This window comes from Pongo abelii, chromosome 5, assembly GCF_028885655.2.
Source record: "Pongo abelii isolate AG06213 chromosome 5, NHGRI_mPonAbe1-v2.0_pri, whole genome shotgun sequence".
NCBI classification, from domain to species: Eukaryota; Metazoa; Chordata; class Mammalia; order Primates; family Hominidae; genus Pongo; species Pongo abelii.
Genome location: NC_071990.2, coordinates 172283499 through 172427677, shown reverse-complemented (window position 1 = coordinate 172427677; position 144179 = coordinate 172283499). Strand labels below are relative to the sequence as shown.

The following is a 144179-nucleotide window of genomic DNA, read 5'->3' as shown; positions in this document are numbered from 1 at the left end:
CTTCACAACACACGAGACACTGACTGCCCACATCCTGGCCCTGAGCAGGGCTTTGTGAGCAGGTTGAGCATTTTCTTCATGTGGTTAAGAGTGCCTTATATTTTGTTTTCTGTGAACTCGGTTGAAATCCTTTGCTTCTTTTTACTTATTGACTTACTGGTCTCTTTCTTATTGATTTAAATATTTGGAAATGACTGTTTCTGATATTAATTGCAGATTTCTTTTTCAGCTTGTTATTATCTTTCGATTGACTCATGGTAGTGTTTCATTCTAGGCAGAAGGTTTTATTTTTGTGTCATCGTATTTCTTAGCATTATTATGGCTTCTGGATTTTGTCTTGTGTTTAGATCTTCTCTGCTCCAATGTCATAAAAAATTATCCCACGGTCTCCTCCTTGCTTCTTTTCTTCTTTTTGTTTTTCTTTCTGGGAGTTACACCTTTGTTCTATTTGGAATTAATTTTGGTGAAGTATAGAACCAACTTCATTGTTTTTCCAGGAGACTACCTAGTCAACATCATCATATGAATATCCTGTTTCCCCTCATGATTTAAATGTCTTTATCTTATAATTTGCAGTATTTTGAGGTCTATTTCTATACTTTCTAATTATTTATTTGCCAGTAACATATTTTTAAATGGACATAGCTTTAAAGGGAATTTTATAATATGTTTTGAGATCTGATAGTAATAGTTTCTCTATTATTTGTTTTTTCTTTTAGGTTTGTCTTATCTATTCTTAAATATTTCCTTACACAAATTTAGATTTAGCCTGTCTGATTTTTAAAAAGTTAGCCTTTTAACTGGGATTGTTTCATATGTGCAGAGACTGACTTTGCAACAGTTGAAAGTCTGTTTACCTGCTTGGCTTCTGCCCTGTCTGTGCACATCCCTCCCAGGCAGGGCCGTTTTCCTGGTGTAGATCTTTCACATTTCTTGCTAACCTTGTTGAATTATATTTTTGCACATTTGTTTGCAATTGCTCCTTCAGGGTTATCCAGATGTACAATAAAATAATCTATAATTAATCACTTTCTCTGCTCCTTTCTCATTTTTGCACTCCCAGTTTCTGTGCCTTAATTGCAGGAGATGTGTCTCCAAAGCAGTGAGAGAATGCAGCCTGGAAACTCTGAGTGTCTTGTCCTCCTCATGGCTGTAGGGAATGGTCAGGATGAGGCAGAAGTCATTTATCTTGAAAAGAACTATTCATCCCTTCCCATTTTATCAGGAACATTTCAGTCTCTACTTCAAAACACAGAGGAGGATGTTGACTTCCATCAAATGCTGTTTGCCAGCATTTCTAGGGCTGGTCATACTGTTTTTCTCTTTTGCTCTATTAAATGGTGATTTATATTAATAGACCCAACACTGAGTCATTGCTACTTGCACTGGGCAGAACAACCCACCCTTAGTCGTGGTGTATAATTCTCAACATGCCGCTGCGTTTCATTTGCTCATATTTTATTTGGCCTCTTTACATTGCTATTGACACATTAGGTTGGTTGGTAGTTTTTTTTTTTTTAAGCTGGTCTCTTTGGTGGCAATGTCATGCTGGCCTCACAAAAAAATGTGGAAGCTTTCCTTCTATTTTTGTTTGGAGAAGCTTAAATACTGTTGGAATAGATGGGAAATGGCACAGCTGAAAACTGACATTTTCCATTCTTCAGCCAAGTAACCTTGAAACAGGTCTTTTAATGTATCTCTGCCAGAAATTAAAATATATATCAGACATTATGAAGAAATTTCAACTTTATTTCAGTTGAGATAATAAAGTCTAAGAGCTGGAGTTTGGTAAAAGCCCGAGGCAGACTTGTTCTTAAATCTGTTTGGTGCCCAACATACATTTGTCAGTTAATTCAAAAGTTGCTTGAAGGCCAGATTTTAATCTTATTTAGGAAACACTCTTGATGCTTACAAGCTGCAATGACGAATGATACAGAAAACTACAATTCAGTGAGGGACAAAGTCCCTCTTTTTAAGGAGCGTAACGTCCTATAGAACAAAGGGTCTCATGGGCCTGACCATGCCCTGGACAGACCTGTGGTGACCCTGCGGTGGGCCCAGGAAGGGGAAGGACAGTAAGGACGGGGCCACCAGTGCTCACTGCGATGGAGGGATTCTGCTGAGCTCGGGAAGGCTGCGCTCCTAAAATGGCCAGTGAGACCAGGCTCCTGACGGAGGACGGGTCACTTTTACGAGGGAACTTTTAAAACAGATTTGGCAAAACTCTGGGGGCCATGAGCAGAGACAGTGATGATACCTGGGCCCGGCCTTCTCCATTCCAGGCAGAGCTGTGATGGGCTGACTCCAACCAAGTGATGGCTTCTCTTTGTCCCAGATGGAATCTTTCAGAGACACTGGCTTCCCAGGAAGTTTGTGGGGTGTGGGCATTCTGTGTCACCCCACTTCTGCTCAGCATCAGGTGACAAGAAGGCCCCACAGAGCCTGGAGCAGAGCTTGGCCTCCGTGTCTGACCCCAGCTGTGCGGCAGGGCCGGTGACTCAATCATCTCAGCCGACAGCAGACAGCCCGGGGCCTCTCTTCCTGGGACAGAGGACGCTGGTGGGCTGTGCCCCTTGTGATAAAATGTCGTGGTCCCTGTGGACACAGAGCTCCCTCACCTGTGCTGTCTGAGACCCCATGTGGCCTCCACATGCCATGAATGTGCAATCCGCATGCCCCGAGACCCAGCATTCTGGCACTCACGCCAGTCCTGTGCAGAGCAGGGCCACGCTGCTATTCTTAGTCCCAGGATTCCAAGCTCAGACAGGAGTGAGGAGGGCTCCCCACAGACATTTGCTACTAGACTGTGAGACGGTGGAATAAATAGAATCTAGACTTTGTGACGCTCAATCCCAGGTCTCGCTAAAGAAAAGAACGTAGGCTCAGTTTGGCACTAGTGTTGTGCCTCAGCCTCTCCATCTCACACTAGGGTTCATCTGCAGGCCTTTGGCCTCAGCACTTGGCTGATGTCCTTAGCAGAGAGGAGGTGGTTTGCTTCTTTTAGGGACTGCCATGAACTGGCTGCTGCAGCTTCCATTATCAGCTCCTCAACTCAAGCTAAAAACTCAAGAACTCCCTCTGGGGGCTGGGATCAGCAGCAACCACCCCTCCACAATTGCAGTGCACCCTAGGTCCCTTCCGGAACAACTGAGCAGAACGTCTTCCCGGGACTGTGGTCCATGGACGGCCCTGCCAATAGCTAATTGCAGCCCATGTGTCCTCATCACACCAGGTCTCCAAAACGGGGGCACAGATGTCCACTGCCGTGGGGTGGCTTCTGGGCAGCTGCTGCCCTGGACTGGGAGGCCGAGAATCCTCAGCCCTTAGACTCCAGACTGCAGTTTGGGAAAGGTACTGGCACCAGGTGAACAAGAACAAGCCCCCACTCAGCTCTCAGACTGGTTAGCCATATTCCCAGCTCTACCTGCTCTGAACTGTGGGGAGAAGGGCCGGACTGGAGGTGGGTGAGTGCTGAGGGAAAGGAGGTGGGAGAGAGGTGAGAAAGGAAAATGGAGAAGAGAAGCCTGGCTTCCCAGCTGCAGAACCCCCAGCCCCAGCCTGCTCGCTACATCCTGCTCCCCCAGCCCCAGACCATCCCTCAGCCTTCTGACCCCCCAGGTCCTTAGACCACCTCCCAGCCTGCTGACCCCCCAGCCCCCAGATCATTCCCAGCCTGCTCCCCCAGCCCCAGACCACCCCTAGCCTGCTGACTCCTAGACCCTCAGACCACCCCCAGCCTGCTCCTCCAGCCCCAGACCACCCCCCAGCCTGCTGACCCCCAGTCCCCAGCCCATCCCCCAACCTGCTGACCCCCCAGCTCCAAGCCTATTCCCCCAGCCTGCTGACCTCCCAGCCTCAGCCCACCACCCCCAGCCTGCTTCCCCAGCCCCCAGGCCTCAGCATCCCCCACCCAGCCCCATTCCAGAGCACAGATAAAAGTGAAACCTGAGTGGCAAATGTTTGTGGAGCCGCCGCCAATCAAGGGCTTCGTTGCCAGGGTAACCGGGACACTTCATCAGCTCTGTGAACAGATGGTCAGTGAGTAACAGGCAGCATATGTTCCCGTAAGCCCTGACACGGGCACAGATGGAGGGTGGGCGGGAGGCTCTCCTCCCTTCCCATGGGTGCGGCATTGCCGAGAGGCACAGAGGCCGGGGAGCCCGCGTGGTGCTGATGAGTGCGGATTACTAACAGGCCAGTGCCACTCCCAGCCTCGCTTAACCAGAGCGCTGCACAGTTAACAACAGCCAGGCACACAGAGCTGCGTGCTGAGGCTGAATCACAGCCAGGAATCCTCATTAGCAGCTTGCCCACCTTCCACTGTCACTATCTCAGGCCTCCGGTTTCTGTGGATGTTTACAGGAGAAATCAAACTACCCTTTGCAGGACCAAAGAAGAATTAGATGCCTTTCGGCCATGGAGGTGGGGTCCCAGAGGGTTCGGCCTCAAAGCCGATCAAAGTCAATATACACACGTTTGTGTGCACTGGCCACTGGCTAGTGTGACAAGTGATTCATCTCTCAGACCTTGTATTCCCTGCATTTGGTTTGGCCCCTCAAAATGAGGTCTCCAATCTCTCCACCATCACCAGAATGAGGATAGCTCAGGGAGAAAGGATCTTGGTAATTACATCGTTGATTGCCAGCATGATTACAGCAACTGCCTTTCACTGAACATCTACTATGCCCAGACCCTGGATACACCTCTAGGATCACATCTCTGCCGGCCAGCAAGGGTGGAGGAGGTGTCTAGCCTGGCTCTGAGTTCCAGGCCCAGCTGGGCTCCAGGAAGGCGGTCTTGTGGTCACAGGCCACAGGGCAGGCCTGGCTGTGTCTGCACTGGGGCTATGTTGTGGCCAGGAGAAGCCAGGCACCCTTTCTCTTGTGGACAGTCTTGTCAGCTTCAGAGAAGCCCTGGGCTCCTTTCTTCAGTGTCTGCTGGTCCTGGGTGCAGCTCTGTCCAGAGTGGGCACAGCTTCTCAGCTCCCATTATATCTCTGGTTTCTATTCTCAGGCCTGTCTGCTCTACACGAGTCTGCCTGGTTCACCAGGCCTCACAAATTCACTGCTCACTGGTACCCAACACCAGCACAGAGCTGACCCTCTGGGATCCTGTAACAATCTTCAGTTGGATCCTATCCCATCCCAGGAATGTCTACAGCAGATTTCTGCTTGGGTTGGATGCATTCCAGTCCTGAGCAGGACTCTGCCCTGTGGAGAGGCCTTCAATATTCCACCTCTAGGTCAAATGCAGTGGAAATCCATCTGCAAGCTCAGAAGTTATTAGGAAGAGGCCAGCAGGGGCAGCCACTCGACAGTTCTCCTTTCCATAACAAATCAGGTTAAAATCTGAAGGAGCAGGTTTGACTGACCAGAGGGATAAATCCAGTTTGTATAGAAACAAACACCCTGGCATGCTTCGCGGGGAGCCTGGGGGCAGAGAAAACGTTTGCATGAATGGGATCTGCTAAGTCCACTGGTGCCAGTGAACAAACTACTCATGAAGTGCCCAGACAGACGAGCTGCCAGGAAAGCCAGGAATTTCCTCCCACCTCCTTTCTGCTTGACTTGGTTTACCAACACTGTACATCCAAGAGAAAAAAAATTAATGTGCATTTTCTCTTCAGGGGCACTTGTGTGAAAAACATCTGACTTCCTGTCATCATCCCTGAGTGAGTCCATGGCCACCAATCCCTGGGTCACAGCTCCCCAAAACCAAGAGAAACAGCCAGTGGGACAAGGCCAGGGCAGCCCTAAACGTGCCACATCACCCCAGTGCTATGCAAAGGAAGCTTCAGGGGCGTCTTCAAGGGAATGTGTGAATCTGAGTAAATTTTACAGATTAAAACTTTTACAAAATGTATAAAATTTTAATCATTTCAATTAAGCATTTAGAACAATACTTGGTTAGTGGGAAATTTATAGCTCTAAATGCCTATCCTCAAAAGAAGAAATGCTTAAAATCAATAACCTGAAGTTCCACCTTAAAATGCTAGAAATAGAAGAGCAAAAGTAACACAAAGTAAGTGTTAACAAAAAATAAAGAACAGAAATCAATGAAATAAAGAGCAGATGACAGAGAAATTTAGCAAAACCAAAAGTTGGTTCTTTGAGGAGACTGGCAAACTTGATAAACTCCAACCTAGACTGATCAAGAAGAGAGAGAGCACGTGTTAGCAAGACCAGGAATGGAGGAGAGTCATCATAACAGATCCTACAGGCATCAAGAGAATCAACAGCAGATGGTCGTTGTCCAGGCCAGGACTCAGACTAAAGACACCTTTTTGGACAGAAACCTGTGTATCAATTGTGACAGTTACACGAGTATTTCCATGGTATTTCCATTTGTTAAAAATGCATAATTTTGTTGGATGTACATTATACTTCAATGAACTTGATAACAACAGTAAAAAGGTTTTCCTGCCTTCTTAAACAGAGACAATTTTTCATGTTCCTCCGCCATAAATTCAGACATTCATTACACTTCGCTCTAATTCCACACACTGTGGAGGCCCTTGGGAGGTGAGTGCTGGTTGCTTCTGTCACAGTGAATGCCCATAGCAGGGAGCAGCTGGGCCCATCCTCTCCCCGGGGTCAACCCACACTTTTCCTTGGTGCCAGCCCTCACCCTCCAAGCCTCTGGTATGTGGCTCCCACCAGCTCCAGCCTGGGAAGCCATGACATCAACAGGGTTGGCTCTGGGGCTGCACAGGCCTCTGAAGGAGATGGGTGTGCCTGTGGTGTTGGGATCGGGTGCTCTGAGCGGGCCTGGGAGTCACTTGCGCTTTCCTCAGGAAGTAGCCACACTTAGGAGGAACTGGAGGTTGTCAGATGAATGAGTGAGGTGCCCTTTGGGGTCCACTAGGCTCTGGGATCTCTCATGACCAGACACATATTTTTGCCTTTGTTTAGGCAAATAGAGCCATACACATAATTATTTCAGTTGGGCCAAATCTGTAAAAGGAAAAAAGAAAGATTTAAAAACTCTCTCAGAATGATGCATTTTGGGAAGAGGAATTTTACAAAACCCAATCAAATATTTGTTGGATACCCACTGTGTGGAAGTCACTGTCCCAAGCCTTGTGGGGGACACAAAAATGAGCAAAGCAATCCCCTGCCCTCAGGGTCTCACAACAGCCCAGCCAAGGCTGTGAATCTCCTGTGCTGACAGCTGGGCCTGAGCCTCGCGTGGGGGACACCTGGTGATGTTCCTGGGGAAAGGCAGCATCACCTGTCAATCTCCCGTGCTGAGAGCCGGGCCCGAGCCTCGCGTGGGGGACACCTGGGGATGTTCCTGGGGAAAGGGGGCATCACGCTGAGGCCTTTAGTGGACAGGGAAAAAATCTAAAGATATTTACCCAGCTTTCAACTCAACGTCCAAAAGTACTAAGGCTTGTTTTAAGTTAGTTTTTTCTTCCTAATCAGGCTTGTGTTGTTCGCAGTTTCTCCACCCCTGGGAAGTTCACCTCAGTAGATGCTCAGCTGTGCTGATGCCAGGCAGCCCTCGTCCACCCAGAGGCGGCTGGGGGCATTGACTTTTGCCCACGGTGAAACCTGCGCTCTGCACACAGGGCTGGCTGTCCTGCGCGCCCGCTGTGGTTGGTTCCAAGCTGCAGAAGTGACGACTGGAGTCTGGTTCTCGGGACCCGCCCCTGTCTTCACCGCACAGATCCGCCTCAGGTGGAGGGAATGGAGGGGCTGCTGTGAGCCCATGGGTTTCTCCAGAGGACTCTGAAGTCCTCCCGGTTCCCCAGGGTAAGCACTTCTTTCAGACGCCTGCACAGCCCAATAGGGCAGTCAAGGTCATGGTGCTGGGAGTCACTGCAGCCTGCCCCACCCCCTGCAAAGTGCTGTCTGAAGCAAACCCCAGCCTTCCCTCATTGACGTGGCCCCAGGTACTGTCCCCCAAGCTGTGCTACCTTCCTGGAGGCTCAACCTGGAGCTTCTAGAGGCTTTGGGAACCTGATTAGGTTGCTATGTGAGAATGCAGATACTAAATTTAGCCCTTCCCATCTCAATCCCGAATTTCAAAGCAATGATCGACAAGTATTGCCAGTAGATCATGACTCCAGAGCATGTGGTTCAGGCACCCATTAATCCTCAGCCATGGGATGGAGGGCAGCAGTGACCAACGGCTGCATGGACAAAGTAGGGACATGGAGGGTGTTGGGGGAGGGGAAGCTGCAGGAAGACCTGCTGCACCCATAGTCTACTATGGCACATGTATTCCCATTGCAATGCCTACTCCCAAATAAATATCACTTTCTGTTAGAGAGCCTGTCTCTGTTTGTTGTTTAGGTTTACGTAAGTGGTGTCTAGAACAGAACCTGAAGAAAGATTGTGATTGGAAGGAACTGGTGATTCTTAGAGCTGGTGTGTAGTTCTCACTTGAGCCCTCTGAGCTCTCTGCGTCTGCCACTTGCTTTTCTACCCTGGTGAGTCTTCTCTCAGGCTGAGCCTCGCTGTTTTTTGGTAGAGGCTTTTTGATTTCATAGGAGTTTGTTTTGGTGATAAGGCCACCTTTAATAACGGACCTTACATCCCTGCTGGGGTGATAAAAAACCTTTTGTCTTTTCCAGCAAGTCCTTTCTGGTATAAAGTGTCTGATTCCTGCAGAATCTCCATTCCGTCTCTGAGACATGTCTTTTCTAGTGAATTTGCTTTTGATTCTTTCTGTGCACCTAATTTAATATTTTGTTTGATGTGGCTCTTTTCTCTTGCTTGTTTCTGGAAATCTTCTAAGAGCAAAAACAAGCATTCTAAATGCTGGACACAGGATGGTGGTTCATTAAAAGCCACTAGAGTGGTTGCCACTATCTAAAACGCTGGTCCAGACTCCCGACATTCTCTCTAAAATGCTGGTCTGGACTCCCAACATTCTCTCTAAAACACTGGTCCGAACTCCTGACATTCTCTCTAAAACGCTGGTCTGGACTCCCGACATTCTCTCTAAAACGCTGGTCCAGACTCCCGACATTCTCTCTAAAATGCTGCTCCAGACTCCTGACATTCTCTTGAGAGGATTTATAGGATTTTCTTTGCTCTCAAGAGATTAATAAGAAACGGAATGGGATTCTCAAACATGAGGACGTGCCAGGTATTCTGGGACTCCAGCTGGCTGTATTATGGCCCGTTCTCATTACATTTTTTAACTGATGGGCAAATTACACCAAGGAAAATTCAGAGCTGAGTGGTCATTATCTGAACTTTCTAAAAAAAACTACAACTATAGAGTTAGCACTGTAAGTCCTCTATTTTTTTTCTGCTTATGTCCAATCTGCTGACCCTTCTGCTGGTATTGAGATAAAACTCACTGTTTATGATATTCCAGCCAAGGTTCTTTTAAAAAAGTCTTAAAGGGCTTTCAAATTACTGGCTTTACAAATTATAACAGCTCCATGGTAGCCAACAACGTAGACACTTCTTGAAAATGTAAATTTAGATTTGCCTAACAGTTGCTTAGAGTGATGGAACAGTTAATTGAAGGACTGATAGTCTAAAAGGAAAGATCTAGATAAATGCTTATAAAAGTTAGGATCTGAGATCAAACAGGTCAAAATCTTGAGCTCAGAGCAGTAATATAATTTTTTATATCTCTGGCATAAACATTGCTTTTTCTGTCATGCAGGAGCCAAGGGAAAAAAGCCCCCCAGAACCTGCTAAAATGTTTCCCCACCTGCATTGACCAGTCAGCTGCAAGGGAACCAGACTGCAAACACAAGACAGATTTTTTACTAATTCAAGGCTACTTGGATATTTTTTTCTTACATAATTTAGCCAGTTCAAGCTAAAACATAAACATTAAAAATTTAACATTAAACTCATTTGAAACAAACAAACAAAAATGTCTTTTAAAACCAAACCGCTTAACCCAACGTTTTGGTCCGCAGCTTTCATCAGACTATCTATCAGGGCAAATAAAGTTTTTGCCACGTGAACAGTTCCCATTTTGTCAGAAATGTAATTTGGATCCAACTATATTTTATAAACTAGTGAGTTTGTATATTTTACTGTCTCATGACTAAAATTCTAAAATGAAAGCTATAAGAGCTTTGTGTATGTATGTACCTTTAGGTGTGTTTATGCACATGTACATGTATTATGTAGTACGTTGTATCTATGTGGTAAAGTCTGGCATAGTGGGCCAGAAATCCTATTCAGATTTGCTTAAACAAGTGCTCATATAAAGTATACAGCTATTAACCTAAATGTCTTCTATTTCATGTGACCTAAGTAGATCTTTGATAAATAAGCTGGTTTAAAAATCATTGGTAAAATAAAACTAGTAATATCTTCAAAATTGTGAGTACACATTTTTGCCTGGGTTTACTGGTCTAATAGTTTTATATTTGTCTCTGCTAGATGTTTTAAGGTGTCAGGGTTTGACACAAAAGTTATAAAACTATAAACCCAGCCTAAAACAGAGTGATCTTTGTGCAATTCTTTGATAAATAAGACTAATTTAATATTGTGGTTTAATAAGACAGCTGTATCTTCAGGGTTATTGACAAAATACCCATATATTTAACTTCAAGGTTCTTACTTAGATGAATGCCTGATATTCACAGGCTATAAAAATGGTTAACAGGAAATAACTTGAAATGATGACAAGCTTTGTCTAGTATCTCAGTTTTCATAACTAATCTAGGTAAATTGTTAAAAATAAATTAGGTAAATGTAAATGGAATAAATGCTTATAAATAAGCTTTTCATGTAATTTGAAATCTTAATATTATGTTAAGTTAAACAACAGATATTCATTAAATGTCTAGGTCATTTCTAAATAAGATTTAAAAACCTGAAACATCAATTGCTAAACATAAATATACGTTTGTTCTTGTCTTCTTACATTTTATAGAAAGACTAAATATATTTGGGTCTATTAATATACATAAAATATTATGTTGTATGAAGAAACATATTTCTAAGAATTATAAAATGGTTCTCATCTATAAAATACCAATATGTGACAAATAGTTCAAAATTGCTTGCCAGAAATTAAGGTTACTAAGAGTTAAAATTCTAATTAATATATATATAATTCTGCATATAAAATATACAAAAAAGGAAAATGTTTTTGATTAGAAAAACGATAAGAAAGGCATAAAATGGGTTCTTTATTGAGTAAAAGAAGAATTCTGTCTAATTGCCAGGTTATTTAAAGGTTGTTTCCAAATATGGATTTAGGAAGGAAACAGAGGCAAGACAGAAAGTAGGAAACAGAGGCAAGACAGTAAGTAGGAGAGAGAGATATGAGGAATGTTATGGGTATGAAGATGCATTCTTGGTAAGGAAGGCTATTAAAAAGAAAAGAGAATAATTTTATGTAAGAAAAAATCTTGAGTAGAAATTTTTGTCTTATAACAGCTGGTTATTTAAGAAACAGTAAACAGGGGACAAAGCAGAAATTCTAAGTATGTTGTCAAACGTTGTAATAAGTTGTGATGAGGTTTGTGAAGAATGAATTTATAAAAGGAATTAAGTTGGCTATAATTAGAAGGAAATTATTTATAAGTCTTTCCAAATATTGAGCTTCAATATTAAAAATACACTAATACAAAACTAAAAACTTGGTACTCTATGTTAGAACAAGGTTTTCTTGAAATTTTGATCTGGTCTTAATAGCAGCTTCTCTCTTTTCTGTTTTACAGTCTCCATTGAGTTTCCCTAGTTTCAGATTAGACCTGCTTTTTTCATTCAGAACAGTAGTTTCATTTCTCAAGGCAGCGTTTTCCTCTTGAAGCCTCTCAGGTTCATATCTCACAGGCTCTTTTGCTGGATCTTGCTGCATGTGACTTGCCGGCCAGGCATCATCAACCTCTGCTCTTCCTTTCCTCCCCGCGAGGAGGCCTGGGATGACAACTCTCTCCAACTTCATCAGCTCCTGTAAAGTTTTTCTTCAGCTCTAATTCTGTTGTGAGGGCCTGAAGCGGAAATGTTTACCTCGGAGGCCTGGAAAAGCAATGTTGTCCCCCGTATAACTTGATTCTGTACTCTTGGCTTTCCTTGATGAGTCTGAATTGTTCCATGTAACCAGGAAATCTCATATGCTGACTCTAAGAGCCATGCACTCTGACTTGCTGAAGGTACTGGTTTTCTTATTTACACTCCTTTACAATATGGGACACATTCATAAGTTTGGGCACACATTTTTCTTCTGTGTTTAATTAAATTCAAGTACCTTTCATCAGATTCAATTTCCAAGATACCTAAATGGGCTTCCCAGAAGGAAGAGCAATCACAGTGCAGGAGTTTCTCTACCTTCTTGGTAACTGGCCCTTTAAAAAGCCCAATGGATTTACCTTTTACCAAGACAATTTCCTGTGTTGTCTTTATTAGGTTTTTGGTTACTTAGGAAAACAGCTTGAAAAGGGTTAAGGTTTTAAAATCCATGTACTTTTCTGTATTGCTTTGAAGTCTTTTGATTTATTACTCTGGTTAAATGACTTTATTCTGGTTAAATGAAGTTATTTCACTGTGACCTGTGATTCTGTTTTGGTCAAGTGTTTTGAGCCTTTTTATATCCTTGGCAGGCTTCCCCAGGATCGAAATTCTAAATTAAGTCTTTTTGGTCTAGAATTAACTTTGAAATTTTCTAGTTGGGCCCCTGGAGAGCCTCACACAATGTTATCTCTCATCTTGTAGAGATATTAAATAACTAGGCTTATTTGATAAATTATATGGAAAGCATCGTGAAATGATAAGTGATACTAGATCATTCAGTTACATTTATGGGAATGTTATGGACGAGAATGTTTCAAAAATTATATAAATTCATAGAACTCTAATATGTCATCAGTCCTAATTCTGGATATTATGTCATGTGCTATAAAAATAACTATTTCCTTGTTACTTGCTGATTATAATAAACTTCCATCAGAGTTTTAACCATGGCTATTCTAAGTGTCATCTACAGTTATTGTTTTACATTCTCCCCTAAAAGCATCTGCAATCAGACTCATGGAAAAGATTTCAACAAGTGCTCTTACATATAGATTTCTTATAACTTTAACATCAATGGAATACATACAATTTTTAAAAAACTCTAATGAAGAAACTGGTGGGCTCATGAAACTGCTCATCAAGGTCAAGCAGAACAAAGATTAATCATATGAGACTAAATAATTGATAATGTTTTTGTTATTTTTATTTAAAACATTATTAGTTCTTTACTTAAATGTCTTGCTTTCCAGTTGTAAGGACATTTTCTCTCTTAAACTATCTGTAATTTACAGTAATTTGGTAAAGCATACTTTTGTGATAGAAGCATTTGTTTTTTTTCTCCCTTCTTGATTTCTTCAAAATTTGAAAATCATTCATGAGTATTTTTATGGCAATAAAGTGATTTGCTAAGTTCAATAAAAATTAGCTCTCTCTTTACAACAGAATATAATTTAAAACATTGCTTATTACCAAGACTTTGATTGAAATGTCGTACTCATGAATGTGCACAGAATGCTTGGTTTCAAGGGTTCCCAGATTTACAGTGAGTAGCTAAAAATGGTCACTTCCCAGCAGGCCCAGGAACTTTAAGACTATAAGTAAAATCTAAAGTCTGCTTTGGTTTGGCTTCCTAACCCCCAGAAGTTTTTAAATCTGAGATTCCAGTGCGACAAATGTAGGGAGAAAATGTTTCTGAAGAAAAGCTGTAATATACCTCTTATTAGATTGTAGCTCTATGCATTGTTTTCAAGTTGTTGTTATCTACCTATAGACTAGACTTGAATTATCCTAATTCCTCCAATCCAACTTTCTTCCAGAGTTACTAAAATTGACTACTGCTCTCTTCCTGAAGCCCTGTAAGCTGAAATTATATAAATTTTAAGGAACAAGTCATATGTCTGATGTTTGAGGAACATCCAGTACCATAACCAAAGACATTCAAACTGCAAACCAGGCCGAGAAGTGGATGGTTCCATGCTGTAGACAGATTTTTCCGACATTAGAACAGAACTCTGTATCATAATAAGACTTTTAACCCTCTTAAAGCCCACCTATTTCACTTGACAGGATCATGGTCAATTGATTTATCCAGTTGGCAACCTTTAGGGTTCTTGGCTCAAAACCATTATGCAGACTAGGATAGTCACATTACTAATAATTTTACTTCGAATTTCTGCTTTTAAAACTTTGTATTTATTACTTGTTAAATTTTTGTAGAAGTACAACTCCTAACAGAATAATGCTGGCCCAGCACTTTGAGATGATAACAGAAGACTATGGAAAAAGACAAAATTGAACGTAATACTAGACTCCAGGTAGACTTGGCCTGACAGCCACTCCCTTCAAACCTCCCTTGTTGCTCAAATGTGGCTAAAGGGTTTTGACAATGACTCCTACTCACCAATCACTACCCCTAGTGTGGGACCAGACCAGCAACCCAGGGCAGGTCCATCTTGGCATCAGGGGACATCAGACCTCACTACGGCGGGATTGATTGGTGATACTTTTGGAGAAAGACCTTGATCAAAAGTGGAAAATGTGGAAGTTGTCAGAATCAAAATCAAAATGGAGTCACTTGTGTTAAAAAATGCTCTGACAAATAGAGCTGGGAAAGACCATAAAGGGAGAGTGGTCATGTGCCTCTGCACAAGAACAATCACAAAAGATTGAAAGAAATCACGACCCTGCACAAACGCCATTGCAACCTTACACAAAAAATTCTTCTACATCTGTCCAGCAAGTGCCTGTCCAGCACTGAACTGGAATCTCCCTTGTTATTCATCTTCGTAGCCAAGGATATTTATCTCAAAACAATCCTGTGTTCCTCCTCACTCTTCCCTTAAAAACCTTTGTCTTCTTTGACTTCCCTGAATGTGCACAGAATCTACAATGGCATGTGTATTCTCATTGCAATGTCCTATTTCCCAAATCAATGTCATTTTCTCTTAGAGTCTCTCTCTGTTTATTTCTGTTGACAGCCTATTACCCCCACCCCAGTTGCACTCACTCTGGACATTTGGACAACAATGTGGATGGACATCATGGCTCTCTCCCCACTCCTGAAATTGATGCTGCAGGCAGGGGGCTAGTGTGACAGGAGGCCCTGAGGGCCTGTTAAAGTTGCAGCTTCTCTTCCATGGAGGGCATAGGAAACATGTTTTGAGGCATTTACTATGGCTTGTTTTAGATTAACTTGGAAAAGGGAGAAAACACCAAATATTTTCCATCAATGTTCTAAATGTTAATTATTCAATAGTCTCTTTGCTGCTCAGAACTGAGAACACTTTTATCTGATAGTTTTTCGTTTCTTTCCAGTATTTTCAGTAACAATGAAGTCAACACTGTTATGAATTTAGATGTGAAGTGAATGGAGTGTCTGGCCTTCGTTAGATACTCAAGAAATACTGACGGAGCAGATGTCCTTGCACATAATTCACACCTTAAGACCAAATATAATGCAATGAGTTTTTATTTTGTTTCAAAGCATCAATGTGTGCCCTTTTTCTGTGTGTTCCTTAACAAATGTTACAGCTCTAAATTTCTAGGTGACTGTTTGCTAATGAATTTTTTCTATACCACATAATCCTGAGGCCAAAAGGCGAGTTCAGGAAGATCTCTGTTCGTAGCTGTTGGGTAGCAGAGCCAGCCTGGGAGCAACTTGAAGATGAGAACTGTCTCTTGCCTTTGTTGCCCCGGCACTGGGCACAGTAATTGCTCCAAAAACCATGAATGAGTGAATAGACATCTGAACAAGCTCCTGGCCATCCAGGAGTGTAACTGCTTAGCATGTGCGATGGGTTCCTGGATTTTGTTTTTAAAAGCAAGCTTCAGGTTAAGAGAACAGAATAAAACTTGTGTAGACAAATTAATGAAGGATGACGTTGAAATGAAAATGGCGATCATCAGGTAATATGTTTTGTGACTTTATTCACTTATGGAAAGTAGACATTCTTTATGGTGGGTTTCTGTTTGTTAGGGCCCTCCTCATTTGATGGGATCACGTCTGATATGCAGGTAGATGAGTTGGTGCATTTATTCTCTTTCCTGTAAAAAGTTCTTTGACTTTTGCCGATAGTTTTCATCAAGGTATTTTCCATGAAACCACATGAAAAGAAAAACAGAACCACGTCTCCCTGAGGAGATGACACACCCCTTGTGGATTCCTTGCCCCAGCTTTCCCCATGCCCCCGGCTCTCATGAGCCTCTGTCCTTCCTGCTGAAACACAGACCCGGCTTTCATGAGCCTCTATCCTTCCTGCTGAAACATAGACCCGGCTCTCATGAGCCTCTGTCCTTCCTGCTGAAACACAGACCCGGCTCTCATGAGCCTCTATCCTTCCTGCTGAAACGCAGACCCGGCTCTCATGAGCCCCTGTCCTTTCTGCTGAAACACAGAGCAGCTGGGATCACCGTGTTTCCAGATGTTTGGGAGCATCTGGGCTGGGGGTGGGGGGGGTCCCTGCGTGCCTGGGAACACTGCCCACTGAGCTGTTCTGTGCTTCCAGGCAAGGGCAGTCTTAGAATGGCCATCTGTGGTGACCCACAGCTCCTGCTCCTTCCAAGGTGAATCCACATACCTCATGGGCTCCTTCATTCAATAGCTTTTCAAATGACTAAGAATGTGCCAGAAGCTCCACAAGGCAGTGGAGACTCAGCCGTGCACAGGACAGAACCCTGCCCTTGGGGAATCTGTGCCAAGCAGGGCAGGACTGACCTCGGCAGGTAGGTCTAAGTGCTCAGGGGCCAGGTGCATTGTCGCTGCCTGCCCTCTAGCCTGAGCTGGTGTCTGAAGAGGGCAACCTGCCCGGTGGAGGTGGGGTCTGTGCTCGACACCTCCATGGTTCAGAATGTGTGATTTCTGGGAGGCAGCCACACTGGAGGGGACAGCCTTCTAATCCATCACCCTTTATTTGGCTTTGGAATGTATACCCTTATACCCTTACTTAGTGGAAGACTTAGTTCCTCAACTGTGTTTTTCTAGGCTAACTCTAAGCCAGCTGGGCACAAGAGGATGCTGAACTGGAGCAGCCAGGAACCACGGGGGGCGAAACTCATCCAGGAATATGCAGGAGCTGGGGCGCTTTCCTGGGCTCCCCCTGCCCAGGCCTGTGTGCATTTCAATGCATATTTCCTCAGGCCTTAAGAATGCCACCACAGCAGCCGTGCAACCACAGAACTGGCGGCTTGGGACAGAGGCCTTTGGGAGAAGCCACAGCTGCTGGGCGGTTTCTCAGGACACAGGTCCTGCTCTTGGTGGGGCAGAGCTCTCTGGTAAGCGGGAGTGGTGAGTGGCTGCGTGAAAGGTTGCTCAGGGGACATGGATTACGGCCTCCACTGTCCTGTGTCCTCACACCGCCATTGCACCCGTCCAGCCCACTGACGACCGGCTGGAGGTTGTGAGGCAGCCTGGCCGCCCTCCTCACATGCCTAGGCAGCTGGCACAGCTGCAGACATTCAGCCAGGGCAGGTCCACCCAGACCATTCCCTCACATCCACCTGTGTCCTGCGCAGGGGCAGGCTTCTTGGATTTAAATTCCTGTTCCAGCTAGTAGGCAAAAGAGGAGGAGAAGAGCAGCCATTGGGGGCCTGAGTGCAGTAGGAAAAAAACAGAGAGACTTTGGGTCAAGGCCAGGCCTGTTTGTGCTCCCGGGCTGGGGAGGGGTGTGGAGAAAAAACTCACTGAAAACAGGATGAGGGACTCGTGGCTCTCGAGCTCCCATCAGACATGTTTTTGTAACACATCTCAAAGGGATGAGGATAACATTAAACTACGTTATGCTTAGTGAATTCTTGATTTTATTTGTTTGTTATTTTTTAGAGGCAGAGTCTCACTTTGTCACCCAGGCTGGTGTACAGTGGATTCATCTCGGCTCACTGCAGCCTCCGTCCGCCTCCTGAGTTCAAGCGACTCTCCTGCCTCAGCCTCCGGAGTAGCTGGGATTACAGGCGCCCGCCACCATGCTCGGCTAATTTTTGTATTTTTAGTAGAGACTGGGTTTTGACATGTTGGCCAGGCTGGTCTCGAACTCCTGGCCTCAAGTGATCCCCCTGCCTCAGTGTCCCAAATTGCTGGGATTATAGGTGTGAGATACTGAGCCAGGTCAAATTCTTGATTTTAAAAACATCTCATTCTTCTTTATTGGCTTGTTTTAAGCGGTTATTAAACTTTGTATTAAAAAAAGAACCTGTCAGTTCACCAGTATTAATTCCTAAAAATGATTTAAATAAGAGCTGCGTTCAGGGGCACACAGGGCCAGATGCAGCAGCGAGGGAGGGCCAGGGTTTCGCCGGGGGCGGGGCTTATCTTCCTTTCCCTGTTATAAAAAACAATCTAACCTTCTGAAAGGGGATCTGAAAACCAGGGCGTTTCCGGCGCTCCCTTCTGTGCCGCTCGCTTGGGCAGGTTTCCTTGGTAGTTGCGGCCTGAGCTTGCATTTGGCCTCAGGTCCCAAGCTGATTTTTACCGACAGCAGCGCAGTGGCTGACCAGCTATTCCGAGGCTGCAGCCGCCTCCGAAACCTCCGCTTCTGACACAGGCAGCGCCCTCCAGGCTGGGGAAGGGTCTGCGCCCGCACCAGAAACACAGGAAGGGAAGGCGTCTCCACGCATCAGGGGCTGACTGTCTGGTTTGTGGATTTTCCAGGCTCTTCATAATTTCTTTTTCTAACCATCTTTCAGCCGGGTGATTGCGTGTGAGTGTTCCAAAAAAAAGGGGATAGACCAACGGTGCTAAACAGCTTAGTGAGAAGGAAGGCAGAAAACAGCAATGGGATTAAAGGGTCAGATGGTGAATGCACCGACCCTCTTTTTTTTTTTTTTTCTTTTTTTTTGAGACGGGAGTCTCGCTCTGTCGCCCAGGCTGGAGTGCAGTGGCGCTATCTCCGCTCACTGCAAGCTCCGCCTCCCGGGTTCACGCCATTCTCCTGCCTCAGCCTCCCGAGTAGCTGGGACTACAGGCACCCGCCACCACGCCCAGCATTTTTTTTTTTTTTTTTTTTTGTATTTTTTAGTAGAGACGGGGTTTCACCGTGTTAGCCAGTATGGTTTCGATCTCCTGACCTCGTGATCCGCCCGCCTCAACCTCCCAAAGTGCTGGGATTACAGGCGTGAGCCACCGCGCCCGACCCTGACCCTCTTTTGTAACAACGAATTTCTCTGCATAAATGTTTTAAAGTAGGTTGTAGTTTTGAATTAATTACTTCTGAATCCTTTATATTCTCTGTATTTCATTTGGCCATTTTTAAAGTCTATCAAAGGCCTACTATGATTTGTAGCCAGGGCATGTTCCAACCCAGCATAACCATGAAAGCAAAGAAAACGAAGAAAAGGAAATGTTGCAGGAGGGTTACCTTGTGAGAAAAAGGTTAAAATTCATTTGTTTCTGTGACTTTTAAAACGAGATTCCTGCCCTCTTTGTCTCATTACAGTTTACGTGGAGCTGCCTTCTCCCCTGCTCCTGCCTACCTGATGTGCTTTTCTCTCCCTGCCTGTCAACCCCAGGGAACCGAGGGCCACGGCTGGTTGGGCCTGGCACGCACTCTGAGTGGCAGAGGCACGTCTGGACTGAGGAAGGTGACCGGGAAGGGCCACACCCTTTGAGCACCCTGCAGTCTCACACACAGAGTGTGGCCAATGCCACGGCTCTAAGAACATGTTTTTAACAAAATTTGACTTATCAGGACAACCCCACAGCCCTCCTAAATCAGATCAGACCTGGTGGTGAAACACTCGTGGGCCAGGTTCTGTTTGGTGGGTGGAGAAGGCTTGCTGCTGCCCAGGGCAGGGGCCCTCCTGTGTGGGTTCGCCTCCCCGTCCCGCACACCAGACACAGGTCCTCAGGGGAAGGCGCCCTCCTGTGTGGGTTCATCTCTGCCTCCCGCACACTGGACGCAGGTCTTCAGGGCGGGCGCCCTCCTGTGTGGGTTCACCTCCGCTTCCCGCACACTGGACACAGGTCCTCAAGGGCAGGCGCTCTCCTCTCTGGGTTCATCTCCGCCTCCCGCGCATTGGACGCAGGTCCTCAAGGGCAGGCGCCCTCCTGTGTGGGTTCACCTCCACCTCCCATGCACTGGACGCAGGTCCTCAAGGGCACACGCACGTGCGGATCCTGCCCACCCGGCTCACAGCGCACGCGCGGATCCTGCCCACCCGGCTCACAGCGCACGCGCGGATCCTGCCCACCCGGCTCACAGCGCACGCGCGGATCCTGCCCACTCGGCTCACAGCGCACGCCACCGTCTTCTTTTTTCTGGTTACCCGAGTCCGTGCTGTCACCTCACCCACATGGGCCGCCCCGTCTTACTGTCGGCCCTGCTCAAGAATGAGCTTCTGGTGGGCAGGCCCAGGTAGACTCATCTTTGGGCCCCGGCATCCAGCACGGGCAGCACGCTTGTGGACACAACCAGTCTGCAACGTACAAGGCCCTGTACGTTGTACACGTGATTTTAAAAATACCATCTGTTGAACTGTGTCAGCATTTGGAAAATCTCCGTAACTCAGTGAACCAGTATTTTCCACATGACCCAAACATGATGTTCACAGGAAAAAGATTCATTCAAAGTGCGGGACAGACCAATGTGTTGTGATGTAGCAGCAGGCACGCGGTCACCGACCGGCTTCAGATTCTATACTGTGGTCTTTAGAGGATGACCGCTTGTTGAGTTTTGATGTGGTATCAGGGAAGAGTCCGCAGTTGCCTGAAAAGGCGACTAACAAGCACCTCCCTGACTTTTCTTTTTGACTTCAACAGCAGAACAACACATTGCCACGGCCTGACTGCAGGAGTTTGCATGTGGCCCGGCTGTCTTTCATGAGATTCAGATATCATGCAGATTTGCAAAAGTGTAAAACAATGCTGCTCTTCTAATTTTTTTTTTTTTTTGGAAAACATAGAGGCTTTTTGCAAAAACAACATTAACATGTAGTTGGTGTACTGATATTTTGAAATGAATTAATAAATACATATTTTAAAATTTCTCTGGTAAACCTGCAATCCGCAGTAACTTTTAAGTGTAAAGGGGTCTGACGACCAAGGAGAATGAGACCTGCTGCCGGAGGGTAACTGAGTTAGACAGAAGCTGTGTTGTCTGTGACCGTCTGATTTCTGTCTTTGGACACTTACCCACAGCACCCTGGCAAACCTCATGGCTCAATGAGTGCCTGCTGCTTTTTCGTAAAAGAAAAAAAGTCTTCCAGTATCCAAACATAACAGGAAAGCAATATATAAACTCAGAAATATTTAGTTCAGGAGTCAGCTGATTCTGTGCTGGGAGAACTTTTATGAAAAGCTGACAGCTCGGTCTCACTTCATGCCAGCCGATGGTGAATCCTCCTTTAAACCAGCTTTGCGATGGAAGGGTCAAATTGTTGCCAGGAAATGTACAAAACCCCAGAATATTGTAAAGGAGCAAAGGTAGAGGAGGATTTCTGAGGAAAAAAAGAGCATCTGACTCTCTGTTAAACCCTTTCAGATAGAAATAAAATTCTAGAACTATAAATTTCTGCTGCCACCTTAGAACCCAGACAGCCTCCCGAGGGGTGGCACCTCCAGCACCGACACCACCATCTCAGAACCAGCTTCCGGACAGCCAACTCCAACCCAGCGCCGACACCAACATCTCAGAACCAGCTTCCTGACAGCCAACTCCAACCCCAAGTTAGAAAACGTACTCCCTTTCACATGGAATTCACGTTTCTCCTTCACAAACACACGCTGCTTCCTGCCCATCTCTCATCCCCAGAGGAGCTTCTGGAAGAGACACGTTCAGCTGCCTCCTCACACTCCACAGACTTTTTTTTTTGGTCTTGATTTGAATAACAAGGGCTGTGGCTGGAAGCAATTGATTTAATAGATGAATTGGTATATTAATTTAACAGAATTATCTGCATTGTGCATATTTTTATAGCTACAGGGACTGGGTCAAGGGAGAGCCTGTCTCACACCATTTCATAAAAACGTATAAACCCGATGCTCACAAAGGGGCAGAGGGCTGAGTGGACACCGAGAAACACACCTAGGGCCCTTTTCACTCTTGGTATTAAATGTGTCTCATATAAGATGGGATCAGAAGACAGTAAAATCCTAGAGACAGCCAGTGGGGAAACATATGACCCGCATGACCTTCCTGGACTACTTTATCTGGTTTTATTGAAAACGTGATTAAAGTTCAGTGGCCCCCATGGGGAAACGCAAAGCTGTAATCAGTGAAGAGCCAGTGCTCTCCTGACGTCCACGGTCACATGTGGACGCACTGCCCTGGGTTGTCAGGTTGTCTCCTGGTTAGGGTGAGGCCTGAGGGACCCCGGCCCAGGGTGTGGGTGCTGCCAACAGAAATCACCTCAGTCTCTCATAATGTGTCTTATGGGGTTTATTCTTACTCCAGCTTCCACAGATAAAAGAGACTTTTTGGGAAGTCATAAAGAAATAAAGAGAAATCTATTTTTGAAGGGCTGCTTCTTCTCTTTCTTTTTAGTTCAGATAACGTGCCAGGTAGAAAAGGTTGAAGTTAACTGTTTTTTATCTAACATCTAATAATGCTGGCAATAATGAGATGAATCAGATTGTTAGAAAGGCTGATTTCACCCTTCAATTTCCTCCTTCAGAAAAATGAACAGCTTGCAAGCCAAGAGCTGTTTCTTTTCTTGTTTTTTTTTTTTTTTTTTTCAGATGGAGTCTCGCTCTGTCGCCCAGGCTGGAGTGCAATGGTGCATCTTGGCTCATTGCAATCTCTGCCTCCTGGGTTCACGCCATTCTCCCGCCTCAGCCTCCCTAGTAGCTGGGACTACAGGTGCCCGCCACCACGCCCGGCTAATTTTTTTCTGTTTTTAGTAGAGACGGGGTTTCACTGCGTTAGCCAGGATGGTCTCGATCTCCTGACCTTGTGATCCGCCAGCCTCGGCCTCCCAAAGTGCTGGGATTACAGGTGTGAGCCACCGCGCCTGGTCGCCAAGGGCTGTTTCTACACGCCTGAGGGGCTAACCCACTGGGCTTCCATACTGTGACATTGCCCACAGCACCTGCAGCAATGGCAGGAGCAAAATCAGCCATGCAGGCAGCAAGGGCCGTCAGGGAAATGGGGGCTGGAGCAGGAGCACAGGCCACGGGGCCCGAGGACAGCACAGGAGGCTGCAGAGGCACGTGGCCAGCAGCCTTCCAGGCACCCAGGACCAGCTCATGCACTTGGCTCAATGTGAGGGAAAAGGAAGAAATCAGGGCATTTCCAATGACTGGCTGGTTTCAAGACCGTTTGACTAAATTTCACCACCGTTTGACTAAATATCATCACTGACTAAATCTCATTACCATTTGACTAAATTTCATCACCATTTGACTAAATGTCATCACTGACTAAATCTCATCAACATTTGACTAAATTTTATCACCGTTTGACTAAATTTCATGGTCAATTTTGTGAGTTTGCTTCCAGTCTCTGGGCTCTTCTAATGCTTTACTAAGTCCCTCTGGGACCATTTGGAAAATGGGAACCAAGATGGAAAAGGCACCCACCAGCTCTTGTGTGACAGGAGGCAGATGGTGAGAATGAGGCTGTACCCTGGGTGTTCAATGTAGCATCAAACAGGAGGAAGTTCAATGCTCCAGAACCCCAAGAGCTGCTGACTTCTGGGAAGATGACCCGCACGTGCTGCTGCCTCTCCCTATAGCAGGGGCATCCGGAGGACACAGAAGTGGCCGGTGCCTCCTCTGCTGAGTGAGCACGTGACCCAGCCATGCGCCTTCTCTTCCTGCAGCCAAAAATGAAGATGCGTGTAAGGAGCCTTGGCACGATGGAAAGCTGGGACCACAGTGCAGCTCTTTCTGAGAAGATGGAAGTAAGTGAAAGCTACACCACATGCCACATGTGTGTGCAGTCAGCTCACGGTCACAGGTCTTACTTCCATACCATGGGAGCAAAGATGGACCCACCACACACAGAAGGTGGGCATTTGTGTGGCAGTCAGGAAATGCCAGGGCCTACTTAGTTTTCTTCCTGAGAGCTTGAAAGTTTAAACAAAAAGTTCAACGGATGAAAAAAGTTAACATACACATCCCTAGGGTGCTGAAACTTGAAGAAAAGAAGTCCGATTTATTAAATCCAAGCAATGAGTACTTTAAAAATTGACACTTTATCTGAGGCTTACAAATGGTTGCTGGCCATCCTCTTTTTCTGTATCTTCAATCACATGATGCATGAAGTCATTCTTGTCGCAGACATTCAAACAATGCAGATGAAACAGGGTCCCCCTCGCAATCCTGTCCCCAGTACCACTGACCTTAGCCAACACTCGGTGTGCAGCTGGGTGGCACGTCAGGGGGTGCTCTGGCTTAGGTGAGGCTCACGTCACAGGTACGTGGGGAAGGAGGGGTAGGAAGGACCAGGGCCCAGACGGTGGTGTGGTGGGTGCCTTGGGCACAGTCTTAAGCTTCTGCAGCTCCTGACACCTGGCCCCTCCCTGGGCCTCTCTGCTCTGCTGTCCCCTGCCTTGCAGCCCCCAGAAGGAGGTTCCAGTCAACCATCATGGGGTGTGAAGCCCTCTTCCTGGGTGAAGCTCATGGGTTGGCCTCAGAAGCCACTGGCTGGCCCGGAGAGCAACTGGGGGTTGTGGCAACAACAGTGTGTGTTTATAATTTTGTTTTCATTTCACTTCTGTGATGCCTTAGATTGAAAGTTGTATTAAGAAAGAACCCTAAGCATAAGGAATCTAATTTATGTTTGCACATATTTAAATAACATTGGGTTAGCAATCACAAATCAACACAGGACTCCACACTTTTTCTTCTTTCCAAGGGAATGTACACGAGTTGAACCAGAGAAATCCTGAACTGCAGCAAACCCATTTCCTTGGGGATGATGACACTGGCTTAGGGAGTCCAAAACCAAGGGTGGCCGAGTGCAGAGCTGAGCCAGGTGATGACACTGTCACAATACCCCATGCAAACCTCACTGGACTCTGCTTGTCACCTGGGAGGGCTGTCTTAGATGCCCTACAGCCTTACCAACTCTCGAACTTTAGTAACAGGTCTTGATAGAAACAAAAGCAAACAGTTATGTTTTCTTGCGAGTAATAGCAGACCATTTGTAGAAGAAGTCACAAGACTGCATTATTGGACATTGTCACCACACGCAGGAGAGCCGCCAAGCCCTCAGTCTGTGAAGCTGTGGTGCTTCCTCTGTGTGGTGGCCTCGTCTGAGGCGCTGGCAGATGAAATGCTGGAATGGAGGAGGGGCCTCGGGCACACTCCTGCCCACCCTGTGTGTGCCACCAGGTCATCTTCTATGAACCCTGAGTCAGGCTAGTCATTTCCTCTCTCCAATAGAGAGCTCGTGAGCTAATGACAAGGGCATTTCTAACAAGACAAACTTAAACAAGAAGTCACAGCATACGCACTGATGTGCACATCTCCATAAACTTGCACCAGACACATATGTATCAAGCCAGCCAGTGTGACAGTGACTTGCATGAAATCGCATCCTAACCCAAGGGTGACGGGTTTGAGGGCAGCTGTCAGAGGACACCGCATGCCAAGCTGGTGCTGCAGATGTGGCCAGGCCATGTGTGGAATGGAGGAGAGGTGTTCCTGCTGTTTTCCACCTTTCCAAAGGAGAGAGCTCACAGAGGCTGCTCTCAGCTACTTAGCAGAGCACAAGCCTCTGCTGGCCACAGGAAGATAGTTCTTCCTCTCTTTATTCTTTTCTGAAAACACATTCACCATGTATATGTAAAAATTTACAAATATTTAAGTTAAACACAATCATTGTATTTAAGGGTGACGATCAGTGAGACTGTTATGTGGCCGGCAGGTTGTTTCTGATGAAGTGTCTGCCAGAAGGTCCTTTGAAGCCCCATGAGCTGTGTCTCCACTCTGCTTCAACTCCTTGTTGTTCTAAGAGTCAGCCCCACTCTAACTGCTGCATGTAGGATGCACAGCACAGCAGAGCAGCTTAAGCCACGTCCACGTGACGCCACACAACACATCTGTACTGGGTATCTGTGTAAAATGCACGGTGAATTTCATCATATGCCTTGATTGTAGAATAAGCAAGATGTATTGACTTTATGTTCAATGTCCAAGTTTTTAAACAATGCTTTCTTCAACCCTGAAAGTGTTCTGTCCTATTCCGGCAAGTAGGTATCAGCTGGGCCACCTAAAACACCAGCAATCATGTGATAGTCCAAGCTGACTCCTGGGATGGGTGACAGAATCAACCTCTCCCTCATCCTGTAGAGAATGAGGCTGCAACAGGAGGGTCTGGGGCGCGGGACGCAGCCCCAGGAAAGGCAAGTGGCTGAGGCTGAGGAGCATCTGTCGACTGTGGATTTGTGGATCTGTCACTTGTAGTTCCCTTTCTGAGTGCAGTGGCTGAACTCCAGGTATGTGTGAATGTGGCAGTGACCAATCTGTGGATTTGTAAGAAATGTTAAGATTGGTTGGGAAAACTGTTCTATTTTTTATGTACATATCTGACCTAATTCTAGAATGCCCTTCAGACCTGCTCCCTCCCTTCCTGAAAGGAAGATCAAAGCCATCACTATGGATCTCCTAATTGCTGAAACCAAAGATCACATTTTCAGCCATTTGAACCTATGACTAATTATGGACCACTGGCATCTCAGGGACACCGCATGTCTTTCCTTGGGATATGCCCTTTCTAATGGCCTGTGGCGCTGTGTGATCAGTTTTCTCCCTGCCCCTCTTTGTGGACTCGCCCTTTCCAATAGACCCGTGAGTGCTGGTGTTCCCAGGTTCTATTCTTGGGTCTCTACAAGATTCCTGAGTGGTGCCGGTCCCTGCCATGTCCAGCCTGACGGGCCTGCGTGCCTCTAGTGTTGGAAGGAAGCTGTGCCACTGCGAATACGGTGGTATGTGCTCACTGTGCTGTGTAAGGCTAGATGCTTTTTGGATACACATTCTCTTGTTTAATCCTGGGGGAGGTGTTATCCTCTCAGACATGCGTGCAGATTCAAGGTGGCTGTCCTGCCCACGCCCTGTGCTAATGGGCGGCAGACACTGAGCCAAGACCTCTGGCCCTACACCAGCTGCCCAGCCACATGGGTCCTCAAAGCTGTGTCTTTCTCCTCTGCTTGTGTCCTCCCCTGCGTTTCCTAAGGTCATGCGGCAGGGGGGAATCTGAACCCAAGTCAGAAGCCTAGAGGTTGTCCCAAGGCCCTCCTCTGTCACCTCCTACCCTCCCCTAGTTTCAAAGGCTCAGAGCTTCTCTGGAATTTCTAAACTGTATCATTCTCTTTGTGTCTCCAAGAAGAGACCGGAGGACTCTTATCTAAGGAAACTGACAGCCCACCATGAAAGAGCTAAGAATTCTAGGATCAGGACTTCCCCAAGGACCCCATGACTGACAAGACAGCTGAAGGCCCAACCAGGCAGGCAGGCTTTCGGCCACCTTTTTAAAGCCCAGCTCCTACACAAGACAAGGCATTCAAGAATCACCAGGCATTGGAGAAAAAAAACTGAAAATGAAAACAGACCGAAACAACCTAATAAACAGAAAAAGAAACTTGGAAAAAATAGTGTCTACAAAGGACACTATGAAATAACAAAATAAAACTACTGACACAATTTCCTCAGAGATAGAAGACAAAGTGTTGTGGCCATGAAACAAAGACTTTCCAACAAAAAAGGAAGAGTCTGTGCTTTCAGAATTTAAAAACAGCAAAATTAAAGAATTAATAGAAGGGATGAAAGATAAAGTTGAGAAACCTTCCCAGAAAGTAGGGCAAAATGACAGATATTAGGAGAGAAAATGTAAGATCATTACAGGACTATGATATAGTGTCTGACCTCTAAGACGGGGAACAGAACAGATAAAATGGAGGGCAGAAAATCATCAAAGAAATCATTCAAGAAAACTTTTCCAGATCTGAAAGAAATGAATTAGCTTTATGTCACTGCTACCTTTGCAGACAGGAGCACTGGCAATGGGAGGTGGGACTTGAGGGCTCTAGGGGCTGGGCCGACCCCATGGGATCCTCTACTGGAAGCACCAAGAGGCTGGACTGCCAGGTGCCCCAGGACCACAGGGCAGCCACGCTTGGGTCCTTTAGAAAGGAAGCTCACCCACCCCAACCTCCTTAAGAGTGGGGGAGAACACTTTCCTCACCACAGGTCAGTCACAAACTCAAGCCTGTAGAGGGGAAATGACAGAGATGAGTTGGCAAATAAAAGACATGGAAAGTTGAAGTAAATGCAGTGAAATCTCAGTAATGCAAAATCTTGAACATTGGTTCTGAAGCTGAAGCTTCCAATACTGGGAAAAGATGGAAAGAGCTGTGTCTTTTAAGTGGAGAATTGGATGACAGGGGTAGGAAGCTCACTGACATAGAGGCAGCACACCAAAACCAGCTTCTACTGTGATGGGAGGCTTAGCAGAAAGAGGCAAGACAGAAAGATTCTGGAAGAAGTTTCCAGAAAATTATAACAAGGCCACTTAGGAAGAAGTCAGACGCCCTCCCACCCATTTTCCTCCTCCCAAGGATGCTAAGGATGGGACAGAAACTGTGGCAAAGACACCACTTGCACTTTCTGCTCAGGTAGGACAGTTTGATTGGACACTCTCTACAATAATGAAGCTAACAGTCAAAGATGAACTGAGGCAATCACACTGCCATCTGGTCAGGCCAATTTAAGTTGCTAGGACATGTGTTCTGTGATGGAAGGACTGAGGGGCCAAACTGAAAATTCTACAGAGTGCCCAGCATGGTAGGTAAAAACAAACCCACACTAAGGCCTCTCATCACAAAATTTCACACAAATAGGGACAAACAGAGGACCTTATAAACATCCAGGGAGAAAATATGGGTACAGACAAGCATCGACAACCTGAAAAGCATCAGATGCCTGCCTGTAACACTGGAAGCAGGGAGAGAATGAGGCAATATCCTCAAAATTCTAAGAAATTATTTCCAACCTAGAATTCTACAACCAGGTAAACTTTCAATTAAATATGAAGGTATAATAAAGACATTTTCAGACCTGGAAGGCCTCAAAAACATATTCCCTATTCTCCTCTTTTCTCAGGATAAGGAAATAAATCAAGAAAGAGGATTGTATGGGATTCAGGGCCCCAACTCCAGAGAGAGGGATGACAGCCACAGCTCACAAGGCAGGGCTGGGCCGGTGAGCAGAAGATGTGTCGAGAAGATGAAATTGACAGGATACCTAATGTATAGGCATACTGAAATGAGATTTCTATAACTGAGAACTGAAATTATGATAAATGTATAGAAAACTAAATAAACCCACAGGAAAAAAACAAGAATCTAGGGAAAAACAAATGATAAGTGAAAAAGTAAAAGTAATTATAATTATTTGGTTTAGCTGTGAACAGTGATTTCATGGAAATAGTAATATAAACTAAGTAAAATTAAAACCATTTGGGAGAACTGGGAAACGCAGTGAGATGAGAGGCAAGAGAGGAAATCCTCTGATGTCTATAGTGAGCACTAGAGGTAATTCCTAAAACAGAAAATAAAGAACTAGCAATAGGAATATTATTTAGAAATACACAGATTATTAGGAGACAATCATCTGAAAAGCTGAAAGTATAAGTAGGTGTTTCTGGGAAACACAGAAGGGGACTGATGTGCTTTTAAAAACAGCCTATAGAACTATTTGACTCTCTAAACTATGTGAATGTTTTACTTTGAAAAAATTAAACCTCAAATTAAAAAAGAGTAAGTAGGCTGGGATATCAAGCTAATGAATTCTTGTAGGAGACAATGTTGAAACAGATGACATCTTTATACACTGTGAACCCAATAATGTAGATTAGTCAGTTGTTTCTTGTGCATTTGTCTTTCAAATCATGTAGAAAATAAAAAGTGCAGTTACAAACCAAAATTATAATAATGCCAGCTTTTATAATTGCCCATATATTTATTTCTACTGGAGATTTTTTACTGCTTCATGTGGCTTCAAGTTACTGTCTAGGGCCCTTTCATTTCAACCTGAGTGATTTCCCTTTGGCATCTCTTGCACAGCAAGTCTAGTGGTAACGAACTCCCTCAGCTTATGTTTATTTGGGAATGTCTCCTTCATTTTTGAAGGATAGTTTTGTCAGATAGACGATTCTCAGTTGACAGTATTTTTTTCTTTCGGCATTTTAAATGTATCTACCTATTGCTCTCTGTCCTCCAAGATTGCTGATAAACTGGCAATAATTCTATTGAAGGTCCCTTGTAATCTATCTGATGAGTAACTTCTCACTCTCAGGATTGCCTTTGGCCCTCAATGGTTTGGCTATAATGTGTCTTGGTATGAGTCTCTTTCCAAGTTTATCCTAGTTGGAGTTTGTTGAGTTTCTTGGATTTGCAGATTTATGTCTTTTATCAAATATGAGAAATTTTCAGAATTATTTACTCTATTTCTCTCTCTCTTCCCCTTCTGAGACCCCTGAAATGTGTGTTGGTCCACTTGCTGTTCCCCAGGTTCCTTAAGCTCTGTTCACATTTCTTCATCTTCATTCCATTTCTCAGGCTCAATAATTTTCCTAGTTTCAAGTTTGTTCATTCTTTATTGCCTGCTCAATACTTTATTGTTCTGCTTTTGAACTCCTCTGGTGAATTTTCATTTCAGTTACTGTTCTTTTCAGATCCAGAATTTCTTTTTGGATCCTATTTGTAATTTGTCTTTATTGAGTTATTCTCATTTTGTTCAGACATTTTCAATGGACTTTGTCCATGTTTTCTTTGAGCATCTTTAAGACAGCTGTTTTAAGGTCTTGTCCAGTAAGTCTGATGTCTAGGCTTCTTCAGAAATACTTTCTGCCGTTTATTTTCCTTTGTTTGAATGGGCCATACTTTCCTGTTTCTTGTATGCCATGTAATTTTCTTTATTGTTGAAAAACAGACATTTGAATCTTATAACGTTGTACCTCTGGAAATCAGATAATCCTCCTCCCCTTGGGTTTCCTTTTTGATTGTTAAAGGGTGCCTCTGTGGTGAAGACCAGCCTGAGGGAAAAACTTCTCAGTTCTCTTAGGTCTTTTCTGAGCCTGTCACTCCCCTGGCCATGTGCTGTGGCTTTCTAAATTTTCCCTTATATATGGCTGCTCTTGAATATCCTAATCCTTAAATGCCTGACTTCCAAAAAAGCAAAAACAAATCCATAGAAACCCACAGGTGTTACTCCTTTAGATCCCACGGAAGGTGCTTTAGCCAGTGTGGGCAGAACCAATGGTGCCCAGTCTCTGTCTGAACTCAGCGATCCAAAGCAGCAATCACAACACGGAGCCCTGGTATTTGGAGAACAAGGTCCTTACTGCTCATCCTGGCTCCAGCAAACTGCACCAGGAATGTGTGCATGGCTGTCTACCATGCACGTGGGAACCAGGCATCCAAAACTGATGGAAACTAAGCACAACTTACCAGGCAAGCTTCCCCTTAGAAGCTGCAAGTTGTCAAGTAGACGCCTGAGTTCCAAAATAGTTACTTTGGATAGTTTCTGCCAGTGCCATTTTTGTCAGGTGGGGATATGGATCCCTGGTGCTTCCTGCTCTGCCGTCTTCTCTGATATCATTCCCCTCCCATGAATTTCTTAAGGTAACACTTCTATTTCTAAAAGTAATTTTGGTTTAGATTTCCTCAATAAATATTTTTAAATGGTGAGTCAATTTCTAAGTGGAAAAATGTTTGCTTTTTATCCTTTTGTTGTTATCATTGTATTTTCTTTTTTTTTTTTTTGAAACAGTCTTGCTCTGTCACCCAGGCTGGAGTGCAGTAGCACAATCTTGGCTGACTACAACCTCTGCCTCCCGTGTTCAAGTGATTCTCCTGCCTCAGCCTTCCAAGTAGCTGGGACAACAAGCGCCTGCCACCACGTCCAGCTAATTTTTGTATTTTTAGTAGAGACAGGCTTTCTCCATGTTGGCCAGGCTGGTCTCAAACTCCTGACCTCAGGTGATCCACCCACCTCGGCCTCCCAAAGTGCTGGGATTACAGACATGAGCCACTGCTCCTGGCCTCTATTTTCTTAAGGGCAGAAAATAGGCTTGTGTGATTTCAGTAAATTGGCTTTTCAGTATTTTGATTGAAGTTTACTTTGGGGTCTACTACATGGTTAAATTTTGTGAACTGTCCATTTGTGTTTGAGAATATTAATAAAAAGGCATCTATTTGTTCTGTATATTTCTATTAGAATAAGCTTGTTTACTGACTTACTCAAATTTATGTCATTTCTTTTGGTTTACAAAATCTTTTGATTTCTGAGAGTGAAATGCATGTTAAATGTCCTATTATTGGGTCTATTTTTCCTTGTATTTTGCTTGTAATTTTCATTTATTATGCCAGATGCATGAAGGTTATGATAGTTTTAAGACTTTTATTATTTACTTTTCTTCTTTTAATGTGCATGCTTAACATTTTAGCATACATACATAAACTTACATTTTTCCAAAAACATCCAGATTTAATAAAAATTTGTATCCTTTCTAAGCAAGGTAAGAAATTTAGTATGCTTTTATTTTTCTTTTTATCTCATTGCCCTCATTCATCTCTTTCCTTGAAATAATATGGAAATTTAGTCTCCAATTGTTTGGCTTCTTCGCTTTGGGTGAATAGTTGCTCAGCAATGACTGAAATTTTACTAATTTCTTTACTCAACATTGTTTCTCATTGTCCATGTATTCCTGTTAGATGTGCTCATTTTGCTATCCACTTTCTCTTGGAAAGGCTCTATGGGTCAAAGAATTTCTGATTCCTGAAAATGTGTTAATTTTTCCTCTTAGTGTAGAATGCTAATTGGGCTGACCTTAGGATTCTGGGCTCAGCATTGTTTTTCTATAAAGGTAAAGAAACATGATGTGGCCGCTGGAGTGAGAAGCAGGTTGCAGAGGTTTTCTGTAAGATGGGGGGGACAGCATGGAGAGGACACTGCTGATGACTCAGGGGCAAGGGGGCTGTCTGGGGCTGTCTGAGCAGCTGAGGGACCCTGGGCCCACAGCTGGAGAGACAGCCCTAGGTAGGGGCAGAGTCAGCTCATCCATGTGGCAGGTTAAAAAGTGGATACTCCCTCTGTTGTGGATTTGTCTATTTCTACTGGTATTCTATTTATGAATTCTGACTTGATGATGCAGATGCTTCAAGGCAAACATGGCTGTGAGGACTTACAGAAAGCAAAGTTGTCACCTGTGACTGAGGACAGGAGTAGTGCTGGAAGGCTGAGCAGAGGACACGAACCAAGCATCTGAAGAGCACAGGGGCAAGTGGGGAATGGCCACCGGGCAGTACCCAGGGCTCACTGGATTTAAGGTGGGACCAGTAAGATGACTATGGGATTTTCTCTAGCCACATTCTAAAAGCAGAGCTGGATTTAGCCTAGGAGTGTATACAAGAAAGTCACTTCCATTACTGACTACAGAAAGCAGCAGATAGGGTAGGACAGGCGAGGAAGGGACCAGGGCTGATGACGGGCACTCGGCTGCAGTGTGCTGGGTCAATGCACCAGCTCCTGTCTGACTGAGAAATCACCATGTGCCAGAGGTAATAAGCTGTGTGGCTGGAGAGTGAGTGCTGGGGACTGAGATTATGAAGGAGTTGAGTTACTGGTAATTACAAGGCCGAAGGTGGAGAACAAGATCACTGGGAGGGGACATCAAGGAACTGAGATCAGGGCACCAGAAGGATTAGCTCCAGGATACTAAGGCTGCCAGAAATTACTACAAGAGTCATACTGGGAAGAGTGACAGCCAGGAACCCGAAGGCCAACAGGGAGGACTGGTGGGTGGCAAGGTTGGATGATGAGATTCCAAGTTTGTGGCTTTTATGGAGAAGGGGAAATGGTCTGTGCAGGAGACCGTATTTTCCAAAAATGGCCATAGTAATACTTCTGGTCTCATATGATTTCCTGGGACTCTGTCCTGCTTGGCCAAGAGGAAGCAGCTACTTCATCTCCATCTGAATTTGGACTGTTTTTTTTTTTTTGTCTGCCTTGATGAACAGTATATGGCAGAAGACATGCTGGATGCTGTGACTTTGGAGGCTGGGCTATAAAGAGTAACATGGCTTCTACCTGGCTCTTTAGCCTTTGGGATGCTTGTGTTCAGAGTCCAGTTACCATCCAGTTATCAGTTAACTGGTCTTCAGGACCAATGAGAGGCTCACATGGAGAGACACAAGCCCCATCTAAGAGCCAGCATCAGCCAGATACAGGCGAGAATGAAGACTCGTCTGACTCCAGGTCTTCTAGCCAACAGACAGGTAGTGCCTGCCATGCCTTGCCTGGACTCAACGCCCAGAATCTATGAGCACAATTGAGTGAGTGTTGTGCACCACCACGTGCTGAAGCGACTACAATAGCCTGGAAACAGGCCAAGAATGTGAGGGGAGTCGGCTCTATGCACCAAGGTATGGGGGAAACACCAGCTTTCTGTGAGCAAGAAGGTGAAGGGAACGGTCAAAGAAGGGGTGGGTGACGGTAGATTTACATGGAGTTTCAGGGGTCAGTGAAGGGAGACTGCAGAGCCGTGGCCATGGTGGCAGCAGGCTCACCCTTCCCCACGTCCACATGCTGAAATGTCTTACAAATAATCAAAGAAATGTGAAAGTATATTAGTTATGAGTAATAAATATATTTTGCTTTATTTTCAATTTGATATATGGAAATTTCATCAGAAGACTTGACTGCAGTGTTACTTACATCTTGGAATGACAAAAAATTCAGTTCTCTGGTTTTTCAAATATAATAAAGATTATACTAACTCAATGGCTTAAATAAGGGCTTGTTAACCAAACACAAATATTTTATTGACAAACTAGAATTTAGGTATTATGAAGGAGAAAACAATTTTCACAGACACCCACTGTCTTAGTCTAAGGGATGAGGAATTTATTTCAAAGTTATACAAGTGCAAAGAAATAGATCTAGAAGCAGCAGGGGTTTCAAATGAGCAAAAATGGAAGAAATAGAAAGTTAATGTTTATTGACATAGGGAAATCCTCATAAGAGGAATGAAAAAAATCGATTTCCAAAGCTAGGAAAAAATGTGGGTCCTACGAGACTTGCATGAAAAATAATTAGATGTAAATGTCCTTAAGAAGAAACTGAAGGGAGCAGTTAGGATATTTCAAATGTAAGAAATACAAATGTAATAAAATACCTAGAGACCGTGTCCCTTTTTAGTAAACACTCAGGATTTTAAGGAAAGATGATGCCTTGGAGCTCTGTGCCTTTGGCCTGTTGGTCAAGGTAATTCGTCAAGTGCAGGCACACAAACTGGCCTGCAAGCATGTTCAGGGGCTTATTTTGTTTTTAAAGAGCAACAACCAGAAGGAAATGTCTTTAGGTGACAGGAGTGAGCACCTCCTAAGAACACTGGGCATCTTCAGAGCCATGGTGTGGCCCAGCAGGACCAGGGGTCACCACCAGCTTTTCTTCTCCTTTCTCAGGTGGAGACAGACATAAGTTCGAGGTTTCTGGAAGACGGCTGCCCACAGAGGGCTTGCCTTCTAACTCCTCATATTCTGAATCTTTTCCATCATCAATACCCTGGCCATTCCTTTTCCCACAGGTACAGCTCAGTACAATCTGGGGCTTAAAATTTCAATTCTTGGATGACCTGAAGATTCTTCCATGAAAAGGATTACTCTGAACTTAATTTTTTTTTTTTTAAACAAAAGTCCTTCAATGCTCAGAGATAAAGAGGAACAAACGTGCCGTTTACTTGCAGCATCATAAACCAGGCCTGCTGGCAGCCCAGCTGCTGGCTGCTCTCAGCATGTTCTCTGTGGATTTCCTGTGTGACTGGATGGAGGGCCAGGCTTGTCTTCACAGGCACTGCCATAAAAAATCCTGAGCCAGGCCCTGGCAAAACGAAACGAAAGGGTGACCCCACAGAAACAGACACAGGAGTCACACACATGCTGTCATGTCTCCCAGGCAGAACCCTCCAGGCAGAATTAACTCTTCCACCAGAAAGATGGGAAGTTAGTTGTTACTTTTCTGTTCAAACACTTCTGAGGACTAAACACTTCTGAGGACCAAGAGAACACATAGTTGGAAACTTACGTTTGATTAGAATTTCTGATTAGAAAAGAATTTCTGAAATATCCCCAGCTTCACTTTCTGTGGTTTTGGTTACTCATGGTCAACTGAAGTCTGAAAATTAAATTAAATGGGAAATCCGTTTTAACTTGCTCGCCATTGTGAGTAGTGTGATGAACCCTTGTGCCTCCCGCTCTGTCATGCCCGGGACATGAATCAGCCCCTCATCCAGCTTCTCTGACCATTAGTCACTTAGTGGTCTTCTTGGTTTTCAGACAGCAAGAAGGGTGATTACAGTACGATATTTTGAGAGAGACCACATTCACATAGCTTTTATTTGTTATTGGTTGCTGTTAATCTCTTACTGTTCTTTGTTAAGCTTTACCATGGTATGTACGTAGAAGGAAAAGCCACTGGTATATATATGTAGGATTCCATACTATCCAGTCTCAGGCATCCACTGAGGGTCTTGGGATGTCTCCCCCACAGATAAGGGAGGACTACTGTATAGTGTTTTCTGACTTTTTAATGATAGGAGACAACCCCTCATAATCTAGTGTTGCTAATAAAAAATCAGAATACAACAGATGCCCATTTATTTTAAAATGAAATTAGCTAGGCATCATATATATGAATGAAAGATCAGAACGAAACACATGAAGATGTTAACAATGATTGTTTTGGGCCACAGAATCAGGCACAAGCTCGGGAGAGAAGCCAACAAAAGCTCTTCTGCACGATGGGAGGGAGACACCACTGAAAAAGGCATCATTCCTTCTTCATGCAAGCGAGGCCTGGCTCCCACGCATGGTCTCCTTGCAGCTGCGACAGCAGAGGAGGGCGCTGGCAGGGCTCTGCGTCCAGGTGTGCCTCTTTTTCTCTCCACACTCTTTCTGGAGGAAGCAAGTGTGTTTTGAAACCAAGTTAACTCGGCACCAGGTCAGCAGGATTCAATATCTGAGTTCTGTTTACTTTGGTACTTGATATGGAAGATTTATGTTATAAAGACAGACATGTGACTCATTTCTTCTGGAGATGCAGGTGATGAACTTACCTGGAGGATGACTAGTACCTTCTCCACTGGTCATGCTCATACTGTCTGCTTCCTGCAGTAAACAGACATGAAAACCAAAATAAGAATTAAATCTCTCTCAATATACAAACAAGAACGCTGCACATTTCTAAGTATGAACAAAGATGCTGAGCTGTATTTGGAGGACAAAGCTTTATCCTCTTTACAGTTGTGGCCACATGCCATTAAAACTGTGTTCCATAATTATTCCATTAAAGTGGAAGCAATTAATTAAGAGGTTCGTGGAAGGAAACAATGTCGAAGTTGTTCCTCTTCACACCAGCTCCATCCATCTGCGTGATTTCTAGGCATTTACTATTGCTGACGACTTTTGGAAATGGAAATTCACATGCAGATGGCTCACCATGGACGTTCTGCCAACACAGAAAAGCCCACGTGCAGCTCTTTCTGCGGCTGGCCCAGCCTGGGTGGCTACTGTCTGCCTTTCTGATAGACAGGGAACGCTGGGAAGAGACTCGGGGCAGAACCTCCCTACTAGTAGCAAAAACGGTGACAGTTTTTCACATTTTAAAAATAACACTTCTCTTCCAGAGTTCCCTGCTCTGAGTTATCTTCTGGTGTATGACGGCGAGAGCCTTCACTTGCCGTGACTGGGGATGGTGTCCATGCCTCTCCTCTGACCCACGCCTGCCGTGGGCAGCCTGGGTCTCTCCCCTCCCCAAAAAGTGTGGGCTCCGGCAGAAGGTGTGAAAGGAGAGGGTTACAGCCAAAGTGAGGTTTCCAGATCCTTGTTACCTCTGCCCCCACCCTTGTTATCACAGATGATCACAGGCAGTTTTATAGCAGGCCTCCTACAGAATCACCACAGAGAAGTGACAATCTGGAAAATCACAGGCAAATTGTACCTATGGACTGTGGAATTTAACACATCATCTCTTTCCAGCTGGGCTGAGCAACAGCAAGGAAGAGGTTAAAGCCTTCTCACTTGAGCAGCCTTTGTTCTCCAGGCAGCTGCCTGCACTGAGCTCTGAGGCCTTTGAAGTGGACCAGAGAGTTCAGGCCAGGCTCCCCAGGACCCCCCTACCTGTCCACACACTCAGGCTCCAGAAACTTGACAACTTTTGGCAGTGACTTGAATACTTTCATGAAGAGGCATTTTTAGTTTTTTTACTAACACAAGAAATTTTACCTATCAATTGCCCTGGAAATAGTGACAACTTTCTACTTGAACTACTTTAATTCTTCAAGAAATACCAAAAGAGGAGTTGAAGGTAGGCAAAACCCAGGAAGAAATGTGCTGCCCCAAACTCCCTCACAGTAATTACAACTGAAAAGGTGGATTACTTGGTCTGAAAAGCAGATTCCAGTCCTGATGAGAGCAGTGTGTGTGCATGTGGCATCTCTGAAATTAGAATACACACAGGCACCACTAATATCATTTTTGTAACTACTTCTGCATGGAAGGCAGAATGCAAATGAAACATAGCATCCTTGCTTCTGTCTTGCAAGAACGGCTTAATTTCTCCCACTCTTGATTCCTAAACTCTTAAATCTGACACAAACTCAGCATTTAACATCTCAATTTTGCCTTTAACCTGAGAGTCTCCTAGAGCTACTTTCTGGCCCCAAACCCACATGCATCACCACTCTTTGATTCCTGTGTTACTGTTATGATCTACTCCAATAAAGCAGGGATCTTCTTCAAAGACCTATTTATGAAACTAGGGCACAGCCTTGAAGTGGTGTTAGGCTCCAGCTGCTGAGGTCATTACGGTTTTATTGTTTCTAAGTGACCAGAACAGAAGTGGTAAAACATGCTCCCTTAGGCCTTGCACCCAGACTGACAAACATTCCTTCGAGTTCCAAATCATTCCTGAAATTCAAAGTGGTCCTGTGGGTGGTGAGAAGGGAACCCTACACCTGGAGTTCACGCCATGTAGCCCAACTGTCTCCTCCTTTTTCTGGAGGGCTGTGGGCTCTGCAGAGCCCGGGAGAGCCCACTTCACTTAACAGTGACTTAGGAACGAGGCGACAGAGACAGGTGTGGAGCTGCTCTCCTGGTCACGTGTCCTTCACTCAGCAGGGCCAGCATGCCCGCACTTCTCCTGTGCCCACTGCTCACATCTCCTCTGTGCTCCTTTCTGGGTCAGGAAGAGCTACAAATTCACTTTGGTTACTTGGCTTTTTATTTATATTTGTCAATGACATCCTAAAGAAATGTATGTTAGAAATGAAACTTGTGCTAAAGTGGTACTTACAGATGTGCGTACTCGATTTAAAAGCAAATTACTGGGCATGCTATGGAAAGCTTGGCAAAATGCAGAGTCTAGGGAGAACCTCTGCCACCCCCACAGCCTTGCGGACCAGCTCAGGGATTCAGGAATCTACAGGAAGCAAATATTAAAGCAAGACTAAATTTAATATTTAATATTTAAGAGGGCGCACACACCAGGGGCCTTCATCTGCTGAGCCTGCCTCCTTAGGTCCATCCTGGGACGTGCACAGCACCCTCAGCAGTGGGAACATGGCAAAGATGATGAGGGACTGAAGCGTGGGACAGGCAGGGTGCGGGGCCCACAGAGCCCAGGGCGCAGGGAGTCCTGAGGGAGGATGGCATGTTTGGGGAAGAGAGAGGAGTGCTTCCTAGGGAGGCCTGTGGCCACTCATGTGTCCAAACCCACACAGATGCAGGCTACAGAGGCAGCCCTGGGTTGTTTACTACAGGCTGAGTAACCCCTTTCTGAAATGCCTGGAACCAGAAGTAGTTCAGGTTTCACATTTTTTTCAGATTTTGGAATATCTGCATTATACTTACTGGGGTTCAGCAACCCTAATCTGAATATCCGAAATTCCAAAATGCTTCAAGGAGCATTTCCTTTGAGCGTCTTGTTGGTGGGCAAAAATTCTGGACTGTGGAGCATTCTGGATCTCAGACTTGGGATACTCAGACTGTATATATTTTCTGCTTCCTATCAGTAGCTTATACTATTACAGGCAGAAATGTGTAAGAAATAAGCACTCCTGGAGATACCGGCAGTGCCTGTCCTGGCTCCTGCAGGGGACAGCGGGCCTTTGCTCCCTCCCTCCCTGCTCCCTGGCCCTTTCTGTCAGCTTCTGTCCTCAGAGCCTCTCTTCTCTGCCAGCTTCTGGACGGCCTCCCTCTCCAGCTCAGTCCTGATGGGACACTGCCTTTGTCTGTCTCCTGCCAGCCCTCCATGTCCTGTCACCCCCAAACCTGTGTCCATCTGAGGGCTCTCTCCTCACCCACACACCAGCTGCTGAATGCCACTTGGAGATCCCTCAGGCTTAGCTCAGCCTGCCCCAAGGAGCTGCCATCAGGCAGGACGAGGAAACCACGGTGGCCTCTGGACTTCTGGCAAGAGCAGGGGTGACTCGGGGGTTCCTGTTACTGGACAGCCGAGGGATCTGCTGCAGAGGCACACAGGGTTCCAAGACTGAGACTTTCCCCTGGCAGGGACCCAGGGCTGAGGATGACTAGCTACGGTTCTGCTTATGGAAAGTCACTCTGCTGTTTTAATTTGCATGAGGAGGAGAAATTTCTGGACACTGTTCTCTGCTAACAGAATCAGAAGAAATCTGTTTCCTGTCAATCCAAGGAAGAGGGTTCTTCTGGTCTAGTTTAAAGATGCTCTTGTAGTCTCTGTCGTCACACGAAAGAAAGAAGCCAATGTGCATGGCATCCTTCCTGGCACTTGACCTGGGGGCCATGCTCTGGGAGAGCCCTGGGAGAAGCAGATGGCTCTGCTCCCGCCAGGCCACACCTGCAGGCTTTGGTGATGTTCTTGCTTCACTTCATTCTGCAAGAACAGCGATACTGAGGTAGGACTGACATTGCTTTATTTTTAACAGAAAAAACTCTTTAACAAAATAGTTTGACATAAATATTAAGAGAAATGTTAGAATTAATGCCAGGAAGGAAAAACTTGGTTTTGGAAGAAGTGGCCATGATCACCTCCGCCTGGATGCTGGTGCTGTGGAGGTGCCGTCCCTGCAGCTGGTCAGGCCATACTGATCAGAAGCCAGGGAGCAGCCCAGCGGTCCAGGGATCCCCTAAGGGCAGGCCACTGGGAAGGGGCAGAACCAGGGCTTGAGACAAAGTCAGCCTGTCTGAAGCTACCACAGCAGGCTGCCTCTGGAAGAAAATGAAAGAAATAAAGAAAAGCCTGTGACTCTTACCATTCCCAGAGGAGTCAGTACCAAACAGGTCCCACTCCACCTGCCTTCTAAGATCAGGGCAGAACGGGGCATGTTCTTGATGGTACATCTGTAAATGACATTTTCTACCTTTCTCACTCCTAAGAGTTATGACATAGTTCTACCTTCCCCACTCACTCCTAAGAGTAACGACATAGTTCTACCTTCCCCACTCACTCCTAAGAGTTACGACATAGTTCTACCTTCCCCACTCACTCCTAAGAGTTACGACATAGTTCTACCTTCCCCACTCACTCCTAAGAGTTACGACATAGTTCTACCTTCCCCACTCACTCCTAAGAGTTACGACATAGTTCTACCTTCCCCACTCACTCCTAAGAGTTACGACATAGTTCTACCTTCCTCACTCACTCCTAAGAGTTATGACATAGTTCTACCTTCCCCACTCACTCCTAAGAGTTACGACATAGTTCTACCTTCCCCACTCACTCCTAAGAGTTATGACATAGTTCTACCTTCCCCACTCACTCCTAAGAGTTACGACATAGTTCTACCTTCCTCACTCACTCCTAAGGGTTACGACATAGTTCTACCTTCCCCACTCACTCCTAAGGGTTATGACATAGTTCTACCTTCCCCACTCACTCCTAAGGGTTATGACATAGTTCTACCTTTCCCACTCACTCCTAAGAGTTATGACATAGTTCTACCTTCCTCACTCACTCCTAAGAGTTACGACATAGTTCTACCGTTCCCACTCACTCCTAAGGGTTATGAGATAGTTCTACCTTCCTCACTCACTCCTAAGGGTTATGACATAGTTCTACCTTCCTCACTCACTCCTAAGAGTTATGACATAGTTCTACCTTCCTCACTCACTCCTAAGAGTTATGACATAGTTCTACCTTCCCCACTCACTCCTAAGAGTTACCACATAGTTCTACCTTTCCCACTCACTCCTAAGGGTTATGACATAGTTCTACCTTCCTCACTCACTCCTAAGAGTTACGACATAGTTCTACCTTTCCCACTCACTCCTAAGAGTTACGACATAGTTCTACCTTCCCCACTCACTCCTAAGAGTTACGACATAGTTCTACCTTCCCCACTCACTCCTAAGAGTTACGACATAGTTCTACCTTCCCCACTCACTCCTAAGAGTTATGACATAGTTCTACCTTCCCCACTCACTCCTAAGGTTTATGACATAGTTCTACCTTCCTTATTGACTCCTAAGAGTTACACTTTACTAATGTCTCACCCATCATTCAATAAATAGAATAGAAAGTCACAGAATTCCAGAGCTAGAAAGGACACTCAAGGTTATCCAGGCCAGATGCCCGATGGAAAGGGTTCAGTGTGTTGCCTGTGGCGATGCGTCCCATCAGTGGGAGGCCTGATGGCACACTCTTTACAGTTTCCTCTGTGACAGGCAGGCACACGTGTCTGCAGAACCTGTAGGCTCTTTCCCATCCTCCCATCTGGACTGTGGACTCTCTTGACTATCCCCTCTCTACCTTCCTGAGGCCCAGGGGGAAGAAGGGGCAATCCCAAGCCAAAGAGGGTAAGCAGAATGTCTCCTTTCTTACCACAAGGCTAGAAGTAGGGGACACGACAGCACGCCCTGCCCAGTCAGTCTGCCCAAAAGAGAGGCTGTGGCTCTTCCCTCCCCTGCCAGCCTGCCTTACTGGGTCAGGTGGGTTCTGCGGAATCCTCACCTAGAGGGGCCAACGTCTTTCATGTCATCAAGGTTGGCCTGGCATTTACAGCCAGGCTGGTCACGGATCTCCAGGGCGGGAAGGTGTGGATGGATGAGGCTGGGATGCCCGCTTCACCCAGTAGCTTTACTCCACACCAGTCAACACCAATATTTCCGACATTACTAAACCCTAGATCTAGACCAAGCTGTGTGCCATCATCAGCTGGATGTGGTCGGTCTGCAGACCTTGAGCATTTCTGTGGGATGTGGTCACTGAGGCCTCACCACCTGCTTCAATCACCTGGGTCAAGCTTCTCGGTCAGGGTGGACTCCAGATTCACACAGAGCTGCAGGGGCCTCCAAGTCTAGCCCACCTGACCTCGTGACAGCTCTGACTGGCTCCTCTGCCCCCACATCTGGCCCACAGGCATCTGGCATCAGCTCCCACCCTCTCATCAGTCCTTTGCTTAAATATCACCTTGTCAAGGAGATCTCAGATTTGCTATTTCAAGCAGCAGAGAGAGCGAAGGAGGGATGGAGGGGGAGCATAAGCTCTACCCACCCATTTGGACCTAAGTGCTCTGCACACACTCACCTTCCTCTTGGGAGCACCATCACCATGGCTCATGTGAAGAAGGCCTCTCATCCCACAGACTCAGAAGCCCAGACCCTGCACTCTTCTCAAGCAGCCCTAATGTGCACGGCCAGCTAGAGACAGATCCGCCAGGTCAAGGCTGTAGGCCCCCAGCCCACGGGGAGCCCCCAGGACAGGCGTTGAGCTCTCTACACACACACACACACGACCTCAGGGCTGCAATCTCTGACCGGAAAGCAGACTCTTAACCAGGGTGGAGAAGCGAACTGGAAAGCCACAGCACGTGGATCGCACAGGATCCACCCCAAGGCCAGAGTCACCTAGGGCAGCGGCAATGGCCCATGGCATCAGGCTTCAGTCTGAGTCTAGGTAAGTTTACAAAACCCCTCCCATTGTTTTTGGGTTCCCTGTTTGTGGTTTACTCCAATCAACTGCAGCACCTTCTAAGTTAAAAGCAATCTCAAATATCCTCGCACAAATGGAAGGTCTTCTGCCCAGATCTCAGTTGCACTGCACTGGTAAACATACTCGGATGATTTAGTTAGTGGCGAAGTGGAAACGACCTTCGTGTTTACACTGTAGCAGAGACCACGAAAGGATGGACTGCACATGTTCAGTGGGGCCATCTGGAAGCTCCAGATGACAGTGAGTGCACGACTTGGTGGGGTCGAGTTTCTGCAGGTTAAGCTCATTCAAGGAAACATCTCAAGCAAATGTAAATCTAAATTCCTGGAGCTCTCTCAAGGACGGGCATTAAATTCATGGAGCTCTCTCAAGGATGGGCATTTCAAAAACATTCACCATCAATTCTCATCTACCCTCAGCAATACAGTGGACTCGCAATGTTTGCTGACTGTACAGACCCAAGAGGAAAGGACACGGTACTCAACAGACGTGCGGCCCCGCAGCCTCCATGCAGACTCCACCCGAGACAGACCCCAAAGGTCAACTGGATTCACACTGAAGACGTGCTGTGTTTTAGGGAATAATTTGAGCAGCTTGCGAAGTCTCTACACATTTTAGACATTGCGAAAGTCACAGATATCATAAATCAAAGGCTGATTTGGATTTTAAGGGATTAAATGATAAATATTAGGTAATTTCAAAGTTTATAAAGTTTGGCTCTCAAAACTATATGGAATTTGAGCTCAAATACTGATGTGAAGTTCTCGATGTATTTAAATTCAGCACAATACATGCATTAAAACAGTATCTGTACAACATATGTAAAAAACAAAGGGTTGGGGCTATTTCCTATCTCACACTGTAATCCAAGTCACGGAAAATATCAGAATCCTATTACCTGAATGCAGCTATTGGTGAAACACTATAACCTGTCCTTTTTTCATGAGAACAATGGATCTTCCACATGTAAACTTTACAAGTGCCTTCTAGCGAGTAAATTACAAAAACTGGATCTTGAGCAGAATGAGCTGATAGAAAATGAATAAAGTGGCCAGATGCAGACAGGGCTAGCATCAAGCATGGAAATTATTTGTCTTTATTTCACTAAATGATAAAAATTAGATGCATTGGTATATTTATCTGTTTATTTACTGCAACTATACAACCTTTCTGAAACAGAGGAAGGCAGTTATCAGCAAAAGCACAAGGTGAGAGGCAGTGCCATGCAGGTGGCCCAGCAGAGTGACCACTGGCCTTCTTACCTGGTCCCTGGTCTCTCCACGGCTGTCCCTGACTGGAACGGCTATACCCAGAGCCCGTCCTGTGGTAGCTGGAGCCCTGTCTTCCCCACCTCCCTGTGGGAACACATGGTCAGAAGATTAGCAAGCTGTCAAATGTCTTAACCCAAATGACACAGCATGTAAGGGTGGCAAGGCGGCACCAGGTCAGCAGTTTCCCCGTAGTTAAATCAGAGGGAGGGTCATGAAAAAACGCAAATTTAAGGGTTGCATCCCCAGAGAACCCGGCTCAGGAGTGGAGTCACAGATCTACGTGTTAAACCCTACTCCAGAAGAATCTGCTATTGGTGGTGAGAGGTCAGACTCTGCAAACAAAGACTTGAGCAGCCCAACCACTCCTCTCCCCTGGGCCCCCCTGGACCCATGCAGGCCATGGTGCCCATGACCAAGCCCATCCCTCTAGGGCCCTGGGTGAGGCATGGAGCAGCACTTCTGGGACTTGTGAGCTTCTCCCCATTCTCCACAAACTTCATTCACCACATTTTTCGTACTTTAAAATATCTGTAACTTCCCAGTCCATGACACCTTGTCTTGTTTGTCTCTACTAGAAGGCCTGATTACATACAAACTCATGTGATTTTTTACAGGTATCGTGATAGTCCATGGTGCTCCACAAAGAAGGCCCAGACCGTCTAGCCCTGCCATGGGTACTGTCCCTGCTCCACAGGTGCACTGGAAGCATCTGTGAGGTGGGCCACACTGTGACCAGGACTCCCAGTGCGTGACCACACATGCAGTGTGCAGGCCACCTGGGGCTTTAACTATGAGTGAAGAGTGGCCTTGCAGGATGTGCCTCCGCCAGGCTGGTCCTCCCTGGACATGCTGCGGTGTCCACAGGGGCATGGCCTTGTGCTGGCACATGCTCCTGGGCTGCCCTCAGGACCAACCCCCTTATCTGGGGCCCAGATACAGGTCCTGAACTAACAGATTTCTGATCACATCACCTCAAAAAACTTCAAAAGCTCCCTGGTATGAGATGGGTAGAAAAGCCACGACTCGCCTGGCATTCAACAGCCTCTGTGGTCTCTAAGGCTGACTCACCTTCCCCAGTGTCCTCCCATTGTGGTGTTTTACCCCAGTCTAGCTACTGAAAGTCCCCCAAGACCCACCTTCCTGCCGTGATGTCATCCCTTTGTGACTGCTGCCCTTGTCTCTGAGCTACTGGTCTGCAGGACTGGTGACATGCTCCTCACATCTGGCCAGGGTCAGCCTGTGCGTGCTCATCTTACACACGTGGTCTCCAGCTCACCTCCAGCATGGGCACTTGTGACCACACACTGAGAATAACAGGTGACTCCAAGCTCGGAGCAGTTGTGAGCTCACAGCTGTCACTTGGGTCCAGCGGCCAACACACCGAGAATAGCTTGGTGTTGCAGTGGCCTGGCTGTGCGGCCCGTGGAAGCAGACAACGGCAGTCAGGACTGCAGAGCCCCACCACGTCCCTACAGCCCTTCCCCAACACAGGAGGTGCAAGCTCAGCATTACCCAAGAACATGGGGCTGGGGCCAAGTGGTGGAGGCCTCAGTCTAAGTTTTGCAACTAAGAATCAACTTGGTTTTGGGTGAGCCACGTGGGGCATAAGATTCTTCAGCAAAATGAGGGACTGAACTATATAACCTTAAGTTGGATTTGTGAAGAAAATTACTTTGAGAACAAAAAAGGGAACAGTTTCCAAATCATGGAATGATCTTACTAATCTATCATAGCTTTTAAAATGTAGTTCGCCTCATTAATGGAATAATACGAAAGGAAAATGTAGTTTGCTTCATTAACTTGGAATAATAGGACACTGATTTCTGCCCATTTGTATGCAGACTTCATTAGAAAATAGTCAAAATTTAGTTTCTATAAAAATTACAAGTACCACTGTACCACTGCATTAAACTAACAGGTCATCTTTAGTGCTCAAAATAAACTTGTCACGCAGGACCTCATGGCCTCTTGAAATGAAAAGAGGAGTTTGGCCTGACAACCGCCACGCCTACTGCCACTTAAGCAGCCTGCGTCTCTGAAATGAAAGAGGAGTTTGGTCGGACAACAACCATGCCTACTGCCACCTAAGCAGCAGCGTCCAGCATCTGCAGGTCTCTCAGCCCCTTGTCATGGCTTCGCTGACCACCTCAGTCTGCAGAAGAGAGGGAACCCTGCAGGACTGTGTATGCAGTGCAGACTTTTTTTTTTCTTTTTTCTGTAAAGACAGGGTCTCGCTATGTTTCTCAGGCCAGTGTCAAACTCCTGGCCTTAAGTGATTCTCCCACCTCGGCCTCCCAAAGTGCTCAGATTACAGGTGTGTGCCCAGCCACGGCGCAGACTTCTGAGGATCTACTGCCAACCAGGTAAGGAAACAGGCAATGTGAGAGAGTATCACACATTTATTTTGCAACAAATCAACTTTGTTTTGGGGTCTCAATCTCTGTCTATCTATAGTTGGTGGCAGAAAGTCAAAAGATGGAGAAAAGGATTGGGAACAGGAGAAAAAGCAGCCTTCCCTCTCACGGTTGGACATGGCTCCACACACCCTGGCTGCTCTCCCTTCATGGGGTGCTACGCACGACACCTGGTGGGATCTGGGTGCATCTGAGGCGGCTGCTCCCCTCATGACAGAAAACCTCTGAGAACGGTATTTGCAAGGCTGACACCAAGTAGTTCTCCTAGAGATAGTCTGGGTGGCTAAGAATCTGGGCTGAGTTCTCCTATTCCATCAAGAAAAATAACGGGACTGCAGGAGTTACAGGTGTAAACATGGACTGAAGGAGGGCATGCAAGAATAATTAAAAAGTCTCATTAACAAAATAAACTAATAAGATGTCTAACTTTACTGACAGACAAAGCAGCATTCAATCAATGGGACAGATTTTTGGTTTTTGAAAATTAGCGGATCACGAGGTCAAGAGATCGAGACCATCCTGGGCAACATGGTGAAACCCCTTCTCTACTAAAAATACAAAAATTATCCGGGCGTTGTGGCACAAGCCTGTAGTCCCAGCTGCTCGGGAGGCTGAGGCAAGAGAATCGCTTGAACCCGGGAGGCGGAGGTTGCAGTGAGCCGAGATCGAGCCACTGCACTCCAGCCTGGGCAACAAGAGTGAAACTCCATCTCAAAAAAAACAAAAAGCAAAAAAACCCCAGACTTTTAGAAGTATCAAGGGTACCCTGAAACAGAAACTCTTGCTCACTGCTAGAGAAGGTATTCAGTGATCATTTACCTAAAATTGATTACATTTCAATCTATGATTCCACAGACAATGATATTCTGTTTTAAGAAAATAATAATAATACACATACAAGCATTAGAAGTAATGAGAAAAAAATGGAAATACCCTCAGAGCTCCAAACAGGGAACAAGCTATCTAGTAGTGGAAGATTCTGTGGCCGTTGTTTAGAAGAATGGTGTTAATGCCCTAAGTTAAGTGCTAAGTAGGAAAGCAGGATGCAAACTGCATGGAGTGTACTCACAATGAGATCCAAACACAGAAAACCTCGGCAGAAGCCCATGCTTGTTATCTTTATGTGACAGAATTAAAGGCCATGTATATTTCCTTTTTAATTACTTTCTTTATACTCATTTTTTATAATATACTTCTATTATAAGAAAAAATAAACCTAAACTCTTGTGAAATAAACAAACATTACCTAAGCAGCCATTCCACTTTGGGGAACCCTAGAAAGGAGGTTACAAATGTGGAGAAAGAGCTCTTCATTATTTAATTAATGAGTGAATCCTTTCTGAGAAATTTTCCTACTGGGACCAGAATATAAACCACTGGATAGAGATTTTAATACTTTTTTTTTTTTTTGAGATGGAGTCTCGGTCTGTCACCCAGACTGGAGTGCAGTGGCGTGATCTTGGCTCACTGCAACCTCCACCTCCCAGGTTCAAGTGATCCTCCTTCCTCAGCCTCCCAAGTAGTTGGGATTACAGGCGCCTGCCAACACGCCTGGCTCATTTTTGTATTTTTAGTAGAGATGGGGTTTCACCATGTGGGCCAGGCTGGTCTTGAACTCCTGACCTCAAGTGATCTGCCTGCCTCAGCCTCCCAAAGTGCTGAGATTACAGGCGTGAGCCACCGCACCCGGCCCTATCATTTAAATTCTATTCTGTTCATCCAATTGTATCAGCCTCTTCTTAGAATTCATTTATCAACAAAACTCAGGAAGCAGTTAGGGTCTATGCTTGTGGGGCTTCTCGAGGCACCTGGCCCTTTCCCACCTGCGTGGTGTGAGCCCCAGTGGGCTCGGCCGGTGATGCGTCTGTTCTCCTTCATGCAGGCCTTGCAGACGATTGCCTTCAGGTTGTGGAATTTGGTGAGCCGCGATCTCTGCAAACAGACCAGATGCAAATGAGATGTGAGGGGCCAGATGTGGCAAAGCAGGGCCAGGTGTGGCTGGAAGGAAGCTTAGGGGACACCCTCCCACGCTGTTCCCAAGGCGAGGCAGCAATGGTAGCTGCACCCTCCTCCCAGGCACGAACCGCAGCACAGTTCTCCTTCAGCATGACCACATCCCAAGAGGTTCTTCGAGAACATATTCTCCTAAATCCCTCAGAAAAATAACACCAAGCAGCTTCTGTAGGTTAAACAATCATTTCTAAAAAAGAATCTTCAAGTCCTATTATGACAATTTAGGTGATTACCACACAATCTTACCTTAAAAAGTGTTTGGATTTAATACATCTTAATCTTTCAATTCTTAATTATAAGAACATTCAGCAGAAATGCCAACGTCAGAAAAAAAAAAAAAAAAAACATCAGCAGATCAAGAAATGGAACATGGAACATTCAACCTTTCTTTCAAGCTTCCTGTTTTATTATTATTTATCCTATACTTTTTTTTTCCCCAAACTAGAACCTACAATCACTTGGAACTTGGTCAAGAGATTGGATAAAGAAAGGAAAAGATCCTTGATGTATGACTTACAGGCTATGGTCCAATAAGGCTACTTTACCTTTCATTTCTACAGTCTACTTTCCAATACTTATTGGCTTATTAGAAGCATATTTCTCCTCTTGTTCTGCTTTTGCTCTCTATAAAATTCAGGCAGCTTCTAAGTTCTAAATACTTGCCGTCCTATGCCACTCTGGAATCTGTGTGTGTGTATGTGAGGAACAGTGATGGCAACACATTACCAAATGTGTTCTCTCTGCTATGAAAGCTTGGAGTGCTTTATCGTGACAGACCGGTATGCTCTCTCACGGATCACACCGCTTTTCTCATCCCTGCGGGTATTAAAACACATTCCAAATGCGCTTGGCTTGAGGCCTTATTTGGAAATCTTCCAGGAGTCATGTAGCGATTGTATTTATTAAGCTGGACAGCAGCCAACGTCCCCAACTAAATTGGCAGCCTTTGGGGAGTATTTTCAAGTAATAAGTCATAACTACACCTATCAGATTAGTCTGATATCTGTGGGGGCACTTTTGCAGGGAGTATTAGTTCCTCATTAAAAAATAGGGAGAGGGGCTTGTCGCGGTGGCTCACACCTGTAATCCCAGCACTTTGGGAGGCTGAGGCAGGCGGATCACTTTGAGCCCAGGAGTTCAAGACCAGCCTGGGCAACATGGAAAAACCTCACCTCTACAGAAAATACAAAAATTAGCTGGGCATGGTGATGCGCGCCTGCGGTCCTGGCTACTCAGAAGGCTGAGGAGGGAGGATCACTGGAGCCCAGGAGGTGGAAGTTTGCAGTCAGTGGAGATTGCACCACTGCATTCCAGGCTGGGCAATAGAGCAAGACCCTGTCTCAAAAAAAAAAAAGTACGTGTATTACATATATGTGTGCGTGTGTGTGTGTGTGAGAAATGCGGAGAGGAGTAAAAAGCACTTCAAAAATTAAAAATGGTCAAACTGGGTGTGATGCTGCTTGCCCTACCTAATGATAAGTTTGGGAGTCCTGAACCCTATTTAAGAATTCTGGAAGAAGCTACAGGTTGAGCACTCCTAATCTGAAAATCCAAAATCTAAAACTGCTATAAGTGGAAAATTCCACACCTGGTCTCATGTGATGGATGCAGTGAAAACACTGTTCCATGCACGTCATTAACAATATTGTATAAAATTACCTTCGGGCTATTGTATAAGGAGTATATGAGACATACATGAATTTTGTGTTTAGATTTGGGTCTCAGCCCCAAGGTATCTCATTATGTATGTACAGCTGACCCTTGAACAACATGGGTTTGAACTGCATAGATCACTTACACTCGAATTTTCTTCTGCCTCTGCCACAAGTGAGGCAGCAAGACCCACCCCTCTTCCTCCTCCTCAGCCCACTCAATGTGATGATGATCACCTCCATTTAATGGACAGTAAATATAGTTCTCTCTTATGATTTTCTTAATCACATTTTCTTTTCTCTAGCTCACTTACTTTATTGTAAGAATACAGTATATAATACATACATAATACAAATGATGTGTTAATTGACTGCTTATGTTATTGGTTAAGGCTTCTGGTCAACAGTAGGCTCTTTGTAGTAACATTTTGGGGGAGTCAAAAATTATATACAGGTTTTCCACTACAGAAGGATTTGGAGCCCTTAACCCTTGCCTTGTTCAAGGATCAACTGTATATGCAAACATTCCAAAATTCTAAAAACATTCAAAATCCAAAACACTTCTGGTCCTAAGTATTTCAGATAAGGGATATTCAGCCTGTATTAGCTATGTTGATGCAGAAGCCTAATGCTTCAAATCATGTGTTCCTGATTTAACGGAATCCTTTATTTGGAAAGCATTAATTTGAAAAATGCAACAGCTGACTTCATGTTTTTTTGTGTAGCCTGGAGCTACAGGGATGTTTCTGGTGAAAGGTAGGTGTCTGTGAACTCACATTTTGTTCTAAAAGAACCTCCACAGCATAACCCTTTTCAGATTGCAAGTACTTCTGATGAAAAAGCTTCCCATCAAATACATTCCAGGGCATGAAATCACTTGTCTTCCAGGGGAAGCCACACGCGCTGTTGACTAAAACCAGAGTGGTGAGGCCGCGGACGAGAAGGGAGCCCAGCTGCACGGCTCTGGGGTTGATGTAATCAGGCTGTGGAGACCAGAACACACACCAAAAATGTAAGACAGGAGTCACACACGCAGGAAACAGATCTCAGCACTGCAAAGTTACTCTGCTCAGAACAGATGCTCGCTCAGTAACTGGACAGCATCACCATAGCTGCATCCTCAAAGCTGAGCTTCACCAGCTCTACTGATTACAGAGGCCTTGGAAACAACCTCAGCTGACAGAAATGAGGGTGCCTCTTCAGTAAGAGTGTGTCTTCATCCATCTACCCATCCATTCAAACCTCAGACACTTACTCAGGCCTGCTCCACATACCCAGGCAGTGAGCACAGCGTCTCTTGCCTCCCAGGAACCTCTAGGCTGAGAACAGAAATGGTGAAAACTGTGGTCCACTAGGAAAAAGCTCACATGATCATTCACTTCTGGGTGCATTCTTTCCTGAACAACTTTCTTCAAAGGCAAGGGACAGACAGGGAAGCCAAGAGAGTATCATTTTAGACACTATTAAGTTTATTGTATTGAAAAATCATAATTGTTGTAATTATGAGTATTTGTTACGAAAGATCTAACTTTAAATGAACACTTATCATTTAAGAATAAAATGGCTTATGTATCTCACTAGGTTGATAGGCTGATAATCTTTGCAAATTAAGACGATACCAATATGAAATATTTCTTTTCACTGTCAAATTTACCTTGATGTCCAATATTCTGTTCTCAAACGGGGACGCTAACCTAACATGTTGTAGAGGGTTCCTGCATTTAGCGAGGATGCTGCATGAGATACTCTCTACCTCCTGGCTGACACTGGCCCTATGGAAAGTGATACCGATATCTAGTGAGTGTCCACATGAGTCCATAAATGAGGTAAGTGAAACTGAATCCGTCATTGTCTGGCTTATCTATGTAGCTCAAATTAACCAAGAGTTATTTTAAATAAAACTAAAATAAATTAGGAAAAAAGTAACAGATATTTTAGCCCCTTTAGAAGTTAAGGCTTCACTTACTAAAATAGAAGAACCTTGCTAACCACTGTAAGAAATTTATCATGAACTGAGATTATCCAAGAGTTAATCTAAGGTTTAATCAAAATGATTTTTGTTGCACAGCACTACTTTATCCTAAAATAGTGCTGTATGACACTTTTTATTGTACAAAATTATCCAAAACAACACTCGTTTTTAAAAAGAGCAACCATTATACACGTACACAGGGCTGAGCAGATGCTAACAGGACGTGTTAGTGAGAAGTGTATTTCCTACAGAAGCCTGAAGGTGACTGCCATGAACAGGTACTGAATTTAATCAAGTATTTTTTTAGCATCCATTATATCCTTTTTCTTATTCATTGTTATTTACAATGGTTTTCAAATGTTAAATCAACCTTGCATTCCAAAAATAAACCCAACTTGGTCATCATGTATTATTGGTTTTACATATTGCTGGATTTGATTTGTTAATATTTTGTTTGGAGGCTTTATTTTCATGAAACAGAATGGCCTAAATTTCTATTTCTTGTGATGTCTTTGTTAGATTTTTGCATCAGGATTTTGCTGGACTTATAGAAACAGTTGGAAAGCCTTCCTTCTTCTTCTGCTCTCTGGAAGAATGGGCGTAGCACAGCTGCTGGTTCCTCCTTCGGTGTCTGGAAAAACTCACAAGGAAGCCCTCTGATCCTGAGGTTTCCTTGTGGGCAGAGTTTTCATTTCAGATTCAATGTCTTCAGTAGACATGGAACCATTCAAGGTTTCTAGTTTTCTATTTCTTCATACTTCAGTCTTATTAGGTTGTATTTTTCAAGGAACATGTTCATTTTACCTGAAATTTTTTAACACAATTACTCTTCATGGCACACATTTTACCTGAAGTTTCAAATGTATTGGTATAAATATTCCCTCATCTCTTTAGTCTCCATTATCTATGTATACAGATGTCCCTTTTTCATGCCGTATACTGGCAATTTGTGCTTTCTGCTTTTCTTGATCAACTTAGTAACAGGTTTATCAGTTTTATTCATCTTTTCAAATTAACTTAAAAAAAGGACTTTATGTTTTTAGAACAGTTTTAGGTTCACAGCAAAATTGAGAGGAAGATGCAGAGATTTCCCACATACCCTCTGCTTCTCTACAGATCAGTGAGTGCCTCCACCCGCCAATCCCTGGAGGACACATTTGTTACAATTGACAAACCCACACTGACATGTCCCTCAAGTCCACAGTTGACACGAGGGTTCACTCTTGGTGGTGTACATTCTGCGAGTTTGGACAAATGTGTAATGACCTGGACCCACCATGAGAGCATCATCTGGAGCAGGTACACTGCCCTAAAGTCCTCCTGCCTGCCTGCTCGGCCTCCCTCTCCCGAGCCCCCGGCAAGCACTCATCTTTCTACTGTTTCCATAGTTCTCCCTTTTCCAGACTTCTATAGCTGGAATCAGACAGTAGGCAGCTTTTTCAGATTGGCTTCTGTCACTTAGTAACATGCATTTAAGTTTCCTCCATGTCTTTTCATAGCTTGATAGACTTATTTTTAGTACTGAATAACATTCCACTGTCTGGATGGACCACAGTTCATTCATCTAATCACCCACTGAAGGACATCTTGGCTGCTTCCAAGTTTTGGTAGTTACGAATAGGGCTGCTGAAACTTCTATGTACAGGTTGTGGTGTGGCCGTAGCAAGGGGCGCAGCTACTGGACTGCGTGTTAAGACCTGTTTAGCTTTGTAAGAAACCGCCTCACGGCCATCCAGAGTGCCTGCACCACTTTGAATTCCCACCAGCAAGGAGGGAGAACTCCTGCAAATGACATAAAAAAAACCTTTCTCTATTCTCCATTTGTTTCCTATTTCACTAGTTCCTGCTTTTACTATTTCCTTCCTACCTACCACACTGTTTGATTTTTTATTAATTTATAGAGATGTATACTTAGATCATTGATTTTCAGCCTTTTTTTTAAAGTATATTCATTTAATTCTACAAATTTCCTTCTCAGAACAGCTTTCAGCTTCATCCCACACATTTTTTATGGACAATATTTTCACTGTTATTCAAAGTATTTTATAATTCCCACAGTGGTTTCTGCTTTTTCCCTGTGAATTATTTAGACGTGTACTCTTTTAATTCCAAATAACTGAGAGTTTTTACTTATTGTTATTACTGATTTCTAGCTTACTGTGGACAGAAAAAAGATGGATGACTTCAATTGTTTGAAATTTGCTGAAGCTTGCTTTATGAGCTGTCATCCAGTCAATTCTGGTAGATTTTCCATATGCACTGGAAGTGTGTTTACTCTATAGCTTTTGGGTGCAGGATTCTATATGTCCGTTAGGATGAGTGTGTTCACTGTGTTCAAAATGTGTTCAAAAATTCGAATCCATACTAACCTTCTGTCTGTTTGTCCTATCAGCTCTTGAGAGAGGCTTTGTTAAAGCTCCACAGACTTCCTCTGCAGGGGCCAGACAGTGAAGAGTTTAGGCTTCACTGGCCCCCTACAGTTTCTGTTAGATATTCTTTTTTAAACCAACCCTTAAAAAACCCCCAAAAGCATTCTTAGCTCACAGACCCACACAAAAGCAGGCCAAAGGCCAGACTTGGCCTACTGGCTACAGTTTGTGGACCCCTGTGCTCACACGTCCCACTGTGATTACAGATGTGTCTGCTTCGTTTTTCAGTTGTGTCAGTTTTCATCTGATGCATCTGGAAGCTGTGCATACTAACTTACAGATCTAGAGAATCTGGAAATAATCCTGGGGCGCTGATCTTTCTTCTCAAGTGTCCCTTCTTCCTCTCATGGCTGTTTCTACCTGAAGTCCACTTCTGATGCAGGCACACTGGTTTCTTTGGGTTAGCAGCTGCATGGAACAGCTTTTACTGTCCTAAAACTTTTAATTTCCCAGTGTCCCTGAGACCTTAGGTATCTGTTTGGTTGGTGATTTATTTTTTAATTTTTATTTTGAAATGACTATAGATTCACAGGAATTGACAAAGATAGGATAGAGGGCCCCATGTGTCCTTCACCAATGGTAACATCTGACATACTACAGGGTAATATCCAAACCAGGAAGCTGGCATCAGTGCCATCCACAATCCTTATTCAGGTTCTAGGCAATTTCAAAACCTGGTGGGTTTGTGTAGCCCCTGCCACTACCATCAAGAAACAAAACTGTCTCTCCACATAAGACCTCCCTTGTGCTGTCCCAAATCCCTGGCAACTGGTAATCTGTTATCCATCTCTTTATCCTGTCATTTTCAGAATGTAACATAAATAGAATCATGTAATATGTGACCTTTTGGGATTGGCTTTTTTACTCAGTATAATGCCCTTGAGATCCATTCAGGTGGTTCCAAGCGCCAGCCACTCACCAAGCACCAGCCACTCATTCCTCTTTATTGCCGAGTTGTGCTTCATGGCATGGATGCACCAGCCTGTTAAACATTCGTCCATTTCAAGACATCTGGGTTGTTTCCAACCTGTGCTACTACAAATACAGCTGCTATGAATATTCATGCACAGGTTTTTGAATGAACCTAAGTTTTCATTTCTCTGGGATAAATGCCCAGGCGTGTGATTGCTAGTTCAGATGGCAAGTGCATTATTAGTTTTTTAAGAAACTGCCAAACTGTTTTCCAGAGTGACCGACACCAGCCATGTAAGAGGCTAGTGTATAAGGATCGCATCCTCGCCAGAATTTGGTGGTGTCACTATTTTATTTTTAATTTTAGCTGCTCTAATCTGTGTGTAGTGATATCTCACTGTGGTTTTAATTTGCATTTCCCTAATGGTTAATTATGTTGAACAACTTTTCATGTACTTATTTACCATCTGAATGTCTTTGGTAAAATGTCTGTCTTTTGCCTACTTTCTAATTGGATTGTTTTTAATGTTGAGTTCTGAGATTCTTTATATTTTCTAGGTATAAGATCTCTGTCAGACAGGAGGTTTGCAAATACTTTCTCCCTGGCAGTAGCTTGTCTTTTCCTTATCCTAATAGAGAGACATTTTTAATTTTGAATTTAAAATGTTGAATTAAAAATGTTTCCAATTTATCAACTTTTCCTTTTATAGATTATGCTTTTGGTATGAAGTCTATACTCTTTGCCTGACCCTAGATACCAAAGATCTTCTATTTTTTTCCCAAAAGTGTAATAGTTTTTATGTGTTACATTTAATTTCATTTTCCATTTGAGTTAATTTTTAAAAGTGTGAGGCCAAAGACAAGGTTCTTTTGTTTTTTCTTTTTCTTTTTTTTGGCTTCTGGTTATCCAATGCTCCAGTCACATTGGCTAAATAGGCTGCCTTCCTCCAGTGAGTTGCTTTTGCACCTTGTCCAAATCCGCTGGTGGTACTTGCGTGGGTCTACGTCTGGGTTCTCTATTATGTTTCATTGACCTTGTGTCTGTCCCTTCACCAACACTACACTGTCTTGATTACTGCAGTTATAGCAAGGTATGTTATCAAGTAGAGTGATTCTGCGTATTTTATTATTCTTTTTCAAGATTATTTTTGTGACTTTTAGTTTCACTGCCCTTCCATGTAAATTTTAGAATAATCTTGCGTATCTACAAAAATATACTTTGCTGGGATTTTTGCTAGCAAGTACATCAAACCTGTACATCAGTCTGGAGGGAACCCACCTCTCTGCTGAGCCTTCCAATACATGAACACGGTATGTGTCTCCACTTATTTGGGTTTGCTTTGATTTCTTTTATCAGTATTTTGCAATTTTTAGCATATAGATCCTGTATATGTTTATTTGATTTATGCCCAGGTAATTCATTTTTGTGAAACAATTGTTAAGTGGTACTATCTTTTAAATTTAGGTTTCCATATGTTCATTAATAGTATATAGAAATGCAAGTGATTTTTGGTGTATAGGTCTTGCAGCTTGAGGCCTTGCTGAACTCTCACTAGATCTAGTTTTTTTTTTTTTAAAGACAGGGTCTCACTCTGTTGCCCAGGCTGGAGTATGGTGGTGTGATCATGAATCACTAGAGCCTTGACCTCTCTGGCTCAAACAATCCCTCCCACCTCAGCTCCCTGAGTAGCTAACACATCCAGCTAATTTTTCAATTTTTTGTAGAGATGGGGGTCTTACTATGTTGCCCAGGCTGGTCTTGAACTTCTTGGTTTAGGTAATCCTCTTACCTCAGCCTCCCAAAGTGCTGGGATTACAGGCATGAGCCACCACACCCGACCTAGCTCTAGTTTTTTTGTAGATTCCTTGGGATTTTTTATTTAGAGAATCATGTCATTTGCAAATAGAGACAGTTTTGTTTCCTTCTTTTTTGTCTACATGCTTTTTATTTCCTTTTCTTTCCTCACTGCACTAGACAGAACTTCCAGCACTATGTTGAATAAGAGTGGTGAGGGCAGACATCTCTGTCCCTAATATCCCTGATATTGAGGAAAAGCAATTAGTCTTTTACTATTATGTGTTACATTGGCTGTAGGGACTTTTGTAGATGTTCTTTATCAAGTTGAGAAAGATCTCCTCCATTATCATTTTTCTGAAAGTTTTTTTTTTTTTTTTTTTTTACCATGAATGTGCACTGAATTTTGTCAAATCCTTTTTCTGAATGATTCATATGATCATGTGACTTTTCTTCCTTAATCTATTAATATGGAGGGTTTCACTGACTGATTTTTAAGTACTAAACCAGCCACTTGGTCATGGTGTATAATTAATTGCTGGATTTGATTCACTCATATTTTGTTAATTCACTGACTGATTTTTAAGTACTAAACCAGCCACTTGGTCATGGTGTATAATTAATTGCTGGATTTGATTCACTCATATTTTGTTAAAGATTTTTGTGTCTATGTTCAAAAGGGATAACGGCCTGTAGTTTTCTGTTTTGCACTTTTTTTTTTTTTTTTTTTTGGTCTGGTTTGGGTGTCAGGGTAATACTGGCCTCACTGGGGAATGGTCTATCTTCTTGTATTTTCTGGAAGACACTGTAGAACTAGCATTAATTCTTCTTTAAACATATAGTAAATTACCGAGTGACACCTCTGGGCTAGAGACGTCTTTTGAGGGGAGTTTGCAAACTACGGATTCAATTTCTTTAACAGTTATGAAGTTCTTCAAAGAACCTGTTTGGTATTGGGGGGTTGTGGTCACCTGTGCTTTTCTGAGATTTGGCCCCTACATCTAAGTTGTTGAACGCATGTGTGTAGAGTTGTTTGCAGTGCTTCCCTTTCTTCTTAGAAGGGTCTATAGTAATATCCCCTGCCTTATCCCTAGTAGTACTAATTTGTGTTTTCTTACTTCTTGACAGGCAAACACATCAGAGCATAAGTGGTTCCTAATGCCAAGCTGACCTCCCTTGATCTCTGTCTTCTACAGGATCTTGACATGGCACTTCTTTATTACCTTTTCAGTTCACTGATACCTTCAAATAGCTTTATTTAAAAAATGTTTTGCTAGCTTTTCTACTTGTCTTCAACCAGAAAGTGAGTCCAAATTATCTCAGTCTTCTATTCCTGGAGGCAGCTCCAAAACTGTTTCTCTCTATAGCTCATTTTTGGAGTATGACCCCCCCAAGGCTCAGGCAAGAAAAGCAAAAATAAACAAGTGGGACTACCTCACAAAGCAAAGCTTCTGAACAGCAAAGTGACCAATGAAATAAATGAAAAGGCAGTCTATGGACTGGGAGAAAATATTTGCAAACCATGCATCTAAATAAGGGGCTAACATCCAAAATATGTAAGGAACTCACACAACTCGACAGCAAAAAACAACCCAATTAAAACATGTGCAAAGGACACAAATAGACATTTCTCTAAAGATGATAGTACACAAATGGTCAGCAGGCATACGCAAGGTGTCCAACACTAATCAGCAAGGAGAAGCAAATCAAACCCACGGTGTGAAATCACCTCACCATGTACTAGGATGGCTATCATCAAAAAAGACAAGAGATAAGTGCTGGTGAGGATGTGGAGAAAGGGGAACCCTTGTACACTGTTGGTGGGCATGTAAATTGGCACAGCCATTATAGAAAACGGTATGGAGGTTCCTCAAAAGCCTAAAAATGGAACTACCATATGACCCAGCAATCTCACTTGTAGGTATAGACCCAAAGCAACTGAAATCAGTATGTTGATGAGATATCTGCACCCATGTTTCCTGAAGCACTCTATACAACAGCCAAAGCACAGAACCAACCTAAGCATCTATCAACCGATGAATGGATAAAGAAAACAGTACATATACGGAATGGAATACTGTTCAGCTATTAAAAAAAAAAGAAAAAAATCCTGTCATGTTGTAACAACACAGATGGAAGTGCAGAACATTATGTTAAGTGAAATAAGTCAGGCAAAGTCAGACAAATACCGCACAATCTCACCTGCATGTGGAATCTTGAAAATGCCAAATACATATAAACAGAGAGCAGAATGGGAGTTACTGGGTGAGGGAGGAAATGGGAAGAAGTGAGTCCAAGGACAGAGTTGCAGTTATGTGGGATGAATTGGTCTGGAGAGATCTAATGCATGGCACGAGGACTAGAGTTAATAACACTCTACTGTATACCGAAAATCTGCCTAGAGGGTAGATTTTAGGTGCTTTTACCACACACACATACACAAAAGGTAACTATGGAAGGTGATGGATAGGTTAATTTGGAAAAACAAACAAACAAAATCTCTTTTGTATTATGAATCTTTCTGGCAGCCTGAGGAAGCCTATGAACACTTTCTTAGAACAACAGTTAATGTGTGTAATAAAATACACAGATTTATAAAGAAATGAATTATGAGACAGTTTTCAAAATAATATAAAAATCAAATGTAAGATACAGTAATTTAGCCCCCTTTTTATATAGGTTGAGCACCCCTATTCTAAAAATACAGAATCTGAAATACTCCCAAATCCAAAACTTTTTGAACACTGACATGACGCTGAAACAAAATACTCACTGGAGCTTTTAGGATTTCAGATTTTTGGATTAGAGATGGTCAATTGGTAAGTATAATGAAATATTCAGAAATCTGAAACACTTCTGGTCCCAAGCACTTTGGCTAAGACATACTCAACCTGTAAAAACTGTACCTAAGACCTAGCAATGGGTCTAACAATCACAGTTTTGAGAAAATGATAAGAGTAAACAATATATGAGGACTTCTCCAACTGTAATGAAAATATCTGATTTCTATTGGTAACAAAATCACAGGTGCTGTGTTATTACTGTTTTATTGACTATATCATAAAGGAAATGATAAATTTCAGTTGGAAGTTAGTGAAAACACAGGTATATTTTTTCCTGTCTCAGACCATAGATCCCCACTAAAGGACCCCTACACTATAGCCTAGTTTTAACAGAGCCAGCAGGCTGATCCTTCCAAAAGGTGAGTTGGGTCATGTCATTCCTTCGTTCCAAGTCTTGAGCAAGGTTCCCATTTCCCTCAGAATAAACGCCAGAGAAACCCCTCACCAGGCTGCCTGGGCCCATGGCTCTGGCCCCGTCCCTTGCTCTTCCTGATTTGCCTGACACAGGTACACCCCCACTGGCCATCTACCTGGCACTGGCCATCTACTTAGCACGCTCTTCTCCCAGAAAGCTGAATAGTTAATTCTCTTATTTTTTCAAGTCTTAGCTCAAATAGCCCCTTTTTAATGTGGCCAAATAAAGGTGCAGCCCACCCTGCCCACAACCGGAAGCTGAGGGCTCAGGTGCAGCCCACCCCGTCCACAACCAGGAGCTCAAAGCTCAGCCCTGCTTCTCTGCTTTCCAGGGCACTGGCTGCCCCTTTGCAGGCCCGTCTACGCCACCGCTTCCTGGTTCTGCTTCCTGCTTCCTGTCCATTTCCCCTGCTAGGATGTGGTTCTGCTTCCTGCTTCCTGTCTCTTTCCCCCACTGGGCTGCAGATCCGACAAGGGCTGGCGTCTCTCACTGATACCCATTCTCTTCACAGAGTCTGGCACAGAATAGGCGCTCAACGTATTTTTTTATTGTTTTCAACAAACGGAATGAACTGACAAGAAACTTTACTGTGGGACATGAACGGGAACAAGTCCTCAGGGAGGGGTGACGGTGAAGAGGACTCTGAGTTACACATCCTTCTAGAGGGTGGCAGGGTGTGTGCCAGGTGTCCACAGGTCAAGCCCAAACCAAAAGCCCTGGGCTCTCAAGTGTCAAGTTCCTCTTAGAAACTGCTCGGGGTTAAAGAATCCTTATAGAAAGAAAACTTAGATCAGATGTGCTACAGCTATTCTGGGTATGGTAAAGATTAATAAATAAATAAACGGCAGGAGCGTTCTTTCAACACCTGGGCTGTGATCTCTGATGGAAGTCAGCAGAGTGTGTGAACCAAGGAAAATTCCACAGACAGAAATGAGCATTTTATGGCAACTCGATCAGGGTATTAATACAAACTCTAAACCAAGAAATAAACATTAAGCTGGTAAAAAAAAGTCATAGCTTGAAAAGGGCTGACTGACTCAAAACATAAACATTTCCCTTTTGGTTTCAACTTCTCAGTTAACTGCTCTATTCTAAGGGTTTCTCTGCCATCCAGAATGAATGGTGCTCTCCCAAGCATCTGGGATCAGGGACGCATGCGCACAGCACAGAGCAGCGTGAGCCGGTGCTCTCCCAGGCATCTGGGTTTAGGGACTCATGCGCACAGCACAGAGCAGCCGTGAGCCGGTGCTCTCCCAGGCATCTGGGATTAGGGACTCGTGCGCACAGCACAGAGCAGCCGTGAGCTCGTGCTCTCCCAGGCATCTGGGATTAGGGACTCGTGCGCACAGCACAGAGCAGCCGTGAGCCGGTGCTCTCCCAGGCATCTGGGATTAGGGACTCGTGCGCACAGCACAGAGCAGCCGTGAGCTCGTGCTCTCCCAGGCGTCTGGGTTTAGGGACGTGTGCAAAGCACAAAGTGGCATTCTGCACTTGCTCTACACAGAAACAGGCACTTCTTCCTCTTCTCTAGGGGGTTACCCAAACCCCTGTGCCAAGCACTCAGACGTCTATTTCTTACCAAGCAGGCGCTCCTTCTTCCTCTCCATGTTATCTGGGTAGTCCAGATTTTCGGTTCACATTCGAACGCCTCAAAAGATGATCTCACTGTCTCTCCTGCCTCACCACTCATCCGTACACCAAACCACTCCAATCAGCCTCCGCTCCTCCAATCTCCTGGAATTGTTCTCAACAAGGTGAGCAGTGACCAAGGTTCAGGCCCAGTGGGTACCGACCGGTCTTTTCTTGCATACCGCTCTGCTGCACGTGGTCGTCCCCGCATGCCAGCGCTCTCTGCTCTACCATTCCTCTAACGCCCCGCTGCTCCTCTTCCCCCCACCCCCGTGTTCCTCGACACTATGATCTCTGTGTTCACTGTCTTTCTGCTGGTTCTTCAATGAAGGTGTTATTTCCCTTGGCTTACTGTCCTTATCACTCTATACGTACATCTCTCAACTGAACCTCATTCTTATCTATTTACAAAGACATATGTCTTATGCTTCCCAAATCTTCAATGCCAAACTCTTCCAAGCTTCACACTTGCATATCCAACTGTCTGGAAACAGATCTCATACACAGTCCTCACAAAGCTGACTTCATCACCTCCTCCCCTTGTCTGTTAACCTACCTTAGAGACCCGAACTAGAGAAATAGTAACCACACTAGGGCCTCCTCTTTGTATCTCATGCTGTAATCATGATGAGGGCCTAGCAATTTCACTTCCTGAACATGACCTGCCATCTCTCTCTTCATCTTCACCTCCAGTTCTGCTGTCCCAGGTAATTCATTACAGCTCCCCGTGTATCTGGGCAAGGCTCCTCACTGAATTCTCTGGCTTTTTTAGGGCCACCCATCTGTGGTTCCCAAACACCCCAGGGAATTTCTATGCTCTCTCTTCAGAAACAGTCCCGCTCCTTCCCTTGTTCTTACCTCTGACTCATTAAATCCTACCCACCCTTTATCGATCTAGTCCAGAAGTCACTTCCTCCTTGGAGTCTCTGAGACACCTTCTATGCCCAGACGGGGGCCATCCCTCGTCCCTGCATCCCACCGTGCCCTGTGCGTTTCCTATGCAGTTCTCGCCCACTGTACTTACTTTCTTAGGACTCTGAGCTCTCTGAAGGGCCTCCTTGCCATATCTTCTCTGTACCCCTCCTCACAAGTCTGGCACATCACAGGAATTCAAATTTCTACTGAATAAATGAGTTTGCTGATTAAATATCAGAACATGATATACTGATTCTCTATCAACAGGGGCTGCTCAATTAATGAATGAGTGGAAGTGTCTTTATAAGGAAATATGCTGATTCCATTTTAGAACACAATGCTTATTTGCGAGGACACAATTATTGACTTACTGTGTAATAGGCCAAGATTCTTACTCAACATACATCCTTTGTAGGCAAAAGCAAACCACAATAAGCCTACCCTGACCTGAGATGCTTGTTGTTAAGAACAACAGATAACCTAAGAACTGTGTTTTGCCAACAGTCAGTTTCCACCCTGAAGGAATGGACTTACTTCACAAGGCCTTTGCTTTGTGAGCCCCTGTTGCCTATGTGCTGTGTGATTACAAACATTCCACAGTCGGTTATTTAGAAAGATACTGAAATTGCGGAACTCTGTGCTGACACACTGATTACAGCAACAACCACAGATTGGACCTACTTCATATGAACACTTTAACCACCAGCTTAGGGACCATCCCTGAGTTATAGCAGAGGGAGCCCTGAACTGGAAGCCCCAGCTCTCTCACCACCTGGCCAAGGGGCTGAAAGCAGGTGATGCCACTTCTGTGGGTTGTGGCGATCTCATCTGTGCAATGAAGAATTGGATTTGGTTCAGCTCAGTCACCAACAGCTGACAACTACTGAACCAGGTGCAAATGTGGAAGTCCTATCCTCAAGAAATTAAAGTATAATGGAAATAATGACAGATGGCACCAAACTATCATCTACTGATGTGCTCTGAAGGCCCTTCATAGGTAAAGCTGCTATGACATGCTGCAACAAGGACAGGTGAATATTCCTTAGGAATGTAAAGTGACATCACCAGTTCATCTAACAGATGCCATCCTGGGTCAGACACTCGACCAACAATGCCCTATTCATGGCACTAACACTGAGTGAAGGGAAGAAGAAAGGTGATTATTTCCCATACTGAAAACTGAAAAGTTTGCTCTTGAAAATAACCTGGCCTAAATGACAGACGTGTTCATTCTTAGAAGTCAGGGTGTGCTCTGAACAAGTGTTATGTATGGGTAAGTTTTTCAGTGAAATAAAGCCTCAACAAGTCAACAATAAACATTAAACAATTCTGTTCCAAGCAGGAACTTGCCAACTCCTGGTGCAAGAGCATCAAGAAGCAATGAGATCTCATCTCAGGCAGAGTAAACGGCTGAAACAGAACTTGCTGGGCCCATACCAGTTCACCCTGTTCTTCCTAAATACACCGACTTCTGTCAGGTTCATTCAAGCTAAAAGTCAACCAAACTTGCCATGCTCCCATTTCACAATTTACATGTAATTTACCTCTTTTATTTCTCTACCTCAAAGAGTTACACATATGATCAAATCCAAAATGGGCAAAACAACCAATGGAGGATTTGAGGGGCGAGGAGCCAGTAGGACACAACCTGAGACGTGCTCTTGCCAAGTCAGAGAACCTACTGCAGGGAGTGGTGTCAGGACCAGAGGGTAAGTTTAACCCAAGACGCTTTTTATAGACATTCAGTTTCCTCAACAAGGCTTTCTTTTGCTGCTACTCTAAGCAGAAGTGAGGGTAAAAAATCCAGGTAGAACTGAGGAATGATCTGGCATGGTAGCAGCACCATGTAAACAATCCAGGTAGAACTGAGGAATGATCTGGCATGGCAGCAGCACCGTGTAAACAATCCAGGTAGAACTGAGGAATGATCTGGCATGGCAGCAGCACCGTGTTGGTGCTGGGGGCTCTGGGATGCTGGGTTTGCGTATTCCGTGATTTGGTACCTGGGCATTTATGTCCGGCATCAACAAAAACACCTATGCTCTTTTCCTGTGCTTCTGGAGGTCTGGGAGACAGAAGATACTATTTTAAAAGTGTGTTCATTGCAAAATTCTTATTTCCCAGAGAATATACTTTAAAAGTGCTTCTCAGGCCTGTTTGCCTTGTGCTTCTACTTTTCTAATTATAACGTAAGCTTTATAAAGTAAATTACACCTCTTCTCAGCAAATTTCTGTGAGGAGGTCCATACCAAAAACACTGTGCAGTAACCTTGGGACTTGTGAAAAGCTTGGTAACAAAGGCCAATTTTCAAATTACTAATCAAACAGAAAAAAACAACTAATTTAAGCTAACTGGGGTTACATGGGGAGACAGAACATTTTCACAGGCTGCAGGAGTAAAATCTGAGGATCTGAGGTTATCTTTTCAGCAACAGAGAAAGTCACCTGGTGACTCTCCTTCCCTAAGGAACTCTGGAATTTAGGGAACATTCTGGGAGCCCAAGTCAGCGTGACAGAGGGTTGGCCCCAGGTCTAAGGCTCATATCACCGCTTCAATATGACTGAAAGGTATGGCCTTTGGCTTGTCCAACCCAATGAATAAAATTCGTAAATAAAAGTAGCCTGTATTTTGGAAATAGGGTTTAAGGTGCTCTGCAATAAAAGACAAGGAAAGCTGAGCTCTTCCTGCTCAGTCCAGGGTCCCAGGGCATCTGATGGGAACCAGGAAACTGGAAAAACCAGTTCTTAAAGTTCCTAAAGCCTGACAGTAAATATTTAACAGTAAACAGCTCAACTGTTTTTGTGTTTATATGCTAAGGAAGGTTCATTTACTAGGGTTTATTGGCAGTTATGTAAAATGATACTTATATGAACAAAACTGCTATTTTAAGTTTCAGATATTGCTTCATCAGGGTGCTTGTCCTACAAGTTGGTGGAAATCTAAACAGAGGGAAAACATTATGAATACATTGTTATTTATTAGTAAACAAAACAGCAAAAATAAACTGATTTTCTTTGGTCCAAAAGGCCTACTTTGATTTTATAACTAAAATTCTTTCTCTTCACTAGAAGTCTTCCGATTGTAGTTGGGCACAGTCTTACAGAATGTAAGCGAGCGCCGGTCCAGCTTCTACTCATGTCCAGCTACTCCTCAGCCTCCTTGAGCAGGGGCAGGAGGAGCCAAAACCTCCCATGTTGGTAAAGATGCTCCATGAGGGCAGAATCCACCAACCCAGCAGCACTGCAGTTAACACCTGTATTCATCTGAGATTCCCATGTTGTATCTGACAGCTGTCTAAAGCCCACACAGTATTTACCTAAGGAAACAGCACGGCTCTGAGTTACAACTGTCAGTTCATAAAATTAGACTATCTTCTAAGAATGCGCTCACATTCAAAGAATCACAGAGCCGGATGAGACAGGAGCACAGCCAGGCAAGGCTGAATTTAAATCCCACCCCCCACCCCTGTAGATACTACCATCATCTTGGAATAATTTACATTAGTCAAACCGCTTTCATTAGATACCTCTGAAATACTAATCTCAGTGACTCCTAATAGATTTGATCACTCTTTTAACATTAATATAATTAAAATTGTGTGTAAGCAGTACCTGAATTGAGGCTTTCTTAGCTTTTAAGACTAAATCAAGTATAAAAAATCATTCTTAAAAAAAAGTTTAATTAAAGCTGAGAGTAAACAAATCACTCAGACCACATGCACCATGCTCTTATCAAATGGCGAAACAAGACACTGTATGTCTAGATAGAAAATAAGCTCTCATTATTCCTCATAAAAATTTTATTTTACCCATATCAGTAAGATAAACTCCTTAAAAATAACTGAATAAATCTGAGAGTCAACTACCTACTTTCACGCTTATTTTTTCTGTTTTTCAATTTCCTGACTCACTTAACACAAGGAAAACAACAGCAAGAAAAGATGAATTTCTTGAAAACTGCGTGAAGGTCCTGAGCCAGGCCCTTGGTTATTTGGTTTCCATCTCTTCTCTGCTCCAAGCCTGAGGGTGGCAGCTGGTGCCAGACGCTGCTCTTGCGACCTGCAGCTGCAGCCTCCTGGCCAATCATCTCTTACTCCCTATCTCGGAACGAATGGCAGACGCTCTTCAAGGCCTGACTCCTGAAGACTCACGTGCTAGGAGCACAGAGGGGGCTCTGACCACCAGGCCTCATTTGACAAGTGCTGACTGTGAGATGCTTTTTGCTTTTTCTTCTTCAATTAATCTTTCTGGAGAATTTCCTTTTTTCCCTTTTGCATCTTAAGGTGGAGGTTTTTATTCCAAATGTTTTTTACACACAATTCTTGAAACTCCTGAATTCAATGACAGCTTCTTATCATGGCAAAAGGTACATATCAAAAAAACAGCAAAGCTTTAGTTACTAACATCCGAGGGGGATGTCATTCCACATATTTAAGGAAATTGCTAAGCAGGTCCACACAAACACTTGTAAAGAAAGGTTCATAGCAGTGTTATTCACGGGGTCAAAAAGTGAAACTACCAAGTGTCTCTCAGCTGATGACAGACAAACAAAACATCGTCCATCCACACAACCCTCAGCCATTGAGAACCTGGGAAACACAGTGCTCAGTGAATGACGTCAGACACGAAAGGCCACAAACTGTGCGATGTCATGTTTATGAAATGCTCAGAACAAAGAAATCTACAGAGGCAGAAAATGGATGAGTGGTAGACAGGGGCTGAGGAGTGTGGGGCTGGGGCTGGGGGGAGGGAAACTGCATAAGAGGTAGAGGTTTCTTTTTGAGGTGACAAAAAGGTTCTAAAATTGATTGTGGCTGAACAACAACTCTGTGTTCAGAGCCATTAAATTGTACACCTTAAATGGGTGAACTGTATAGTTTATGTGACTTTGTCTAAATAATGTCTGTCTATCCATCCGTCCGTATTGAGATATATATACACCATTTCTTGCTTGGTGTGGCGGTGGCTCAGTGTTGACTCCTGCCTGCACACAGGGCTAAGTGCTGCAAATTCTACTGCAGCATCTCCCATCTGTTAGAGACGCACAACCATCCTGAGACCTCAGCATAATGATGAATAGGAATAATTGTATTTATACATGTAAAGCTACAGGAAGAAACCAAGTTTAAAAGAATGTTAAGGAAAACAAGTCCTTAAAGGTGTTAGAAGGCGAATCTTTATAAGAAATGCAGTGGGGTAATATCTGAACTGCTGACTGCAGTTCTGCTGTTCTTCCCCTTTACTGCCTTGCCCCACCCTCTTTAGTCATTTAGGACATCCCACAATGACAGGTACAGGATCAGACAACTAACTGGAGAGGGTAATATTACCGAGTTCTGGCTTCTGAGTTTAGGTCTAACCCCCAGAAGAACTTCAAAGAACTCAGATCTGCCAGAGCACGACTGGACAGCAGCTCCTGGGACCAGGAAAGAGGGAGAGGAAACCAGGGGCACAGAGAAACTGGGAGCCCTACAGAAACGGGGTCTTCTGCCTCACCCCCCAGAGGGAGGGTGATGGACCCTCAGGTGGCTGGGGCATCTTAGAGCAGACCATCACTTTCCCTGCCTTCCACAAAGAGCTTGGGGACGTAGCTGCATCTCAGAAAAGAAAGGTCTGCATGGAGTGTCTGGGCAGCAAGGGCCCCCTAAGGTGCCACTTAGCGCATGTGGGAGCAGGAGGACACAGGGCCTGAGGGCCGCCCTGCTGGGGAAGTCTGTGAGGTGCAGAGAGCAGGGCCAGGACAGCCCAAGGGCAACTGAGAGTCTCCGTCTCACCTCTGCAATGCCTCTGTGATAAATTTCTGCCGACTCACAGAACGGGTTTAAAAGAGAAATTAGATTGCTATATTCAAAAAAGGTACATTTTTTGTAAAATTGAAATTACATCCTGAAATTTGCTTCTGCTGTAGAAAAATAAGTTACATGTGAAAGATTCTTATTCATGAAGATAAAATACATCTACCAGCATTATAGCATAAACTCTAAGTATAAGATTTATGGATATATTCAGCAAACTGACAATTAATTATTGAGTACCTACAAGGTGCAAAGGTTCCATGGAAATTATAAAAGACTCAGTTTCCACCCCCAAGTAACTGAGCTCTCCTGATTCCAAGAACATAGACATACTTCTCTCAAGATTCTCCAGGACAAGAGAAACCTCCTATCTAGGAGTCAGGTATGGGAGCAGGAAAAAAAAAAAAAAAAAACTACCCTAAGTTTGCTGAGGCAAAGGTCACCTGAGGAGTGCCACAGGTTACATCCAGTGGCGGGTTCAGCCCCGGGGCCTGCCCCAGCACTGCTGGCAACACGTGGATCCTTTATCATGAGAGACCTTTCCAGCTGACTTCCTCACTCTCTCCAAACTGGACTCAGAATTCTCTGCTTTCTGCTATGGTCCTTCTTACCTTTTCTTGCTTCCTCATAGAGATCACATTTTCTCAAACATGTATCAGGATCTGTAGCAGGCGACACCTACTACAATTATGAGGACTATGGGCAAAGTCAGTGAAAGTGGGGCCCTGCTGCCAAGTCCAGGAGGCAGACACACTGCACAGCTGGTTCCAGGCATCCTGAGTTCTCAAAGTCCTTTCCTAGGTTCAAACGCAGCCACAAACCTCTCTTCTCTCTTGCCTGTGAAAATTCTGGATAAATATTGGAAAGTCTCTGTGCACAAGAGAGAATAAAAGTGAGAAAAAAATATGAATACTAATTTCTTTTGCTTTGTTGATTTGCTTTCTTTTGCTTTGTTCATTTCCATCTTATCTCATTTAAGCTGTTGAGGGACTCATCAGTCATCTTCTGTATTTACAGAAGTCCAGTAAAACTTTCAAGATTCCTATTTCTACTGCTACGGGCAAATATGTCCTTCCAAAATTTCTTATGCTGAAGGCTAAATCCCCAATGGGATGGTATCTGGAGGTGGGGCCTATGAGAGCTGATTGGGTCATGGCGGGGGGTGGGGGGGGCACCCTACTGAAGCAGGTGAGTGCCCTCAGGAGACTGCTCTCTGCTCTCCACCCTATGAGGACACAGTGAGAAACTGGCTGCCTGCAAGCCAGGAGGGAGCCCCCCCGACCCCTGGCAGACAGCAGAGCTGCTGGCACATCGATCTTGGACATCAAGTTTCCAAAACACTGAGAAGTGAATGTCTGTGGTTTCAGGCCACCCAGTCTGTGATGTTTTGTTATGGCAGCCCAAACTGACTAGTACATCTACTATTCATTCATTCACCAAATTTTTATTGGGTGCCCAATAATGAAAGCATTTTTCCTTCTTTAAAAATTGTATTTCTTCTGTGAACTTGTATAGGGAAGTAAAAACATTTTTATAAATATCTCCTTGAAAACATATTACACAATCCTGTATTTTCATGGTTGTCTTAGGGATTTAATCAGTAAAGCGCCATCTTAACGGCTTGATCTCATTATGTCTTCAAAGCATTTTGATTCTGCCTACAGAAAAATACTCGATTTGTAAAGTGAGAATTCAACAAGAGCAGCACTGAGTAAAGATCTTTTATGAGAAGGTTTCTAAATCTGCTTTTGACACATGGCATACCTGCTTATCACTTTAGAGGTGTCTCACTGTCTAGTGAGAAGACAGGAAGTAAAGGGACTGCATGGTGGAACTCGGAACCTTGGCCTTTTGATCAGCTCGGACATGCACTATACCTTGACCTGGTGCAAACCGTTCCACTAATCTGAGCCTAAAACCCTGCTCTATAAGACAAAAGTGCTTGACCGAATTGTCTCTAAGGTACCACCGTGCTCTGAACCAACAGGCAACATTACACTTCAATATTAAATCACACAACATACATGCATATTGAAACATTTCACTGTACCCCATAAATATGCACAATTATTATGTGTCAACTGAAAACATGACTTAATCTTAAAAAAGCACTTGATGCTTGTAAGGCATCCTAACAGGTGTGAGGAGTCCATGTGAGTCAGCCACACCCCGACCCCTACAGACTCCCAAATCCAGGTTTTATCATGGCGAGGGTCTTTGTGTAGGAGAATTAGGTGGAAGTGGAACCAAGAGTCAGGGAATTTATATCCTCACTTCAGCTCCTTTATAAGGACCAATGCCAAGACACGTAATTATATCTTCATTTTTCTAAGAATAAGATAGGACTTAATTACCTCAAAGGAATGACATGAAAACTAACTACCAAAGCCCTCTAATGTCTTTAAAGCTTGCCACATTCATGCATGGGGTTATCACTGTCACTGTGTGTGTGCAGACCTGGCTGCAGGAGGGGTACAGAGACAGAAGCATGGGGCTCCCCGTCCTGCCGTCTCCCCACGGACAAGGGTCAGCACGCTCTTCTGGAAAGAGCCGGATGGAAACACTTTTGGCTTTGTGGGCCATATGATGTCTCTCATAGCCGTTCAACTCTGCTGTTGCAGGGCAAAGGCAGCTGCAAATGACTGAGCATGGCTATGTGCCAAGAAAACCATTTTGGACATAGAAATTTGCGTTTCATGTAATTTTCACATCATGGAATATTATTCTTTTGATTTTTTCCCTAACCATTTAGAAACAAACACCATTCTGAGCTCACAGGCCTCACTACACGCTGGTGGCGGAATGTGGCCTATGGGCGATAGTCTGGTAACCCCTGGTTGAAGCTTTTGACAAAGTGAGAGTATCATTATCATTTAAAGTTTCATTAATTTGTAGCAAAATAAAAATATCATTTGGAGATTCAATGGCATAGAATTATTTTATTTTCAACTTCTACTGGTGAGTTTTATAGCTAACCTAAAAAGAAAAATTTGTTTAAATCATAATTGTCACAACTTAAAACAAGCTTAAAAGTGACTTATTCTAGGTTAATGAACTGTTTCTGGTGAGAAGAAAAGGATCAAAGCAGTGTGGGCTCAGATGCAATGAGCATGTTCTACCTCATTCTTCTCTCATCAAAGTCCTGAATATGAATATGGCAACAAGAAGGAGAAAAAAAAAATCTAAAAAATAACATGAGGTCATCCGAGGCTGGGCAGGGTGGTGAGTGTGTGTGTCCTGACCTGAGGCCATAATCAACAGGACTAGGGGAAGATCAAGGCCCACAACACTGTTCACTTTGTGTACTCATGCTGACACAGTACTCATTTGTTGGAAAATGTTACAATGTTCTTCTCAACAGCCTGCAGTCCCTGGCTACGCCTCACCTAGTCTTTCACCCTCTAAGCCTTCGCTGGCTCCTCTCAACCCCCATTCACCCCACACCAGAGACCATGCTGGCCCTGAGCTCTCTCCACTCCACCCCTCACCTCCCAAGTGAAGCTTCCCCTCCTGTGGGTGACACGGGCCCCTGAGGGGTGTAGGCCACTAGGGGAACCCCCCTCAGGTGCGCTCACACGCCACTCTCCCTCATGCCCCTGGCACCTGCTCCTCAGAGCACAGGTCCAGCCACATAGACTCAGCTGCCTGCCCCTCCCCACTTGCCATTCCCCTCCCGGCCACCCGCACTTCCCAGATGCAATGGAGAGACTCCTACTCTTTCCTAGGAGCCAGCAAGGCTCTGCCAAGGCAACTGGCCAGAACCTAACCGCTTCCACCACCCATGATTCCCAGCTCTCAGCTCCCCACACACCCAGCTCTCGTCTCACCAGGATAACTGGGGAGGCCTTTGCTTCCCTTTCAGCTTTCAGGCAGCAGAATCTAACTTCCAAGAACAACGATTTAGTGCCACCTCCCAACAGCTGCAGAGAAACTTGTATTATATCTTGAGAGTCTGGATGTGCAACATGCCACTGAATGATAGAATGCCACTGAGTCTACATTTTGCTTATTTATCTATTTTTCCGTACAAGACTTAGGCTCCAAGCATTTTCCCACACGGAACAAGAAACAGCTCATTGCTGTTATGATTGTGAGGAGCTCCTGCTCTGTCTCCTTTGCATTTCTGGTCAAGGGTCCTTTTACCAACACCTGCTGAGCCTGTCACAGACCACCCCACCCGATGGTGATGGCAGGCGGATAAACACTTGCACCAACTGGCCAGGCTTTGCAATTCTGATAGGCTGAAAAAGGGTGTGTGTTCCTTCCATGATTCCAACAAAGCCCTGCTCCAGGCAGCCTGGGGGGGGTGTGGGGTAGGGGAGGGGGTCAGGGGCCCGTGCTCATGCCTCCCTACCACTGCCACCACCCAGTTTTGCCAACTCTTTGATTTGAATTCCCTCAGGAGGACACATCTAGTTCACGAACGGAAAACATCTGGGCCTTTTTCCTGGGCAATTCTTTCCTCCATGGGTTCATACTTCAGCATCTGCTATCATCAAAAGCACTACCTGCAACCTCTTTCTTCAGGTGGACATTATTTGAGAACAAGGGGCAAAACCAAAGGGTGACGTCCAAGACACAACTTTAGTTTCAAACAGCCAAGAATGCATGACATAGACCACAGCTGTCATCCCTAGTAAGGCGAGAAGGAACCCTGCAGACCAAGCAGCAGATGAACCTAGACTCTTTTTCTGCCACCATCTTGAGAAATCCCCACAGCCAGCATGAATCCTCGTCCTCCGTGTTCAGATATAAGCCTCTCATTAGCCTTGGTTTGTGACATTTTGGTCTCAGAAAATCCAAGTGGGCTCAAAGTCTAACCAGCTTCACACACACACAAATATGTATTCAATTCCACGTGGGTAAAGTGCCAGGAGGGAGCTGCAGGAGACAGCAGACGGCCTAGGGCTCAGCCTGACTGGGGGTTTCAGCAGGAGTACGTGCCCCAGGCACACCACGCCCTTTTCTGCATTCTGCCCCATCCTCTCCTCCTCTCATTCTGATGTTGTAAACTCCAGAGCCCTAGCTTTGCTTTTCAACCCAGGAGTCAATCCAGTGAATCAGAAAATCATTCCATGGCCATCTATATGAACATGTACGAAAGGGCTTTTAGCTTCACCCACTGTAGGTCTCACTCACCATTGCAATCTACAAGCTCACAGCATTTCCAGGTAACAGAGAGGTGAGAAATGAAAATGCCACCACAGTTATCTGAAGAGGATGATCTTGGGGAGGAAGGAAAGGCATGCCAGCATCTGTGTTTCAGCAGCACCAGCCTCTGACGGGCCCCCAGACATCCCTGTCCCAAGTGCCCCCATCAGCTCTTGAGACTAGAATTGTAGGGAACCCCAGAGAGAGGTGTCAGAGGGAGCTCTGCAAAGATGGGGCTTTGTCTAGACACCTGCTTTGCATTTGCACAAACACTCTGCTGAACCAGACAGACTCTGCCTGTCTCAGCAAATGCTCAGGTATACTTTTAAATTGCAGATATCCATTTAATGAAGTTAATCAAAGTTGGCAGGATGCTGGGTGCTGGAAAATAAAGAGGAGAAAGAACACTGTCTCTTTCCTCAAAGGGACATTAGTCTAGGAGCGGAGGGAAATGGGAAACTGAAAACCCTAAGTGGGACACTCTGGCTTCTCACCCACAAGTCCCCCTCAGAACACACGCCAGACCAACCTGGCCAGGACTCTGGGATAGTGACTTGGCATGTGGATTCAGAACAAGACCCACAGTGTGAAAGGTGCTGCTGAACAAAGATAAATAAAAGGGACATCGCAGGCTCAAAGGAGGAGAGGTCGGAGAAGGTGGAGGAGACTCAGGGCCCCTGGTTATGGAAGTTGGGCATTTTTCAGCCTTTGCTTCAGTAACTTCATGCAATGGAAGGGGCAGGCATCTCTCTCAGTGACTGAACAAGAAGAAATGCAGCACAAATCCCCAGCACACAGCCGCATCCCGAAAAAAAACAAAACACATTTTTAAAAAATTATGTCTTGGCTGGGCGTGGCTGCTCATGACTGTAATCCCAGCACTGTGGGAAGCTGATGCAGGCCCATCATTGAAGGTCAGGAGTTCCAGACCAGTCTGGCCAACATGGTAAAACCCCATCTCTATTGAAAATTCAAAAATTAGCCGGGTGTGGTGGTGCATGCCTGTAATCCCAGCTACTCGGGAGGCTGAGGTTGCAGTGAGCTGAGTTCGCGCCACTGCACTCTAGCCTGGGTGACAGGGTGAGACTCTGTCTAAAAAAAACAAAACAAAACATGATGTTTAATAAGTGCTTTCTTGATATAATCTCACTGTGGGAATGCCACGTTTTGCTGGTGCACACACTATCACAGCACAGTGATTACCAAGGAAACGGAGACCCAGAATTACTTTGTTGTTATGATCCTGTAATCAAAATAAAGTAAAAACTGGGGCTTCAGGCATTGCCTGGGACGTGTATTTTCACTAAAAGCTGCTACTGGCACAGACAATGATCAGTCATCACACTCTATGTTAACAAACACAGCACACACAGCTTGCTGTTTTCTGAGCGCCCCAGCAGGCCCCGGGCCAAGCTGTGCTGTACAAGGCAGGGCACGATGCTGCTGACACAGGTGTGACTTGCCACACTCGCCATCACACCAGGGACAGCGGTGGCACAAGGCAGCCACATGCAGGGGAATCTTAAGAAGTCCTTGCGGAATTAAATATGATGCGATCACAGATCACTTTCTAATGTGGCATGGCTTGAATTTTATAGTAAAATTTTGTCTTTCCTCAATTCACATCTTTTCCTTTTAATTTCCCAACCAAAATATGACCAAGAACTTCCCAATGATCAGCTATGAGGCACTAGAAAAAGTGGCTGAGGTACCAGCTCATGGAGTTCTCAGTGTGTAAGAGATGAAGCCAGAATTTCCTAACCTGGAGAGGGGGCTGGAGACAAAGCCAGCAGGAGGAGGGGTGATGGTTTTGTGGGTTTCAGAGCCCCGACACGGCAAAGATAAACTGATGGGGCAAAGAAAGGCAGAGGAATTTCTCGGCTTTTTCTCCAAAAAGAGAGCACGAGCTCATTTATAAAATCATCACTGCCAGGGTGGTGGCTCCTGCCTGTAATCCCAGCACTTTCGGAGGCTGAGGCGAGTAGATCACTTGAGGTCAGGAGTTCAAGACCAGCCTGGCCAACATGGTGAAACCCTGTCTCTACTAAAAATACAAAAATTAGCCGGGCATGGTGGTGCGTGCCTGGAATCCCAACTACTCAGGAGGCTGAGGCATGAGAATCAGTTGAACCCAGGAGGTGGAGGTTGCAGTGAGCTGAGATCACGCCACTGCACTCCAGCCTGGACAACAGAGCGAGGCTCTGTCTCAAAAAATTAAAAAAGAAAGATTCTAACTTAAATCCCACATACATCTATATGTATGTGTATGTATGATCACAAGGGTTGTACAAACTATGTATGAAGGATCACATGTCCTATTCAAAGTTCAATTGAGCAGGTATGTTCTCTAGAACCATATACCAGAAGCTCACACTGAAAGTTACAGACATGAATAGGAAAACTGGCAAACACATAACTGGCACTCAGAGACATAACTACAAAGGGAAAACAACTGCCATCATTTCTGCTCACAGGCCTGTCCTTGGTATCTAGAAAACAGCAGCCTCCTGTCATGTGCACAACTATCCTTTGTCCTTTACTTTTAAAAGTCATGTTTTGGTTTTCTTAAACTGTAAGTAATACTGCTTTCCTTCTTTCTTCTTTCCTTTACTTATAACATTATTGCAGGTTAAGGGTTCTTGTATTCCTATGTATTTCTATGTATGTAAATGAATGTGTATATACATAAATATGTACTATGCACCTTTACACATATAATCCAGTCACCTAAATTTTTAATATGTATGTAACTATATATATATAGTTTTAAGGCTATATTTGAGCTATTTGAGTAGGAAAGTAATGTTGGGCAAAGAACTAATAGGGTGTTTTAAAATTCACTATGAGCAACAGTGACCCACCCACTGCCAGAAGAGCCACCTACCCAACAGTGGCTGGTGACACCAGGGCACACACCTCTGTGGCTCAATTAGCTCATTACTGAGAAAGCCACAGCGAAGTCCCAATGCAATACGACTGCAACGTGAAGCAGTCAGAACAGAGTCAGGCTGTGGGGAGGCTGCACCTGGACCCAACTCCCTCCCCAAACCACATCTCCACCTTTCACAGGAGGGAGCCAAGCAGGGCTGCTCAGTGGTGACTCTGCCCTACCTAGGATATCAAGCCAGTCCTTGGCTGGTGGGGAGATGAGCGAAACTCACATTCTGTTCTTAGTGCCATGGTTTGTTAGAAAAACCGCCCTCCTTGTGGAAACATTTTCCTAAGTGACCTCAGGGATCACAAGCTGCCCAGTCACAATTCTCAGAAGGAACCAATGATTAATAATAATTGGCACAGGTCCCACTTTTAACAGAACAGAACTAGAACCATGGGACAAGTCTCTGCTACGTTTGTATACACCAGTGCTGCTGAGTGGATGGCTAAGGGGAAGTGGTCTCTGTGTGATGGCTACGTACTTATGGGAGTGCTTTTAAAACCAACCTTTTTCTACAGCATCTTTATTTAATCATGTCTTTCTCCTGGAAAATGGCAGCATGGTCAGAACCCCGGACAGGGTGTCAAAAGCCTGGTTCTACTTTAGCTTTGCCAATTACAACATGGCAAGGGTGGGCAAATCCACGGGGTGTGGAAACAAAGATCGAATGCACTAAATGCCTACAAAGAACATTACACCTTCTGCTGCATTTAAATCTTGGTTTCTTCATTTTACAAATGAGAGGACACTGAGGCACACAGAAGTTTGGTTACTTGCTGTATGTCCTTAAGAACCTGCTCAAGACCCCATAGCTGGTGAAGGGCAGACCCAGCTCCCTTATCTGTGTGACTCTCAGACTCCAGTGCTATGTTGCCCACATGGCCTAGGACCAGAGAACAGGACCCAGGGTTCCTTTCTGTAATACTTCTGTCTTGTTGTTCAATTCTTCTGACAGGGAAGAGGGGAGCAGGTGAGGCCCCCAGACTATAATGGAAATGGCTCAGTGGCTGCTACAAACACCCGCAGCCAATGGCAGCCACAACCAGGGCCCAGGAGGGAGGCCAGGGCTGCCGCTCAGCATGAAGAATGCACATTAACCTACTGATAACTTTAAATTAACATTTTAAAATTCTGTTTTTGCTTAATGGAGGAAAAAAAGGCCACTTTTTGGATACTGATGCTATGAAATTTCTAATACCAAAAAAAAATCTGGCATTGTTCATTAGTTGGACTGCTATGCTATGAGAATTAGTTTATGAATTAAACCTAGTATTGAAAGTTGTGGCCGGGCGTGGTGGCTCACACCTATAATCTCAGCACTTTGCGAGGCCCAGGCAGGAGGATGGCTTGAGCCCAGGAGTCTGAGACCAGCCTGGGCAACATAACGAGATGTCGTCTCCACACACACACACGTACATGCACATGCACACACACACATATAAATTAGCCAGGGCGGTGCATGCCTGTGGTCCCAGCTACCCAGGAGGCTGAGGTGGGAGGCTCACTTGGGCCTATGGGGCAGAGGTTGCAGTGAGCAGGGACTGAGCCATTGCATTCCAGCCTCGGCAACAGAGTGAGTCTTATCACAAAAAAAAAAAAAAAAAAAGTTGTGAGGTGATTTTTTTTTTTTTTTTTTTTTTTGAGACAGAGTTTCGCTCTTGTTGCCCAGGTTGGAATGCAATGGCACGATCTCAGCTCACATCAACCTCTGCCTCCCGGTTTCAAGTGATTCTATTGCCTCAGCCTTGTAAGTAGCTAGGATTACAGGCACACGCCTGGCTAATTTTTGTATTTTTAGTAGAGATGAGGGTTCACTATGTTGGCCAGGCTGGTCTGGAACTCCTGACCTCAGGTGATCCACCCGCCTCGGCCTCCCAAAGTGGTGGGATGACAGGCGTGAGCCACTGCACCCAGCCTAAGTTGTGAGGTTTGAGTAAAAGCCATTTATAAATGAAACTTAGTTTTTTCCATTAGAAAAACAAGTAAAATGAATGCAACTAAACTACAGCTACGGATAAACCAATAACCACAATCAGATGGCACTGATAAAGCAGAATTTTAAGATTCCATCCATAGGTGACTTGACCTTGGGATATTCTAACAGGAAACAACACCCAGTACCCAGGTCCACAAGGGTGCAGCCACAGAGGAGAGCTGTGGAACTTAGCTGTGATTGGGCCATTTTGTGAAATTAAAGAAATAAGCACTCCCGGAGGGCATGTCTGAATACAAACAATAGAGGCTGCGGATCTCCTAGCTGAGGTGCACCCTCTCCCTCATATGAAGTTCTTTACTGAACGCTCACCACAGGCAAGGCGCCAGGAGGGATCCAGGAAGGTGCCAGGCGGCCCCGCCCTTGAGCCAGCAGCCATCTGGGAGGCAGGCCAGGGGAGGGCCAAAACTGCTAACACCAGAAATTAATAAGGTTTACAGAGAACCACATAACCTATTCTCTTCAAATCACTAGCCTATAAAGGCAGTATTGAGAACTACAAGTTTCACAAAACTGGAACTGAGGCAGCACCTATTAGTACCTCAACTGGCTGCTCATCCCAGAGCCCTTAAAGAGACAAAGACAAACTACTGCATCACGAAAAGATCCTGACTAAAATACCTTCCTGATCTTTTCTGTGAAACTTCAACTATAATGGGAAAGAGAAGGCTGGACTGCACAGCTGTCTTCCGGGCAGTGACAACTAACTGGTCATGTCTGTACCTGTAGATTTACAAGCTGCGAGGTGGATTTTCCTTGGAGGCACAAGGCCTGCGCAATAAACGCATGCAAATCCTCCAGGCAAAGAGTGTCCACCTGAAAAGGACAGAGAAAGGCCAGTGTTAGGCTACAGGAAAAATTCAACATTTCTTACAAATTGATCTCAGTTATTAACTATGAGTGTGTGTATAGGTGCAAACACGCACACACAGGCACGTACAGGCACACGCACAGGCACCCACATGTGCACACAAGCACACTGAGGTGCACACACATAGGTGCACGCACAGGCATGCACACACACATGGGCACACATGTACACACACAGGTGTACACACAGGCACACGCACAGGTGAACAAACAGGCACATGCACAGGCACACACATGGTGCATCAGACCTCAGGCAGCAGACAGTGTGCAGGTGGAAAGAGCACAGCCTCTTCACACCATCCTTGGCTCCTGGTTGTGAGGCTCTCTCTATGGTGTCCCCAGTTGTGCACACAACTCACAGCCCAGCTGGAAGGGAAGCCTGAATTTCTAGTCGGGTTAGACTCTAACAAGGCAGAACTCTCCAGAACGTCTGGGAATAATCATGAGGTGCCAACCAAGACCAGGTCTTAGAGCCAGATAGGTGATCACGTTTGCCACAAATTGCACAGAGCAAACAGTTCAGGGGTTTTCTGAGAGCGAGTATCCACAGCTGGGCTGAGCTGGGGTCATCATCCACTTTCGGCAACCTACAGGAAACCTGTGTCCTCGAATCCTAGTTGAGAGTAAATCAGAACCCACAATATGAGACCCTACTAATCCTCTGTGGAATCAAAAGATGCAACAGAGGAACAAGAGACAGCAAAGGACAGACTGAGCATCACTCGGTGTGGAGATGATGGAGTTAAGGAGAGGGTGTGAAGAGCGAGGAAGACATGGACAGTCCAGACCCTATCAAGAGCAGACAGTGCCATCCCTTTCCCTGCCCCACATGATGAGGAGGTTGAGACATTCCTCTCCCAGGCCCCATCAACAGCAGACAGTGCTTGCCATCCCTTCCCCTGCCCCACATGGTGAGGAGGTCAAGACATTTCTCTCCCAGCCACCGAGTTCAGCTACCCAGATAAAGGCAGAACATGCCCACTGACTGAACGATTCCACACCATCCTAAGACCACAAGAGCTGCTTCTCTCAGAAGAGCACCTTCTGTGGCAAGTAAAGGCTTGCGGGAAAAGAAACAGAAAGCCAACAGCAAACCCATGAATAACAACTTCACTGATTCTTCTTGGATATTAAAAATGGCTAACATGCCTATTCGCAATAAAAATGACCCCACCATAAATCAGAAAGACTCCTGTGCTCCCCTGGAGGACGGCGGCATTTGCTTCCACCGGGGTCGGGGTGCTGACTGCCGCTTGGACCTGCCAATGCTCTTACTCACCACGTCACTATCCTAGTCCACTTTTATTCCAAGTAGGTATTACCTTGGAATAAAAGGAATATAAAATATATGCATTTCTATGATGTAAACTTACCTTTCCAGAGGATATTCTCAGATGAGTCTTTAATAAAATCATTTGTGGCTGTTGTTAACTGGGAGGTCAGACCAAATGAGAGTACAGTTGACCCCTGACAATACAGGTTTGAATTGCATGGGTTCACTTATATGTGGATTTTTTTTCAACCAAATGCAGATGGAAAAATACAGTGTTCATGGGATGTAAAACCCGAATATAAAGGGCCAGCTTTTCAAATCTGTGGGCTCCACAGGCTGGCCGCAGGACTTGAGGATGCATGGATTTTGGCATCCTTGGGGGTCCTGGGACCAATCCCTCACATATACCAAGACACAACTGTGTTTAGTTTCTCTGTGATTTTCATGCACTGAACAGTTGCTGTTTTTATCCCATATTACACATCAAAACATCGAATTTAGGCTTAATATATAAAACTGTAATATTTTTATAAATGTATCTTTTAGCCTTATTAATTCTGAGAGTTATTAACCCTGTGAATAATACAGCACCTTCTTCATCCAGTGAATACCAAATTGATTTGTCAATCTGTTGTTTTCTAGTTTTTAAAAGTTCCAATTTAAACCTCTCCTTTAAAGACAAGTTACCAAGTCTGCTCATGCCAACTTGCACTAAAGAGATTTTACTTAAAAGGTCTTTATTAATAGAAAAAAGGTAAAGTGGAAATTTTCTTCCTGACGCTTGTCTTGCTTCAGGTTTATATAAACAGGGATGTGATGTTACTGTTCTGGGGTCCTGGGCTTTTTCTGCTTGAAGTGAATTTAAAGAACTGACAGTCACCTCACAGTGATGGGAATGTTGAGCTGCGCTGCGTGACCACACACAGGATCAGCAAGCATCGTTCATACGGAACAGCAGGCAGCGTGTCCCTCCTGGGGGGCCGACAATGGCCTCCCCATTGTTGTGCACACACATGGTATCAAGAACAAAACACATGTATTTTTATGGGTGGGAAAAGTCAGCTTACTGGCTATCTACCACTTCTCAAGCCCCACTATGACTCAACATTAACTACAGACACCTGTAGATTATTAGAAAATGGAAAATATTCACCAATAGTGCATACATGCATATTTAATATATAATATCAAAAGAAATATCTTTTTACATTTTTCTCCTCCAACGTTTAAGTTTGGGGGTACATGTGCAGGATGTGCAAGCTTGTTACATAGGTAAACATGTGCCATGATGGGTTACTGCACAGATCATCTCATCACCTAGGTATCAAGCCCAGCATCCATTAGCGATTCTTCCTGATGCTCTCCTTCCTCCTCCCCAACCCCCCCCCAGTCCCCAGTGTGTGTTGTTCCCTGCCATGTGACCCTGTGTTCTCCTCATTCAGCTCCCCCTTATAAGTGAGAACACGCAGTATTTGGTTTTCTGTTCCTGTGTTTGTTTGCTGAGGATAATGGCCTCCAACTCCATCCATGTCTCTGCAAAGGACATGATCTAGGTCCTTTTTATGGCTGTATAGTATTTCGTGGTGTATATGTACCACATTTTCTTTACTCAGTCTATCACTGATATGCATTTAGGTTGATTCAATGTCTTTGCTATTGTGAATAGTGCTGCAGTGAACATACTCATGCATGTATCTTTATAATAGAATGATTTCTATTCCTTTGGGTAGATTCAATAATGGGATTGCTGGGTCAAACAGTATTTCTCCTCTAGGTCTCTGAGGAATCACCACACTGTCTTCCACAATCGTTGAACTAATTTACACTCCCACCAACAGTGTAAAAGTGTTCCTGTTTCTCTGCAACCTCGCCAGCATTTGTTTTTTGACTTTTTAATAATGGCCATTCTGATTGGCATGAGATGGTATCTCATTGTGGCTTTGATTTGCATTTCTCTAATGATCAGTGATGTTGAACTTTTCTTCATATGTTTGTTGGCTGCATATATGTCCTTTTTGTTTTTTTGAGATAGAGTCTCACTCTATTGCCCAGGCTGGAGTGCAGTGGCATGATCTCAGCTCACTGCAAGCTCTACCTCCCAGGTTCACACCATTCTCCTGCCTCAGCCTCCCAAGTAGCTGGGATTACAGGTGCCTGCCATCACCCCTGGCTAATTTTTTTTTTTTTTTTTTGGTAGAGATGGGGTTTCACTGTGTTAGCCAGGATGGTCTCGATCTCCTGACCTCATGATCTGCCTGCCTCAGCCTCCCAAAGTGCTGGGATTACAGGCGTCAGCCACTGTGCCTGGCCATATGTCCTCTTTTGAGAAGTATCTGTTCATGTCTTTTGCCCACTTTTTTTTTTTTTTTTTTTGAGACAGTGTCTCACTCTGTCACCCAGGCTGGAGTGCAATGGTGTGATCTCGGCTCACTGCAACCTCTGCCTCCCAGTTTCAAGCGATTCTCCTGCCTCAGCCTCCCAAGTAGCTGGGACTACAGGTGCCTGCCACCATGCCCAGCTAATTTTTTTTATATTTTTAATAGAGATGGTGTTTCACCATGTTGGCCAGGATAATCTTGATCTCTTGACCTCATGATCTGCCCGCCTTGGCCCCCCAAAGTGCTGGGATTACAGGCGTGAGCCACCGCACCCAGCCTTTGCCCACTTTTTAATGGGATTGTTTGCTTTTTTTCTTGTAAATCTGTTTAAGTTCTTTGTAGACTCTGGATATTAGACCTCTGTCAGATGAATAGATAGTAAAAGTTTTCTCCCATTCTGTAGGTTGTTTACTCTGATGATAGTTTATTTTGCTGTGCAAAAGCTCTTTAATTAGATCCCATTTGTCAATTTTTGCTTTTGTTGCAATTGCTTTTGGTATTTTCATCATGAAGTCTTTACCCATGCCTATGTTCTGAATGGTATTGCCTAGATTTTCTTCTAGGGTTTTTATACTTTTGGGTTTACATTTAAGTCTTTAACCCATCTTGCATTATTTTTTGTATATAGTGTAATGAAGGGATCCAGTTTCAATTTTCTGTATATGGCTCAGCCAGTTATCCCAGCACCATTAATTAAAGAGGGAGTCCTTTCTCTATTGCTTATTTTTGTCAAGTTTGTCAAAGATCAGATGGTTGTAGATGTGTAGTCTTATTTCTGAGTTCTCTATTCTGTTCTATTGGTCTATGTTTCTGTTCTTGTATGAGTACCATGCTGTTTTGGTTACGGTAGCCTTGTAGAATAGTTTAAAGTTGGGTAGCATGATGCCTCCAGCTTTGCCCTTTTTGCTTAGGATTGTCTTGGCTATTCAGGCTCTTTTTTGGTTCTGTATGCATTTTAAAATAGTTTTTTCTAATTCTGTGAGGAATGTCAATGGTAGTTTAACGGGAATAGCATTGAATCTATAAATTACTTTGGGCCATATAGCCATTTTCACAATATTGATTCTTCCTATCCATGAGCATGGAATGGTTTTCCATTTGTTTGTGTCCTCTCTGATTTCTTTGAGCAGTAGTTTTTAGTTCTCCTTGAAGAGGTCCTTCACTTCCCTTGTTAGCTGTATTACTAGGTATTTTATTCTTTTTGTAGCAATTGTGAATGGGAGTTTATTTGTGATTCGCTTTCCTGTTGTTGGTGTATAGGAATACTGGCGATTTTATATCCCAAGACTTTGCTGAAGTTAGTTTCCAGGGATAAAGTCAACTAAACCACGGTGGATAAGCTTTTTGATCTGCTGCTGGATTTGGTTTGCCAGTATTTTAGTGAGGATTTTTCCATCAATGTTCATCAAGGATATTGGCCTGAAGTTTTTCTTTCTTTGTTCTATGTCTACCAGGTTTTGGTATCAGGATGATGCTGGCCTCATAAAACAAGTTAGAAAGGAGTCCTTCCTTTTCAATATTTTGGAACAGTTTCAGTAGAAATGGTGCCAGCTCTTCTTCGTACCTCTGGTAGAATTCAGCTGTGACTCCATCTGGTTCTGGATTTTGTTTGTTTGGTAAGCTATTTATTATTGCCTTAATTTCAGAACTCATTATTGGTCTATTCAGGGATTCAATTGGTCTATTCAGGGATTCAATTTCTTCCTGGTTCAGTCTCGGGAAGGCATATGTGTACAGGAATTTATCAATGTCATCTAGATTTTCTAGTTTATGTGCACAGAGGTGTTTATAGTATTCTCTGATGGTTGCTTATATTTCTGTGAGGTGAGTGGTGATAACCCCCTTATCATTTCTGATTGTATTTATTTGATTCTTCTTTTTTATTAGTGTAGCTAGTGGTCTATTAATTTTTTTTAAAAAAAAACAGCTCCTGGATTCATTGATTTTTTTAAAGGTTTTTTTGTGTCTCTATCTCCTTCAGTTCAGCTCTGATCTTGGTTATTTCTTGTGTTCTGCTAGCTTTGGGGTTTTCTTTTGCTCTTGGTTCTCTAGTTCTTTTAGTAGGGATGTCAGGTTGTTAACTTGAGATCTTTCTAGCATATAGGGCTACAAATTTCCCTCTTAACATTGCTTTAGCTGCAGCCGAGAGATTCTGGTAAGTAGTCTCTTTATTCTCATTAATTTCATTATTTAACCAAGAGTCATTCAGGGGCAGGTTGTTCAATTTCCATGTAGTTGTGTGGTTTTGAGTGAATTTCTTAATCTTGAGTTCGAATATGACTGCTCTGTGGTCTAAGAGACTGTTTGTTATGATTTCAGCTCTTCTGCATTTGCTGAGATGTGTTTTACTTCCGATTATGTGATCCATTTTAGAGTAAGTGCCGAGCAGCCATGAGAAGAACGTATATTATGTTGAATTTGGGTGGAGAGTTCTGTAGCTATCTATCAGGTCCAAGTGATCCAGAGCTGAGTTCAGGTCATGAATGTCTTCATTAATTTTCCATCTTGATGATCTAATATTTGTCAGTGGGGTGTTAAAGTCTCCCACTATTATTGTGTGGGAGTCTCTTTGTGGGTCTCTAAGAACTTGCTTTGCGAATCTGGATGCTCCTGTACTGGGTGCATATATACATAGGATAGTTAGCTCTTCTTGTTAAATTGAATCCTCTACCATTATGTAATACTCTTGTCTTTTTTTAATCTTTGTTGGTTTAAAGTCTGTTTTGTCAGAAACTAGGATTGCAACCTCTGCTTTTTTCTGTTTCCCATTTGCTTGGTAAATTTTCTTCCAACCCTTTATTTTAAGCCCATGTGTGTCTCTGAACATGAGATGGGTCTCTTGAAGACAGCATATGGATGGGTCATGACTCTTTATCCAGCTTGCCATTCTGTGCCTTTTAACTGGGGTATTTAGCCCATTTACGTTTAGTGTTACTGTTGTTATGTGTGAATTTGATCCTGTCATCATGATGCTAGTTGGTTATTTTGCAGACTTGTTTACATGGTTGCTTCACAGTATCACTGGTCTGTGTACTTCAGCGTGTTTTTGTAGTGGCTGGTAATGGTTTTGGCTTTCCGTATTTACTGCTTCCTTCAAGAGCTCTTGCAAGGCAAGCCTGTTGGTGACAAATTCCCTAAGCATTTGCTTGTCTGAAAAGGATCTTATTTCTCCTTTGCTTATGAAGTTAGTTTGGTTGGATATAAAATTCTAGGTTGGAAATTCTTAAGAATGTTGAGTATTGACCCTCAATCTCTTTTGGCTTGTAGGGTTTCTGCTGAGAGGTCTGCTGTTAGTCTGATGGGTTTCCCTTTGTAGGTGACCTGGCCTTTCTCTCTGGCTGCCCTTAACATTTTTTCTTTCATTTCAACCTGGAGAATCTGATGATTATGTGTCTTGGGGTTGATCTTCTCATACAGTATCTTACTGGGGTTCTTTGTATTTCCTGAATTGGAATGTTGGCCTATCTTGCTAGGTTGAGGAAGTTGTCCTGAATGATATCCTAAAGTACATTTTCCAACTTGGTTCTGTTCTCCCCATCTCTTTCAGGTACCCCAATCAGTCATAAGTTTGGTCTCTTCACATAATCTCATACTTCTTGGAGGTTTTATTCATTCCTTTTAATTCTTTTGTCTCTAATCTTGTCTGCCTATCTTAATTCAGAAAGTCTTCGAGCTCTGAGATTCCTCCGCTTGGTCTATTCTGCTATTGATACTTGTAATTGCACTGTGAAGTTCTGTGAATTTCTTATGTTGTGTTTTTCAGTTCCATCAAGTTGGTTATGTTCCTCTCTAAACCGGCTATTATGGCTATCAGCTCCTGTAGTTTTATCATATTTCTTAGCTTCTTTGCATTGGATTACAACATGCTCCTTTAGCTCGGCGAAGTTCATTATTACCCACCTTCTGAAGCCTACTTCTGTCAATTTAGGCATTTTAGCCTCAGCCCAGTTCTGTGTCCTTGCTGGAGAGGTGTTGCAGTCATGTGGAGGAGAAAAGGCACTCTGGCTCTTTCAATTTTCAGCATGTTTGCATTGATTCTTTCTCATCTTTGTAGGCTTATCTATCTTTGATCTTTGAGATCTCTAACCCTATCCATAGCCTTTGAATGTGGTTTTTGTGGGGTCTTTTTTGTTGATGGTGTTGTTTTCTGTTTTTCTTTTAACAGGCCATTCTATAGTAGGGCTGTTGCAGTTTGCTGGGGGTCCACTCCAGATGCCAGTTGCCTCAGTTTCTCCCATACCTGGAGGTATTACCAGTGAATACTGTGAAACAGCAAAGATGGCAGCCAGCTCCTTCCTCTGGAAGCTCTGTCCTAGTGGTTACTAACCTGTTGCTGGCCTGCGCCCACCTGTAAGAGGTGGCTGAAGACCCCTATTGGGAGGACTCACCCAGTCAGGAGGAACAGGATCAGAGATCTGGCTGCTTTTTGGTAGAGCTGATGTGCTGCACTGGAGGTAGGGGACCCTTCCTCATCTGGACTGCCTGTCTTCTCCAAAGCTCGCAGGCTGAAGCAGGTAAGTTGACTGAACTGTGGCCGTCCCTCTTCCTGGGAACTTGGACCCTTCTAAGGCATACTCTAATTCACTGCCATTGGCTGGCTAGGATTCCAAGCCAGAGGGTCTTAAATTGTGAGGTGCCGTGGAAGTGCAGCCTGCAGTATGATGCCTTTTGGCTCCCCGGATTCAGCCCCTTTCCTAGAGATATGTATGGACAGATTTCTTGTCTTGCCAGGGATCCCAGAGCTGGAGTATGTAAAACTCTTGGGTCTCTGTGTATGCCTGGGCAGCTGCTCTGCTGAGACTCCAAACAGCTCTGTGTATCGGACTCAAGGCCGTGGTGGCATGGGCTCATGAAGGGATCTGATACATGGGTTGCAAAGGTCCATGGGAAAAGCATGGTTTCCCAGGCAGGGTTGTACAATCACTCACGGCTTCCCCTGGCTGGGGGTGGGGGTTCCTTTGGCTCCATTCTGTTCCCAGGTGGGGCACTGCCCTCCACCTCTAGTCTACTTCATTCTCTGTGGGTTGTGTTGTTTGCCTAGTCAGTCCCAATGTGAAAATCTGAGTGTTTCAGTTGAAGGTGCTGAACTCACTGGCCCCTTTTCATTCCTCTCTGTGAGTGCCACGGACCGCAGCTGTTTCTAATTAGCCATCTTGGATTCATCTCCTCTCCTTTTACATCTACATTTCAAATAGTTCCTGCCATCCTACATTAATTTATAATCTGCTACGTCTTGAGCAAATAAAGAAGTAATCTACTCAAAACGGTAATGCAAAAACTAAGGTTTATACTGGTGCATGTGAAACCAATAATGAAGCAATAAAACCTCTAAGCACTACTTAACCACATCACATCTTACAAAATGCAAAATGTAGAGCAAGCTATAGAATGGGCAGAGCCAAGAGGACATTTAGAAAGAAAAAGTCAGTCCAAGATTGCCTTGAGATGTATTTCTACAATAAGAGTACATTTCTTAAAGACAATCAATAATTTGTAAAGTAAATTCAGGTTTGAAAAAATAATTATATAATTTTCTATTCCAGGTAAGTGAACACTGAAAGGCTATGCCAACGGAGACCCACCATATAGGGAGGTCAGAGAAGCTGAGACGATGGCTTGAAGGAGTGAAGAAAGCTTATGAGACATCTCAACAGCCTGAAAAAGTAGACACTTTGTCAACAGTGGGACAAAAATCATCTTAAATCACAGAGCCAGGGAGGGAGGTGGGGAGGAGCAGAGAAAGAGGGGCTGGGAGATGGGAGCATTCTCAGCCTTTCTTTTACTAAAGGTGTCCAAGCACTACTGTGCATGTAGAAAACTATTAAAAAGGTGAATCTTTTAACTGATTTTTATGATTTTCACATATAAACTACGTATAAAGCTAATGCAAAACAAACAGTCCACCTTGTCGAGTGAGCCTAAATGAAGGACCTACCAATACAATCTCTAGCTCAGCAGGATGGGAGGACATAAATAATGAAGGTTATGACACCTGACATCGCCCCAACAGCCCTAGGAGGCAGCTACTAAGATTATCTCATTTTCAGATTAGAAAATGAAGGCATATAATCAATAAACATTTGCTGGATGATGGAATGAAACTGACATAGGAAAAAGCTGAAGTAATGTGTCCAGAGGCAAAGAGCTACGAGCAGCTAGGTCTCTAGCCAGGTCCTTTCTCACCTTTACACTAAAACCCAAAAATAAGAATCACCCCCCAAACAATGCCACAAGGACAGAGGAGGTACACTATGGGCCACAAAGTTTGAGAAAGTTTAGTCAAGGCCAGAGCAGCTTCCACCACCTGCAAAATTTCCTAAGTCTCTAATACAATCTCTAAAGCTGAGATAGTGACAGAGTTTCTCGTACGCATTTTGCCATACAATCTTCTTTTTATTTTTAGAGCACTTCAAAGGACTAATAATGTTCCATGGAACAGACATTGGAAAAAGACGATCTGGGACACCAGCCATGGCAATATCCCACACGCTCCCTCTCATAAAGTAAGCACAGGCTGCAGTGACTAGAACGGGCAGCTGGACATTACCTGGACAAAGAGGTAGATCAAGAGGCAGCACAAAGCTTGAAACGGGCTTTCGACAGCCTGCAGCTCTTCTCTTGAGGAGGAAAGATTGAAACAAGCTAGGAGTGTGTCCAAGCGCCGAACCTGTATTTCTGGCTCTTCGTTCAGCCATAATATTTTCAAACTAGGCATTCCCCCTAGTTAAGAAAAAAAGTCCATTAACTATTGTTCTTTGCAGTACAGAGTTATAATATGCTCCTTGTAGAAATACAGTAAAAGGAAAGAAATCTCTTCCCTTCCTGATGTAAAAGGAACTAGAAAGTAAACATGATCAGATTAGTGTTTTTTTTTAAGAAGCCCAAACCTAAAGGGCTGGCATACGTACGTTTCAGTGAAAACATTCCTTCTTTTTTTAATGGCTAAATTTTGAGGGATACTGCACTTTCGACCATTAAGAATGCTTTCAGAACATCTTTCAAATGCGCTATCTCAAGGATATAACAAGGCACTGCCGCCCTGCAGTATCACAGCTCTGATGGAGCACTTGGATCAAACACCATCCATCTACTCCTTAGTTTGCTCTCTTACTCTCCTAAATTAATGGTTTTCAACCTTTCATGTGCAAAAGAATCAACTGTAGAGATTGTAAAAAAAAAATGCATTTTCCTGGGATCTGTATGCAGAAACTCTGATTTGATTAGACAGGTATGGGTGCCTGGAAGTCTGCATTTTAACAACTCAGAAGACTTGGATGCAGGCAATCTGTGGACCCCAGGCTTTGGAAAGCACTTTCCTAAAACTATTAAATAAACAGAAATTCCTAAAATGTAATTTTTACTGTTTCACTTCTATATTTTATATAGATGTTTAAATTATTAAAATCAAAAGAAAAACACCCTTACTCATTGACTGAAACCACAACAAATGATGACGACTCACACTGAGTTGCAGATGCAGGTGCAGCTCTGCTTCCACACTCTGACAAACAGAAAGGTGCTGTTTCTAAGGTCAGACTTGTTAATCTGTGACTGCCGAGATGTCCTCCCTTGCTATCCACAGCTGTGATTTTCTGTGAGGACCACTTGGCTATAAAATATATGCCAAAAGCTCAAGGCTGGCTGGGATCTAAATGTCCCTTTTATTTACTAAGGAAACAGAACCTACTAACCAAATGGCCTCAGAGTCAAATGACCCAAAAAAGGAAATTCTTCTCTTTCTTTTCTTATGTTTCCCACGATAGCACTGACTACTCTCAGTGGTATATTTCCCGCCATCAGAAGTGAAACAACTCAACAAAACTCACATTTCCAAAATGGCTGAAGTATCCCCTCCACCTGAAAAGCTTTTTCATTATTTATTTCAGAGAGAGAAAAAACATCATTATTCTCTTAAGAAAATGCTAAGGATAATTAGCAAAAACAAAACAACCCTATGGCAGTAGTACTTAAGACAGAGATGAGTCCAAGACAACCACAAGTGTCAGTAATTACTTCTTAGAAACATACTTTCAGGAGAATAATCAACTCGGGCAACGTGTGCAGTCTCGGGACAAACCCGGCTCCTGCCTATTTTTATGCAGCCCATGAACTAAGAAGGGCTTTCATATTTTTAAGTGGTTGAAAAAAAAACGAAAGTAAAAATGATATTTCATGATGCAGGAAAACCACACGAAATTCCAATTACAGCATCTGAGGCTGAGGCTTTACTGGACCATGTGTGCACACGTGGGTATCGTCCACGGATCCTTCCAGGCTTCAAGGACCAACCTAAGTAACAGAGACCATGTGGCCTGCAAAGCCTGAAATGTTTTCTACATGACCCTTCACAGAAGAAGGTTACTAGTCTCGGATCTAAGGTAAATAATGAATCTTCCATTATCACAGTTATTTCAAACATACTAAAGATTTTGAAAATCATTTTTTGACTACAATTCAGACAGGAAAGTATAAAGAAGACAATAAAAACAATGTACAATTCTACCACCCAGATATAACCACATTTTGAAATACAAGTTTCTAGTCCTTTTTTAATGTGAATAAGACATTTATGAACATGGCTGAAAGGTCATGTCCCCATCAGCGTGCAGGGAGATGGACAGTGGAAAGATTTTACCTGTGTTTCATTGCTTACACATGAAAATTTAATACAAAAAAAAAGATTCATTACATATATTTAGTAGAACCCAGTACAGCCATGCGCCACATAACAACATTTTGGTCATTGATAGATCTCATATATAATGGTGGTCCTGTAAGATCACAATACCATATTTTTACTCTACCTTTTCTATGTTTAGGAATGTTTACATACACAAATGCTTGCCACTGTGTTACAGCTGCCTACTGTATTCGGCAGCCACATACTTCACAGGTTTGTAGCCTAGGAGACATAGGCCATGCCGTTTAGGTTTGTGCAAGTACATTCTACGATGTTCTCACGAGAGAACCACCTAGCGATGCATTTCTCAGAACTGATCACTGTGGTTAAGCAATGCAGGCCTGTCTAGTGGAAATGATAAATGAGAGACTTCCCGAATACACAATTAGGAACAGTATTTACTTGTGATCTCTTATTCACCCCCTACAGGTTCAGACTCCATGAGATGGGCTTAGACATCCAAGTAAGAGACTTCCAGGTATCTGTCTAATAAACAAGACAGGAAGGAATAAACACAAAATCCATCAATTGTTTACCAACATTTTTCCTACCATATTGTCACAAAAGTTTCTATGAAGGCTGAGAACTGAAGCTCCATTCATATGCACTGATACATACAATTCTAGGTGCTCTGCACCTGAGTGGCCCCACATGAAAGATGAACAGCTGCTACCTTGGAAGAGCTTGCAGGAGAAGGTTGTGCAAATATTACAAGAGTGTGAAGGTTTTATGACAGGAGTTCTTCCCCTTTTTTTGGAGACAGTGTCTTGCTATGTTGCCCAGGCTGATCTTGAACACCTGGCCTCAAGTGGTTCTCTCACCTAGGCCTCCCAAAGAGCTGGGATTATAGGCATGAGTCACCGTGCCCAGCCTGTTAGAGTTCTGAAGGTCAAAGAGAGTAACAAACAAATTGGGGCGGGGCATTAATAAATTTTCATGGAAGAGACTGGTGGGAACATTGGGCTGGACTTTGCTGGATAAAGGACACTTAAAAACAAAACTTATTCTGGGATTGAAAGGAGGCAACAATGGACAGTGATGAAAGCCTTCCAGCCTTCCTGCCCTCTACCCAAGCATCCAACCAATCACATGCCAGGCACCACAGGAGGTACTGACACAGGGAAATGACTCACTGTCTGCCCCCAGGAACATTTACAATCAGTGGAGCACACTGAAACTAACCAAATACACTCATGTCCAACTACAAAGTGTAGGGCAGAGGACTCCTGCTGCGGGGCAGAGACATTGTGAGGAAGAGACTTGAGCTGAGATTTGAAGAGGGGGCAGAAATGAACAAAGATGAGAGAAGAAAAGGGGAAGTTCAGGGAAGGGAAATGTCCCAAGTGCAATAGGAACACACTGGAGGGAAGCCCTAAGGAAGACCACCATCAAGTCTGCTATGCAGGAGGACTCTGGCAGCAGGGGAAGCTGACTGGGGGAATATAAAGGGAAAAACAAGAGGCAGGCAAAGAGGTGAGGGACTGGATCCACGAAATGATTAGGGGAAGTATGCTGAGGTGACTGGGACTCCAGATCTATGGACTTGACCAGGTGGCGGTGGGGACATCCACTGCAATAGAGGACAGTAGGATTCCAAGGTGGGGCTGCTCAGGGACCAGAGAGAGGCTAGCGCCGCAGGCAACGGTGCAGATGAATGGACTGAACAATTTCATCGGTTCTTCCAAGGTGGGTCTACTCAGGAACCAGTGAGAGGCTAGCACCGCAGGCAACAGTGCCAGTGAATGGACTGAACGATTTCATCGGTTCTCGGTCTTCAGAGGCCGTGACGCATAAGTGACGTACTAGTGAACAAAGCTGGTAAACAACTTATGGAATCAACAGGTTTTATTTTTCTCTCTCCCACATCTTGTATTAGACCAACAGCCTTAGTATCATCTGGGAACTCAGAAATGCAAATTCTTCAGTCCCACCCTAGACTTACTCAATTAGAAATTCTAGGGGTAGGGCCCAGCAATCTGTGTTTTAACACACCAGTCAGGTGATTCGGCTGCTGAGTTTCAACAAAAAGGCTACAAAATCATTTACACACAGAAAACAAGTAACTTACCAACAATAAAGAAACTGGCTCTTGAGGAGTTCTAATGATATAATAGATTATAGAAAATCACCAGAGTAGGAAAAATGTCCTCATAAATCTCTTTAATATAAAAAATTTTCATCCTAAATTCAATCAATATTTTGCCAAGAAATATTTATTGAATGCCTATGTGAATACTAATTTAGGAGATAAGATGTCTCCATAGCTCTCTCCAGAACTTGCAGGTATTTAATGGGAGATAATATACTCCAAGGTTAATGTCTTTTAATGCTACTACCAGAACGGAACATCCTCAGAATATGTGGAAGTCATCTGACCACTCTACAAAAAGGCTTTAATTACAAAGTTACTTCTTTTCATAAATGCGGTAAAATGTCAGCTCCTCCTAGCCATACAGAGGTTTATTTCTCAGCTGACAGGTTTCCAGGCATCATCTTACCCAGGGGAGGGTGTGGATGTTTTTGGAGGATCATTTAGATCACTTCTCTTCTAGTGGTAAACTCTCTAGAAAGAATGGCTAACTCAGGTGTGATAACTCAGGAGGGTTGCGATGCAAGGGAATTGTTAGTAAGTAATTTCAGTTTAAAGGAAATGTACTTGCATCAGAATTGGAAGGCAGACCAACTCAGGGGAGGGCAACTCAAACTTTATCTGGTGTGTAAGAGGACTCCATCCACACCCATCCAGTCATCTAGGTCTTGAATAAAGATAAGACTTTGCCAATAAAGATCGAAGGTGGCCCTCATGTTTCACCCAGAGCCTCATGGGCAGCTGAGATGTTTCCAACAAGAACTTAGAGACCAAAACAAGCAATCTGGTCCCCAGGTCACCTACCAGCATCACTTCTAAAACACATCAGCTTCAAAAACCCCAGTACACAATTTGGTAAAAGGTTTTGTGTGAACAGATGGACAGGACAGCCTCAGGGTCTTTTCAGGAGGGACCGAGCCCCAGGGGGCCATGCAGAAGCGCGGGCAAAAGAGGCAGTTCTATGGTGGGAAGCTCTGAAGGCTGTCCTGAGGGGTGTCTGGAGGGCTTGGCCCCTGGGGGAGAGTTGTGAACGCACCTCCAGAGTGCTCCATTGCTGTTTCCACAGCTACAAACACAGAAGAGTGAAAGGCGTGCTGGATGCTAAGCCATGGCACTTACATGTGCTTTTTACATGGAAATAAGTTTTTTAATAGGTAGCTTTTTGAGTTATTTTAAGGTTATTTTCCTTGCATATTCCTAGGGTTAATAAAAACATAAAACTGCCTGGCTTGTGTCTATTCTCAGGATGTAAAAAGTGAAACTCCTAGAATTAACTTGCGTATATCTTTTAGCTCAGATCATTTTTGAAAGCTTAAATTCACAAGTTCAATTTAAGTGAGTATTTATTTGGCATTATCTGTTGGTAGATCATTCCTAACCAAAAGGAAAAAAAACAAAAAACAAAAAACAACCAAACCAAAAAAACTCAGAAAACTGGAGACACGGGCCTGGCCTCCCAGCCTACATCTTTCTCCCATGCTGGATGCTTCCTGCCCTCGAACACTGGATTCCAAGGTCTTCAGTTTTGGGACTTGGACTGGCTCTCCTTGCTCCTCAGCCTGCAGATGGCCTATTGTGGGACCTTGTGATCATGTCATGGCTATGATCATGATCAATCCATGAACTGAAAATACTGGAGATCTGGCAAGATGGCCAAATAAGAACAGCTCTGGTCTGCAGCTCCCAGCGATTCCAACGCAGAAGGCTGGTGATTTCTGCATTTCCAACTGAGGTACCCAGTTCATCTCAATGGGACTGGTCAGGCAGTGGGTACAGCCCATGGAGGGTGAGCAGAAGCAGGGTGGGGTGTCGCCTCACCCAGGAAGTGCAAGGAGCTGGGGACCGCTCTCCTCCAGCCAAGGGAAGCTGTGAGGGATGGTGCTATCCAGCCCAGATACTGTGCTTTTCCCACGGTTTTTGCAATCCGCAGATCAGGAGATTCCCTCATGTACACCACCAGGGCCCTGGGTTTCAAGCACAAAACTGGGCAGCTGTTTGGGCAGACACCGACCTAGCTGCAGGAGTTTTTTTTTGTACCCCAGTGGTGCCTGGAATCCCTGAGAGACAGAACTGTCACTCCCCTGGAAAGGGGGCTGAAGCCAGGGAGCCAAGCGGTCTCACTTAGCGGGTCCCATTCCCATGGAGCCCAGCAAGCTAAGGACCACTGGCTTGAAATTCTCACTGCCAGCACAGCAGTCTGAAGTCGACCTGGGACGATCGAGATTGGTGGGGGGAAGGGTGTCCACCATTATTGAGGCTTGGTAGGCGGTTTTCCCAACAGTGCTGGGAGGCCAGGAAGTTTGGACTGGGTGGAACTCACCACAGTGCGGCAAAGTGGTTGTGGCCAGACTACCTCTCTAGATTCCTCCTCACTGGGTAGGGCATCTCTGAAAGAAAGGCAGCAGCCCCAGTCAGAGGCTTATAGATAAAACTCCCATCTCCCTGGGACAGAGTACCTGGGGGAAGGGTCTGCTGTGGGTGCAGCTTCAGTGGACTTAAACGTTCCTGCCTGCCGGCTCTGCAGAGAGCAGCAGCAGATCCTGGCAAGGAGGTTTCTCCCAGCACAGCACTTGAGCTCTGCTGAGGGACAGACTGCTTCCTCAATGGGTCCCTCATCCCCATGCCTCCTGACTGGGAGAGACCTCCCAGCAGGGGTTGACAGACACCTCATACAGGAGAGCTCCGGCTGGCATCTGGTCGGTGCCCCTCTAGGAGGAAGCTTCCACAGGAAGGAGCAGGCAGCAATATTTGCTATTCTGCAGCCTCCACTGGTGATACCAGGCAAACAGGGTATAGAGTGGACCTCCAGCAAACTGCAGCAGACCTGCAGAAGAGGGGCCACTTGGAACAAAAACTAACAAACAAAGTAACAGCATCAACATTAACAAAAAGGACACCTACACAAAAACCCCATCCAAAGGTCATCAGCCTTAACAGATCAAAGATAGATGAATCCACGAAGATGAGGAAAAACCAGCACAAAAATGCTGAAAATTACAAAAACCAGAATGCCTCTTGTCTAAATGATCACAACTCCTCTCCAGCAAGGGCACAAAACTGGACAGAGAGAATGAGTTTCATGAACTGACAGAACTAGGCTTCAGAAGATGGGTAATAACAAACTCCTCTGAGCTAAAGGAGCATGTTCTAACCCAATGCAAGGAAGCTAAGAACCTTGATAAACACAGGAACTGCCAACTGGAATAACCAGTTCAGAGAAGAATATAAATGACCTGATGGAGCTGAAAAACACAGCACGAGAACTTCGTGAAGCACACACAAGTATCAACAGCCAAATCAATCAAGTGGAAGAAAGGATATCATAGATTGAAGATCAACATACTGAAATAAGGCATGAAGACAAGATTAGAGAAAAAAGAATGAAAAGGAATGAACAAAGCCTCCAAGAAATATGGGACTATGTGAAAAGACCAAACCTACGATTGACTGGTGTACCGGAAAAGAGATAGGGAGAACGGAACCAAGTTGGAAAACACACTTTAGGTTATTATCCAGGAGAACTTCCCCAACCTAACAAGATAGACCAACATTCAAATTGAGGAAATACAGAGAACACCAATAAGACACTCCTTCAGAAGAGCAACCCTAAGACACCTAATTGTCAGATTCTCCAAGGTTGAAATGAAGGAAAAAATGTTAAGGGCAGCCAGAGAGAAAGGTCAGGTTACCTACAAAGGGAAGCCCATCAGACTAACAGCAGATCTCTCTGCAGAAACCCTACAAGCCACAAAAGAGTGGGGGGCCAATGTCCAACATTCTTTTTTTTTTTTTTTTTTGAGATGGAGTCTCGCTCGCTCTGTTGTCCAGGCTGGAGTGCAGTGGCACGATCTCAGCTCACTGCAACCTCTGCCTCCCGGGCTCAAGTGATTCTCCTGCCTCAGCCTCCCAAGTAGGTGGGACTACAGGTGTGTGCCACAATGCCTGGCTACTTTTTTGTATTTTTAGTAGAGACAAGGTTTCACCATGTTAGCCAGGATGGTCTCAGTCTCCCGACCTCGTGATCCAGCCTCCCAAAGTGCTGGGATTACAGGCGTGAGCCACCGTGCCTGGCCCCGACATTCTTAAAGAAAAGAATTTTCAACTCAGAATTTCTTTCCTTCTTTTTTTTTAAATTGAATCAAAATTTTATTAAGGATTTCAAGTTACATACTTCAAATTTCTAGAATGGAATGGAATCATTTTGGAACTGGAAAAATGGCAAAAACACTGACATCCCTTAAAACTTCAGTTTTATAAAGAAAATTCTTCTGCAAATCAACTCAGAATTTCATATCCAGCCAAACTAAGTTTCACAAGTAAAGGAGAAATAAAATCCTTTACAGACAAGCAAATGCTGAGGGATTTTGTTACCACCAGGCCTGCCTTCCAAGAGCTCCTGAAGGAAGCACTAAATAAGGAAAGAAAAAACTGGTACCAGCCACTGCAAAACACACCAAAAAATAAAGACCATCGACACTATGAAGAAACTGCATCAACTAATATGCAAAATAACCAGCTAGCATCATGATGACACATAACAATATTAACCTTAAATGTAAATGGGCAAAATGCCCCAATTAAAAGACACAGACTGGCAATTTGGATAAAGAGTCAAGACCTATTGGTGTGCTGTATTCAGGAGACCCATTTCATGTGCAAAGACATGCATAGGCTTAAAATAAAGGGATGGTGGAATATTTACCAAATGGAAAGCAGAAAAAAAAAAAGGGCAGGTTGCAATCCTAGTCTTTAATACAACAGACTTTAATCCAACAAAGATCAAAAAAGACAAAGAAGGGTATTACATAATGGTAAAGGGATCAATGCAACAGGAAGAGGTAGCTATCCTAAATATATATGCACCCAATACAGGATCACCCAGATTCATAAAACAAGCTCTTACAAACCTACAAAGAGACATAGACTCCCACACAGTAATAGTGGGAGACTTTAACACCCCATTGTCAATATTAGATCAACGAGACAAAAAATTAACAAGGATATTCAGGACTTGAACTCAACTCTGGACCAAGTAGACCTAATAGACATCTACAGAACTCTCCAACCCAAATCAACAGAATATACATTCTTCTCAGCACCAGACAGCACTTATTCTAAAATCAACCACATAAATGGAAGTAAAACACACCTCAGCAAATGCGAAAGAACAGAAATCATAACAGTCTCTCAGACCACAGTGCAATCAAATTAGAGCTCAGGATTAAGAAACTCACTCAAAACTGCACAACTACATGGAACCTGAGCAGCCTGCTCCTGAATGACTACTGGGTAAATAACAAAATTAAGGCAGAAATGAAGAAGTTATTTGAAACCAATGAGAACAAAGAGACAACGTACCAGAATCTCTGGGACACAGCTAAAGCAGTGTTAAGACGGAAATTTCTAGCACTAAATGCCCACATCAGAAAGCAGGAAAGATATGAAATCGACACCCTAATATCACAATTAAAAGAACTAGAGAAGCAAGAGCAAACAAATTCAAAAGCTGGCAGAAGACAAGAAATAACTAAGATCAGAGCAGAACTGAAGGAGACAGAGACATGAAAAACCCTTCAAAAAAATCAATGAATCCAGGAGCTGGTTTTTTTTTTTTTTTTTTGAAAAGATTAACAAAATAGACAGACTGCTAGCCAGACTAATAAGAAAACAGAATAATCAAACAGACACAATAAAAATGATAAAGTGGATATCACCACTGATCGCACAGAAATACAAACTACCATCAGAGAATACTATAAACACCTCTACACAAATAAACTAGAAAATCTAGAAGAAATGGATAAATTCCTGGACACATACACCTTCCAAGACTAAACCAGGAAGAAGTTGAATCCCTGAATGGACCAATAATAGGTTCTGAAATTGATGCAGTAATTAATAGCCTAGCAACCAAAAAAAAGCCCAGGACCAGACGGATTCACAGCCGAATTCTACCAGAGGTACAAAGAGGAGCTGGTACCATTCCTTCTGAAACTATTCCGAACAACAGAAAATGAGGGACTCTTCCCTAACTCATTTTATGAGGTTAGCATCATCCTGATACCAAAACCTGGCAGAGACACAACAAAAAAAGAAAATCTCAGGCCAATATCTCTGATGAACATCGATGCGAAAATCCTCAATAAAATAATGGCAAACCGAATCCAGCAGCACATCAAAAAGTTTATCCACCACTATCAGGTCGGCTTCATCCCTGGGATGCAAGCCTGGTTCAATATATGCAAATTAATAAACATAATCAATCACATAAACGAACCAATAACAAAAATCACATGTTTATCTCAATAGATGCAGAAAAGGCCTTCGATAAAATTCAACAGCCCTTCATGCTAAAAACTCCCAGTAACTAGGTATTGATGGAACATATCTCAAAATAACAAGAGCTATTTATGACAAACCCAAAGCCAATATCATATAGAATGGGCAAAAGCTGGAAACATTCCCTTTGAAAACTGGCACAGGACAAGGATGCCCTCTCTCACCACTCCTATTCAACACAGTATTGGAAGTTCTGTCCAGGGCAATCAGGCAAGAAAAAGAAATAAAAGGTATTCAAATAGGAAGAGAGAAAATCAAATTGTCTCTGTATGCAGACGACATGATTGTATATTTAGAAAATGCCATTGTCTCAGCCCAAAAACTCCTTAAGGTGATAAGCAACTTCAGCAAAGTCTCAGCATACAAAAATCAATGTGCAAAAATCACAAGCATTCCTATACACCAATAATAGACAAGCAGACAGCCAAATCATGAGTGAACTCCCATTCACAATTGCTACACAGAGAATAAAATACCTAGGAATATAACTTACAAAGGACATGAAGGACCTCTTCAAGGAGAACTACAAACCACTGCTCAAGGAAATAAGAGAGGACACAAACAAATGGAAAAACGTTCCATGCTCATGGATAGGAAGAATTAATATCATGAAAATGGCCATACTACCCAAAGTAATTTACAGATTCAATGCTATTCCCATCAAGCTAACATTGACTCTCTTCACAGAATTAGAAAAAACTACTTTAAATTTCAGATGGAACCAAAAAGCCCGTATAGCCAAGACAATTGTAAGCAAAAAGAACAAAGCTGGAGCCATCATGCTACCTGACTTCAAACTATACTACAAGGCTACAGTAACCAAAACAGTGTGGTACTGGTACCAAAACAGATATATAGACCAAAAGCCTCAGAAATAACACCACACATCTACAACCATCTGATCTTTAACAAACCTGACAAAAACAAGCAACAGGGAAAAGATTCCCTGTTTAATAAATGGTGCTGGGAAAACTGGCTAGCCATAAGCAGAAAACAGAAGCTGGACTCCTTCCTTACACCTTATACAAAAATTTACTCAAGATGGATTAAAGACTTAAACGTAAAACCTAAAACCATAAAAACCCTAGAAGAAAACTTAGACCATACCATTCAGGACATAGGCATGGGCAAAGACTTCATGACTAAAACACCAAAAGCAATTGTGAGAAAAGCCAAAATTGACAAGTGGGATCTAATTAAAGAGCTTCTGCACTGCAAAAGAAACTATCATCAGAGTGAACAGGCAACCTACAGAATGGGGAAAAATTTTTGCAATCTATCCATCTGACAAGGGGCTAATAACCAGAATCTACAAGGAACTTAAATTTACAAGAAAAAAACAACCCCATCAAAAAGTGGACAAAGGATATGAACAGACACTTCTCAAAAGAAGACATTTATGCGGCCAACAAACATATGAGGAAAAAAGCTCATCATCACTGGTCATTAGAGAAATGCAAATTAAAACCACAATGAGATACCATTTCATGCCAGTCAGAATGGTGATCATTAAAAAGTCAGGAAACAACTATGCTGGCGAGGATGTGGCAAAATAGGAATGCTTTTACACTGTTGATGGGAGTGTAAATTAGTTCAACCATTGTGGAAGACAGTGTAGCAATTCCTCAAGGGTCTAGAACCAGAAATACCATCTGACCCAGCAATCCCATTACTAGGTATATACCCAAAGGTATAAATCTTTCTACTATAAAGACACATGCACACGTATGTTTACTGCAGTACCATTTACAATAGCAAGGCTTGGAACCAACCCAAATGCCCATCAATGATAGACTGGATAAAGAAAATGTGGCATATATACACCATGGAATACTATGCAGCCATAAAAAAGAATGAGTTCATGTCCTTTGCAGGGACATGGATGAAGCTGGAAACCATAATTCTCGGCAAACTAACACAAGAATAGAAAACCAAACACCGCATGTTTTCACTCATAAGTGGGAGTTGAATAATGAGAGCACACGGACACAGGGAGGGGAACATCACACACTGGCTCCCGTCGGGGGGTTGGGGGCAAGGGGAGGGGCAGCATTAGGACAAATACCTAATGCATGTGGGGCTTAAAACCTAGATGATGGGTTGATAGGTGCAGCAAACCACTATGGCACATGTATACCTCTGTAACAATCCTGCAAGTTCTGCACATGTATCCCAGAACTCACATTAAAAAAAAAAACTCAAAAAACCCTGACTACACACACGCAAAGTGAATCTTTAGATGAACAAAATTCAAAAGCCTATTTATAATAAGCAAGAAAATTCATTCGTATATAAACTAAACAGAATACATTTACATCTCAATACATCAAGCTCTATACTTACATGGATAAGTTTTCTAATTTCATGCTTACAAAAATGACATCATTACACCACTCCCATCTAATGCATTCAACAGTGAAAGTGGCTATAGAAAGTAGTAATGCAAAATTTAACCCTTGTGACTCTAATGTGAATTTGTTAACACATTTGACTAAGCTTCACACTATTTTTTACAAGTTGGTGAAAAACTGCTTTTGAGATTTTAACCAATTTATGTTGATCTGCGATGGTTGGGGCAGTTTCAGACACTGGCAGCCACATGAGCAGAGCCTCACCAAGGGCAGGCACACACACACCCACACACCAGCTTCCTTTCACCACTCACAGAAACCTCCAAGACTTGTTGAGACTTTCTTGACTGACCTTGCAACAAGGGTCAGATGAAAACCTTCAGCAATGTATGTAAGAGGAGGTGAACAAGAAAGCCACTACAACTGTTTGATAGCAAATGACAGACTGAATCAAATACATGGTCCTTTTTTCATGAAATGTATGACTTACCCTCATTTCATTCTGTAAAATAGTCTTCTGAAATATTCTGCAATTTTGGTAAATCAAATGTGTATAGTCAAGAAATACTAAGCTTTCTGATTGTTGAACACCACTTTAAAAAGGTTCTTCAAGATAGACAAATTACCAATTAGATGTGTGCATTAGTTTTCCTAGGTTTCTAAAATAAGGATATGCTTAAAGTAACTTAAAAAACAACACTTAGAAGAGAAAAAAAGCCACCAGCACTTTGAAAATGAAGAATTGACAAATCTCCAATTCTGGAGACGGAAAAGGCAATTTCAAATGCTTGCCTCTGGTGTGGGCCAAGACTCCCAGCCAAAGAATGGAGAACGTCAGGAAAGTGGGTAAGAGGAGTGAGAGCAGGCAGTGTGCTGGGAAAGGGCAGACACACATGCACACATCAAGGACTTTTACGAGCTGGGTTTGGGAAATGGAAGCTAAACTGTGTTATCACAAACATCATCTTCCATGATATATTGTAAAAGAAATGAAATGTGGTATATATATCCTATATACATGCTCCTGCATGCACACACGTAAAGATGGGGCCCATACGCTGGGCAGTGGCTCACACCTGTAATCCCAGCACTTTGGGAGGCAGAAGCGGAAGGATCATTTGTGGCCAGGAGTTTGAGACCAGCCTGGCCAACAAGGCGAAACCCAGACTCTACTAAAAATACAAAAATTAGCTGGGTGTGGTGGCACGTGCCTGTAGTCCCAGCTACTCAGGAGGCGGAGGTTGCAGTGAGCTGAGATTGTGCCACTGCACTCCAGCCTGGGCAACAGAGTGAGACTCTGTCTCAAAAAAAAAAAAAAAAAAAAAAAAAGATGAGGCCCACAGAAATACACGCATGTAAATAAGCTCCCTGAATAAAACAAACCAGTGTCTTGGTCCATCTGAGATGCTATGGCAAAACACCATAAATTAGGTAGCTTTTAACAGCAGAAAATTTCTGGAGGATGGAAGCCCAAGATCAAGGTGCCAGCATGGTTGGTTTCTGGTGAGCCCCGCTTCCTGGTTCACAGATGGCACACTGGCACCTTCACATGGAAGAAGGGGCCTCTTTTATAAGGGCAGGAATCCCATCTAATCACCTCTTTCCCTCCCAAAGGCCCCACCTCCCAATACCATCACATTAGTGATTAGGTTTTCAATACCAGAATTGGGGGGCGGGAAGACCAACATTCAAACCATAGCACCCAGGAATGAGATCTCTTTTTCTGCTCCCTGGCTCATTAATTTTGATTATTTCCCCTTCCTAATTTTTAACTAATTTCTATAGTTTTTTTCTGCACCCTTCAGCCTCACTTCCACTTTGTTGAAAAATACTTGTGATTTCCTTTTATTTCTACAATTCAGGAAAGCAAGCATTAAATCACATGTGCTATCAGAAGAAAAAGACTTAAAAAAAAAAAAGAACATGGGCCACTATATTGAAAAAATTCACTGAAAATGTAGCACTTATGAGATTACCCTAATTAAAACTGTCTTAGAAGAACAAGGAAAATCAGGTATGGGTGTCATTTGGGAAAAACTGGCTCTAGTGGTGCGACAAGAACCTTTTGCAGGTTTTCCTGACAGGTGGAAGGGGAGGGCCCATCGGCAGAATCTCACTTTTTTTTTTTGAGATGGAGTCTTGCTGTTGTTGCCTGGGCTGGAGTGCAATGGCGTGATCTCGGCTCACTGCAACCTCCGCCTCCAGGGTTCCAGCAATTCTCCTGCCTCAGCCTCCTGAGTAGCTGAGATTACAGGTGTCCGCCACCACACCCAGCTAATTTTTGTATTTTTAGTAGAGACAGGGTTTCACCATGTTGGCCAGGCGGGTCTCAAACTCCTGATCTCAGGTGACCGACCTGCCACGGCCTCCCAAAGTGCTGGGATTACAGGCGTGAGCCCCTCTAACCCCACCCGGCTGATCTGTTTTTAATCGTATGTTGTATTCATGTGAATACTTGACAGAAAATTGGATGTTCTGTTTTCCATTTTTGTCTAAAATCATTTGGCAATATTCCTCATAGATATTGAAAACCATTTAAAATTTAAAATCTTGTCTTTTTAATTATCATCACTAATGCAAGTGTAAATAAGGAGTCACCCATTGAAATAATCTGGAATAAAAAATTCAAATCCAATTTCTAGAGTAACAGCTGTGGAAATGAGTGTGTTTGAGATGTGGCCCTCTGTGTAAAAGTTCAAATCCTATGTCTAGAGTAATAGCTGTGGAAATGAGTGTGCTTGAGACGTGGCCCTCCATATAAAAATTCAAATCCAATTTCTAGAGCAATAGCTGTGGAAATGAATGTGTCTGAGACGTGGCCCTCCATATAAAAGTTCGAATCCAATATCTAGAGTTAACAGCTGTGAAAATGAGTGTGTTTGAGACGTGGCCCTCCATGTAGGGCACAGGCTTCCGGAGCTCCTTCCAGAAGAGAACCCAATGTGTGGTCCAAGGTGCTACACACCCACTTTCCCACTCTAGGAGTGCAACGGAGGATGTTTTCACAAGCTCTGAAGTAGTCTCTCTAACACTTACACAATTTCTGGAATTTACTAAAACATTATATAGAGTGGCCTTTAAAATTAACTCTTGACACAATGACAAACAGTCAAATGTTCTCTTTAATTCAAACAATGAAGAGAGATGTAATAGTCATTTTCCATATTATATTTGGAAAGATACTATAAGATGAAAATTACATATATAATAAAACATTTTTGGAAAATTATTTTGGGTATCCTTTAAAAAAATGCTCCTTACTGTAAAAACAAATGTCAATGCATTTTAATTATGTTTCTCTGATAAGTAGTTTTAAGGTTTTAGTCTATGATTAACAGAATAAGGAAACACTCCCTACAATAGCTTTTCTCAACTTCTCTCTCAATACAATTCCATTTATTTAAAAACCAATTATAATGCTCAGATCCATACTTGGTAAATTACCGGTTCATGTGATGGAAAATAGTAGCGACACCAGAGAATTTAATGCATATGAAAATGGAATAGCAAAACTGTAGGAAAATATTTGTTCTGTGAAACAATGACATGAGCCACTAAAAATAAACTCTGAAGCTTAGCCTCCTCTTTCTTAACTGTGTATGTAGAACCCTACCCTGACACTTGTACATTCCTGACCTGTTTCAGATACTATGAACTCACAGAAAGAAAGGCTGCTCTTTGGATATACTTCAGCTAATCTTCAGGTGAACTTTGTTTTCCCTTACCTCTCATTAAGTTTTAAGATACTACTCATGAAAATATAACCTTTTTTCCAGTTAAAATAACCCTCCTTTATCTTCTCTTTCTGGTGCCAGAACTCATCAAAATATGCTTTCAGTGTTGGGGAGAAGGTAAGATTGTTGATTCAAGCAGAATATCAAGAATCTATCCTGTTAAACTCCATGGACGTCTACCAAGCAACAACTAGACATCAGGCACTGGGGCTGCGGCAGCAACATGCGCTGACCACAGCCATCCTTCTGTCTCTTTTATCTCTCCACTGCTGTGGATCTGGACCAGGGTGGATGGAGAAAGAGGCAGAGCACCGCCGCAGATGGTACGGGGTAAACCTGCCACAGCATCATCCTTCCATTATTTTGGGACTTTATTAGATGGATACATTAATCATGAGCCAAGGGTTTAAATAAAAACTAGTATTTGTGCAATTCTGGTAAAAGATGCTTTCCGTAACTGATGCATTCTTAGACTTTTATCATAGAATGGAAAGATCTGTGGTTCATTCAAAGAAAGGCTGCCTGTACCTGGAATGGTCATCTGCAGTGGCCTGACGAGGTCCGGGTGCCTCAGTGGGTTCCCAGGATACACAAACCACTCCTTGACAGCCGGGCAGGTGCTGGTAACATCTGAAGAAAAAGAGTTGGGTCAGTAGGTGCATGACAGCATGCATCGCTCACAGTGTCACAGACCCAGCTCTGCCCAGGTGGCCAATTCAAAGGTGAGCTCTCAAATCCAAGGTGACTGAGCAACCTTAGTTATCCAACAATTAATTTTTTATCCTCCAATCTGAGGGTAATCTGTTCATTCCATCAAGAACCATATCCTGTGGAACCAACAAAATCCTCAGGATAATCTGGGTAAGTAAACAATAATATGGGAGAGAGAGTTTACCATGTTAATGACTCCTACGATGTCTTTCCTCCCTACCCCCCTCACACTGTTCCAGAAAACACTTAAAGAAAACTGCTGGAATTTGACAGTCAACATGGATACAGTTTTTTAAAGCAAGACCAGGTAAAGAAGACAGTGGGTGTAACTGAGGAACTCTGAAGGGAGGACGTGAGCAGACAGCAGGTGCTTAAGGGGGACGGGAAGAAGAGGTGGTGTCCCTAGATGCCAGACATCCCAGCACAAAGGTGATCATCAGTCAGACAGCTGGTCAAGTTGGGCAGAAAGAGGCAGTCGGCTTGATCCAGGGCTGAGGGAAGCAGGCCTTGATGAAGAGAAGAAGAGGCGACACTTTTCTATAAAGAGCTGAGAAATGAAGTGGAGAGATGTCCCCTTAATGTAGAACAAAAACACAAAAACAGGAATCAAAAGATGAAGAAAGAGAGTTATCAATCCAGGAAGCCCCACCTGCATTTCACAGCAGTTCCAGGAGAAAACTGAGACAACACAGATTTGCTAAACACAGGATAAAGAGAACATCTCAAAACCTTCTAAGAAAAAAAAAAAGTCAGTAAAAAAGGAACATGAATCATTCCAGCACTCAACTTTGCAGTCGGCATTATCAGCACCTGTGACGCCACACGACCGTAGGGGTGGCTGTGATCAAGCACAGCCACTGAGCAGGGGACAGTGGGGATGGTCGTTTGTGAATGGGCAGAGCCACTGACCAGCCTTCCTACCTACCGTCAACACTAGAACTGAAGAAACGGTTCTAGCAACTGCATTCATGTGACGGACAATGGGCAGTGCCAGATTGTTATCCCAGACAGAAGGGAAACAACTCTCTATCACGCCAATTTTGTGCCCATAGGCACTGTCCAGACTGTATCCTAGTGAGGGAGATAGTTCCTCAGATGAGGAGACAGAGACTGGAGATCAAGACTATTGAGGCCACGATCTGCAGAACAGAGCACCAGAGAGCAGGGCAGTGTGCAGATGGCAAGTGCCCTTTAGACTCTGGCTGAAGAGAGAGCTATCGGGGTATAGGGTAAGACTCAGAGAAGCCAGGCAAGGTCCTGGGGCTGGCCAACCAATGGAGCTTGCGCTGGGCTTGAAGACAGTGGAGTTTCCACTACCAGCAAACATGAAGAGACATCATCCTACACCTTGGGCACTCTAGTGATAGCCTGGAAGGCCCTATCTTAGGAGTAGGGCTGTGCTAGCTGTAAAGTAAAAGCCACAATGGACACAGCTTAATAAAGTTTAAAGGTAAGTCTCGGAAGGAGCAGGTAGAGTAACTGTCCGACAGAACTAAACTCTACACTCTTTTTAGTATCCAAAATGTTCTAGCATACAATCAAAAAACGCTAGATAAGAAAATAAGCAAAACTATGTGGACCCTGTAGGAGGAAGTCAACAAATGGCCCAGAGGAAGAGGCTAAAGAGATTGAGAAAGACAAAATCTTATTTAAAAAAACGCTCATTTCTTCCAAATTTGATAGGAAATATAAACCCATAGATTTAGGAAGCTCAAGAATCCCATGAAGGGGGCAGAGTGAACCTTACTCAAAATCCAGCAAACAGGAGAGGAACTGCAAAGACAGTCAGAGGAGAAAAGCCACGTTACACATGGGGAACAACGATAAAGATGAGCCTTGCTGTCTCATGAGAAACTACACATGCCAGGAGAAAATACAGAACGACCTAAAATTCTATATGCAGCAAAAATATACCCGCCAAAGAAAGATGAAATACAGTCCCGTACTTCACAAACGATGATTCGGTTAGTGACGGACTGCATACACATTTCTGGTGAAGCCTTGATGATCCTGACCCCGTGGAGTCCTAGACTAATGTGCATGCTTGTGTCTGAGCTTTTAACAAAGAAGTTTAAAAAAATTAAAAATTTCTAAAGTATGAATTCAGGAGGTAGAGTTAAAACTTTTTCTAATAGAAAAAGGCTTATAGAATGATATAAAGAAAGAATTTTTTGTCCAGTTGTATGATGTGTTTGTATTTTAAGTTAGGTGTTAATTACAAGAGTCAAAAAGTTAAATAAATTTCAAAGTTTATAAAGTAAAAAAGTTACGGTAAGTTAAGGTTAATTTATTGTTGAGGAAAGAAATATTTTTTGAATGTATTATAGCCCTAAGTGTGCAGTATGTATAAAACCTACAGCAGTGTACGGTCATGTCCTGGCCTTCCCATTCACTTCCCACTTGCTCACCAGAGTCATTGGAGCAGCCTGCATGTGCAGTGTGTATAAAGCCTACAGCAGCACGGTCATGTCCTGGCCTTCCCATTCACTCCCCACTCACTCATGGACTCACTAGAGCAGCCTGCGTGTGCAGTGTGTATAAAGCTTACAGCAACACAGTCATGTCCTGGCCTTCCCACTCACTCCCCACTCGCTTACCAGACTTACTGGAGCAGCCTGCGTGTGCAGTGTATATAAAGCCTACAGCAGTATACGGTCATGTCCTGGCTTTCCCACTCACTCATGGACTCACTGGAGCAGCCTGCGTGTGCAGTGTGTATAAAGCCTACAGCAGCACGGTCATGTCCTGGTCTTCCCACTCACTCCCCACTCACTCATGGACCCACCGGAGCAGCCTGCGTGTGCAGTGTGTATAAAGCCTATAATTTAAAGTGGAAATTGGCAAACTACCAGCTCATGGGTCAAATCTGCCTGCTTTTTTACAGTCTGAAAACTAATAATGTTTTCATATTTTTTTAATGGTTGGAAAAAAATGTTTTTAAGAATATTTTGTGACTCCTGAAAATTATACTCTAAAAAATTCAAGTTGGCCGGGCGTGGTGGCTCACACCTGTAATCCCAGCACTTCGGGAGGCCGAGGCGGGCAGATCACAAGGTCAGGAGATCGAGATCATCCTGGCTAACACAGTGAAACCCCGTCTCTACTAAAAATACAAAAAATTAGCCGGGCATGGTGGCGGGTGCCTGTAGTCCCAGCTACTCGGGAGGCTGAGGCAGGAGAACGGTGTGAAACCGGGAGGCGGAGCTTGCAGTGAGCCAGGATTGTGCCACTGCACTCCAGCCTGGGCGACAGAGCAAGACTCCATCTCAAAAAAAAAAATTCAAGTTTTGGCCTGGTGCAGTAACTCACATCTGTAATCCCAACACTTTGGGAGGCTGACGTGGGGGATATCTTGAGGTCAGGAGTTTGAGACCAGCCTAGGTAACATAGCGAGATCCTATCTCTTCAAAAAAAGAATATTTAAAAATTAGCCGGGTGTGGTGGTGCATGCCTGTCATCTCAGTTACTCAAGAGGCTGAGGCAGGAGGATCCCTTAAGCCTTGGAGTTGAAGGCTGCAGTGAGCTGTGATGGTGCCACTGCACTCCAGCCTGGGCAACAGAGTGTGACTCTGTCTCTAAAAAATAAATAAATCAATAAAATAAAATTCAAGTTCTGTCACATGGAAAATTGAATAAAGGCTTCCTGGCACACAGACACATTCATTCATGTACATGTTGTCTACGGCTGCTCTTGCACTACAATAGCAGGATTGGGTAGTTGTGACAGGGACTGTGGAGGGAGCCCTCAAAACCTACAATATTTATTATTATCTGACCCTTCACAGAAAAAGTGTGCCAACCCCTCATGTATTATAGGGTTTAAAACATATGCATAATCTCCAAAGGTTACATATTGTATGCTGCCATTTATATAACATTCTGAAATGAACAAGAACATAGAGATGAAAAACAGATTCGCAGTTGCCAGAGGACAGGAACGGAGGGAAGAAAGATTGCCAGGACATAGGGGCACACGGAGGGAGTGCTAACAAACCAGCTCTGTATCTTGGCTGTGGTGGTAGCTGCAGGATCTTTGCATAGACCTACACACCCACACACATAAATGCATGCATGTAAAAAATGGCACAACTGAATAAGGTCTGCAGTTTAGTTAGCATTGTACCTGATGTTAACTTTCTGGCTTTGATATTACACCACAGTTATATAAGATGTCATCTTTGGAGGAATCTGAGTGAAGGGTGCATGGGAAACTATGTACTATTCTTGCAACTTCCTGTGAATCTGTAATTATTTCAAATTTAAAATATATATATATGTACGAGACATTAAACGACAATAGCAAAAATGTTGGGGAGAATGAAAATACAGTTATAAGGTTTTTACATTGCTAGTAACATAGTATATTGTTTGATAGTAAATGGTGACGTTAAAGATATTAAAAGTAATTGCAAAAACCGCAATTAATCTGCACCAATCTAACAGACCCCAGATCAACCACTTTTTTTTTTTTTCCCTGAGATGAAGTCTTGCTCTTGTCCCCATCTTGTCCCCAGGCTGCAGTGCAATGGTGTGACCTTGGCTCACTGCAACCTCTGTCTCCTGGGCTCAAGCAATTCTCCTGCCTCAGCCTCCCGAGTAGCTGGGATTACAGGCGCCTGCCATCACGCCCAGCTAATATCTGTATTTTTAGCAGAGACAGGGTTTCACCATGTTGGCCAGGCTGGTCTCAAACTCCTGACCTCAGGTGATCTGCCTGCCTTGGCCTCCCAAAGTGCTGGGATTACAGGCGTGAGCTACCGTGCCCGGCCAACTACTTTTTTTTTTTTTTTTTAAAAAAAGGTAAATCTAATAATCCAAATGAGTGCATAAAACACAATACTAAAAATTATTAAACTAATCCAAAAGAAGTATGAAAATGAGAAAATAAGGTGAGGAAAAAAGAACAAAGAGCAAAACAGAAGAGTGAGCCCTAATTACACCAAAAGTTACGTTCAGTGTGAACATTCCAATTAAAAGAGAGACTGTGACACTGGACATGTTGTTTTTAAAAGAGATGCACTTTAGATGTTAAGAAATAGTTTAAAACGATAGAAAAATTACCATATCATGCAAACATTAACAGTAAGAATACTGGAATGACTATATTACAATAAAACAAAGACAACTTTAGGACAAGGAGTATTACCATGTTTTTAAAAGTGAACTCTCCTGTTAAAAGGGTCGATTCATTAAGAAACATAACAGTCCTCAACGTATATGCACCTAACAACAGAGTTTCAAAATACCTAAAGCAAAAACTGACAGAACTGAAGGAATAAATAGACAGATCCACAGTAAGAGCTGGAGTTTTTAACCGTTTTCTCCTGGGAACTAAGAACAAGCAGACAGAAAATCAGTACAAGACTTGGAATAACCTTATTAACACTGCTGACATTTACAGAACACTATACTCAACAACTGTAAAATACACAACACTTTCAACTACAAATGGGATCATAAACTAAGTCAAACAAATAACATAGGATACACTTCATTATTATCATATATAAATCAGCAAAAACAGCATTTTATTTTCATATCTTAATAATGTAAACTTCATGTAGAAAGCCAAAAAGTTGAGGGAGAAAGAAAGAAACTAAAGATCAACCATGAAGACAAGTTCAATGTGAATGGTTTTTCCTGTTTATGTGGTTATCTAATAAAGTTATCCACTTGGTCATAAATATATTACATTAACAAAGTATGAATTTTAGGTTAGTGAAGTTTATATAGTTTAATGAAATAGTCTGAAAATAATTCCAATATTATTATTTAATGTAAAAATGTTTTCATGAGGAAGATCTCTTTTTTCCATCGAGTCAATGTGCAAACATCCATGTTAAGAAGGAATGTGGGTAGAGAGCGCATAAGAAAAAGAAATTTTAAAAAATGACTTAAATAACATTTGGCTCCAGAGTTTATTATACAGGTTATTTCTGTTTTTAAATCAGCTTAAACATCTTTCTCATGTCTGCTTCCTTAGGTCACAGGGGTGAACTCTTGCGGTATGTATGGGAGAAAGCAGTGCATGCTGGGTGGCGCTACAGGAATCTAACAAAAACTGGATTTAAATAACCCCACTACCCCTGAGCCCCATCATCCAAAAATAATAATGATGACTTTTCCATCTGATGATTCTATTATCACTTTTAGATTATGTAAATGCTCACTCTCTGGAACAACAGAGTAAGGTTAACATTGACACGTCTGGAAATAATGATGTTTAGGCAAATGGACCACTTTCATCAGTATCCTACTCCTTCTCTCTCTTATCCTGGTAATAGTGTGTAGACCATGTTTCTTATCAACGCACTCTCAAATCAGACCATAAAGTACCTAAGGTCTCTGTCTAAAACGAACAAGGCCTTACTGAAATAGAAGGTCACTAAATGCATTCAACATCTCTGGTTTCTAATATGAAGTGTTCTTCCACACTCCTGATTCCCCCCAAAACTATTCCAAATGGTGAGTTATGAGACCTTCACTAACTTTCTCCTTGGGGTTAGAATTCCTCATTTTCACTATTTGGGTCCTTGATGGTCCACTCTCTACTCTTGTTGCTAAGCACATAATGGAAATATAGATGAGAAAAAACACAAATTACAAAAACACCAAAGGAAAATTGTTTGTATTTAAAAACATGATCACTAGATTTTGTAAAATTATTTTATAAAAATCACATTTTGAGGGAAGACTAAGTAGACATTGTTTTCTTCTAATAATAGGCATACTCTACTCTCCCCTACAGGAGGAAAGAATTTTCACATTTTTAAAAAAGCAAAAATCCTTTTAAGGCATAAAAATATGACATTTTATAGAAATCATGCATTCTTCTTTTAATGCATACTGATCGACTTACTGCTAATTAGATATAGATGTCCAATGGCACTTACGCTTAATTTTTTACAGATGTCAGTGGTATTCTCAATTATAGATTTGACAGGGAAATAAAACCCATTTAACTGTCTTCATGTCTTGAAATAATGCACTCTATTTCATCTGGCCAGTTTCTCAGAACTCAACTCCAAATAGAACCTTTACTAAGAGAGACCAACCAATTCTCACCTTGACAGTCCTCCAGTAAGAGTGAGTAGACTCGCTGTCGAATGGGACGGTAAATGAAGGCCTGGCTGGGTAAGGCCTGGTCAAGCTCATCTTCTAGGGTGTTGCTGCATTCAATCTCTCCACTGCTCATGATGTTGTACACCAGGTAGCTTTCTGCTTGGACGTGATGTGTCCTAGCAACCTGTTTGAAATTTAAATACAACTGAATTTCTCCTTAAAAACAAGATAGTAACCTTAAATAGGAAAAGTCAATGCCTTTCATCATATGCCAGTTTTTTAAGGCCCTCAGAAATGTAACTGACCCTGAAATTCATGACATCAAGTTGCCATGTTCTCTTTCCTTTGGACTACCAATTTCAAACTTTCTATTCCCCCTCCTCCTCCCTCCAAACATCTACCAGTCTTATCTTCTGCAGTATCTCACTGTTCTGTCTCCTTAATAACCTCCCAGTAACCAGGTGCTCACTACTTCTCACCAGTATTGCTATGAAAGGGTCTTAATCCCCTAGCCCAGTTTCTCCCCTTTCCAACTCATCCTTCACACCATTGCCATACTGTCTTTGAAAACTTTGCTACCCTATTCAAAACATTTGAATGGCTACCACAAATCCTTCGCCATAACATTTGAGGCCCCACTATAAAGCCTCAATCTCCTTTTTCTAGCCTTGCACACCATTTCACCCTCATAGAAATGGCCATAATCCAGTCTCAACAGAACATCTTCATTGCTCCTCAAGAGTACTCAATCCTCTTCTACCTTTACTTGTGCCCCATAAGAACTTACCCTACCCAGAATCTTTCTCTTCCAGTCTTTCCCAGCTTCCCACTTTACAATCCTCTTTTCCCTTTAAGGTTCGCTGATGTCACCCTCTCCTCCTCCCTTAGACAGGACCAACCTCCAGCTTGCCTTATGGAGTTCATATCCTATTTTCCCTGTAACACAGCTGTCTGGTCTGCCTCCCTTATTAAACTGTAAGCTGCTTAGCATTAGAAGCCGTACTATATTCATTCACTCATTTGTTCAGAAATTGTTTACTGAGTGAAAAAACCATGTGCCAGGCACAGGTGCTTCTCCTCTGTAATGTCAAGACAGTGCTGGCTCATGGTAGGTGATGAGATACATGATTTAAATTAATTCCACTTTCTCATTAAATAAGTAGTTAAAATCAGAAGGGCTATCATAGCCTAAATATATAGGTTTTACCTTCCAGTGAAGAACATTCTTATTACTGTGAGAATAAGTTCATCTAGATTACTATTCAAAATTTAAATCCAGTCTACTACTAAAGGCATTAAAATGTGATGCTAGAATAACCTGGATACCAGAAACTCTGAATCCTAAGAGTGTCTCATCTATATGTACTTAAATAGTCCTAGTTATGTTGATTCATTATTCGTAGGCTTCAGTCTTAATCTCTCTGTTCCTTACCTTCTTCCTATAGAAAATGGGTTTAATAAAAAAGTGCCCAGCTCCCAGGACTACTGTGAGGATTAAATGCATCAATATAAGAAAAGCACTTGTCCTGAGGTGTGACTTGCAGCTCACTGCCAATGCATGTTCTATAAGATTATGATACTATCCGGCCAGGCACGGTGGCTCATGCCTGTAATCCCAGCACTTTGGGAGGTCGAGGTGGGTGGATCACTTGAGGTCAGGAGTTCAAGGCCAGCCTGGGCAACATGGCGAAACCCCATCTCTATTAAAAAATACAAAAATTAGCTGGGCGTGGTGGAGTGCGCCTGTAGTCCCAGCTACTCAGGAGGCTGAGGCGGGAGAATTGCTTGAACCTGGGAGGCGGAGGATATAGTGCCACTGCACTGCAACCTGGGTGACAGTGAGACCCTGTCTCAAAGAAACAAACAAACAGAAACTCAACTGATCTTCCAAAATGCTGACATAGAGAAGACACAGATATAAGGCTGTGGTTATGAGTGTATCCAATGTAACTGTTGTGCCCACAGCCTTTCTACCTGAGCATTTCTCCAGGGTGACTACGTATGGTTAAAATACACGTTTGAATTTTAGTTGCCTGTTAGGGTCGGAAGATGACATTGCAAAAAATTTTTATAGAGAAAATGTAAGGGCAATGTAAGAAACTTCAAAATTGTTTTCAAAGATACAATTAAGTGCAATCCATGTGAACAACTCTCGACCCACCACTTTGCCCAGGCACTCCCTTCCTGTGAGGACTCTCCTTGACTTTGCCTTCCCCAGCAAAGGCTCTTCCACTGCCAAACTCCCTGTCGGCTTTGCCTCCACTCTCAACCCTGAGCTGCAGTAACTCTCTGAGGCCATCAGGACCTCCTAATTACTGACCCAAGTGCCTATGTCTAGTCCTATTCTACCTCTTTACCTCTGTAGCATGTGATACTCCTGACCGTTTCTTTTCTCATTTTTGAAACTTGCCCCCTTGGACTTTTGTTGGGATTATCCCCTCCTTATTCTCCTTCCTCCTCTGCTCACTCCTGATCTCTCAGTGGACTGTTCCTTAAGTCTCCATCCCACATCATCTTGCTTTACACATAAAATAGGATAACTCCCAGATGTCTGTCTCTTGCCAGTAATAGAACTTTAGGCCCATATTTCACTACGAGAACGTGTTACAGGTGCCATCTACTCAACTAAAGTATAACCCACTTAATATTCTTCTCCCTGTAAAACCTTTCCTCCTTCTTCCTTAGATTAACAGCATCTACCATCCCCGGTACTCAAGGAGGAACTTCACCTCCACAGCGAGACTTATTAGTTTCACTTTTGAAACATTTCTTGAATTTGTTTTTTCCTATTTCCATTGCCATTTTCCTAATTCTAGCTCTTTTGTATTTTACCTGAGTTACTACAATGGCCACTTTAAATCCACTCACTGCACTGTAATGTTTCAAAAACCAAAAATCTGATCACATCAATATACCTGCTTAAAAAAAATCGAATGCTGGTTGGCTGGCAGGTTCACATGGCTGCCCTCCAAGTCTCACCACACAGCTGCTCAGCTGCTGTCCAGGCCTGAGTTTTGCATCAGACTAGGAGCAGGAGCTTCCTTACAGATCTATGTAGTTGTAACTAGATGAAAGATGGTGGCGTTCACAGTGCTGGGAACAAGGAAAGGTGTGTGGTTAAGATAGTTAAGTTTGGTCTAGAACTTGCTGAGGTACCTTTGAGACATTCATGTGGACACAGACCTCTTCTGTAAAACAAGGATAAGTCTATCTCACAGGGCTGTTGAGAAGATCTAATGAGAAAAGTTACCTAATGCACCTAGCACAGAACCTCACACGTAGTGGCCCCCATCAAATATCTTCAAAGGCGCTATAATACTTTCAGAATTAAGTCCAAATTCCTCACGTGGCATTTAATAACCTTCCCAATTTGGCTATGATTGTCTACCTTTTCCCATTTTTTTCTCCAAACCCCATACTCTAGCCTGGCCTTTCTCCCTGCGCCCCTGCGTGATGCAGATTCAAAACGCTACACCTTTAGTACTTCCACAAGTCCCAAGTCTTTGCTTATTCAATGCATATTTTGGCTGCCCCATTAAGGTCTGGCTCCAGTTCTACCTCTTTGGGGAACTTCTCCCTGTACTTTATTTATTTTTATTTTTTGAGACAGTTTTGCTCTTATTGCCCAGGCTGGAGTGCAAATGGCATGATCTCAGCTCACTGCAACCTCCGCCTCCCAGGTTCAAGCAAGTCTCCTGTCTCAGCCTCCCAAGTAGCTGGGATCACATGTGTGCGCCACCATGCCCAGCTGATTTTTGTATTTTTAGTAGAGACGGGGTTTCACCATGTGGGTCAGGCTGGCCTTGAACTCCTGACCTCAGGTGACCCACCTGCTTTGGGCCTCCCAAAGTGCTGGGATTACAGGCGTGAGCCACCGCGCCCGGCCTTCTCCCTGTACTTTAACCCACAATGTTCTCTTTCTCTCTCATATACTTATAGCACTTTTCTGTAACATTCATGTGACAGTATCCAACATTGGTTATGAGTTTTCACACATATAACGTCACACTTCCTAACGAGACTTAGAGACTCCTGTTGTGCATCCTCTCAGTGGCCAAACACTGAGGCAGTAATGGATCTTCACTAACAAATCCATCAGTGGATATATTTTCAATCATGGCATATTGGCTGGGCAGATACACATACCTTTAAGATTTCAGTGTCTGAAACCATGGTTACTTGTTGCTTTACTTCAGGCCCCACATTTGTGGGGTCTTCTTGTTTAATTTCAGGGTTTGTACGCATGAGAGCTTCTAGCTTAAATTCAAAATCTGTTGCTACAGGTAATTTTTTATTGATTTCAGGGTGTGTACACATGGAGTCTTCTTGCTTGGATATAGGATCTGTACATATGGAAACTTCCTGTTTGGATTCATGGCCTGTACACATAATTTCTTGCCTAGATTCAGGGTCTGTCCATATTAAAACTTCTTGCCTGGATTCAGGGCCTGTATACATGGGAACTTCTTGCCTGGGTTCAGAGTCTGTATACATGGGAACTTCTTGCCTGGATTCAGGGCCTGTACACATGGGAACTTCTTGCCTGGGTTCAGGGTCTGAACACATGGGAACTTCCTGCCTGGATTCAGGGCCTGTACACACGGGAACTTCTTGCCTGGATTCAGGGTCTGAACACATGGGAACTTCTCGCCTGGGTTCAGAGTCTGTATACATGGGAACTTCTCGCCTGGATTCAGGGCCTGTACACATGGGAACTTCTTGCCTGGATTCAGCGCCTGTACACATGGGAACTTCTTGCCTGGATTCAGGGTCTGAACACATGGGAACTTCTTCCCTGGATTCAGCGTCTGAACTCATGGATATTACTTGCTTGTCCAAAGTTATTACACCTTTGGGTTTTTGGAAAAACCATGGAGATTTTTGTCCTGGTAAAAGATATGATGCCATTCCTTTATAAAAAAGAGCTTTGTTTGGTCCCAGAGGTAATATCTCTTCTAATTTTTTCTCACCTTGATACAAGTGAAGAACTTTCGATATATGGTCTGACACAGCTAATATGATGTTACCTTTTTTGTCAAAGTTCTCTTTTACAGAGGTGTAGGATGATAAGCATTTGTACCTAAAGCTTTCAAACATGCCCTCTGGGATTATGTCATTACCAAGGAGGCAGGCCAGAAGAGGAAGGTCGGCCACACGGAGGCCCAGACTCTCACAGAGCTTCTCTCTGCAGAGCATGACGGTGTCCAGACTCTCTAGGCAGAGCTCGCTAATTGAAAAGTAGGGACAAGTGTCATAGATTAGGTAGTCAGTGTCTTCCCCCAGAATCCCAAGACAGTTATGCTGGAGGCCATAGGAAGCTACCTCATAATCTGCTTCCTGTAAGGAACACAAAGTTTCCTGGCCCAGTGTCTTTAGAGCAAATCGTGTAAACACAGCTAGCCCTGAGGGGATGAAGAACATATTTCTGCCTGGCTGCTCCTTGTGTGACTTGATGTAATGAAAAATCCTGGATATCTCCCTGTTGTTCTTGAGCCTTCGTTTCACCCATTCATCTCTCTTATCCTGCTCCACCATGCCATCAAAGAAGAATATCAACTTGATCCCAGCTGCTGTAAAAGTTTTAACAAAATCTCGCAAAGCAGAAAAGTATTCTCGCCACTGGCCACCGCAGATCCAAGATTCTGGAGTATACCAATATCTGAGACAACACATGGCATCAACCACAATGGTAGGGGTACATCCAGGATACTTGCTTCGGTGGTGCTCTGCCAGTTCTTTGAAATTTACTACTGTACATATATGTGGGCAGGTACTTCCCACAAATCCTTGCAAACCTCTCACACCCATAACTGAACTCCGGGAAAGGATCTGGAAAGAAAAATACATTAATCAGTAATTATGGCATTATCATTAGATATATGGCACCTTTCAAAGCAAACACAGTAGTTAATATTCACACTCTGTTTCCAAAAACACTCTTGTCTCCAAGGTAACATGATATGCTGGTTAAGAGCCTGAAGAGTTCTCAATTCAAACATATGAAGAACTTTAAGTATAAGTTAATTACTTGAGTTGGACTTTCACAAGGACAAGAGAGTGTAGCAGTCTTTTAATGTTTTCACTAAGATTATCATTCAAGGTATTTCTTGATAAAATTCAAAAAGAGGTTAAGTTTTCAAAGTAGTAGTATTTCTCATCTAGGAACTCAAACAGAAGTTATTGTTAAAAATCTAAAACATAAATTGAAACACCACATGGATGATTCTCAATATAATTTTTCTGAGTAAAAGAAGTCAGACAAAAAAAGTACCCACTATGATTCAACTTATATAAAATTCTAGTTCATGAAGAGTTAGGCTAATCCATAGTGACAGAAAGCAGATCAGTGGTTGTCTGGGATGGGGACAGACAGTGGCGGGAAGGATTACCAAGGGGAAACTTTTGGGGGTGACAGATACATTAACCACTTAGTGTTCATGGTTTTACAAGTGTATGTGTATGTTAAAACTTACCAAACTGTATACTGTAAACATGTGTCACATACACCTGAATAAAGGTGTCAAGAAGGCCACATAAAATTCACTATGCTGAATGTTGTAGTATCTGAGATAGTGACTGACTGACTTTGCAGAGAAACTGCCCATTTGAAAATTTAAAGACAGATACAAAGTAGTTTACAGTTAGAATCTGGAATCTGGAAAAGGTATGAGCACAATATTGTATATGACGTTATAAAAGGCGTTCTTCAAGTAGGCAATGATGTGTGCGAATGGTCAGAAAAACTCTGTGCTGACATTCTTTATGATCTATGCTTTTTCCACTATAGTTTTCTTTAAGAGTCATGCAGGCTTTATGTCCTTTGATAAAACACAACAAAAAATTCTTAATATGCAAACAGCAGCACAAATGATGCCTCTCCTAGACAGGCTGAAGGCAGCAGTCATGAGGTGACTAAGCACATGGGTATCTCTCATGTTTAGGGTATTTCCCAGCTGCCAGACAGTGGTAGGCACTTAACATATACATTCTAATCTTTAGGACGACCCTGACACGTAAATATTATCAGCTTTATTTTACAAATGAAGAAACTATAAATTGTTAGGTTGAGAAAAGGCATCCTCACAGGACTATCTTTTAAGAATTTACCGATTTTTTTGTTTTTTTTTTTTTGAGACCAGGTCTCACTCTGTTGCCTCGTCTGGAGTGCAGAGGTGTGATCACAGTTCACTGCAGCCTCAACCTACCAGGTTCAAGCGATCCTCCTGTCTTAGCTGCCACCACACCTGGCCATTTTTTTTTTTTTTTTTTTCAGTGGAGACCAGATCTCACTATGTTGTGTTGTCCAGGCTGGTCTCAAACTCTTGAACTCAAGTGATCCTCTCGCCTCAGCCTCCCAAAGTGCTGGGATTAGACATGAGCCACTGTGCCCACACAGAATTTACTGATTTTTAATGGGATCTAGCCCCTAACAGTAGAATTTGAAGGTATCCTTTTAATAGCCACATTAATGGGATTTTCATTAATTGCATAATGAAAATATGCAAAAATTGGGTGAACATAAATAGCACACATTTTATGATGACATTTAGAGAAGGCTTGCTCATAAAGTTATTAAATATAATGGGATACATTCATACATCTGCACCAAATCACTACAGTATTGTGACTTGTAAAGAGTTTATCTTGGAAACACAGCCAAGATATTTGAGTTTTTGAAGTGGAAACTGGGCTTCATAGTGTGATTACGTCAACTGTAAGGTGGTTCTATGGCATGGAACCTATGTCCAGGAAGGTTACACTCATTTCTGAAAAAGGGTATTCTTTTTCATTTGTTATTCCAACAGAGTAGGCAGGGGACAGGTGTTGGAAAGGAAATACAAGAATACAAAAAAGGTGGTCAAAATGGCTTTTAAAAGAAGGCTTAGATTTCACCAGCTCTAGACGACTGCTCTATACCTGGCTTTAATTTAAACAGGCCTTGCATGGTTTGCTGATGATGAGCTGGCCAAAGATAAGCCTCACAAATCTCGAGCGTGACTTGATTTCTACGTTGTGAGGGAAGGCCCCACTTCTCTCACCAAGCTCTGTGCTGACTGCTGCGGGCCCAGGAGAGCCCCTGGACAGCAGAAAGGAAAAAACAAGGAACAGCATTCGAATACAGTCGAAGCAGAGGACTGAACCTGACTGCAAGCCAGGCCCTAGGGTTCACTGCACACCCACTGTGGTCAGAAGCCAGCAGCCAGTGGGGCTCTCAGGCCAGGCAGCTCCCAGAGTTGCTGGTTGGACTGCTCAAGACACACAGGACCAATTTCTCACAGTTTGAATCATGAGTTAGAATGTGACATTACAATGTGCTCTTCTATACTATTTACCAAGAAAAATTGGGATAGCAAAGGTTTTGAGAACTTGTGATATTAGAGGATGCCTTCCAGTATTTCAGTATCTTCAAAGTGCTAAACACTCACAACATCTATTCATCAATGCAATTAGTGAGGTAGGGAATAAAATGTATAAAAAGATATAGAAAATTCCATGGATATCGCTTTAAATTTTTTCTTTTTAAGCCTTTCATTGCTAAGAGCATATATGCAGGCTTTTCATTCTCTAAAGGTGGTTATTATGGGATGACTGGGGAAAATAATATGTGTATATAAAAGTCATTCTACCTGCAAATTATATAAGAAATTTTCATTATCTAGGTAATAGTTGTTTAGAAAGAAAACAGAAGTTGTTTCTCATTAGGGAGGAGTCTAATTGCCCCAAATACGGCCTTTTGGGATCACTCCCTTTGAGGTGGGCCTCACCATCCTGTCTTATTCCAGCACCTAGCACAACATCTGCATGGGACAGGCCCAATATTTGAATAAATAAATGAATTAATCCAAGGACAGTATATAAAGAGAAATCAGGAATCAGTAAGTTATAGACTTCAATTATGGCCAAAGAAGCAGTGCAAAGTAGAATCACTGCCCTCAAGCAGCTTACAAAGGGTTTGGGAAACAAAGCACCAGCAGGAAATCCCAGTAAGGAGCTGCAGCAGGCATAAGGTACAGCTGGAGGCTGCCTTGTTCCTAGGGCTGGCTCATTCTCCTGACAGTCAGACCAGTCCCAGGGTATTGAGTTACCAGTAAATGGGGAAATGGAAAGAGGAAAGAGAAGTTCAGAAGCTCCTTTACTATAATCTTTCAACTTACAAAACCTTGAGGTTAAGAGCAATGCGCTCAGCATAAACGAAGCTGCCTGATGTTGATGGACGCACACACAGTGAGGAAGACTTGTCTGGCGTCACTCTGGACACAGGGATGAGGGACTTACGGACAGCCCAAGGGCAACTCCCCACACGGACAGCAGCCTCTGCAGGACAACCAATACTTGGCTGCTGTAACCACCTTAACACACCCCCAGCATCTAAGCCATGTCAAAGCATAACTGTCTAAAGCTAAAAGACATAACTCAGGCAAGTAGTAATGAGCAAAGGCACGTAAGAGACAAGGAAGCTGGATCAGAGCACTAGAGGAGCTCAAGCTCACACAGTCCATTAGCAAAGGCACATTGGAATAAGCAAGGTAAGCTGGAGACAATAAAACAATAATCTTTGCACAGAAAAATTCGCATCTCGAATCTACAAACTAGCATATAACATCACAATGTTTGTACTCTAATGGAGAGTAAGCAGCAAAGCCAAACAGAGGTAAATCTATTAGAAAATTAAATAATCTTGGGTGAGTCTGAAACAACAGCCCAGTATGACAATACAAAACATAAAGTCTTCTTTTTTCTTGTTTTATTTTCAAGTACAAAGTAATTTTTCTTTCAGTGGTAACTTCTGGCTGGGCCTGGGCCCAGGCTTTCCCAGTGATGTTCCCCCATGGCTTGTTGTGGAGTATCTGAGGTCTATTGTTTCTTCTCTCCTCTCCTCCCCCGCCTAAAAAGTGAAACTCATAGGGACCTCTTAAACACCAGTTGGGTGAGAACAGGGACCGAAAATCCCAAAAGATTAATATTTATCCCTTGCCAGCACACAGGATAGTATCTGCTGAAGGTTTATTATTTATGAATGCACAAACAACCAGGTGAATAAATAAGGGTGGGTGCCAGTTAAGTTGGTCTTGATGCTTCAGATGATCTCCATACAGGGGTCATTAAACTGCTGAGCTTTGCAAGAATTCCCCAATCACCGATAAAGACTCTCATCTTAACCACACTTTTGCTAGGGCCTTGAGCCCTCCTCTCTACCAGGCCTCAATCTGGGGCTTGTAGCAAGAATCCTGCTAAGTCAGTTTAAAGAGAACCCAACTTTGATATGTGGCTACCTTGGCCTGCTTTCAGCAAGAATTTCCCTATCCCTGATGTCTTCCCTTAGAAATTTCCCATCCCCTCACCCCCTCACTCTGCTCCTTGGTTGTAAATCCCCAGCTGTCTTCACTGTATTCAGAGCTGAGCCAGATCTCTCTCCTTCACTGCAAATAGTCTTGAGTAAAATCTTCCTACTGTTTGAACAAATGTTATAATTTTAACATCAGCACCTCAAAGAAAGCCTACAGCTATTATGCACTTTAGAATTTCTAGGAATAGATGTCTAGACTCAGGGTGCCCTGGAGGACACCTCAGAACAGTCGGGCCACAACCACTGGTGCCAGCTGATGTCACAGCAGAAGTGGGAGAACAATGGGCAGAATTCTGTTGATAAAACGAAAAGTTCCAGAATAAAATGCAACAGTCCAGATTCTAACTGCCACTTAGTAACAGTGAAATTGTGGTACAATTTTATTTATAATTATATTGTGAATTTGTTCATCAAACATGTTTATCAATTGCCTAAAGTTTAGTAAAATCAGCCCAATGTCAAAATTCTTAAATTATCACAAATTTTAAAACAAAGACATAAATTTTAGTGAGGTTTTATTGTATTTATAATTTTTATAAGCTAGATTACTTTTTAATATTGGGAAATATATTAATTTGTAAAAAAATCTGATCAAAAAATGAACCATTTGCAGAAAATTCAGAGAAAACACAAGAAAAAATTTTTAAACATTTTACATATTTCAGCCTTTTTCTACTATTCACTGTTTCTAAAAATTGAGATTATACTTTTATAATCTGTTTCTGTGTCTAATTTGTTATAAATACATTCCCAACTCATGTCACTATTCTCCCACAGTGTCATGTATAACAGATGTACATCGTGGACGTAAGTTCTCTAACTCTGCTGGAGAACACCTGGATTATTTCTGATATTGCACGCCATAACTAAGAATATGAAACGCATCCTTGTATATAAATCTTAGACCCCTGATCATTTCCTTAGTATGTTAGGAAGCTGCTGAGTCATGGCATAGGCACACATTGGTAGTTTTTCTCCAAAAGCATTGCATCAAGAATAGACCCACTTGTAACTCATGAATATTCAGCTCTCTTCAACAATACCAGGTAATTTTATTTGAAAATAAATTTGGCTTACTCATTCAGCAAGCACCTTTATGTTAGACATTGGGGTAGTCACTGAGCTATGAACAAGACAGATGAGGTCCCTGCCCTCCAGCAGGCAACAGTCTCTTGGACACAAGTGTAGGACAGAGAAGGTAAGAGTGCTGGGGAATTTTCAGCAGGGAAAGCCAACCTAGTTTAGGGCTCTAAGACAATCCCCTGAGGAGAGGGTACTCAAGGCAAGGCCTGAAGACAGGCAGGTGTGGCCAGAGGAAGGCATTGGGCAACATGGAGGAAATCTTTTAAAGGTCTGCAAGGTATCTTTTTTCAAATTATTAGGTGCTTAAAATATCTGCTCTATTAAGTAGTTTAATCTAACTTGCAATTGTATTTATAAATTTGTTCATCAAGTGTAGAAATGGGAAAAAAAAACTCACCTTCAGTATGTCTAGAACCTATTTTAAGGGAAGATGAAGAGATGAGATTACTGCTGGAGGAGTTGGGGCCAGATGAATGAAAGACCTGGAAAACCATGCTAAAATGTCTACGCTTCACCCGAAGGGAAACGAGATGTCACTAAGGACTCAAGCAAGTGCATTTCAGAAACACTGCTCTGCCTATGTTCTGGGGATGGGTGGAGGCAGGCAAGACTGGAGTCAGATGATCCATCGTGAACCAGGTGCTATGGCTGTTCAGCATCCACTCTCCCTCCCTATTCTGGGAGAATCCCAAGGCTAGAGGGATGCAGGGCCACATGCTATCACAGAAGAAAAAGAAAGGCAGAGAGACCCTCTTCTATCCCCGCAGAAATACACTAAGAACATGAGATCTAAACTCAACCAAATTCCCACATTCACTCATAAATACTCATTCAGGATTTACTGTGCTCCAAGACCTATGTTAGGAGCTGTGGATACAGCAATGAATAAGACAAGACCCCAACTAAGACCATGAACCCTGAGGAATGAGAACCCTGAGAAGCAAAGAGCTTTGGGTGGGGGCTGTAACACATATATCAAAATGTACCCAACTGTCTAAGTGTGTGCAGTCTACTCCAAAAGTCCCATGGCAGCCCCTCTAGTCCCACTGGCCCAGATTAGAGCACATTATCAGTTTTGTGCAGCCTCTTAAGTCAAAGACACATTCTAGCAGCAAAGAAGGCGGCAGGAGTCACTTCGGGGAGGCAGCAAACTTTGTGTCAGGTGAAATCACCTGCCTGAAGCCACAAGCAGTAATTAACAATGAGGCCAGGATTTGAATCCATCTGACTCCAGAGCCCAGCTGCCTCTCACTAGGCCACAACCCTCACTTAGCACTGCTGTAGGTTAGTGATCTGGTCATTGCTGTGTGCTGCCAGTGGGGCAAAGGTCTCACCACAGAGCCACCCTGCGGGATGTGTCCTTACCCAAGATCTCTCCTTCCTACACTATTCCCAGTCACCAGCCTATCGGTGGACTCTGAGAGGAGGATCGGGAATAAAAGAGACTCTCTGGCTTTTCCCAGCAACCCAGAACTCTGGTGCCCTTGGCCTTTCCTACCCACACTGTGCTCTACAAAACCCCTTAGAGGCTGATGTAGCATAAACAACTTACTCACAAGACACTTATTTAGGCTCTTATTATCACTACGGAGTACTTTTCTAATCAGTTCTAACAATTAGCTCCTAAACCCATAGTAGAGAAAAATATAGAATCTTTGGGCAGGAAAACTGACAGCAGTTAGAAGTGCTAACAGCTGACCCAAGGAAACAATAGGACAGAAAACTTTAAAAACTGGAAAGATGCAAAAACCCCCAAAGGAAATAGCTGTATATGCCTCAATAAGCCTAACATTACTGTTCACATCACAACATAACAAATTACATTTAAATGGTCACTTGAGATTATTGAGGAAAGTTTACATCACATTCAGCACATTCTATTTAAGAACACAAGAAATAATATACTTTAGGAAGATTCCCAGCCTAAACGGGATGTTTTGGTGCTTAATGGGCAAAAACCTAATCTAGCCAGAAAACTCCTCTGCTATTCAGAAAGTTAATATGCTCTTATCATAGTTAGCCATGGTTTTACTGTAAATGACTTTATAATAATTTGCACAAATCCAAATTAAATTAATTCTTTGGACTAAAGTCCTAATAGGAACAGTATTAACACTGCCCACTTTTATAGAACCTAGTGTGTAGATATATATGGATGTGCACAGATAGGTATTAATATATGGAAACACCAAAAGATATAATTTGGTCCATCTTATATTAAATGTTCTATAATAAGAACTGATAAAATAGATTCCTCTTTATTAATATTTGTTTATAAGCAAAACAGTACTCAGGAGCTGGCTTTTTTGGCTAAGGGAGGCCCTGATTTACTGTACAGCTGAAGACAAATCATTTAACCTCTTTGTACATCACTGATGTCCTTATTTGTAAAAATAAGATAATTATTTACTTCTCATATTAGGGAGATTTAAAACTACCACTAAAAAAATCCTTAGAAATACCTTATCTTTGCATAAATAATTTAAACTTTAAACATGTTTTAAATCTGAAGATTTTCCAACAGAAGACAAATTAAAATTATTTATACTCATTATAAAGCTCTATAAAAATAACTGGTGGCATTTTCAAAGTAATAAATCAAAAGTCACAATAAATTCCTGTGTGAATTTACACAGTGTATAACGCTAGTTTCCATGGAGTTAAGAATTGCTTTTATGATTTCCATTAAGCAGACTATCCTTCTTAGCATCAACCTTTTCTTAAAGGGAGTGGCAACTCAGCAGTGAAATAAATCTAACAATACAGGCATTTACGCTTGCAACAAAGAAGTTACAAAGATCCTGTCCAACATGCTGAGTTACTAAGTAAGCTCTGACATCTCCCTCCTGACACTAGAGCTAAATAAAGTCAGGTTATGGCAGGAACTTGATCAGTTACATTCATTCACATTTTGTTTCTCCATGCCTAAATAAAAAGCACACACCAGAAGAGGAAGAAATAGGAGGTAGGGAAGGGAAGGTGTCTGAAGGACAAAAATGCAAATCTCAAGGCTGGATATGACAAATAGCCAGTTTTGCAGGGATCTAAGCTGTGAAAGACTTGAAACATACCATTTGGGAACCCTCTTTTCAAAAAAGAATACAAATTATAAACACAAGATCTCTGAGGTCCCAGTGCCTAGGTAAGGGCCCATGCAAGTGACAGACCCAGAAACCTGAACTTCATTAGCTTTATAGTAAATCTGCCCCATAAATGGTATCCAGATTCAGGTTCCTGCATGGGGTAAAATCTCAGAATGCTAAAAACTACGTTACCCCAGATGTCACCTACTGTAGTTTTCTCAGTGGGCCACAGGTGATCAGAGATTTCAGTATGTCCGGAAGATTAGGTGGTTAGAAACCAAACAAAAAAACTGGAAGATCAAGGTAGTCACAAAATGGGGTGTGTGTGGGGGGGTGTGCGTGTGTGTGAAGATGAGCAGTGAAGACCTCGACCCAGCTATGGTGCTGGTGCTTTTCAAGAATACAACTGGTAAGAAGGCCCAATTAGAGTTCCAAAACAAAAGGAATGGCAAAGTCAGGGGAAACACTCACTAATGATGGAGCTGGGAGATGGCAGAAATGGGATGAAGAAGGTATCAGAACACAGAGTGTGAAGGCTGTAGTGGTGGCAGAGGGTGGCTCCTAACAGCAAAGTCCAAAGATGGGCAGGTCAAAGAGCCTATGTGAAGGGGAGGCCAGAGAAAGGTCAAAAACAAAAGCATGACACTAGACATGGAGCAACTTGAGAGTACAGCTGCAGATAAGATGGTCTCACATATTCAGAAGATAGTTCCAGACATGGTCCTCATTCTGGGCTTTTCCCTCTCTGCACTTCTCTATTCAAGGGCTCAAGCCATCAGAAAGTCTACCCTCTCACTTCTTTACCTCCAGGTTCTCTCCACTACCATTTCGGGGTTTCCAGTCCCTGAACGACGACAAAAGTCTTTTGTGTGTCTGCAGTCACCCTCATCCCCACCCCTGTATCTGCCAGACTGAACCTCTTTAACGCTAAGATCTGATCACATCACTTCCTTACCCCACATTCTCTTTAGCTTCCTTCCTGCCATTCCCCATCCCTAACCAACATTTCTTGTCTCACAAATGCTCAACTCCTAGTTCCCCAAATATGTCAAGACTGTCTGAAACCTTCATGTCTTAAACATTTACGTTCTTACTGCCAGGAATAGGCTCTCAATCCTCGTTCATCTCCCAACTCCTACTTACGCAAAACTCTGCTCAAATCCAACCTTTATGGAAATTTCCTGGACCCTCCTGGGCAAATCACCCTCTAAGGTACCCTTTTCTTTCTGCATTGTGGGATCTGCTTGACGCTCAGTGTTATCCCACGGGTCTGCAAACTCCTTGCGGGCAGGGAACCCTGTCTTTCTGTCTGTCTTTCCCCAAGGAGCCGGGGCTCTGATTCAGGGATAGCCCACAGATGATGGGAGAAAAGTGGAGAGATCAGAGGATGCCTCTCTCTTCTAGAGACGACCAGAAAAGTCGTGCAGCTATGAAGGATAACAGATCCGACCCAAAAACGACACATAGGAGCCAAACACACATCTTAAGGGAGGCAGTAGGGGTCAGAGGTGACCTCAAGATGGGGCAGGCAAGGCGAGGGTCGCGAGGTCTGGGAGCACGCGACGACGCGGACCAGGGCCCGGCAGGAGGGTTCTGCGCAGGGACAGGGATGACGACGGGCTCGGCAGCGGGGACGCGAGGATCCCATGATGTCGCAGCCGCGGTGACAAGGACAGAGGCACGGCCAGGAAGGCATCCGGGACCGGGCAGAGGCCGAGGGGCTGACGCGCACGAGGGTCGGACGCGGGTAACGGACGGTCACGCAGGCCGGGAGCGGCCCGGACGGCGCACGGGTGCCCTCGGGCCCGGCCCTACCTAGAGATGCGCCAACACCAGCCGCAGACGCGCCCGCCGCGCCCTAGGCCCAGCCGCCTCAGCCACCGCCACAGCCGCCTCGTTCACTTCCGCTTCCGCTCAAGGCGCTTCCGCTCGGGACTTGGCCGGGTTTGCAGAGGCGGGGTCTGCGTGACCGTTGCGAGAGTGAGGAGCGCCCGCGTCGTGGGTGGGGCGGGGAGAGAGGTGCGCAGGCGCAGGGAGCGGGGACGCGGCGCGCAGGCGCCGGGGGAGTGGGACGTCGCGGCCTGTTGCCACAGCAACTGCTCTGGTGCTGGCTGACCTCGGGTCGCTCAGTCAGGTAGCTGCCCGCTGGCGACGGGCGGGTGCCGCCCTTGAACCTCTTTGTTCATACACTGTCCTGCGGCCGGGACGGTGTCTTGACGCTGCATGCCGGTCTTTGTCCTGCGGCAGGCACTGAGGACCGGCGGCTCCCGGGGCCTCAGGCCGCAGTTGTGCGAGCGTGGCACAGGCGGGCGGCCCTGAGGCCGGGAGCCTCGCCTGGGCCGGAAACGGGAACGGCGGGGGGCTCCTTCCCAGGGGACCCACCGCGCGCTTCTCCGCCACGTTTGGGGAGGAAGCGGGGACGTCCTGGCATTCGACCCTCGCCTCCGTATCGGGACGGCGCGGCCCCAGTCAGCGCTGAGCACTTCTCGGCCGGGTGTTCTGACCGTCACCATTGTCACTCTGGACTACTCTTCAGCTGAAAGTTGTTTCAGGCAGGTTTGCTAGTCCGGAATTGGGTGGGAGAGAATTCCAGGGAGAGAGAGGAAAGGCAGAGGCAATGGCAGTGAGGGAGCAGGATGCATCAGAGGAATTCCAGTGGCTGCTGTGGATACATGGTGGCGGGGACAGGGTAACAGGTGCCACCTGATCGTGCAGATCCCTGTCGTCATATTCAGGAGTTTGGACTCTGCAGTCCACAATCTCAGTCTTATTTCTGCAGCTGCTCTAAGATAGCGAAACTCACCTTCAGGACATGCTCCCTTGGGCTAGGAGATCAGGTGGGCTCCGGGTGATGCGCAAGTCCACCCTTCTAGCTGCAGTTCCACCTTTTTCTCTACAACCAAGCAAACATTTTGGCAGGCACGTGTGAGTGACGACCTTGAAACCAATCTGATTTATTTTTCTGAAAAGTAAGTTACTGACAAATGTCAATTTTTAGTATCAACTTATTTAGGATGTATCTCCAAACCTATCCTTACACACAGTATGTCTCAGTAAGGCAGCTGTAAGCCCTGGTGAGCTAATGAGTTTCCCATCAGGGAAATAAAATGGTCAAATATTGTTCTAGGAAAAACGTTCTGTTGATTTTCTTCAGAATCTCTAGCAAAGCACTCGATCAGGTACTCAGAAAACATTACCAAATTGAAGTGGCACCACGTATGCATTAAAGGATTTGGGAAGGAATCTCGATTCAGCATACAAGGCTTACGTTTCCTGATGGGCTTTTCTTTAAGTAAAATCAACAAATGGTGTTCAGCACCTATTGCTGATTCGTGCTGTGGGGTGACACCAAGAAGTATGTGAAATGACCGCTAGTCTTAAGGAGTGCTCATCGTGGTTGAGGACATAAACTAACATACTTTAAATACCAGGCAACAAGTGAAACATATTGTAAGGAGTAAGGGTTGTAATGTTGCTGCCCACCCCCGCCAAAATTCATAGGTTGAAATTAATCCCATTGTGATGGTCTTTGGAGGTGGGGCCTTTGGGAAGTGAATAAATCGTGAGGGTGGAGCCTCATGAATGGGAATAGTGCCATAATGAGGCCAGAGAGCTCTCTTGCCCACTTTCCACCATGTGAGGATACAGTGAGAAGATGGCCTGCACCCCAGAAGAGGCCTCACCAGAACCTAACTATGCTGGTGCCTGATCTGAGACCTCCGCGCCTCCACAGCTATGAGAAATGAATTTCTGAACCCAGTCTATAGTACTTTGCTGTAGCAGTCTGAACAGTCTAAGACAGGGATGAAAAAGCTTCAAGGAGCAAATTTGTGAACTGAGCCTGGAAGGGGGAGGAGGATCTGACAAAGGGTTAGAAGAGGAAGGACTCCAAGCAGAAGGAGCAAACCTAGGAAAGAGACTAAGGGAAAAATTCAGGAGACCAAACTCTCATGTGCAGGAGATTCATGCCGAGGGGAGCAGGAAGCAGAGCTGGACTAGGGAGGCCTTGAAGGCAGGCAGAGCAAGGAGCCCCACCAGGTAACTGCTCATCGGCCTCCCAGATGGATTCGATGGTATCGCTCAGATGATGGAACAAAAAAGAAAAAAAAAGACAAAACACAAATGTGACATCTGAAAAACTGGAATGAAAGAGAAAGATAAAAGAGAAGGAAAATCTTCCCAGGTCTAGAAGATATATTCTCGTATCGAAAGGGCCCAGCAGGTGCCCAGCACAACAAACCTAGGAAGACCAACACCAAGGCACAACACCAAGGCACATCACCACAGCATTCAGAACACCAGGGATAAAGTAAAGATCTTCAGAGTTTCCTGAGGGAAAAATGAAAAGGTCACATTTAAAGGACTGGAAATCAGAATGGCATGGAAATTCTGCACAGAATCCCAGGAAGCTGGAATACAATGGGGCATTAACTTCAAAATTCTGAAGAAAATAATTCTAACATAGAATTCAACTCTCGCTATATTAGCTGTTTGTGGGTAGGATGTAGATATTTTCAGATATCCTTATCTCAGAAAGCTACTGGAGGATATTCTTCTCCAAAATTAAGAAATAAGAAAGAGGATAATATTTGGGACCTAGAAAACAGGAAGTCCCAGCTTAGGAGAGAGGAGAAGGGAAGTACTAGGACAGAAGCTAGGACTTATACAGTAGGGGATAGAAGCCTCTAGGAGAGATGTTTCCAGAAGGAAGTGAATCACATGGAATGCCTGTTATGGATGAATATCTTAAAAGGGGATCTTCAGAATTTGATGATGATAAGTAATAGCTAGATAGGAAAGTGAATAAGGAAATAAATGAGGCCATTATTGAACCTAGTGAAAACAATATGCAAAAAAGGATATAGCATATGTCTTGGCTGTGAATAAATATGTAATTATAACAAGATAATTGCTGAATGGGAGTTTAACCCAAAGGGGTGTTATAATTATTTTTGAAAAAAGGGAGGTGACCTTACGTGTGTTTATATAAATGTGCATGTGTCTAGGAAGTGAGGGTGGGAGAGTTAAATCCTTGTCTTCTAGAGTTAGGAAGTCCATAGACTATATGCACAATTGAAAAGTAAGGACAGAACATTAAATATGCGTTCTTAGAAAATATGAGCATAAGGCCGGGCACATTGGCTCATGCCCATAATGCCAGCACTTTGGGAGGCCAAGGTAAGAGGACTCTGTGAGCCCAGGAGTTGGAGACCAGCCTGGGCAACATAGTGAGACCTCGTCTCTACAGAACATTTTTAAAAATTGGCCAAGCATGGTGGCATGCACCTGTAGTGGCAGCTACTTAGGAGGCTGAGGTGGGAGGATCATATGAGCCCCAGAGTTTGAGGCTGCAGTGAGCTGGGATTGTGCCACTGCACTCCAGCCTGGGCGACAGAGTAGGACCCTGTCTCACACACAAAAAAAGGAAAAGAAAATAGAAAATATACAAAATATACAAAAATATAGAAAATATACAAAAGAAGTATATAAGAGATAAATGTAAGAGAAGGAATTGGGAGTAGGAGTGTGTGGTGTGGGCAACTACTATTTTTGTTACAAATCTAGAAATACCGTTTGAATTTTAAAATTATAAATCTTTGATATAAGGAAAAAGTTTTAAGTTTTAAAAAGTTATTCACTAATACAAGTGGTAGTAAGTGGCACGACTGTCACTCAAATTCCAATCTGTCTAAATCCTGAAGCTTTAAAAAATTGTTATGACTACAGTACACTACAGCAAAGGGAAGGAAAAGTCAAAGATTACTTCAAGGTCTCTTTCCTGGGAGACTAGAAGAAAAGTTGCATGCAGAAATCAGTGTAACAAGAGCAAGAAGAGTTACATAGGATTATCCACATCCTGCTTCACCTCCTGCTTCATAGCTCAGGCAAGCACTTCCCTGTGCTCTGCTGTGCACAGCCAGTTTATCAGTGTGGGAAAAAATCTATAAATGGGATGGAGGTTTACATAAAAGAGAAACATAGGAAAAGAAAGGGGAATAAAAAAGAAACTGTAGAGCGAATTTGGGGGTTAATGCAGAGGAAAAAGCTAAAGTGAGAGACATCAGCTGTGAGAGAGAAACCCAGAAAATGAATGGCAGGGGCATCTGGTACAGGTTTCTCTTGGTAACAAGTTGACCCTTTAAATAGACTGCAAGATGTATTTGCAGTTTTTATTTGGATGTTGAACTAAATTTCTTTGAGTATAACAACCACATGAGCTCAAGATTTTATTTGGGTAATGATATGGTTTGGCTGTGTCCCCACCCAAATCTCATCTTGAACTGTAGTTCCTATAATCTCCACAGGTCATGGGAAGGACCTGGTGGGAGGTAATTGAATCATGGGGGTGGTTACCTCCATACTGTTCTCTTGATAGTGATTGAGTTCTCATGAGACCTGATGGTTTTATAAGGGGCTTTCCCCCTGCGTCACTCCGAATTTCTCCTTGCTGCTGCCATGTGAAGAAGGACTTGTTTGCTTCCCCTTCTGACATGATTGTAAGTTTCCTGAGGCCTCCCTAACCATGCTGAACTGTGAGTCAATTAAACCTCTTTCCTTTATAAATCACCCAGTCTCAGGTATGTCTTTATTAGCAGTGTGAGAATGGACTAATACAGCAAATTGGTACCAGGTAGTGAGGTGCTGCTGTGAAGATATCCGAAAATGTGGAAGTGACTTTGGAATGGCGTAACAGGCAGAGGTTGGAACGGCTGGGAGGGCTCAGTAGAAGATAGGAAATTGTGGGAAAGTTTGAAACCTCCTAGAGACTTGGAGGGCTCAGAAGATAGGAAGAGGTGGGAAAGTTTAGAACTTCTTAGAGACTTGTTGAATGGCTTTGACCAAAATGCTGTTAGTGATATGGACAATGAAGTCCAGGCTGAGATGGTCTTAGATGGAGATGAGGAACTTGTTGGGAACTGGAGTAAAGGTCACTCTTGCTATGCTTTAGCAAAAAGAATGGCAGCATTTTGCCCTTGCCTTAGAGATCTGTGGAACTTTGCACTTGAGAGAGATGATTTAGGGTATCTGGTGGAAGAAATTTCTAGGCAGCAAAGCATTCAAGAGGAAGCAGAGCATAAAAGTTTGAAAAATTTGCAGGCTGGCAATGCAATAGATTAAAAAAAAACCATTTTCTGGGGGAGAAATTCAAGTTGGCAATAGAAATTTGCATAAGCAATGAGGAGAAGAATGTTAATCACTAAAACAGTGGGGAAAATGTCTCCAGAGTATGTCAGAGAGCTTCATGGCAGCCCCTCCCATTACAGGCCTAGAGGCCTAGGAGGGAAAAATGGTTTCTTGGGCAAGGCCCAGGGCCTCCCTTTCTACGTGCAGCCTAGGGACTTGGTGCCCTGCGTCCCAGCTGCTCTAGACATGGCTAAAATGGGCCAATGTACAGATGAGGCTGTGGCTTCAGAGGGTGGAAGTGCCAAGCCTTGGCAGATTCCATGTGGTATTGGTCCTGCTGGTGCACCGAAGACAAGAACAGAGGTTTGGGAACCTCCACCTAGATTTCAGAGGATGTATGGATATGCCTGGATGTCCAGGCAGAGGTCTGCTGCAGGGGCAAAGCCCTCATGGAGAAGCTCTGCTAGGGCAGTGCAGAAAGGAAATGTGGGGTCATATCCCCCACACAGAATCCCCACTGGCATACCACCTAATGGAGCTGTGAGAAAAGGGCTACCACCATCCAGACCCTAGAATGGTAGATCCACCAACAGCTTGCAAAGTGCACCTGGAAGAGCCGCAGACACTCTACGCCAGCCCAGGAAGGCAGCCAGGAGGGGGGTTTTACCCTGCAATGCCACAGAGGTAGAGCTGCCCAAGGCTGTGGGAGCCCACCTCTCGCATCAGTGTGACATGGATGTGAAACATGGAGTCAAAGGAGATCACTTTAGAACTTTAAGGTTTAGTGACTGCCCTATTGGATTTTGGACTTGCATGAGGCCTGTGGTCCCTTTGTTTTGGCCAGTGTCTCCTATTTGGAACGGGTGTATTTACCCAATGCCTGTGCCCCAGTTGTATCTAGGAAGTAACTAACTTGCTTATGATTTTGCAGGCTTATAGGTGGAAGAGACTTATCTCGTTTCAGACACTTTGGACTAGGACTTTTGAGCTAATGCTGGAATGAGTTAAGACTTTGGGGGACCATTGGGCAGGCATGATTGTGTTTTGAAATGTGAGGACATGAGATTTGGGAGGGACCAGGAGTGGAATTATATGGTTTTGCTGTATCCCCATCCAAATCTCATCTTGAACTGTAGTTCCCATAATCCCCACATGTCATAGGAGGAAGTTTCTGGGAGGTTAATTGAATCATGGGGGCAGATACCCTCATGCTGTTTTGGTGATAGTGAGTGAGTTCTCATGAGACCTGATGGTTTTATAAGGGGCTTTTCCCCTCCTTCGCTCTGCACTTCTCTTTGCTGCTGCCATGTGAAGAAGGATGTGTTTGCTTCCCCTTCTGCCATGATTGTAAGGTTTCCTGAGGCCTCCCCAGCCATGCTGACCTGTGAGTCAATTAAACCTCTTTCCTTTATAAATTACCCAGCCTCAAGTATGTCTTTATTAGCAGCATGAGAACAGACTAATACAGGTAACAATTGACCATCCAAAAATTAGGAAAGACAAAAAGCCAAAACCATGAAAACATACTGATTTCTATATAGGGAGTGCACATTAAATGCTGCTGAAGTGTTTTATTGCTGATAAAAGGTATCATGTAGAAAGACAATGTTCCTCTTCTTATGATCATTGTAATGGTGAAGATGTCTGGTACTGCTGCAGACATCACGCAGTCAGGAAATGGAGTGACCGACAGGCCATGGATGGCAGAGCAGAAAGAAGGAGAGCACTTGGGCCTTGACGTGGCAGAGCCACTACATCAACCAGCACTCAAAGCACCTTCTTTCCTGATGATAAGAGAGAGAATCTTCTTTATACATAGTCAGATAGTGAATCAGGATGTTCTGTTACAACCAAAAGTGTCCTGTTCTAGCTTCCATCCAAGAAGGAATAATTCCTACAGAACTGGTCCTCCCACTTTAAACAACTAAAAAACTGGACAAAAATACAAAATTACTATTTTCAGACAACAGACAACAGGAAGTAAAGGATGGAGAATCTTGAAAGGAGGAAAACAAATGAGGTGAGCCTAGTGGCTGCCCCATCTCTGCCTAGAGCAGGGAAAAATCAATGAAACAAAAGACTGGTTCTTTGATAAGATCGATACAACTGATAAGCCTATAATACTCTGATCATAGTCTCTCAAGAAGAGAGAAGACACAGATTGCGCATCCCAGCAATGGAAGACAGTATCACTACAGAAACCACCTGCAGTTAAGGAATAAAAGAACATTTGAACAACTTTAGATAAGAAATTCCTTGAACCATGCAAATCACCAAAACTGAACAAAGAAGAAGTAGAAATGATGAGTAAGCCTATATTAATTAAAGAAGTTGAATTAAGTAAACAAAACAAAACAACAACAAAGAAAAGGCCAGGTGCTGATAGCCTCACTAGTGAATGCTATCAAACTTTTAAGGAAGAAATAGCAATCCTACACAAACTTTCAGAAAATGGAAAAGCAAGAAAGTCTTCCCCAACTCATTTTATAATTCACTTGGTGGCAGAGACAGGTCCAGTTCCACTTTGGGTCCTCAGCCCCTGTGATGAGTCAGGAGTGAACAAGCCAGTGAGGAAATTAAATGGCCTTCTACTTCCTGCATGTCTTGCCCTAGCCCACCAGCTCTAAGTCAGTGTGGGTTCCCCTCTGCCTGGAGAGTGGTTGGCTCCTTGGTGCCCAGATGCCTGAGCTCTAGCCACTGAGAAATGAGTGACAGCTGGCAGGTGGTGGTACTTTCTAACACAATCAGTGCCTGGGACCTCCGCAACCTGCAAGCAGCCTCACATCTTGCCTCAATCAGCTTATTAACAGGAATAAGAACAGTCTAAGTAGCAGAAAAGCAAATCATAGTTTGTGATGGTTCCTAAAAAAAATTCAGACTCACCAACTAGGCTCCTACTGGTCTCCTAATGAATAGATTTTGAAGGCATTGTATGATCATGAGTTATTAGTGATGGTGACCGACAAATATGCCACTCCGGTTCCCATTTTACTAAAAGGAACAAAAAAAAAAAAAAAAAGAAAAAGAAAATATTGCATCTTGAAAACAAATCTTGATGGTGATCCAGAACTATCCCTGTTCTGTTTCCTCACTGGAAGTGGTGGAGGGAGGGAATAGGAATTACAGTGACAAGAACGAAGGAAACTGTTGAAAGCAAGGAATGCAACGATAGAAACTAACATTCTGAGATTAGGAAATATGTTGATTAGAAAGTGAGAAAATACTTGCCTAAATTTTGTTCCTTCTTTTTTTTCCCTCTGATACTTGGATACTTGGGCTGTTTATTGGGGTCCCTTTCTCTCCAGCCCATTTAGTGGAGCAAGGCTTTGCAAAGCCGGTCTCCTAGCAGCCGAATGCAGAAGGCCCATTCATATTACAATGGAAGGAAAGGAAAGAAAGAGCTTGGTTTGTTTAAACTGCCTCTGTCTTCATTCACAGCCTGATGTCCGTGTGCATTGTGAGTCCACAATGGCACTAAAGGACTCATTGTGGCCGAAAACAAATCAAAATAAAATAAGGGATGCTAAGATAAAAGAGTCATGCAACAAAATTGCTTAAAAAATCTAAGTCTTACATCTGAGATTTATGTTACCTTTTGGCTGTGTGGCCTATTGACCGGTATTTATAACAACCGCTAGAGTTTAATAAACAAAAAGATAAATGGGAACTTTATGTACATTTTTAAAGGCCTTACACAGAGGGGGTGGGTGTGCTGGGTTGCTTTGGAAGCTGTTTAATAATTATTGTTCTTTGTTTGCACAACATTTGGGAAGCCACACTCCGCACTTTGTGTTTATTTTCCGTCTGATAAACATACCCTCCCTATGCCCATGTGGGCCAACAGCGCCCCAGCACAGGCCCCCAACCTCCACCCAGCCTGAACCAACATTAGAGGTTGCGATAACCCACGCCCAGGGCAGCAGGCAACAGGTGGAAAGTTGAATAACTTCACACGTTTTTCGGGGGGAGGGGCGGGGTGGGCGGGAGGGAAGGCTTTGGGAGCCGATTTAAGGATTAGATCAGATGTTATTGCTAGTGAAAAATTAAACAGCCCGGTGCTCTGGGGAGTACAGATTAATATATTTAGTGACTCTGTGCACACAAAGGCCGCTCATTGTGGCCACGTCTGAATGCCTGTGAATGGGATGGAACGCACGCAGCCGGTCACCGCAGGTGCCCACATCTGTTCTCCCCGGCAGATGCTCACAGAAAGGGAGGCGGGGGCGGCGGGGAAGGACGGCGCGTTCGAAAGCTTCCACGGCCGCGCTCCCCGGGACTCCTCCGGAGCAGCCTGGGGGGACGCGGGGTCCCGCGGGGCCATTCGTGAAAGGGCGTGGAGGAAACCCTGAGCCTCACGCGCCCACGGCCAACCAACCCTGCACCCAGACAGGCCCAGGGGCCACTCCAGAGGCTGTGTCAGGCCCTGCGGGTGCGCGCCACGTTTCTGAGGTTATTGTTTGCGAGCCTCTGAGCTCTGGGCCTTGAAGCCCCCGCGTGCCCCCGCTGCCGGCGAACTGAGCCCAGCGTGGGTGATTGACAGGCCGCCCTGGGAACCAGGAGCGACAGGTGCCGCGACCTCCCTGGGGTGAGCACGGCCCGTCCGCCCATCGCCCCTCTCAGCGCCTTTTCTTCCCCATTCACTTTTTTACAAAGTCACAGGCTGCGATTTCCAGGTGCGACGCCTCGACCCCCCGGATGGAGCCGGAAAGGAGCCGCCGCGTGGAGGCGGAGGGTGGCGGCCGCAGGGGGCTCGTACCGAGGGGCCTGGGCCGGAGACGCCCACCCCGCGCGGGCTCCTGCAGCACCTCCTGGCGTCGGGATCCGGGGTCTCGACGGGCCGCGCTCCTCCGGGAACGCGCGGTTTCCGCTAAGAGCGCACAAAGGGCGCGCCCCGGCCCCCAGGGCTCCGAGGTGTGCGCCGTCGCCTCGCACAGCCCGGGGCCGGGCCGGCTGCATCCGGTGAGGTGGGAATGCGGGCACGAGTCCCGCACGAGGCGGCGGCCGAGCGCGAGGCTGCGTGGGGCGGTCACGACGGCGACTGGGGTCCACCGGGAGGGCCCTGGCGCCGCCCTCCGCCCTCGCAGTGGCCCGGGGATGACCCGCCGCACGTGCGCGCCGCCTGTGCCCTCGCGCTTCGGGCCTCGCACTGGTGCCCCTCGTAATGCTGTCACCACCTCCAGGAAGCCCTCAGGTGCGCTCACTCCCCGTAGCGGATCTCAGCGTCCGGCAATCATCGCACTGAAAACGGCCCCTCCCTGGGCCACGCGGCCTCCTCCTAACCCCCCAACCCCCGGCCCCCCAGCCCCGGGTCCCGGCGCGTTCAGTCGGCACAAAGTTCGGAGGGGCACCTCCGGGGTTCGCACGGGGCGGGCCCGCAGCAGCTGCCGCGGTAATCTGATCCCGGGACAAAGGCGTGCCCGCCGGTGCTCCGGCCGCAGGTAAACACGCGCTTTGTCATGGAGATGGGGCGCGGGACAGCCCCAGCAGATGATCCGCGGGTTCCAGGGGAAGGAGCCGCGGCGCAGAGGAGGGGGCAGGGGCCCGCTGCCGAGCCGTCATCTGCGCCGGGGCCGCCAGCTGAGCCACGCGACCCGCCCGTTCTCATGCAAATCAGCACATGCCTCCGCTGCTCGCCGCGGGCCTGGCCTCGGCCCCGGGCTCCAAGCACGCGAGAGGTGGGCATCTCGCGGGCCCGTGGCGCGGTTCGGACTCCCCCCACCGCAAAACGACCCCCCGACACGAACCAGGTGGGGTTGGAGCCCGCCTTCCTGTTCTCTGCACGGCCGCCGATCCTGAGAAAGGAAAAGGGCGTGTGGCGCCGGGACCCGGCCGCACAGGGGAAGTCACTCGCCGGGTCTCCAGCGGCGCAGCCGCGGCCAGCGGGGAGGCTTAGGAGCCGCTGCGGGGCTGATTCCTTCGCCCCCGGCTGCTGTCCTTGTGTCCCCACGGTCGCCCACCTTCGCGCAGAGCTGTCCGCGCCGGGGGTCGCGCTCCTGCCCGCTTTGGAAGCGCCGCTGCCTGGGGGCCGGGCGCCTTATGTGCACGCGGGCGGCGCTCACCTCCTTCCTGCCTGCGCCAGCGCTGGGGGAGCCTCGAGGTCCAAACATAAACCAGATTGATGCCCCCTCCCAATTCCAGGCTGTGACGAACGATGGCTTTGTGGGCTTGTAAGTCCACGCGCGGCAACCGAGTGTGAACACATCTGTGCACCCACTTGGGTGGGCGTGGCTGGGCAGGGGACATGGCCCAGTGAGTGTGTGTGTTGGGGGGTAAGGTCTATGTTCACGTGTCCAAAGACAGCCTTAAGAAGTAAGCAGCAAGGAAGTATCCATGATAGCTCCAGGACACAGAGGCTTCGCCCACGGACGCCTCTGAGAGCTTCCCGTGTGGCAGCAAGCAGGTCCATTCCTCTGCTACGTTAACTGTTTTCAGATTCCAAAATTGACGGATGGAGAATGGGCAGAGGGTGGTTGGTGCAGATGTGATACCAATACTAATTAATAAGCATGGTGTACGTCCCCTTCTTCTTCTTCTTCTTTATTTCAAGTAAGCTGGCATGTTTGATCAACACCAGATTTGCTGCCTGGAAGTTTTTTATCTTGTTGTTCTGAACAAGGACCCTAATTCTTCTTACGAATAAGAGAACCTCTCTGTTGGGTATACAGTATTCAGTTGGTCTGAGAAAACACAAACCCCACTCAAGTCTCCAGACTTGTTTACACAGAAAACTGAACCTGTGGCTGGCCTAGAGTCTGAGCCTATTCTGGGCATTGTTTATTGCAATCTGCCCAGGCCCTCCTGCCCCCACCACAGTCACCACCACACACGAACCTGGAGAATAGAACCTTTCTTTGGAAAGGGGGGTTGGAATAGGATTGGGTGACCATGGTATTAGGTCATGCACACACTGCTGAGGATGGCCACACTGGAATTTGATAAGATGATGGCCATAAGCTTTTATTCCCAGGTGGCCTAATAAAATGGTGGGGAGATAATCAGTCTCTCCAGCAAACACAGAACTCCACATGTGGTTGCTGTGGCTGCAGCTCTGATCATTATACAGCCTGAGCTTACCCT

At 44.1% G+C, this 144179-nt stretch overlaps 1 protein-coding gene across 16 annotated transcripts; it reads right to left on the bottom strand.

The window, feature by feature from the left end:
- Positions 1-34506: 34506 nt before the first annotated feature.
- Positions 34507-132001, bottom strand: FAM120B (family with sequence similarity 120 member B). Of its 16 annotated transcripts, none has more exons than XR_002915363.3 (12): positions 131793-132001; positions 119610-121292; positions 115467-115647; positions 108219-108320; positions 91045-91217; positions 80700-80792; positions 51969-52175; positions 49351-49459; positions 45105-45197; positions 36989-37040; positions 35959-36827; positions 34507-35754 (listed from the first exon to the last, which is right to left on the bottom strand). XR_002915363.3 is itself a non-coding variant. In XM_009242461.4 (11 exons), exons 2-10 carry the CDS (start codon positions 121269-121271, stop codon positions 37000-37002), a joined length of 2661 nt encoding a protein of 886 aa, XP_009240736.3. In that variant the 5' UTR covers positions 121272-121292; positions 131793-132001; the 3' UTR covers positions 34507-36827; positions 36989-36999. The 16 variants fall into 16 exon arrangements, 10 of the variants coding, with proteins under 10 accessions (XP_009240736.3, XP_009240737.3, XP_054414499.1 ...); XR_008526614.1 differs by lacking the exon at positions 34507-35754 and adding an exon at positions 39226-39351 and having other exon boundaries at positions 36514-36827; XR_010140407.1 differs by lacking the exon at positions 80700-80792 and having other exon boundaries at positions 131793-131961.
- Between the last annotated feature and the right edge of the window lie 12178 nt (positions 132002-144179).

Bases quoted from the DNA above. Each gene is read 5' to 3' on its own strand.
- FAM120B (XM_063725126.1), bottom strand. From the start codon at position 121,271: ATGGGTGTGAGAGGTTTGCAAGGATTTGTGGGAAGTACCTGCCCACAT. The intron at 115,648-119,609 runs GTATGTGTATCT...AATTTCAAACAG, and splicing joins CAGACACTGAAATCTTAAAG to GTTGCTAGGACACATCACGT. The intron at 52,176-80,699 runs GTACAGACATGA...TGGTCTCCACAG, and splicing joins CGCAGCTTGTAAATCTACAG to CCTGATTACATCAACCCCAG.